The 144,179-nt window shown below is 42.4% G+C and overlaps 1 protein-coding gene across 4 annotated transcripts; it reads right to left on the minus strand.

The window, feature by feature from the left end:
- Positions 1–2,651: 2,651 nt before the first annotated feature.
- Positions 2,652–103,666, minus strand: TRPM8 (transient receptor potential cation channel subfamily M member 8). 4 transcript variants are annotated; one of them, XM_012434214.2, is made up of 26 exons: positions 103,588–103,666; positions 93,515–93,636; positions 89,461–89,534; positions 82,465–82,621; positions 81,172–81,349; positions 77,930–78,102; positions 75,130–75,304; positions 74,016–74,083; positions 72,287–72,484; positions 68,143–68,245; positions 66,603–66,721; positions 59,411–59,701; positions 57,115–57,210; positions 54,717–54,846; positions 53,003–53,148; positions 50,241–50,353; positions 49,622–49,838; positions 41,585–41,676; positions 38,888–39,029; positions 37,602–37,773; positions 34,762–34,939; positions 23,217–23,407; positions 14,266–14,365; positions 13,105–13,138; positions 8,022–8,114; positions 5,292–5,379 (listed from the first exon to the last, which is right to left on the minus strand). In XM_012434214.2, the coding sequence occupies exons 2-25, from the start codon at positions 93,629–93,631 to the stop codon at positions 8,064–8,066; spliced, it is 3,315 nt and encodes a 1,104-aa protein (XP_012289637.2). In that variant the 5' UTR covers positions 93,632–93,636; positions 103,588–103,666; the 3' UTR covers positions 5,292–5,379; positions 8,022–8,063. The 4 variants fall into 4 exon arrangements, with proteins under 4 accessions (XP_012289635.2, XP_064228935.1, XP_012289637.2 ...); XM_012434212.2 differs by lacking the exon at positions 8,022–8,114 and having other exon boundaries at positions 2,652–5,379; XM_064372865.1 differs by lacking the exons at positions 8,022–8,114; positions 50,241–50,353; positions 59,411–59,701; ... (9 more) ...; positions 93,515–93,636; positions 103,588–103,666 and having other exon boundaries at positions 2,652–5,379; positions 57,115–57,174.
- Positions 103,667–144,179: the final 40,513 nt, after the last annotated feature.

Consider the following 144,179-nt stretch of genomic DNA (forward strand, 5'->3'; position numbering starts at 1 on the left):
AACAGACCAGGCACTGTCTGGGTGTAATGAGTTAAACAAACCAGTAGAAGTCTCTTCCCTCAAGAACTTCCCAGTCCAGCAAGGGAGGGAGACACATAAACAGATCATGATGGGATTTGGTAACCATGACTGCCTGACCATGAATTGGTTACAGGGGTGTCAAGGCACTGAGCCACTAAGTAGGACCTGGCCAGGGCCTATGACCAAGAGAAGTCCTTGTCCAGGTGACCTACAGGTTCTTCTATTTTCTACACATGCCATGAGTGGAAGAAATAGTCAGGAAGCCCTCACAGGACAAAGCTGCCAGAGGTTGCTCTGGGAGCAGAGGATCAAGGCAGGCTTTCAGGAAGAGGTGATTCCCATTTGGACCTTGATGGTAAAATAAGAGTTTGCCAGAGAGACGGGTGGAAGAGACATTAGCCAGAGAGAACAGCTGAAAATGATGCTGATGGGGACAGCTAACATTCACTGAGAAGTTTTAAAGGGCCAGCCCTGGAACTAAGGACTCCTCAAGTTATCTCATGGAATCCTTCCAGCCCTCTGAGGAAAGGAGGTCATTTTACAGATGCATAAATCAAGGCACAGAAAGCTCATGTAACCTTTTCAAAGTCACAGAGCTTTCGAACAATGATGCACACTTGTCCTGCAGTTCTGAAGTAGAGAACTACGCTGCCTCCTTTTAGAAAACCCCTATAGGAATAAAACAAAGGAGGGGGGAAAATCGTGGGGAAGAGTGATCAACACAAGTGGTTTGGTTTCCCCCAGCACAGAGTGCTGGGCAGTAGGTGGTGGGAAGGGCCAAAGGGGGACACGCCAGTCAGGTCAGGACAGGAGGGCCACACGGCCAGTTGGCATGAAGTCTGTGCCCAGATGGCTGTCCTTGAAGTTTGGGAAGTAGGCAGGGAGGACTGTACGATGCATCTGCAGAGGTCAGTAAGGACCAAGCTGCTGATGTCCATAAGGCCCATATTAGGAGTTTGGCAGGGATTAGTACCTAGGGAGCCTCTGAAGACTTGTGAGCAGGGAATGGTCAGCTCCATCCTGCATTTCAGAAAGATAGCCACAGAGCAGTGTTGAGAATCAATGGGAGAGGTGAGAACTTGGAAAGGTGTTTGAAGGATCTTTCTGCAATCTAGCTTGACGGGAAGCTGTGCCGTGGGGCATGCCATGGGGCTCATGGGCATGCCATGGTCCATGTTCTAGAAGGTCAAGGGTGTTCTGATGATTCCAGTGCTTTGATTTGTGTATTTCTTTCCTGAAGATTTGTACCATCCCATGGAAGGGGTCCCCAAAACACACTCCCCCTAACACATTCTTCTAGCCTGCCCCCTTTCACTGTTCTTATTCTCCCTGAATCCTCCTCAATATTTTCTCAGCAACTTCCAATGTATCCCCCTTGCCTAATGCACAGCAGTTAGTGACCACATGCAGCCACCTGTGTGCTGCCCTCTACCTTGAGGAGTTTCTTGGGGCATTTTTGCTCTACAAATACAAGATTGGTTTCTTTGGGAAGAATTTGGGAGAAGCCAACATTCTCCGTCTTATTGCATAAGCAAAGATGAGTGTCCCCAGTACTTCTCTCATCCTCTACCCCACACAGAAGAATCTCCTTATTCTGCATGTGGATTTGCAAAATAAGGAGATACACATGCACTTAGCATTCTGCCTTGTAGTGTTAATTTCGTTTCTTAAATTAACTACTCAAACAGATTGTAAGATGATGGAAGGCACAGACCACCAATCCCCTTCATTTATTTTGTACCATTCTTATCACCAAAGAAGTACCCAAAGTCAACATTTAGTGACAACATGTTACACATATAAAGGAAGGAGGGGAATTTCTTTCTGTCAGACAAGACTTCTGCAGGGGAAAAACTGATTTTAAAAATGTGATGTTGTAAATGTATACATGCAGTCCCCCAAACCCCAACTGACTCCTATTAAATTAATTGTGGTTCAGAGATGTCTGTTTGGGTCTGATAAACAAATGAGGCATGCCAGCCGCCACTGTCACTTTTCCCACAAAGATTTCTATCTGCAGGGGAATAAAGGCTCGCTCACTCGTACAGGGTTGGGGTTGGGAAAGGCGGTGGGATGTGTGCTTCCCATAGCCAGCACCAGCTCAACCCTGACTTCCGAGACTTTTATTTTGAGACCGAGGCTGCAGCCAGCTACTGTATCCATGACAACAACACACTTCAGTCCCCAGGTGGACCAAGAAGCAGCAGCATGGGAAAAGAGGCATTTCCCAGATTCTTCCTGGAACAAATGTGTGTTTGGAGCAGGAGGATCCAGGAATACTCTGGAGATAATGGCTACAACAAGGAAATCATGTTGTTTGCTGGGCCCGAAGCTCCATCATCAAGTGGTTTGTGGACAATCGACATCCATGCTGGTCCCAAGAAAGAGCAGGAGCTCCTGTTTGTGAGCCCACGTGAGGCCTCAAAAAAGACCCATGACACATTGGGGTGGCTCTGAGTCAATGAATCTGCCCCCAGGGCAGATGAGTGCCTGACTGGGGGGAGACCAAAAAGTGGGCCACAGAACCAGAGGGGGAATTCATCTGCTTGCATTTAATCAAAATGCTCTAGTCATCTGCTTAGAGAAGTCAGCTCATGTAACTCTGGGAACCAAATCCCTACAGAAGTGAATCTGACCGAATTAAGGAATTTTATTTTTTCACTCTCAGTAGCATGACAAAAGCAACACATGACAATTCTTCCGTTATTTATTTCATGAACACACTCATTAAACCAAGCTGCAGCATTCTCAGTTGTGCACAAGTACCCAGGACACATTCAATGCCACACACAAGGACGTAGCACCTTTGATTCGAGGTATGTGCAATACATTATTGTGAATGACACTAAAAATATGATTTTTCATAAGCAAAATTCTCAGGGCAACCTGCAAAAACATCCAGCAGATGAACTGGGTTGAAAACATTTAACGGTTCCCTCTCTACAGCAGGTTTTCTGTCTTTAGTGTCAATGAGAGGATTTCTTCTGCAGCTGATACCAATGTGCTCACAGGCCTATTTCTGAAGCCAACAGAAACAGTCAATGGAAATATGAATTTAAGGACAAATTCATTCAAAGGGGATCATCAAATAGGTTATGCTAAATATGCCTTCTGGGAAGTTTTAAATTTAATTTACTGGTTTTATTCAAATTTCCTACTTGAATTGAGGGTAAGAGGTTGAGGCTATTGTTCCTGCACAATCTTATGTACAGCCAAAGGCTTTATTTTTTCCAGTCAGTATGGAGATGACATTACCCTCTTCTGGTTTCAGAAAAGGCAGACATTTTAGTTGCCATGGTGAAGTGAAAGTGGCATTCTCTCACTAATAGAGAAATTTTGAATATTTCATTCATTGATGATTTTTGTCATGTAAATTTTGCCCATCCACTGTCAGCATCTGAAACCATGAATTGACTGGCCTGATGAAAAAAATTCCCTTTTAGGTCATTATTGGAACTTAAGTAAAAAGGCAAATCTTTATTTGGGTTAATTCCCTGTAAACATGGTGAATGTTGTTGTGAGTACTCATTTTCACTACTGCACAGACAAAAGGAAAATAAATTTTTTTTAGTTAATGCTTTTGCAGTTTTTTTAATTAGATCTTTTAGTAGCTTCCATCTAAAATTTCCTCCTTCAGCCACTGAGCTTATAGCATATTCAAAGCTGAAAAACTAATTATGGGCATTTAAATTGCCTTGCACATGTACGTCCAGCTCAAATGCCACCACTTCCAGAGAAAGCTGGAACTATGAGTGTTCAGTAAAATAATCTCTCCAATTCTATACCGTTGCCTTCACCACCCATAATATTTATTTATTTATTTATTTATTTTTAGTCGGAGTCTCATTCTGCCACCCAGGCTGGAGTGTAGTAGTGCAATCTCGGTTCACTGCAACCTCTGCCTCCCAGGTTCAAGCAAGTCTTGTGCCTCAGCCTTCTGAGTAGCTGGGATTGCAGGAGTGCACCATGACCACCCAGCTAATTTTTGTATTTTTAGTAGAGACGTGGTTTCGCCATGTTGGCCAGGCTGGTCTCGAACTCCTGACCTCAAGTGATCTGCCCACCATCCATAATATTTGAATAAGCATATTGACTTCTTCTTAAACTAAGGGTTAAATATAATCTTTTATTTTAATAGTTTAGGTTCATGTATCTCATATCTTATGCTCACGTTAATGATTCCTATTTGCTATACATTTACGAAAAGAAACCTTATAAATGGTTTAATAATAAATAGATATTTCTTGGAATCTAACCTTGGAAAATTTTTCCAAATACAACAAAAAGATTCATGCATAAAGATGCTCATCCCAATGATCAATTGGAAATAGCCTTCGATGAGCAAAATTATGGAAATCACTAGAGGTTGCATATTATGCAATTATTGATATAAGTTTAAGAAGGCTATGAATATACTAAAAACATCTTTGATAAAATATTAAGTGAAAAACTTACATAAAAGTATATATGTCGTACGATAACATTCTGTAAAATTTTAAAAGAGAATTGACACATGCATAGAAAAACATAGACTTGAAAAAAATCCAGAAATTGTTAGCAGTGATTACCTTTAGGTAGTGGGGGACAATTTATGTTCTTTCTACATCTCTATGTGGTCTAAATTTTCTATAATAGCAGCTATTATTTTAATGGAAAAATAATAAACAAGAGGAGAAAGGGGAGTATCCAATGAGAACTAAGTCGGTAGTGTCTTTTAAGGTTGCATTTTGGGAGACTTTTTACATATTTAGGAATGGGAATGGTTCTTCAATAGGAGCCTGGTGAGTCCAAGAGAGCAAGAGACTGCCTCGTCACCTCCTCTGACAGGTAAGAAGCATCCCTAGAAATGAAAACACTTCTCCTGAAGAGAGTAGTGTCCTCTTGCTACAGCATGTTTTAGAATCTGGCCTAATTTGGGAGACTTTTAACAATATGCCAACTAACTAGTCACATAATACAAAAAAAGGGAAAAGCAGAGAATCAATTGGAAATAAACAAAACAATTCAGGGGTGAAGCGTGGCCAGGTTCTTATTCATGGAGAGATGTTCTCTTATAAGATGTGTTCGTCAAAAGTAAGATTGAAGGAAAAAGGAGGCGGGAAGAACGAACTTAAGCTAACAACTTCCAGTCCCAGGCACTGAGACACAGAGAGAAACAGGCACCATTCTGCAGAAACGCATAAAGGAAATGTTCTTCCTGTACATCCGTCTTCCCATGTGAAACCAATCACACACTTCATTCTCAAGGTTTCAGCACACTAGGGTGATTAAAAATCATCCACCATGTACCCGGGGGCCTGAAAATTTCTCATTTAGTGGTTGATAGCAAAATTGTTCATCAGCATTCTTTAATATGATCTGTGAAAACAAAGAAAGAACACTATGTTAAGAATAGATTTCCCACTTCCAATCTCAGGCAGGATACGGTTTGCTTCAAAATATACTGGGAATATACTGGGAATAAGTCCAAATATACCATCAAAGTTGAGAGTTTTTTTTTTTTTTTTTTTTTGGTATAGAAGCAGCTCTGAGAATGTTTTTTCTCTTAAAGATGTGTGTTCTGACCAGTTTGTCGGTGTGAGATGCGTGACTAAGATTGAATGATCAAGGCTCAATTCATTCAATCTAGGTTAAAACCTGGAACGTTTCTGAGCATTTTATTTCCTCAGTGGTTTCTGCATAAATTTAAAAAAAAAAAGAATTAAAAACCAAAGTAACTTATAAAAATGTGGGTTTATGATTCCCCAAAAACAACCTACATTCTTTTAATGAACTAGAATGTAAGGGCAGCAAACGCAGAATCAACGGATTATTATGCAGGAAATGAACAATTTCCAGGGACCTTCCTTAAGGTAAGGTCTATTCCCATCATCCTCAGAGAGGATGCCCAATCCTTAAGTATAAAGATAGGAGAAAACAAATGGCTTGCTCTTACCCTGGATTCTTATTTCCTTTCAATTTTGGTGTAGCAGAAGGAAAAAAAAATAGACAACTATCTGTTTATTTCATCCCAAGTTCCTGGATCAAAGGCTGATTCAGGGATGGAGATGGAGAATCAGTGAAGACTTGCCCCCAGGGTCAGCTCCCTGCCTACCTCAATGGTTGCCAGCTCACTCCCGCAAGAGGCTGACACTCTCTTCCCTGGCCACTACCCCAGGGAAAGATTATCCTTACCCCTCTAGAGAAAGAAGCCTAAGAAGGCACAGACAGAGTATACCTATCTGGTTGTCTACAAAGTTATATTTTCAGTGATGTTCTTAAAGATGTAACAAACACAACATTCAAATAAAGATCTTATAACTAGAAGTAAAAAGCATACAAAAAAATGGATATGCCAAATTTGTTGTCTCTAAGGCCACCAGTGGTTCTGAATTCTGGAGGCACCTGTTTTCTCATGGGCTCTTTTGCTTCTCTTTTTTTCTTTGTAGATGCAAATATCTATACCCATACGTGCGCGCGCGCACACACACACACACAAAGTAATGTCCCTCTCTTAGTTCCTTTTCATTCATCAATTACTTACTTTTCAATATGTTAATAAAAGTTTAAGGTTAAACAAAGGGCAAGTTGATAGAAAATCTGTCTGTCTGCCCATTTTACTCACAGTCAGCACACCTGAGAAAGAATGAAGGCGAGAAGTTTGGAGATTTAAGAGGGGGATGTTTGCGTTTGAATCTGACTCTTTTCTGATTATTACAACTCTTAATCACTTTTAGATTTGTACCATTTTAGTTGTTTTATCTGTTCCCGATTGTTTTTTTTTCTATATTTCAGCTGATAAATTAAACAAAATGGCATGTGTTTCAAAATCTAACTTGTAATTTATTATAAGGTTTAATAGTGTTTTCATTAAACACTATTATGAAAGAGTTGAAATAAGTTCTTTAATATGGAAGGCTTATTTTCTTGAGCACAGCAGGAAGCTGTACCTCCCTTTCAGGTTACATCCAATGTGCATCAGTCTTTCTCTAACAAAGCCCTCTAAAATACAGTGCTTTTTAATATGAGCTATAACTGTCAGAACCCAAGGAAAAGAACTCTGAGACCAGAAAGACTGAAAGAAACCTGATGCAACATGATTTCCCCTACAGCACAATCACCCCATGAATAGAAATTCTGCAGCTTAAGTACTTAATGCATAGACAGTGGTCAGTGCATGAGGTCAGTGCCAGGGCCAGCACAGTTCCGAGCACGGAACAGGTACTCAATAAATACTGATGGAAGGAAGGGAAGAGAGAAAAGAGAAAGGAGAGAATTCTTAATTGTGTTTCCATTCCTTGCAATTTGCTTTCTCAAAAAAAAAAAAAAAAAAAGTCTAATCTAATGAAATGCCTATGGCTGTTTTTTCCTAACTCGACATGTCCCTAAAAACATTTTTAACATTTGGTTTTAAGATTTGGACAAGTAATGAGGAAACATAATGAAAGCAAATGGTAAGGCCAGGGAACAAAGCCTTGGGTTACATTTTGCTAGTTAATTGAATTACATTTTTATTGTGCAAAAGAGCTGTTGTTAAAAACCTGAAATGCCTCACCAAAACATTTGTTGTTAGTAAAAAGATGACTAACATATTTATATATCCATAGTAATAAATATAATATTATGAGAATAAGACATTTTTGGGTGCTGATCTGTAAACACATCCATGATACAGAATTATGGAAGATTAAAAAATAGCAGATCTTGGAAAAGTGTGACCTTGTTTCAATTTATGTCAAAATAGCTGCATAGGCTGCAAGTGTTTTAAAAGGTCCTACAGGACAGGATACTTACACCCTGCCCCTAGCAATGCTAACCCCTGGTGTGGGGAGTAAAATGAGGAGGAACTTCTGCTTGTTTCTTTCTCTAATTCTGTATTACTTTTTTTTTTTCACAATACATTATTTTCAAATTTGGTAACATATGGAAATAAAATAACTGAGAAAAAAATCATGATTTTAAATTAGTCTTAAAAGATGCACATTTTCAGAGCAAAGTTAAAAGCCATTAGAATGACTCACCTTGCTATAATTAGATTTTTCTCCATTAGAGTTCATACAGTTTTATTTGATTTTATTAGCAATCTCTTTCAGAAGACCCTTGAGATCATTAAGCTTGGAAAGACAAAAAAAAATAGAACTGGTCTTAAGATAAATTTTCCGACTTTCATTTTTAACTTACTGCTCTGTGCTTTTTCTAAGAAACAGACATGTCTACTTAGCAACAAATATTGCACATCTGAAATAAGGCAGAATGAGAGTGACATGTGATATTTCAGATCCTGAGCAATGCTTACTTTCTGAAATCATATCACTAGCAATTGGTAACCAATTAGTAAACCAATTAATATTATCTTTACTCTAATGCAAATCATTAGTGGCTCCCAAATAGAGATAATAGATTGCAATAACACAAACAAGTAATATGTAAAAATAATAATGTCCTATGTAACTAATGTTAATAAAATTACAAGATACTAATTAAGTTTTGCTTTGGTAAAAGTATAATACTAATAAAAATAATGTGATATTAATAAATGAAATTTTTGAAATTAAAAGATATCCCTACACACACAAAAACAGCACACAATTTAAGTAAAAGACATAATGAAATTATTCTTGATCCATGCACGTTTCACCAATTTATTACACAAGATACATGAAGCTCATTTTAAATTACATGTCATATTGGTACATTTGATAAAAGCAATTTCTGTACAGTTTGGTTTCTAATTTGCTGCATCACTCACTCAAGAAAAAAAAATTGAATTTAAGTTGAGCTTAATTCCAGTAGTAACCTTTTTCTTTTAACTTTTTTAAAATAAAGGAGCAAAATGAAACTATAGGTGCTAATGGCTTCCTAAAATAAATAAGGCACAGTAAGATCCATTCTTACAGACTTAAGGTAAATTGTGAATAACTTTGTTTTCTGGTAATGAGATGGAGAATTTTTTTATTCCCTGTGGTAGCTTTTGAGAGAACCTTGTATTTGTTAATAGTAAAATGACTTTAGTAAGCTGTTTAAAGTAGAGCATAAGACTTCAAGAGCAAAACACATTTTAAAAAAGAGAGAGAATCGAAAAACGATGGGGAAGAAATCATTGGTGAGAGTTGGTTTTTTGAAAAGATAAACAAAATCAACAAACCTTTTAAGAAAAGGAAGAAGACACAAATAAATACAATCAGAAACGAGAAAGACAGCCTTACAACGGAGGGCATAGAAATGAAAAGGATGGTAAGGGGCTAGTATGAACAATTATATGCAAAGAAATTGGATAACCTAGAAGAAATGAAAATATCCCAGAAATGTACAGCTTAAAAAAACCTGAATCAAGATAAAGTACAAAGCCTGAACAGACAAACAACAAACAAAGAAAAGAAAATCAGCCGCCATTGCACTCCAGCCTGGGTAACATGAGCGAAACTCCGTCTCAAAAAAATAAAAATAAAAAATAAATAAATAAAAAATAAAAAAAAAAAAAGAAAATCAGCAATCAGAAAGCTTTCAACAAAGAGAAGTCCAGGATCAGATGGATTACTGGTAAATTCTACCAGAGAGCCAAAGAAGAAAAAATACCAAACCTTAGACTCTTCCAGAAAATAGAAAAGGGAACACATGCACACTCATTGTATGAGGCCAGCATTATTCTTTTACCAAAGCCAGAAAAAGATAACGCACAAAAAGAAAACTATAGGCCAATGTTCCTGAGGAACGTAGATACGGAAATCTCAATAAATTCTAGCAAACTGAATTTCAGAACATATTAAAAGAATCCGTGGAGACACCACCACCCAGTGGTATTTGTCACTGGGATGCAAGGGTGGTTCAACATATGAAGATTAATCAGTGGGATACATTGCGTTAACAGAATGAAAGACAAAAACTACATGATCATCTCAACAGATGCAGGGAAGGCAGTTGACAAAATTCAAGGTCTTTTAATGATTAAAAAAAAAACGGCCCTCAACAAATAGGTATAGAAAGAACTTACCACAAAATCCCCAACTAACATCATATTTAATGTGGTGAAACTGAAAGCTTTTTCTCTAAGATCTAGAACAAGGCAAGGATGCCCATTCTTACCACTGCTATTTAACAGAGCATGAGAAGTTCTAGCCAGAGAAATCAGACAAGAAAAAAGAAAAGAAAAGACATCTAAATCAGAAAGAAAAAAGTAAAATTATCTCTGTTTGCAAAGAGCATAAACTTATATGTAGAAAATCCTAAAGCCACACACACACTCTCACACACACACACACACAAACTGTTAGAACTAATAAACAAATTCAGTAAGCTTGCAGGATACAAAGTCAAAATACAAAAATCAATGGCATTTCTATACATTAACAAAGAGCTATCTTTGTTTAATTTATTCGGTTTAGATTAAACTGATTAGAAAGTGCACAAAAACTTAAATAGACACTTCTCAAAAGAAGAAATTCCAATGTCAGGCAGGTATATAAAAAGGTACTCAACACTTAATCATCAGGGAAATGCAAATCAAAACCACAATGAGACAGCACCTCATACCTGTTACGATAGTTATTATCAAAAAGGCAAGTGATAAGTGTTGGCAAGGAGGTAGGAAAAGAAGAACTCCTGTACACTGTTGGTGGGAAGGTAAGTTGATCTAGCTATATGGAAAACAGTATAGAAGTTCCTAAAAAAATAAAAATACAGTTATCATATGATCCAGCAATCCCACCTCTGGGTTTATATCCAACGGAATTGAAATCAGGATCACAAAGAGCTGTCTGCACACTCACATTAACTGCAGCGTGATTCACATTAGCCAAAAAAACTACCTAATGTCCATCAGGAGATCAATGGATGAAGAAAATGTGGTCCATACCTATAATGGAATATTTTTCAGACTTAAAATAAGGAAAGAAATCCTGCCATTTTCCACAGCATAAGTAGAGTTGGAGGATATTATGCTAAACAAAATAAGCCAGACACAGAAAGAGAAATACTGCGTGATCTCACTTATATGTGAAATCTAAAAGAGTCACACCCATCGAGGCGGAAAGTAGCACAATGGTTGCCAGGGGCTGAGAAGAAGGGGCAAAGGGCAGAAAGTTTCTGTTATGCAAGATAAATTCTAGAGATCGACTGTACAGCGTGGTCACAATAGTTAACAATACTATATTGTACCTATGAAATTTGCCAGGAGGAGACATTTTAAATTAATCTCATTCCCTCACACATACATACAACACTCACAGATGGTAAATATGAAGAAGCAATAAGACGTTAATTAGCTGAGCTGGGTTGATCATTTTGCAATGTATACATGCAACAAAACATCAAATTGTACACTTTAAATATATATAATTCTATATGTCCATTGACATATCTTAATAAAGCTGTTAAAAAATAAATTTAAAAGACTCCAGAAGCTTTCTTGAGAAACAAATGATGATCCCTAAAATTCTATGTGAGTAAAAAGGAGGGTTTTTTTGTTGTTCAGATGGGGAGGTAAGAGGACAGAGGAGGGAATTTAAAGAGAGAGAGAGACAGAGGGCAGGAAGAATGGGAGAAGGGGAGCAAGGTGGTGGGTCCTCCTGCGTGGCAGCCGAGGCTCTGTGCTGCGCAGTGGAGGTTGAGGCTGGCGAGCATCCTGGACCCTGGGAGTCAGGTTGGCTGGTCCTGTATCCACAATTCTACTGCTTCTCCTCTGACCTAGGGCCCAAGCTGGAGCCAAGGCTCCCACTCCATCCATCTCTTCCTGCATCCACTGTTGCTGCCCTCCTCTGACCACTCTCTGCCTGTCCCACAGCAGGGTCAGGACCAAGGTATGTCTTGGGGAGGCTTTGGCTTAAACCCTGAGATGGCTTTCCATTAGCTCCCTCCAAAGTCACCCCAAATAAACTCGCAAGTAAAAAACAAAACAACAAAACAAACTGAAATAGACTATTTTCTCTACAAACACACCACCTAGAAGAGTTCCTAGCACAACTAACTTCTCAACCAGATTGCTGGAGCCTCTCCTCCATGACCATTCGTGTCACTCAGGGAGCACTTGGAAAGGAAGATTCCAGATAGGTTCCTCTTGGATTTTAAAACTCTCCAAACCTTTCCTTGCATGGGAATAAAACCCAACTTGATAAAGAGGCAAGCCAGTTCCCAGGCAGGTTGACCCGGACCCTCCTCTTCTTCCCACTCGGCTCCCTCTTGGTTCAGGCTGCCCCTCATTTCAACTGCTTAGAACAATCCAGGGTTCTCTAGACTTACAGCCTTCACAGCTGTCACTACTGCCTAAATTTTTTTTAAATGTTGGGGGTAAATAACCCATAAATAAATAAACAAGAAACTGTAAAGAGATAAATTCTCATATGGAAGCTCAGCTAAGGACCCCTTTTATTCATTTATTCATTCAATAAACATTTACTAAGGCTCTACTGTGGACAAGGTACTGGGTGCTGGAGATTTTGCCAAACCAGATGAGATCTTGTCTACCCACCAAACAGCCACGATACTGGGAGGTCTGTGAATGTCATCATCCAGGATGCCATTCTCAAAATAATGTGGTAGGAAACCAAATACCATCTCCTCTCCAGAGCCTGGCAGGGATCTAGCATTTGTGAATAGAATGTGATTTCTGATTGTGATTTGAACCTGATTATAATTTCAGCTACCCAGCTCAGAGTGAGGGCAGACACACTCTGTCTATGCCTGGTGTTCCTATGCGCACTCGCACATTTGCAATGCCCTCCAAATAAAACAGGCAACAAATCGGAGTGGCAGCAAAGACTAGCATCCAGGCCACAGGCTCCCAGAAAGCTCTTTTGAGCCTTCTCTATGTTCCCTATAATTGCAAGCATCTTCACCTGCCTCCACAGCTGAAAGAAAGAGAAGAGGGTCTGACTCAGATAAGACAGAAAATATTTTAGACATCATGGAAGTGGGACTGTAGACTATTCCCTGGGAGATGCTTAGAGCGTGAGAAGCAATTCCGTTCCAGCACCCAGCTCTTAGACAGTGAATTGAGAAAGTTGAATGTAACTTCTTTTATTTTCTGACCATAACTACTGGCCTCTAGCTGAAAGCTCAAAAATATTAGTGACCAAAAAAAGAAAATCCAAACTATTAACAGAACCATACCTTTGTATCCAGTTGTCTAAACCGATGTCTCATTCTGCAAGGAAGTTAAAGAAAAAGAAAGTAAACAAGAGAAAAAGAGATTGAGAGAGGGCTATTAGGTTCCATTTTGCAGTCTTTTAAAGTACAGAATACAAGTCATTTTCACTCTCAGCTAAATCAGGACTCAGCTGCATTTACCTTTCTCTCTGATTTTCTTCCTAGTACCCAAACAAAGCAGAACCCTCTCACATCACAATTAGAAACCCAGCACATAAATGCTATCTCTGTTGATGGGGTGGTGAAAAATGACTTGCAAGGTCTGTCTCTCCCTTGCAAAACCAAGATCTCAGAGTCTAGGGACAGAGGAGAGCTTACGGCACCACCTCTGTTGTTAAAAGAGAATGAGCATCCCATGCTTCTTTCAATAGCTGTATTGAACCCAGCAAAGGTATTAGTTGTGCTTATATATACTCATATTTTGTTAGAGTAAAATTTGAGGTGTGTTTTGAACTCTCAGGAAGAGTGACAGCTGTCAGTGAAGAACGTTAACCTTTACATAACAGCACCCATCTATAGACTTCACAACACATTACTTGTGAGCCATCTACAGACTTAGCTATGACTTATCTATTTCTATAAGATGTTTAATAAATGTATTTATTAATCACAAGGATTTTTATAACAGCTTCATGCGATTCGTAAATGAGTTCAGGATTTTTTTAGGAGCAGCCTGTAACAGAGCAACAAAATGGTTTATCTATCTTCTGATCTCTGTACTTCTTCACCACAAAGGTAAATAGGTGTATAGCACTTGCAAGATAACACCAATGGCCCATGACCTGTGAGTCTCCCCAGAACCCACCTCTGCAGCTGCAGCAGGGGACCCACCTTCTCATCACCTATTTCCATAGCCCTGCACCACAGTCTCCAAATACCTCTTTCTCCCTCAGGGCCTTCAAGGACAATTGGGATAGTAGGTGAGTGGCTTTTTTTTCCCTTCTCCAAAGGCTGGCACACACTTAGGTGTTTGTCATCTTTAATTGCCCGGGTAATATCTTTGCGGTGGTATTGCTCTCTGTTGAAAATGCTGTTTACTGAGTTTGCTCAAATAAGCTGCCTACATTCCTTGGGCTTATGCCTACAAAGGGAGCCTCGCAAAGTAGAAAGGGGTGTCTGACATACTCCTCTGAGGTGTCGTGGGCTTTCGTGTTGATCTTGACAAGGTAATTTTCCTTCATGACACCCTCCCACGCCAGAGTCTCGTTGTCCTCATTTTTGAAACCTTGAATAATGAGAAAAAGAAAATATTCAAATCGTTTCATTTTCCCCTTGCTTCCTAAATTAGAATCTTCTAGGCATTTTGTGAGACTTTGGAACTCAGAATGCGATTCGTCCTGCACAGGCTCGTCTGACTAATGTTACTTCCTGGTGGCAGCATCCGAGTGATGGAATAGTAATGGCTTTCTCCGTAACAATGAGGAATTGGAGCTGCCTGCGTGAAATAGGAATGCAATCTTTATTCTAAATAGACATTGATCCGAATCCTATCTGTGTGTTTTGCAACTTAGCAAAATCATTCCACTAATGAAATTAGTTCTCATATTTGATATGTGCTCTTCTTCCATCTTGATGACATAAAAATGCAAAACCATTCAGCTGGATAATTGCTGATGAATTGTATACTTACTCTCAACCTAAAACTGGGGTAAGAGCTCTGTAGAAGAGGAAAATAAGCCCAAGGCATTGTTTCTGTCCTTCTGAAACATGAGATGTGGCCCTCAAAGAGAATTCACCTAAGATAGGGCGTGCCGTAAGATTGGTCTGGGATATATTCCAGTAAGATTCTTAGTTCAATTTCTTATGGTGCCTGAGCCTTTCAGATGACAGGAAAAAAAAAAAAAAGAACAGATCCACATGTCACCTATATTTCAGGTACGAATGCAATGGACATCAAACCTCCATGCAAATTCACGGGGACAGGAGAGTACATTTGCTCACACAGGTGTCCACTTGGAATAAATGTATGTCGTTTTTAACTTTTGAGTTGCCATTTAAATGTATTCATCAACATGTTAGAGTTTAGGAATAATTATAAGATTTCTCTGGATTTAAAAAGAATTAATTGGGGGTCAAAGACAGAACCAATACCCACATGGCTGAATTTAAGCAAATTCTTTTTTCTTTTTTTCTTCTTTTTTTTTTTTTTTTTGGTGGAGATGGAGATTTGCTCTTGTCGCCCAGGCTGGAGTGCAGTGGCACAATCTCGGTTCACTGCAACCTCTGCCTCCTAAGTTCAAGCAATTCTCCTGCCTTAGCCTCCCGAGAACCTGGGACTACAGGTGCATACCACCACACCCAGCTAATTTTTGTATTTTTAGTAGAGATGGGGTTTCACCATGCTGTCCAGGCTGGTCTTGAACTCCTGACCTCAAGTGGCCTGCCTGCCTTGGCCTCCCAAGTTCTGGGATTACAGGCTTAAGACACCATGCCTACCCTAGATTTAAGCAAATTCTACATAGCAAATATGGATTTATTTTTAAGTTTGGTTATTCACTTTACAAAATAATTCTTAACTAATTTTTTGAATCGTATTTTTCCCAACAAAGATGTTTCCATGTCTTTTCTTCAAACAAAATCGATGAGGGAGTTCAAAAGGAGTGCTTAAAAATCAGCATGGAAAGGGTAGACACTCCTGGACACAGACAGAGAGCAAGGGTGACAAATGACCAAAAAAAATAAATAAATAAAAAATGACCAAGCTCTGTAACAGTCAAAGAAATGCTGATTGAAATGATGACATAGCATTTTCACTAACCATACTGGAAAATTAGCAGTAAAATAATGATTATATCTTGTGTTGGCAAGAACGTAGAGAACAGGCCCCCCATACCACAGGGAAAATCTATCAGTTGTTGCTGCCTTAGGGTAATGGGGGACCAGAAGGTGGAGGAGGGAGAACAGGCAATATACAAAGCCTTCAGAGGTGCATACCCTTTATTTAGAAATCTCTCTTTAGAAATAACTCAAAGGAAAAAAGTGTTAATGTGCTCAAAAACGAATGCATACAACTCTTATAACATTATATGCTAACAAAAGCAATCTACATGTTTAATAAGGAGCTGATTAATTATGGTGCATCCATAAGCTGAAATGTTACTCCACAGTCGAAGGTTGTCATATAGATTAGATTGTTATTTGTGGATATGGAAAGAGTTTGCAATGTATTATTAGTTAAACAAACAAGTTAGATTATGAATGTGTGTGCATAGAGCAATCCAATTACTATACACCCACACAAGAATGATAGAATAAACACCAGTGTGTTGACGATATTTACCTCTGGATGGTGGGTTACATGTATATTACATGCTCTTAATCTTTATTTGTGCTTTTCTATATTTTCCAAATACCCTATTATGAATACAGGTTGCTTTCTGAATCATACAAAAATAATACAGTCTATGAAAAAGCAATTAATGGATAGTATGCTTTTTTATTACTTGAAGATGTCACCAAAAAAGTACCAAAAGTGAAACTTTGGATTCTATTTTTCTGAAAGTCATTTGAAAAATCCTACATTTTTTCTCCAAAGAAGAACAATGTCAAAATTAAACCCATGACGTCCCCATCGTTTGGAAGCAAAGCAAAGTACATTTAGGAAATGAGTTGCCAACTAGAGGCTCTGGCAACTGCCAAGTGCTGTGGTTTCAGGCATTAGTCATCTCCAAGGAGGAGAAGCAAATGAGCAGGCAGTGACCAGGCACCCCAGAGAGTCTGCAGTTAGTAAGTGGGGCTCTTGGCTCTCTCTGTCCCATTACCACCACACCATCTGAGGGTGGAGAAAGATCCTGACCTTCTGCCATCTCCTAATCTCGCTGTTTCTTCGTTTCTTCCCGAGAATAAAAACTGTTTGAAGAGGGATAATGTCAACAGTCACACCGTTTCTCTGATTATTATGAGATTGCCACCCTCCCAGGGGCCCACTTGGGAGACAGGTCTCAGTTCATTCATTCACATCTGATTTATATGGTGGCTTCCCTGAGCTGAAGCCCCTTTTCATTTGCTGGCTAAATTGGGGGATTTGCTTCCATAAAAGGTATGTTCATATTGTGCTTAATCATTAAATAAGTTTTAGGGGAAAGTAATGAATTTTGTCCTGCCTTCTCAACCCCATCCCTAATCTGGAGTACTGATTTGTCCTTACTTAGACACTGAATTTCCTGATTACCCTGATCCTGGACCGAGTACAGTGTATCTCTGGAGAATGGACCTTTATCCCACACAGCCTCAGCCCCTCCTCCCACACATCTCCAACCTGAATCCCACTAGTGATGGGCAGTTAACTAATTCCACAGAGCAATTAATCTCATTTCCAGACAGCCCACACTGTTAGACATTGTTCTTTTTACTGAATCAAAATCTTCCTCACTGCAAATTTTATCCATTATTTGTTTTTTCCCTGAATCATTCAGAAAGAAGTATGATGCTTGTAGGGCTTCTGTTACATGAAGGCACAGAATGGCCCCCTAAGCCTTCTTCCAGGTCCTGTAGCCACCAGCCATGACATGGCTTCAAGACAGAACCAAAGAGAGTCCTGAGGCATGTCATTACGTGTTTCTAGTACTTGGTGCCATTTTTGAGTACAGTCAAATTCCAGATCTGAACTTCCAAACCCTACGCCTGATATAAAGACTTTCATGCTTTTAGTTAGAATCAACTCACTTTGTCTTTCAAGGCAAAACGATGGGAAGAAAGACAGCAACTTATCCAAATTGTCAAAACACTTTCTTCATTAAGAACAGCAATTATGCATGTGTGATCGTTAATGACATCCCCAAAGTGACATTTAACATCTTAAAATAATGCTGTTAAAAGAGTTGACTACGATGATTCTTTAAGGTGTGACAGGAGTTGGGGGTTGTGAATACATTTATATTCTGAAAGCCAGACTTTAGGGCTCATAGCTATAGGGAGAGCACAGAAATATGTTATGAACAATATTTAAAGTAGTATTTATGAGTACTTAGTTTCCATTTCTAAGTAAAGAATCCCACAAAAAAAGATGGTTCTTGGCAAGTTAAACGTTTCTTAATTGCCACCAATTACCTAGGAGTGTCTAGGTTAGCAAAATTTATATTTTTACTTTCTGAATCTTCAAAATATTTGAGATTACACTAAAGGCACAGGCATCATCAGCCCCCTGTGGAACATGAATCCAGTGGTGGCAGTCAGTGACCATTTTATCAAATACCCTGCGGATGAAAACAGAGGGCGACACCTGTCCAGCAGCCACTGGAAGACACAACGCCTGTGAACAGCAGAAAGAGGATTCAAAAAGCAGAGAGAACCACCTAACCCTATTCCTTTAGTCACGTGTACTGAATTCGCCCTTAGATTTTCCACTTCCAAATTGCCCTTGACTCCAAATTTCCTATATAACAGTGACTTTTCTTTTTTCAGTAGTGTTCCAGTTTTAGGGGGTCACATCTGACCACCTTCCCTTCTCCAGCATCTTCCCTTGAGTCACAGGAGTGAGCACCAGGATCTGAGAAGCCTAATTCCACGTGGTGATCTGCAAGTCTCCCCAAACCGGCCCTGGGAGTTTCTTTGCTCACTTCTGCCTTGAGGGAAACAAGTCCAATCATCAAAGAGGTATCATGAGGCATGTTTCATGATTCATGTCACCATTTCTTGTACTGTCATGTCTCTTGTCTGCATTTTTTCCTTCCTCTGGGATTCAGGATGGCACATTGTAACTTGGTGGGCTGGGGGCAGGGTGAGGGAGGAGGAGGACTGTATGGAGCCAAAACTTGGCTGTAGGATACAGCCCAAGCCTTACGTTCATCTGACTCCTCTCTCCTGTCCTCCTTCCTCTCTTAACTCCCTCCTCCCTCCACCCACTCCTCGCTCTGTGGCACCATCTCAGCCTCTGTCCCTTTGCCTGTCTAATTCCAATTCATCTTTTGGGTCTCAGCTTGAGTACTCCCTTCCTCCATAAATCTTCCCTGATGCACTCTAGTCAAGGGTTTAAATGTCCTCTATGTGGCCATCACAACTCCCTGCACATTCCCTAAAATTACTGTCTCCCATACCTTTTAATTAAGACTTTTTGACTTTCATTCTCTGCTCCCCACTACCCCAGATGATGAGCCCTGTTCGAGGGCACAGATAGCTTCTATCTTATTTAGCACCATATCCACAGGGCCCACTATCATGTGGTAGGCTCTTGGCATGCATTTGTTGAACCAACTCTCCCAGGCCCTCTCACTCCCTGCATCGCAGGCTCTCTGTGAAGTTACCTACCTCACCTCTGGACCAACTCCCACTGAATCATGGTCCTCAAGCCCAGCCCATGTGCCTTTGTTCATGTCTGCATCCCCAGAACTGAGAGTTCATATTTGTGCAGGACTGACCCCCTCCTGCAAGAAGACTGCTTTTACACTATTTATTTTTATAGGTGCCAAGGGGTGGGGAGGGGGAGATGCTCTTTTTCATGCTGTGATTTTCTTGCCTATGCACAATTTCCACCCATCCTTGTGCTCGCTCACTTTTCCAATTTAGATCTGTGGGTAGTGTGGGGTGTGTTTTACAAAACTCTGCCAAAGTGGACTGTGGCAGGAAATGAGGTTGGTAGGCTTTTGCTTTTGAAATATATCAGAACTCAGTGATGTTCCTCTCTTTTATTCCCCTACTTAGACATTTTATGAGAGCTTTTTATTGGTTAAGTGATGATAGGGTTTAGGACACACTACCCCAAAATATGGCACCATGGCATATTGAATATTTTAAACTGAAAGAATTGGAGAAAAGCATAGAATCAGGAAGGTTTCTCTGATCTGGCTTTTCCCTGACCCTCTCCCCTGAAGCAGGTCATATCATCTAGGAAAAATTTTCTGACTTTCCCCTACAGCAGGTCATAGGACCGTTATGTGAGAGGCACCCCCCTTATACCCAGAGGAAAATAGTGTCCTCATCTCCAGAGACACAGGGATGCAGAAAGAAATGTGAATCCATGGGCCTTACTAAGTTTCCCAGTTTATTACCGTGGGATCATACTCTGTTTGCCCTATCCTATTTCTCCACAACCCTCCACTCTTCAATAAACCTACTATTAAAAATGCTCAAATTTGGCTGGGAACAGTAGCTAATGCCTGTAATCCCAGAATTTCGGGAGGCTGAGGTGGGCAGATCACTTGAAGTCAGGAGTTTGAGACCAGCCTGGCCAACAAGGGGAAACCCTGTCTCTACTAAAAATACAAAAATTAGCCTGGCATGTTGGTGCACACCTGTAATCCCAGCTACTCGGGAGGCTGAGGCAGGGAAATCACTTGAACTCAGGAGGCAGAGGATTCAGTGAGCCAAGATTGCACCACTGCACTCAGCCTGGGAGACAAAGCAAGACTCCATTTAAAAAAAAAAAGTTGTTTCTTTGGATCTTCCTTTCCTTATGAAGGCTCCTATGTCACATAAAACTTATAATAAATTTCTGTGCTTTCCTCTTGTTACTCTGTCTTTTGCTATAGGAACTCAGCCGTGAGCCTAAGATGGGTAGAGAAAAAGATATTTTTCCTCCCCTATGGTAACAAGATAACTGAATAATTTATAAATATCAAGGAACCCATTTCAATCCCAAATTGACAAAGGTTATTTTCTGGAGCCAGGTTTATGCATTTTTAAAACATCCACATAGCACTTTGGGAGGCTGAGGCGGTGGATCACGAGGTCAGGAGTTCAAGACCAACCTGGCCAACATAGTGAAACTCCATCTGTACTAAAAATACAAAAATTAGGCAGGCATGGTGGCAGGCACCTGCAGTCCCAACTAGCTCCTCTTCAAGGAGCACAGGCAGCCAGCCCAGTACAACCCTGCCCTACCTTGCCCCAGGAGGGACCCACTGGATTATGGGCAAATAAATGGTGGATGTTTCAGGTCACCAAGTTTCAAAGTGACAATAATATATAACTGATCCACTTAGAGACCCAAAATGGCCCTCCTTTTTTTTTTTTCATAAGATGGAAACTGAAAATGAAAATTGTGAAGGTACCAAAGCGTGGTCCAACCTGAGTCATTAACTCTACAACACTTGTCAGCACACAGGGCCTCGTTAAGACTAGAAGGGTGACCAGCACTCCCTGAAACCAAGGAGGTTCCCAGAAGACAGACATTTCTGTTACAATTGGGATGGTCCTGGGAAAATGAGCACAAGCTGCTCACACTAACTGGATGGGCATAAGCTGGCACCCGAACTGGATGGGCACAAGCTGGCACCCTAACTGGATGGGCGCAGGCTGCTCACCCTAACTGGATGGGCACAGGCTGCTCACCCTAACTGGATGGGCACAAGCTGGCACCCTAGCTGGATGGGTGCAGGCTGCTCACCCTAACTGGATGGGCACAGGCTGCTCACCCTAACTGGATGGGCACAAGCTGGCACCCTAGCTGGATGGGCACAGGCTGCTCACCCTAACTGGATGGGCACAAGCTGGCACCCTAACTGGATGGGTGCAGGCTGCTCACCCTAACTGGATACCAGGATGCAGGACTCTCAGTACTAAGATGAGGAAGCCCTGGGCAGACCATAATGAGATGGTCACCCTAGGCGCTAGGCACATTTGCCATCCTGCATCCCTTCCTTCAGAAAAGTATATTAAAAATATTTTATGACTTAGTTGGTATAAAACAAATACATTAATAAATATGAGAACACTTTCTTTAATCTAAAAGCTCATGTTTTTCTTCTGGTTTTTAAAGAAAATTTGAAGATGTTCAGGAGCCCCTGAGGTCCTGTGGGCCCTGGCACTGTGACTGATGGAGGAGCTGGCCCCAGAGCTGCCTCCCCACCCCAGAGATGGATCCTTGGGTTAGGTCTGAGGTTAAGGGGTGAGGAAAAATGCCCAGGGTGCCCATTCTATCTTCTCTTTTGTGTCCAAACAGCCAAACAAATAAAAACAGGCCTCTTCCTCCCTGCATGCTTAATCTGGTTGAGGTATAACTGGGAGCCAGAAAGACTGTCTGGCTTATTGGCTCTGGGAGAAATGCAAGCCTGGTGTGGGTTCCTACAGGCCCAGGAAGACAGCTGGGTGCCGGTTCCCTTCATTCGAAGGACATATGGCTGACAGCTGCTCCACTTCTGGGGTAGGGAGAAGCAGCTGGGTGCTCCAGTTTGTGAGGGCTAAGAAGGTAGGTGACCACACAAGAGAGAGAATGATCCACAGTCCAATGTGTGGATGGGTTGACACCTGCCTTCCTGAAGAGGTTAGTATGTGGGATGTGTGGGGTGGACCTCTGGAAACCAGAGGCTGGCGTGGAGGCAGCCATCAGAGAAAGCATAGCCAAGTCCTAGGAGTTGGTGTCAGAGGGGACAGCCAGGGGCTCTCTGAAGAACCCTTTTGTGCCCACACAATCGAGGATCAGTTTCAAACATGTGCCAGGCTAGGGGACACGGAGAAGCCCAGAACAGCATCGCTAAGAAGGGGCTTTCAGCTCCCCTTCCCATCCTGTCTCTCTGTGCTCCAGCTGCGAGAGTCAGTCCCCAAAGAGAGAAGGGAGGCACCAGGAGAGGGAACAGCCCACTGCCCACCCTTCCTGGCAGCTCCACCAGCTGGGAGGGGTAAGGAGGAGGGCGTCTCACCTCTGAATAGCAATTAATAGGCTGGTTAATACACCGAAATGCACATTCCTATTTCTAAACTGAGATAATGTTTTCTCAAGTAAAACAATTGTAAGATTTTTTGTTCGTAAGCAGAGTCACAAACCCTCCTGGAATCAGGTTTAAAGGTTCCTAGAGAATGAATTTCATGGGAACAAGGAAAAGCAAAAACAAAGTCCTGATTGGACCCTATCCCGTGAATTCTGCCTGTTCAACATACTATTTACATTATTATTACATCATTTGTCCAAAAGCCATTCACTCCCCACAAATCAGAATATCCCAGCAGATCTACAGGCTTTCTTTATCTACAGTTTCTCTAGAGCAATTCATTGGTTGGCCTGATGCCTGATCTTTACAGATGTACAGATGTGAACAGTGAAATAACTGAATAATTCCTTCCTGTTGAGACACAGACCAGGCATCCTTCCCTGAAATTAATCACTGCTTCTGATCCCAAGCACACATGGATAAACCACTCACAGCAGACAGAAGACTCCACGTTTTTCTCCTTGCAGCAACACTTGAAGCACTTCTTCACCACCATGTAGAAGTAAGCGAAGACGACAAAGGGGAAGGGGATATTGAGGCGGCTGCAGTACTCCTGCACCAGGAAGTACCTCTGGAACTTCCAGACCTGGTCATTGTTCTCCTGGACGGTGCCCACCGTGTAGCTGGCGAGGGAAGAGAGAAGGCCAAGACTTAGCATTCCGCATGCCTCATCGCTAAATGGCCAAGTATGGCAATAGTGGTATTAAGCTATTACTGCAATAGCTTAAGTCCAGACAGGAGAGAAGAATCCAGACTGATACAAGAGCCAGAACAACTCAGCAGCAAGTGAAAGTGATCTTCAATTTGTGCTGGGCCAAAAGTATGTCTGGCTTTTGGTGGGGTTTTTTTTAATCACAAAAAAAGTGCTCAACAAACTTTAACATCATTTTATTTCAAGATCTTTCAATGATTCTTTTTTTGTTGTTGTTCATTTCTTACGATGTTAGATACAAAGTGGCCCAAAATATCAACACTCAGGACTAGCATGGCGGCCGTCATCCATGTCTAAGTGTACACAGCCTGGCAAGAAAGCAGCTTGTTAGTGTTTATCAAGAGCCTTGAGAATGCTCATCCCTTTGACCCAGTGACTTTACTCCTGGGAGTTTACCCTAAGAATAAGGAAATACTAAGAAAAAACACATATGTAAATGAATATATATATATATGTGTGTCTGTTGGCCACTAGCACCGTAGGTAACAGCTGCTCCCACCCCTACTCCAAGAGAAAGAAAGAAACTAAACATTCATCACTAAGAAAATGTGTCACACATTACGGTTAATCAATATGATTACATTATGCAGCTATTAAAATTATGAATAATTATTAGACTTTGGGGCAATGCTTATCATATATGTTATATGTAAATAATTAGGCTCAAACTTGTACTTACAATATGGCTTCACTACGCAAATCTCAATTCACAAAGAGAAACAGATCAGCCATATACGATGGTCACCTCGGGCCTCACATCTTGGGTGCTGTCTATTCCTTCTTTTCCATTTGCTTTCCAGCATGGCGCAATGAGTATGAATTACTTCCATAATTATTAAAATGTTTATTTTGTGTCCTACTCCAAAACTGATAATACCAATGATTTTTCTGTTACAAATTAAACCCAAACTATAAAATAGCTAACATTTATTATATAGCACTGTTTTAAGCAGTTGGCTTAAATTAATTGTCTTAGTCTACAGACAACTCTCTGATGTATGTCTATTATCTAAAATGTCTATGATCATCTAATGAACAGATCACAAAATGAAGACACAACAAAAGTAAGTACATTGTCTGAGTCCCCCAGTTAGGAAGCGTTGAATCCAGGATTTGGACTCCGCGATCCAGCCCCACGTCTACTTGCTTCACTGCTACACGATACCACCTCACAGAGGGGAGCGGAAAATGTTTTAAGCGATGCTCTGTTTCAAAAAGGGGTTTGAGATGTGCTTCATTCCAAAAGATTTTTATTGGGCTCCTTGCTAGCTTAGCATTTTAGGTAACTACAAAGTATATTAACAATTTGTGAAGTTCAACCACCCCAGACATTTTTATTGCTAATATCAAATCATCCCTTCAAGAGCCAAAGAAGCTGCAATGAACCATCTGAAGGCTATAAGCAAATCCTGATGGGAGGAGCATTAAATTCTCCAAATTCTGGGGAACATCCTCAATGAGAAGACCAGGAAGAAAAATCGATTACATATGTTGTGAGGCCTCATTCTTGCACCTTAATACATTACATTTTATTACATTAAACTTAAATATCTTAAGCTAAAAAAAATCAGACACCTACGCAAAACACTATAAAATATCAGAACCCTATGCATAACACCATGGTTATGGCTTTGCTTAAAGTTTAGCTTTGTTTATTTTGGTGTTTAATGATGAATGGGACACCTCTGCAATCTACACTAGGGCCTGGATCCTGTGTAAGGCAGACTTGTAGCAAGTGCCTCTTGAACAGGGTGAGATCTTGTTTTTATCATGTTTATTGAACATCTCCTATACGTAAGCTCCTATACTAGGCATGTAAAATGGTTACTTGACTGATCCTCACATCGACCCTGAGTGGTAGATTGCTTAGGTGAAAAGCAGCCACGACTGGGATGTATTGTAGTGCAGCAGATCAAATCTAGCAGCCAGCCTGGCATTCCTTCCAAATGTAGGTCAGGTTGCTTTGAGGCTAATACCAAGCATCATTATCCACCCTCCCTAGTCCCCAGCTGGTTCTGTTGCCTACAAAATGCACTGCATGCTTCTGCTGCTGCAACGAGACAGGTGTGCCTGCAACAGCCCCAGATTAGAGAAGTCCAGGCTAAGAACTTGCCAGAAATCACAGTTTATGATGTGGGCCAGAACAACTATTACCGTTCAAAATATTGTCCCTGGAAGCAACTTGAAATCTTAGAATTTTGGAAATTTAACCTAAAAATAAGAAGCGATGAACGTGAAAACGTTTTAAGCAATGTTGTATTTCAAAAAAAGAAATAAATGCTCTATTTCAAAAAAATAAACAGAAAACTTTGACTATATATCTAGTTAAAAATGGATTATACTGACTTCCCAAAACTCTAACAGCTAAGAAAAAAATCACAATAATTGCGTCCATTTTCACGCATTGATGTTGTTTTCCGAGGTATTATTCAAAAGGAGGTCATAAGTCCTATGGAAAGGGGAAGCTTCCAGGATGCTCAGAGCAAGGGAAGGCGTTCTCTCTGGCAAGTGGGCCTCCCCTCTTCCTCAGAGAGCTCAGCGTGGAAACGCAGCCCAGAAGAGTCCAAGTAAGAAGAGATTTATTGCACCATGGCTTAAGTGCAAAAAAAAGAGAAAGATAATTTAATGAGGAGACTTGTTCCAGAATAAATAAGGAAAACTTTAATATCCTTCCTATATACCAAAATGTAGGCACTCAGAGTCAAGGAAATACATATCTTCTAGATCATCCAAAGTAGGGATTAGAACACTGCAACTTGGGGGCCAAGCCCCCCACCTGTTTTTGTACAGCCCGTGAGATAAGAATGGCTTTTACAAAGCAGGGTGGTATGGGTGGTTACAGCATTGCTGAATACTGCTTCTTTCGACATAGCTGACCAAAGACCCTAGCTGGCCCTTACAGAGAAAATCTGCGATCCCCGAGCTACAGTGCACGCATGCCAGTGCCCATGAATAAGGCTTTGTGTTTATATTATTCTCTGCTTTAAAGAGCTCTGCCTCGTATGTCACCGATCATTTGTTCCTCAGGATAACCGGGTTGACTACACAGGCCCTCCTGCTGGAAGGGCAGATTCCTCTGTACCTCAAGGGCAAAGGTGGATCCAGTGAGCAGCAATGCTTTCCCAGACAAACAGCAAGAACCCTTATAGGCATCCCAGGGGGGCATGAGTGAGCCAGCTGATAACTGGACATTAATACCCAAAAGCTGCTTTGCATAAATAATGCATATTCATGATCGGCTAGGCTGAGGTTTATTTATACACCGAGGTCCACCTTACCCGGACGGCAGCAGCTTCCAAAATGTTCTTTTTCTCTCAAGTCAGTCCGGGCCTCAGCCAAATAGACATGAGGGTTCTCCAGGGGGGAGCTCCTAAATGGAGCGATGCTTCCACCTGCTTTCCTAAAACAGTGTTTATATTCCGTAGTCATTGTTTTTGAACTCTGTAAAGGAGAGACTGAACTCTGCAGTAAAGGACTTTCTGGGCCAGCACATGCACACCCCCTCAGCATAGCAAGCATTGGAGTGGCTTAGAAACCATCTCTCGTGCCCAGGGTCTCACCCGCCCCAACTCAGATGGTTCTTGAAGTCTCCTTGACAACCAGTGGCCATCTGTTGTCGTCCCTGAGAGAATTCTGCAATTTTCCCTTTGTGCATCTCCAGTGCTCTCTTGTGCCCTTGGCGTCCTGTCCCTGGCAAACACCCAGCTGGCTGGAGATTTGCAATGACAGCTGAGGTCCATCTCCTGAAACTGAGCACCTTCAGCTGAGCAGCAGAGGAGGAGGAAGGGAGAGAGGGACAGCAGTTCAGAAACTCACCGAGAGTGGAAATACTACTAAGAGGGAACAGACATTTAGAATTCAGATAGCTTTGTATGTAAATGAAGTCCAGAAGTACGTCAAAAGAATAATACACCGTGACCACGGGATAGGCTGGCTAAATATTAAGAACATTTATATCATTCATCATTTGTACAATGCATCATAATACTAGATCAAAAGGAAACATAGCATTTCAATAGCTGCTAGAAAGTCTTCTGGCAACGTATAACAACCTTTACTGATTATGAAAAAAAAAGAGAGAAAGAGAAAGGAGCTTAATAAACAAAAAAGAGAAGGAACTTTCTATGACATGATAAAAAGAAAAAAGAAGATAATTTAGTAAGGAGACTTGTTCCAGAATAAATAAAAAAACTTTAGTATCCTTCCTATATACCAAAAAGTAGTCACTGAGAAAACATAATAGAAAAAGTACCTTACTGTTTTTTTCACCCACTATAAGTGTGTGGAGATAAATTAACAAGAAATCTTCCGGATCCATATGAAAAAGACCATAAAACTTTACTGGGAAATTATATATGTCTGAATAGATGAAAATCATACCATTGCTTCCAGATAGTAAGATGCCAAATTCTCTTAAATGATTCTACAAAGCTAACATCATCACAATAAAATTCACAAGAATTTTCGGGGGAAGGAGAAAGAGAAAGCATTCAGAAGTTAAGCCTGAGGCTCCTCTGTACAATTAAATATACAAGAACAGCCAGGAAAGTTCTGAATAAGAATAACGAGGGAAACTTGTACAACAGATGTTAAAATAATTTTTTTAAAAAAACTTCAGTAATCAAAGTCATTTGGTAGTAAAAACCAAAATACAAAGACAGATCCACAGAACAGAATGCAAAGCCTGCAAAAAAAATCACAAAAAAAAAGTAGATTCTAAAACAATGGCAGAATTTTCAAATACATTGAAATAGGAGAAACTTGTCAGCTAGCTCTCTATCAAACGGACACCTCCTTTAAACTTTGCATAGGTTTCTTATTTTTTCCTTTATCACTCCTTCCCCGGCACACAGGCAATAGCTAACCAGTACTGCACCATGGCCCATGGTGACACTGACCTTTTTGCTCTCTCTGATATGCCAGTGTGTATGTTAAACTGTGTAACACATCCTGGTTCCCCTCTCATTCTGCAACATCAAAAAAGCAGGCACAAAGCCAACAACAGCCAACAGTAAGAGATGACCAGCGACTGGATCACACTGATTTTGGAAGTGATCATTCAGGTTAGCATATTGCTAACAGAGTAACCAGCTAAGACTGCGCCATATACCTGCACAAAGACCCGTGACATTTTTCTTCACCTTCAGAAAAATGTCCAAATTCTTTTTTTTTTTTTGAGACGGAGTTTCACTCTTGTTACCCAGGCTGGAGTGCAATGGCGCGATCTCGGCTCACCGCAACCTCCGCCTCCTGGGTTCAGGCAATTCTCCTGTCTCAGCCTCCTGAGTAGCTGGGATTACAGGCTTGAGCCACCACACCCAGCCCCAAATTCTTTAATATGCCATAAAACACCATACCCTAGCCCCTGCCTAACTTTCTACCCTCCCCGGCCGTTGATTCCTCCCCAGACTAACATTATCTCCCTCCCTTCTCCCTCTCCTACCAACACTCGCTGCTCTAGGTACATGATCCTCCAAGCAAACATCACCTCCATCTACCAACTGCTGCAGACGCTAGTCTCCCCCGGCCAACAGTCTCACAATTAATAGCTCCCTCCTCTGCAAATAGCCTCTCCATGCTGCTTGTATTGTATATATTATATTCATACGTTTCCATGTCATCTCTTCCCTTAACAGCAGGGACTTAACCTTTCTCTGCCTCTAACTCCTTATGTGTAAAATGGCAATAAGGCTGCACCTGGGGCAGGTTAGATAAGGTGGTCAGAGCTTCCCTTGACAGGAAGCAAGAAACTTGTCAAATTGATGAAGAGAACAAACCGCCTAACAGTGCACAGATCGCATCCTGAGCTCGTGATTAGAACATCCTACAGCAAAAATGCAGGAGCAGAAGGGAAAAATCCCCACATTTGCACAAGCACAGAAACCCAGGCTTAGTGTCCTTGAGCTGACCTATGCTCGTTGTAATAGTAAAAAACACACCCCTGGGTGGAGATTTAAAATGCTCATGAGACGTGATGGATGCACTAGCATGCATAGCCACTGCACATGTGGGCCTAAGAAACCACTCATAACATGCTTAAGCAACATCCCTTCCCACCCCTTCATGAATAATCATGCAAATTTCCCATTAAGGGAGATCCCCTAGTATCAGACAGCGCTGTCTTGCCTCTGAGCAGCCCGTTCTGACCAGCTGCCAGAGTGTGCCTCGGCTTTGCAATCACCTCTTCTTTTGACTCACTTTCAAATTATTTTCTGTCCGGAAGTCAAGAACCTGAACTAGCCCACCAGCTACACACCTACACAAAAATGAGTAATCATTAAATGAGGTGACCCCTGCAAAGCACTTGAACCTGTGCCCAGCATGGGAAAGCTTCAATAAATATTAGCTATTGTTACTATAACAATTATCTGCACTCTTCTTTTTATTCTTTTCACCCCAATTCAATAACCTCCCTTAGACTGTTCACACAGCACTCAAACCTTTAGTTTGTATTGGGTCGTTATTTTCTTCTTTCTAGTTTTCTGCATGTTTATATTATTCCTAAGATCTAAAAAACATTGTTAGAAATTATTCTACATCAAGACATGTTTGACGAGTCCTTTTTGGAATTGCATAGGGTGAACTGATCTTAAGGATACAATGCTTATAAGTGCCCTAGCTCTGGTAGGTAGACCTGGAGTCATTTACTGACTTTAAGTTCACTTCCTGCCTCTGATAAGCCACCAAGGGCCTGTGATCGATAATTTTAATGTAGAATAATCGCAGATGCTCACATCCATTTCCTTTCTCTATTGAATACCATCTAGAGAGCACTCCAATACTCCTTCAGAATTCCCAAGAGTGCATTTGCACTGCAGTTAATAAGGTTGCCATTGTGTATGGTTAAGCTTTTAAATGAATATTTTGATGTGGTGCCAGGGAAGGGTCAAGCCTGGGCCATCTGCTCGCAGAGTAAGCCCTGAACAACTTTAACAATGATCAGAATCAGTGTTCCAAGGATTTAACCCAAGGATCACAATGCAGTGTCTCTTGCTGTTCTGGAGTTAGCAAGGAAAGGGCCTCTGGTTTAAGCTGGTGCTAATCAAGGAGGCTCCCCAGGAGAAGGGATGTCACAAGTTGTCACACTTAAGCACCGAATGGGGCAACAGTGAGATGTGACACAGTGGCTCTGGCCTCATGGGGAAGAGACCTGAGTTAAGCCAGATAACACATGGCCAGGACCACAGACGCTGAGCTGTTGTGACTTCATCTCCTTCATCTGAAAGTGACAGACGAGGCTCCCATCCCGCTCAGCTCCAAATTCAATCATTTCATGATCAAAATGCAGGTAATGGATTACAAAAGTGCCACGGTTCTCGTGAATGGCTCCTTCGGACAGCTCACAGTGCATCGATTGAAGAGAGCTCTAAATATTCTACCGTGTACCTCGCTGAGATTTACTAAGTCAGCATAACTCAAAGGCCACGGCTTTAGGAGCTGTTGGTCTTTTTGTTTAATGTCTATAAATATAGTTGGTGGTAAGTTCTTACAGGAACTTCCAGCGTAGCTACGATATCTTATCACCATAAAGTAAGGCCTGAAGCCATCCCACTTCCCCCTCGCCTTTGCTTCATGCTTTGGGATTGGTGTGCTTTTTCTCCCTCTCATGTGGAGACATGATCACCCCTCACCTGCTGCTTCTCTCTGCAGCTCAGATGTTGGCCTCCTCTGATGTTTGGATACCATTTGGACATCATGACATTGGCCGGCTGCCTGTGAGTCAGACAGGCTTCTGAATCCCCAAGTCCTGGCCACCAACCCGGTGGTGAAAGAGATAGTTTCACCTTCCCTCCATAGGGCCACGTGGAACTAGCACCCACATAATCTTCATGACCCAGTCACCTGGCACAGAGCAGATGTTAAACATTTACCTGATGATTCTCTTACTGATTTCTTACTCGCTATTGATGCATCTCAGTATACAACATACTAGAAAGCTAAGCTCATAACTAATAACTAAACAATGAACTAAACATGGGTGAGAATCCATTTTTTAAATCTTTGAATAAACCCACAAAGTGCCAGGTGCTGATCTTCATCCTTCAGAGTTCACTGTCCGCAAGGAGAGAAGGTTGTCACTATGCAAGTTTAAGAGTGTCATGTGGGCTCAAAGAGTCTCTACGTGAACTGGGGAGGCCATCAGGTACCACTTTGGCAAAAGATGATCCTTGGATCTGTAAAGAGAAAGCAGGAACTGAGCAGGAGAAGTTTGGGATGGAATAGGCGATCCAGATAGAGGACAAGTACGTGCAAAGCATCAGGCATGACGCATCACCCTGTTTAAGGACGAACATATGGAAGTCCTGCCAGGGGACAGAGAGCAGGGGATGAAGACGGCAGGAAGCTGAGAAGCCTGAAACTTATCCGGAATGCTGTAGGGAAATACTGAAATCCTTCCAGAATTTTAAGCAGAACAATGACTGTATTAGTCCGTTTTCATGCTGATAATAAAAACATACCCAAAAACTGGGCAATTTACAAAAGAAAGAGGTTTTAATGGACTCACAGTTCCATGTGACTGAGGAGGCCTCACAATCATGACAGAAGGCAAGGAGGAGCAAATCACCTCTTACATGGATGGCAGCAGGCAAAGAGAATGAGAGCCAAGCAAAAGGGGTTTCCAAAACCATCAGATCTCATAAGACTTACTCACTACCATGAGAACAGAATGGGGGAAATCACCCCCATGATTCAGTTATCTCCCACTAGGTCCCTCCCACAACACAAGGGAATTATGGGAGCTACAATTCAAGATGAGATTTGGGTGGGGACACAGGTAAACCGTATCAGTAATGTTTTAGAAATATCACTTTTGGTCACAGTGTAGAGAAGGCTGGAGTGGACTCGAGAAGGACGTCTCTGGACACGGGGAGACCAGATGGCCACACACTGCTCAGTCCCTTTGACATGTGAGGTTCCCCAAAGGTATGTGCTTCCACACAGCCCTGCTCAGAAGGAGGCTACTGGCCAAATAAGGCAGGTGACCCCCATCTGTAGACCTTGGGCATCTCGGAATCTCAGGGCTCTATTTGAGAACTGTCTTTCCTTATACTCTTTTCTAAATTATTAATATAATGTGTGATCATCGTAACCACTGAAATATATACTTGATTTTTTTAAGTTCTTGTTTCTATTGTTAGAAAACGATATTATACCATAAAATTAATTAGCAATTTCCTTTTTTTTTTTTTTTTTTTTTTAAGACAGTCTTGCTCTGTCTCCCAGGCTAGAGTGCAGTGATGCAATCTTGGCTCACTACAACCTCTGCCTCCTGAATTCTCCTACCTCAGTCTCCTAAATAGCTGGGTCTACAGGCATGCACCACCATGCCTGGCTAATTTTTTTTTTTAGTAGACACAGGCTTTCACCATGTTGGCTATGCTGGTCTCAAACTCCTGACCTCAGGTGATCCACCTACTTTGGCCTTCCAAAGTGCTAGAATTACAGACGTGAGCCACCACACCTGGCCATGCAATTTGCTTTTTATATTTAAAAAATATCAGTCTTTCAAGTCAATAAATATAGATCATACTCTGTCTTTTTAAGAGCTGCATAATATTCCATACTGTGGATATACCACACTTTCTTTGACCATTCCCTTGTGATAGACATCAAACAGTGATCCAATAAACATCTTCATACATACATCTTGAGGATAGATTCCCAGATGTGAGAGAGTTCCAACAAAGGTTTGCATGACTATTTTCAAATTACTTTCCTAAGAATGGGAGGCAATTCAGGTTCCCAGTGGCCATGTCCATTTTCCAGCATCATCCCAACACCAGAGACTCCCTTTAACTTTCGCTCATCTGCTGGGCTCAAAACAGCATTTCATTGTTTCAATCTGAACTTTCCTATCTACAAGACTGAGTCCTTTTTATATGATTATTGGCCATTTGACGTTTCTTTCTCTGAATTGTTTGTTCATTATCTCTGACAAGTTTTCTATGGGGTTGTCTTTCTCTTATAAATTTGCAGGAGCTCTTTCTATATTAGGAAATAAAAGCCTTTGTTCATCATATGCAAAATTATAAACATTTCCCCTAATTTATGATTTATTATTTGACTTCATTAGAGGTATATCTTACCTTAAAAATGGTTTTATATAATCAAATATGTTTATCTTCTCATTCAGTGCTTCCAGGTTTCTGGTTTTGAATAAAGAGTTCCCTCCCAATCCAAGATTTAACAAATAGTCTCTTAAATGTGCATATTTGTTGGTTAACTGTCTTTCTGACTGTGATGGGATTCATGAACTTAAAATGCTGATATACCTTGAAGGGACAATATAAAACTAAGGCTCTCCCACTGAAACTACCACCGGGGCTTTTGAAACCCTCCTAAGAAACATGGAGAGGAAATGAAAAACTTCATTTTCTAAATACATAAGGACGAATTACCAAAGCCAATAAACATATTTTAAAGTCATCATATTATTCCCTCTAACCTCATCAGGCATGAGCCCTAAAGGAGAGTCACTCTCCAGTCTCTGCTCTTTGTATTTTAATTTAAACTGAAAATTTTAAAACAGTAACTAACTAAAGTCTGAGTCCTGTAAATCCCAGAATCCATACCACTGAGCCCCATAACATATAAGGCACCTTGGAGAGGAGTTGAACTGTTTCTGTCACCAATGGGTGATATTGTCACCAACATCATGGAACTCCAAAGAGCTTGCCAAATGGACGTCAAATATGCAGTCCGGATTTGATGGCGATTGTCACAGATGCTTGTCTTCAGGGTCAAAAACTCAATGCACAGCTTACAGGCACACCCTGTATTTTTAATATGATCCCTTTAAAAAGGTCCCACCCCAGGCGGAGTGCGGTGCTCACATCTGTAATCACAGCACTTTGGGAGGCCGAGACGAGCAGATCACAAGGTCAAGAGATCAAAACCATCCTGGCAAACATGGTGAAACCCCATCTCTACTGAAAAAACAAAAATTAGCTGGGTGTGGTGGTGTGTGCCTGTAGTCCCAGCTACTCAGGAGGCTGAGGCAGGAGAATCACTTGAACCCAGGAGGCGGAGGTTGCAGTGAGCCAAGATTGTGCCACTGCACTCCAGCCTGGCCAAAAGAGCGAGACTCTGTTGCCAAAAAAAAAAAAAAAAAAAGGCCCACCCCCTCTAGTCTACCAAACCCCAAAAGACCTCTAAAGTGTGTTCCTCAAGGATAGGACCTTGCTGCTATGCTCACAGCACCTCCAGCCTGGCACAGGGCCTGGCCCAGGGTGGACATCAGTGAACACATGACTGAGCACATACCCAAACATGGCAACCAGCAGGTTGACCAGCAGGATGTTGGTGGATAGCATGTAGATGCACACCAGGGGGATGGTGATCCACTCAGGGAACCGGGGCAGGTTGTGCTCATCCAGCTCCACGCACAATGGCTTGGACTCATTCCCAGTGAAGGTGCAGTGGGCAAAGTCATACGTGGTACCTGAGGATGTAGAAAGAAACCAAGAGGCAAAGTGAGGACCCCCTAGAGGGGTGAGAGCAATGGCATCCACAGGGCCACAGGAACATCATGGTCATGAAATGTCTTAGGGCTTGTTCTAAGGCACTTTATCCAAACAAGCCATAGTCCTTACAATCACCTGTTAATCCACTCAATGCATATTTACTGAGCAGCTACTATGAACAAGGGGCTTGGTTAAGATCAAGATAAAAGGAAAGGACAAGTGAACACATTCTTTGCCCTCAAGAAGCTTCCGACCTCTTTGGATAGGCAGATAATCAACCACACGTGTTTAAAGTCTCAGGCCATGAAAAGTACTAAGAAGGACACGCATAGCGCTCTGAGGGGCATAAACGGAGGCAGCTCATCCAGGAGCAGCTTCCCAAGAAGGAAGGATCTTAGAGCTGAGAGCAGAGGATGAGCAGCAGCCAGGAGCATGAACTAATGGGGAGGGTGGGAGCCTAGAGCACCCCAAAGAGGCAACAGCATGTGCAAAGGCCCTGTGGTAGGGATGGGGTGGGTTGTTAACATCAGTGGAAATGAGAGAATAAGATGTGCACTGAACAGACTGTTAATTTTTTTAACAGAGTCTTGCTCTGACACCCAGGCTGGAGTGCAGTAGCGTGATCTCAGCTCACTGAAACTTCTGCCTCCTAGGTTCAAGCAATTCTCCTGCCTCAGCCTCCTGAGTCGCTGGGACTATAGACACATGCCACCATGCCCAGCTAATTTTTGTATTTTTAGTAGAGACGGAGTTTCACCATGTTGGTCAGGCTGGTCTCGGACTCCTGATCTCAGGTGATCCGCCTGCCTCAACCTCCCAAAGTGCTGGGATTAAAGGCATGAGCTTCCATGCTCGGCCTACTTTTAAAATCTTTACACTGAAGTGATAGGAGGCCATGAGGCTGGTTTTTTGTTTTTTTTTTTTAATGCATTTTAGGTTTGGGGGTACATGTGAAGGACGTGCAAGATTGTTGCATAGGTACACACATGGCAGTGTGATTTGCTGCCTTCCTCCCCATCACCTATATCTGGCATTTCCTCCCATGCTATCTCTCCCCAGCTCCCCACCCTGCGCTGTCCTTCCCCTATTTCCCCCCGACAGACTGGAAATGAGGCTGTTTTAAGCAGAGGAATGACATATTAGATTTCCTTTACCAAAGAATCGCTCTGGCTGCAGCACAGATCAGAAGGGGCCCGAGGGAAGGAAGGTAGGGAGGTCATGCCTAAGATTCAGGCAGGCGAGTGATGGGATGGCTTCGGGGGTGGCAGTGGTGTGTGAAAAAGAACAGATTTCAAAAAAATGTTAGGAGATAAAAATCAACAAAACTAGTGGATGAATTGAATAGGAGGGAATGAAATCCAGGGTGTTGAAGACGACACTGAGGCTTCTGACAGCCGTGTTCACACAACTGTGGATGATGGCAGCAGACCCTCACAAGGGGGCACTGGGGGGAGTCTGGGTCTGGAAGGGGCATCAAGACTCTTTTATTAGGATGTGCCAAGGTGCGTCTGAGAAGTCTCAGAGGAGGGAGCAGTGGGTACAAACGTCTGGCCTCAGAGGGCTACTCTGTGCCAGAGATCCTCATCCTAGCACATGTGGGGTCACGCCAGCCAGTGAGAGACCCTGTAAAGAAGATGATGTTTTCCCAGTTTTGCCCATGAAACAGAGACAGCAAGGTGGAGTCGCTTCCTGGGGACACACAGCACCTGAGTGGCTACCCTGGCTCTGAACCCCGCCTGCCAATTCCTCTTTAGATCCCCGTGAGACTAAAACCATGGACGTGGAGGGCTGTCATGAGGATGAAATGCATCTGTTTCTGTAAAGCGGCAGGCACAGTGTGCAGACTGGGTGTGATAATGCCAAGGTGCCTTTCCACTGCTGCAGGGGAAAATAGCTGTTTCTAAGGTCTTGGAAAGCGCTTCAGCAGATGGGGCCAGAGAGACTTATGAGGCCAGGAAGATAACAGAGAAAACAACAGGAACAGAGAAATGTGACTGGGAGGAGCAGGCTCTGGCTCAAGGAAACCATCAGAATGGTTTTATCATGGCAGGATAGGAAATGACAAGCCAAGACTTTTGTCAGCATCTGAAGATGCTTCAGCCGGTCCACCCGAAACACACACAATTTACATAGCCCCTCAGTTTCCTTATGCAAATTGGGTGTGGGCAAATTAAAGCCATCTGTGCCACTATCAGCCTGCCTCCAAAAACCAGTTGGCAGTGGGCTAACTAATGCCGGAAGTCTAAATTCCAGGTTTCAATGTGGATTTTCCAATGTTGCTCTTTTTGAAAGAAATGGGAACCCAGTCACTCTGTTATATCGGTGAGTACAACTCAAAATCCTCATTTCTAAACTAGTAAGTCTTGTTGCCTTCAATTGCCACGTTGCTATTGAAAATATCAGAATCACTCTTTTTAAAAGGTTTAAAAATTGAAATCTTAGGCACCATCTGCAAGGCTGATGTAAAATCTTGCCTAAGGGCAAATAAGAGGTTTCCGGGAGTTAGTTTTTACTCTGTAGCATTGGGCTCAGTTTCACGTGCATGCTTCTGAAGTGTGGTCTCCGGGGCAGCCCCGGAGGTTGGTCCAGGGAGCAACTGCCTCCTCCTAACTGCTTCCACCTGAGCCAAGTCAGGCTTACCGTCCACATCACTCGGCACCTGGCCGAACATGGCCAGATAGGGCTCGTAGATGACCGAGCGGAATATCCACCTCCAGCGCTGCTCATTCTGCCTGAGGATCCCTTGCCTGGCCACACCGAAGGCCACCATCCACACCGCAAAGAGGAACAGGAAGAAGAACACGTCGATCAGCTGTTGGGGGAGGACAGGAGAGCAGAGTCAGGACTGCACCCACAGTCAGGAGTCCCCCCGGCCTGGCCGTCCTCAGTGGACCATGGAGAAGGGCAGCGGTTCCAGGGCTTAGAGCACCTAAGTCGCCCAGAGTTCACTGACTAATTGGCAAAAGTGGTCATCATCATCTTTGGATCTTAAGACATCTGTCCTCCAGACTTAAAACTGGTTTGATGCATTTTTGCTTGCTGTTCTCCAAACCAGCTCGGCAACAGCAGCTTTCTGAGTGGGAGTCCAGCTCTAGAGCAAAGGAGGAATCTAAGTTTGGGAGGACCTCTCTGTCTCTACATCTCATGATTTTAATGCCCTTTTAACCCCTAAATTATTTTCGTTGTTTGTTTGTTGGGTAAATAAAAGCTATCCTTATTAGAAAAGAAAAGACAGTTTAATTTTTTTTTTAATTTTGTGTACACATAGCATGACTTCATGGTGACTGGATGTCCCAGAAATGCTTTGAATTAAAACCACAAACTCAACCTCAGTGTTGGAAAGGAGCTTCCAGATGAGCTCATCCAAACGCCCATCTGATTTAAAGGCAGAAACAGTGGTGGTTTGAGTCATCTGGAAAACAAGTTTAGGAAAGCAACACCATCCGTATGTAATTCTTTCTATTACATGTATATAACAAGCCTTTCCCTGTATCTATATTACATGGTTGCACAATTCAGGTTCCAATCATCCCTACGCATCTAGCTCACTGCTTGTCTCAAGACAAGCATAGTCCTCCTTGGACTCAACAGTCCCCATGTATAAAATTGGTATAAAAATCCATTCCCTGCCTACACTCTTAACAAACTGTCAAGACTCAAATGAAAGTATGTTGTGAAGTGTAAAATCTAAATAAGTGTGAGGTTATTTGTTAGCAATGCACCAAATGACAATGTGTGCTCCTCGCAACCATCTTTCATTAAATTTTAACCTGGGAGAGGCCCCTGATGAAATACATCAAAGAAAGCAAATGTTACTGATTGTGAAATGCAACAGCCATTCTAAGGACAAAATCCTCCTATCAACAACTAAAGGAACTCTGAGCCCAGCAAGAAAAATGATGACTACAAATATTCTTGACTCTTACCATCCTCTGCAGCATTATAATCTTGGGTCCTAAATTTCTGCTTACAGTAAAAATGTGGATCAATCTTAGAGTGAAAATAATATAGTCCAGACAGAAAATGACTCGTCCAGAATACAAAGAGCTTTTATTAGCAGAGTGGAGCCTAGGGGAAAAAGAGGGAACAGAATTCATGAGATATTGACAAAACATTCCAAAGTTTGGTTTTTAAATATAACCAAATTTCAAGAAATAGGCAAGAGCTGGAAGGTTGAGTGAGTGAAAATAGGCCAGAAATACCACCCAGCAAAGGCCATGCTCTTCTGCTTTCATGGACTCAAGGACAGTCAAGGACATGAAAAGACATGAAAAGCAAAGACATCTCACCAAACTGAGCTCTCAGAGGTTCCCATCTCTTTAGCCTGCCATCTTCACACACTGCTGCAGGAACCTAATTGCATTATTGCTAACTTCCCTGGCTCACAAGGCTTCTATAATGATGCCAATCTCCAGCCCACCCCCATGACCACTTGGGACTTCACCCTGCCAGCTTTCCCCTAATGAAACTTACCTCATTTGCACCAGATCATTTGACTAGCTAACCACCTGCTAATGTGCTCATTGAAAGCCATATGTGCTTTCTAACTGGAATGGTCTAGAATTGTGTCCAACCAACTGTGGCTCAAATGCTGGAACCTTAAACCCAACCAGAAAGGGAGGCTCTCTGAAGAGGAAATTGACATGTTTACCCCATTCAAATTGGAGGGTGAACATTCCAATGAGATGAACCATCTCATTCTGCATAAGTGTAAATATGAAGGGTTAAGCTTCTTTACAAAGTGACGCCATCTGAAAGTACTACTCATATATAATCGCTAGCTTTATCTTTTTTAAAACATTGAGACAGGGTCTCACTATGTTGCTCAGGCTGGTCTCGAACTCCTGGGCTCAAGCGATCCTCCCACCTCAGCCTCCCAAAGTGTTGGGATTACAGGTGTAAGCCACCATGCCCAGTTGCTAGCTTTATCTTAAAAGCTATCTGGGGAAGACAGGCCAGTTGGGATGCAAGCTAAGCAATGCGTGCCATGGTTTGGGGCATACCCTAATCTCTATGACGTGAAATACACGTTGGTTTTTTGGTGGTAATTTGGGATTGGTTTTCCTAATCCCACACTCTGGCTGTGGCATTGAGGAAATATTCTTGTAACTGAAAAGGCAGACTCCATAGCCAGCATTCAAATCAAAGTTAAGTGCATAGCAGAAGATCACATGGCCCAACATGAAACAATACTGTATGATATTTAACATTCTCAGCATCCTCTCCTCTCCTCAATTTTTTCCTTTTTTTAAAATAGTTTCAACTACCATTCGAGCCAGCAATCCCATTATTGAGTACATACTTAAAGAAAAAAAGTTGTTCTGCCAAAAAGACACATGCATTTATATGTACATTGCAACACTATTCACAATAGCAAAGACATGAAACCAACCTAGATGCCCATCAATGGTAGACTGGATAAAGAAACTGTGATACATACACTGTCTGGAATACTACACAGCCCTAAAAAAGAACATGGATGCAGCTCAGGGCCATTATGCTAAGTGAATTAATGCAGGAACAGAAAACCAAATACCACACATAAGTGGGAGGCAAACACTGAGTACATATGGACATAAAGATGGGAATAATAAACACTGGGAACTCCAAAAGGGGGAAAAGGGAAAGACATGGCTACCTACTGGGTAGGCTCACTACTATTGGGTACTATGCTTACTACTGGGTTGGTTCAACATAAGCAAATCAATAATTGTGATTCACTACATAAACAGAATTAAAAACAAAATCTATATGATCATCTTAATAAATGCAGAAAAAGCTTTCAATAAAATCCAACATCCCTTCATGATTAAAAAAAAAAAAACCTCAACAAACTAAGCATTGAAGGAACAGACTTCAAAATAATAAAAACTGTCTGTGACAAATTCACAGCCAATGTCATATTGAATGGGCAAAAGCTGGAAGCATTCCCCTTAATAACTGGAACAAGACAAGGATGTCCACTCTCACCACTCCTATTCAACATGGTACTGGAAGTCCTAGCCAGAGCAATCAGACAAGAGAGAGAAATGGAAGGTATCCAAACAGGAAAAGAAGAAGTCAAATTACCTCTCTTCACCAGTAATATGATTCTATACCTAGAAAACCCTAAACACTATGTCCAAAGGCTCCTGGAACTGATAAACAACTTCAGTGAAGTCTCAGGATACAAAATCTATACACACTAATCAGTAGCATTTCTCAATTTCTATTTATTTCTCCCCATGACCAGGTGCAGTGGCTCATGCCTGTAATCCCAACACTTTGGGAGACTGAGGCAGGTGGATCGCTTGAGCCGAAGCCTTTGAGATCAGCCTGGGCAACACGATGAAACCTCTTCTCTACTTAAAAAAAATTATCCCCAAAGTCCATAAGAACAAAGAGAAAAATCATGCAGGCCCCCTTTAAATTACATATCACTGGGAGGGGGAAGAGAGGAGACTCGACTTCACGCCAACCAAGCTGTATCTCTAAAAAGCAGACACAATGGCCTTGTATAATCCCTAGTGAGGAAGCAAAACAAAATACAATAGGGTTCCCTTGGGTTTGAAATGTCTGCAGAGCTTTTCTCCACTTTTATACTCAAAACACCAAAAATTAAGAAAAGTGATGAGACTACTTACCGAAATACGATTCCTGCTATGAAGTAAAAAAGCCCCAGCGTGTCCATAACATTCCACAGGTCAGTAAAATAATTCACCCCATTTATGTACCACTGTGTACAGAAAGGGACAGAGAGGGACATCAGCGCTCGGAAACATCAACCACTTCCAGGTTTTTAAATGTCCACTCATTTTCTTCCAGGTCCTTTTGGAGCCAATGACGTGTTTGTTTATTCTTTCATATGCCAAGTGAGCCCTACCACGTGCCCCACGCTAATCCAGGAGGATTGGAAAGTAGGTTGCCTACTGGCTGCTCTGTTCTTCATGTCTTACTGGCAAAGTCAAGAAAAATGATTGATGTATCCTCACTGTTTTCCAAAGCAGAACCTGCAGAGGGTGAGTACAACCTCTGTGGGCAAATGTAGACTGTCCGGCCACCATGTACAATGGTACAGGCTGTGCACTACACAATCCTAGAGGGTATAACTCACGTTGTTGTCACCATAGATTTATGCAATTACTGTAACACTTTTCTGGCACATGGCAGTAAAACATCTTGATTAAAAGAAATCCTTTTTTTAAAAAAAAAAGTGCACATAGGTGCTGTATACAACAACATCTATGAGAACAGATGTGGTCACAGAAATGACTGACAGGAACAGCGTGCCTCAGGGACCCATTTGTATGTACCAGTCACGATTTTTCAGAAGAAAGTCTGTCAGGAAAACACTGAAACAGACAGAGTATCCTTTCTCTTTTCTCATTTTCCTGAAGAGGGAAAGAAGACCACATCTGTATGGCTCCTATTTCAATCCATAAACTAGATTTGGGTAATTCCAGGGTGGCCAGCTAATCCTTTCATTTGTCCATCCATTCAAAATATATTTACTGAGGGCACATGGAATTCCAAACACCTGTGCCAGGCTCCCGGCGCACAGAAACATTGGATTAGGTGCAGTGCTATTTCTCAAGGAATCTACTGTCTCCTAGGAAAGACAGATGTCAAACACGTTTAAAAGAAATGTCATGAAGACTGGCATAAGGATAAGACCGAGGCCCCAAGTGAATTCAAGTAAGGAAACCACTCCTTGTGCAAGGCAGAAGAAACAACACCAAAGAAATGTCACTAAAGCAACATGGTACTTCTTAATTTTACTAAATGAACTCACCAACAGGAGCCCATCTGATACTCAGATATTAGATTTCCTACTTTGCTGCTGAAACCATGGCCTAGGGAGGCCAAGGAACTTGCTCAGCAAGCAGCAGACCTCACGGTTCTGAGCCTGAGTCAGTTGCTTCTCCCCACATCACTCTGCTTCAGAGCCCACAGAGATGCTACAATCTCAGATGTGGAAGGGATTCAAGACACATCATTAATTTCTCAAGAAGCATTTCCTTTCCTTCATTTGTAAATTCAAATAGCAAGTTGAGTAGGCCAAGAGGGTGAGGGCACTATGAAATCAAGTACCCAGAAAATGTGAAAATCCCCCAGGTAGGAGCAGTGCCATGGGGTGTGTCAACAGTCCACTCACTGTGTGAAGACTAAACTCTTTTTTTAAAATCAGTGCGTAAGACATCTATTGCAACACTTTTATTACAGGGAAAAGCATAATCTAGGAAAAAGATGTAATCTATCATTAAAGGAATATTGAATATATTACAATCATGTTTTTAAAAAGGAACAGAGTGATGTCAGTTTCTTGGAGAGATTTCCACAAAGTAAAAGAGAAAGCAAAATGCAGAAAAGTATGGGAAACAGGATCTTGTTTTTATAAAACAAAGAGTGAAGGAAAAACTCCCAAACATACATATGCCTACCTTATTTCATTAAATCTCAGGTTGTAAGAAATTGCAGTTTCAGAGATGTTAAAATGTGAAAAAAATGACATCTCAGATTTGATGTAACACAGTGTGTGTACATAGTACATGGGCAAAATAAAAGCAGAAAGAGACACAGCAGTTCATTAACATATCTTGAGAGGCCTTGTCTTTAGAGTAAAGAATGAGAAAGTCTGTAGAGAGACTAACTAAAAAAGAAAAAAGGCTGAACTTAAAAAGCACACACACACACACGCGCACAATATAATATTCCATTTCTGTGAAATACGTCTGTTTACAAGAAACTAGGCTAAAAAAGAGTTCTAAGTCTAAGATTAACTTGTAGGAAAGCCCATGAGAAATTCTGAAAAAAAAGCAAATTGTGGGGTGATGAACACAGTATGATTCTATGTGGATACAAATAAAACACCTGCATACGTTCATAGCTTTCTGGGCATGAAGAAGGTTGTGGAAGATTATACTCTAGATTAGGCATGATAATTCTTCATATAGTTCCACTTGTGACAATCTTTATTACTTTGTGATTTTATAAAACTAAATAAAATAAAAAAATTTGAATAAAATTTGAATAAAAAACTAAATAAAATAAAAAAATAATAAAAATTGAGGTGAAATGGATACATCTTGCCATACAGCTAAAATGCATTGGGTATTTGTATTTGTATTACAATGGTCTCTGCCAATAACCATTATTATCACCTCAGGACCATAACAAAGGACAAGACCTCAGTGATCAATGGCAAAATTCAACTAGGCAGTCCACCTGGTTTATATCTCTTAATGTATTGTCAACATTCTTGTCACTGTAATTACTAAGTTCAAACATTCTGCCTAGGCTCAGAAACCGAGGCAGGCTCCCTTGGGGGAGGCCACAGGAACTGTCCATTTGGCTGGTGCTAGCAGCCCGGATTACCACTCACCAACAACCATTTGCTCTTCTGGTGCCTGGTAAGATATGGGGGATTGGGAAAGGCCCTCCCTGCTGATAGCTCCCCACTTAATGCCCTGGTGGGGAGACTTGCACTGGGAGACTTGCACTGCCCTCAGCCCAACCTCAGCCCAGGAGACTTTCAGAAGCCTAGCCTACGCGAAGAGAGACATCTGAGATAGGTCAATTCTGAGACTCCAAGGTACCATCGCAAGAAGAAGACATGTTTTTAAAGGAAAAGAAGCCTCTTCTCTGAGCAGAAGGCCAGCGATAGGCTGTATTCATAAAATCCCAGGACCGTATTTCAACATATCTGTCAGGATTTGGGGATTTGACATGCCTCAAGATTGAATGGTGCCCTCCGTGAAGGCATGATGGGACTTGTCCCATTTTAAATAAACATCCCCAATGTCCATTTAACAGGCCCAAGGATTATTTAGCAACTGTATTTGCTCTTATTGACTGCCTCGTTTCAAAATTCCAAATTAGCATTTCGACATCTGCATTCATGCACAGGGACACCGGTACACACGGAAGAGCATGGCTTTTTGACACCCAGACACAATCTAAATCAGGTAACACCCTGCTTCGGTTTTTTTCCCTAGCGAGTGTGAACTAGGTTAATTAAGACAGCACCAGGCCAGCAGAACTGTTTCTTAGAGGAAAACAATCCCATTTAGGATGTCAAATGCATGAGTGTGAAGACCAGAAGAGAAACAGCGACCCCGAGTGTCGGATTCTTTTAACGATGAGAATCTCCATGGTTATGTTCTACAGACCCGTTCATTTCGCAGAATCTGCGCTGTAAGGCTGGTAAAGCCCTCGGATACCAACAATTATCAGTGCTGACCCTAAGCACAGGGTGCTTCCCATACTGTTGCTTTCATACCCAGAATTGCTGAATTAAAAGTGGCCCATTCGAAGATAGTTGTTAAAAAGAACAAGAGATACTTAGTAAGCATCCCCCATATCCAGTGTCACCCATGATGAAGGCAGACAGATTAGGTGGGGGCTCAGCCAGACCCAATGGTCATTCCTTCCTCCCGCAGGCCCCAGGAATTACTCACAGCCCAGTGTCCTTCCCAGTGCTCCTGCGCACCTCCCCCTGTCTACTCCCACTCCCTGTCCCTGCCCTGTGCCCTCTCTGAGCAAAAACACCTCATGCTAACCCTGCCCAGGACCTTTCTCCAAGGAAAATGTACCTCTCCTGAGTCCCCTCCTGCATGACCCAAACGGGTGACTTAGTAGCTAAATGCACATAGGAAATTGGTAAAGAGATGTCTGTGATTTACAGACTTCAGATTTTACTGTTGCAAGTCCTCTAGGCCAACCTCCCAGTAAATGTTAGACTTGCCCACTTAGTGCTGTTTGCTGATGCTCATCTCCTCTCCTTGAAAGCTCCCAGAAATCATCACAAACTGGTAGAATTCTCCATAGGGGAAGAGATCTTTGTCTGTTTGGTCCATTGCTGTCTAGAACAGTGTCTGGCACAAAGTAGGGGTGAAATATCTGTTAAGAGGAAGAATGCGGGAATGAAATATTTGGATGAAGCCAAGACAAATCTCCCTGCAGCTTCCATCCAGGCCAAGGTCTGCCTTCCAAAGCAACCCAGGACAAGTCCCTCTCTCTTGGCTTCCTGGTTTCTTTTTTTTTTTTTTTTTCTTTTTTTTAAGAAGGAGTCTCTCTCTGTCACCCAAGCTGGACTGCAGTGGTGCGATTTCAGCTCACTGCAACCTCTGCCTCCAGAGTTCAAATAAGTCTACTGCCTCAGCCTCCAGAGCAGCTGGGATTACAGGCGCACACCACCGTGCCCAGCTAATTTTTGTATTTTGAGTAGAGACGAGGTTTCCCCATGTTGACCAGGCTGGTCTCGAACTCCTGACCTCATGTGATCCACTTGCCTCGGCCACCCAAAGTGCTGGGATAACAGGCATGAGCCACTGTACCAGGCCCCTGGTTTCTTTAGATGCCTGAAGGAGTCAGACAATGTCTGGACTTGCACAGCAGCAGCTTCTGTGCCTTCATGCAGCATGGGAGGCAGGTCAGGGACAGGCAGAGAAATGTTTGGGAGAGTGAGGGGTAAAAAGTAGCAGAAAAAAGACTTTTGACTTTTCACCAACCATTCTGAGAAGAGGCCAACAAAGAGCCCTCTGCCCTAGAGAACACCCTTGAGCACCTGTATGTGGGGTGGTGGGCAGGGTTCCTGTCCAGCTCCCCAGCACTGATCTCCTGAGCGTTACCATGGCCATCCCAGGGCACACAGCTCTTGGGTTGAATCATGAAGACCTTGCTTTATCAATGCATTTACTAAAAACACACAAGCTTGTCAGAAACATGTCGGTGCCAGCTCCTGTGCTAGCCCCTGGGGACCAAATGAATAAGAAATAAACATCTAAATCAAATCATTCCCATGCCACGCAATTCTGAGCAACAACAGAGTACGTGTTAGGAGCCGGAAAAGCTCAAAGGAACCTCTCAGTGGAGTTGATGCAAGAAGAGAGGCACTAGGGCACCATGCCAGGTCTCCATCCTCTTATTCTCTAAATAACCTCTTGCAGGTCATAAAAAATTCAGTAAGTTACTACTGTACCAGCCATTTGCAATTCCGGCTGGTTTTTCTCCTTCCTGACCTCCACATTTCTCTCCTCTGTCTCTCTCTGTCTCTCTCTCTCTCTCTTTCTCTCTCTCTCTCTGTCTCGCTCTCTCTCTGCTTATTTGTGCTCATGACTCATTTCCCCACCAGGCTATGAATCCATTGTCACTCAATTCTATTCGTTGGCTACCTTTGAGATGTCAGGCTGGTCACCTGAGTCATGCAGTGTGCTGCTCCAGTTCCTACGGACCCCGTGCCTCTTCTGGCAAACTCTGCTGCCCCCATAGAGTTCAGGTTCCTGCCTGTGAGTCACCACCAAGGGCTGGAGGCCTATGTGACCTCCCAGGTGGTCCAGCTGCCTCTCCAGTGGGCTGTGCCAGAAAAGGCCTGCCAACCAGCGGGCCGCCCTCCAAGGCTACCAATTTCCACAGACCAGTCAAAACCCATTGGCACTTACTCCACTCTTGGGGCAGGCACTGTCCCAGTCTTTCCCAGTCCATGACACGACATCAGCCAGCCCCTCAGAGGGGGTAAGAGGTGGAGTGTTGGGGCTCTTCCCCGTCCAGTGCCGCAAAGCCCCCAGTCTCACTCTTTCAGCCCCTCCCTCTTGCAAAAGCTAAACTGAGGCTGCTGTCTTTTTCTCCATGAAGTGCCTTTGAAAAGGGTCACTGTTGTGGTCAACTACAAGTGAGAGTGGAGGAAGCCACGTCAGTTCAGGAGAAGGGAAAACAAGGGACCTCATCCAGAGCGAGCACCGGACCGTGGCTCCAAGGCTCCCAGCTGGATGAGGGTTGCTTCTCTCACTGTCCCACTCTGGTCTGGGCCCACCCTCTTTTAAATGCTGAATCTCCTTCAGTCTTTCTTTGCTTCCCTCAAACAGAATATTTCCATCCCCTCGCTGCTGCTGACACATACATAGCAAGTCCAAACACAGAGGTAGGAAGTAGAAGATGGCAGTTAAAAGAAAGAGGCTCATTGTAGGTTAAATTGTGTCCCTGAAAATTCAAACATGGAAGTCCTAACCCCCAGTACCTTGCATATGACGCTGTTTGGAAACAGGGTCATTGCAGATATAACAAATTAAGTAAAGAGGAAGTCATGCTGAAGTAGAGTGGCCCTGATCCGGTACAACCAATGTCCCCAGGACACAATCACTCATGCAGGAGTCACACAAGAGGACAGGGACCAGAGTGATGCATTGACAAGCCAGGGAACAGTGAAGCACGCCAGCTGGCTGCCAGAAGCCAGAGGAGAGGCCAGGACAGTCTCCTGCACAGCCTTCGGAGGGAGCCAGCTCTACTGACAGCTTGATCTCAGACGTCTGGCCTCTAGAATCATAAGGCAATGAATTTCTATTATTTAAGCCTCGTGTTCTATGATGCTTCATCATGGCAGCCCTGCAGACTAACACTGAGGGCATGGCCTGGGTGGGGCAGTGACTTCCCAGGGCAGTGTGTGGACTCTCATGGGGCTGATGCAAAGTCAGGGAAATCCCCTGCACATAGCAAGGCCCTGTCCTCGGGGAAGAGTTGCTGATAAGTAAAGGCCTGATAATCCTGCTGTTCAACACTGTCATGAGTCATTTAACTTATGCTTCCTCCACCTCCACCCCAGCTCCATTCCCCATCTGCACCTCAGACCTACTGGGCAAGGAAAGGCAGATACAGGGCACCGGTCCAGGACTTTTCCCACAAGTCACACCCAAGGCAGACATCACTAATCAATCAAAACACTCTCCCACTAAGGACAGACAGACCCTTGGAATCTTTCTCAACCAGGAGTGCTAGAAGTCACCAAAAAAGTGTCTGTCAGTGTTGGCATGAAAGTTTAAGCGAACTTAGGATTCTTATAAGAGTCAGTGACTCTGTAAGGGCAAGAACAGCATGATTCGTCCCCCAGATCTCTTGTAGTATGTGGTGTTGTACCTTGGAAACTGTAAGTACCGAGCACACACTTGCTGAGTTGATACATTTTTGCGTTTAGGCTCAGAGGGGACGATAATGACAGCAACAGCAGTTCTCAAACCATTTATAAACTGCTAAGTGTGAAAGGATTTCCTGGGATGACTTTTCATAATGGTTTAGGGATAACACCACCTTCACCATCAACATTTGTGTCTTCAACAATTACGAACCACGCACCTGCTACACATGAGGCCTGAGTAAAGTTATGGATTCAATGGTGGAGAGAGGATGCCAAAAAATGAAGGTCCAAGAAACTGCAGAAAAGCACCATAAATAATTCACACCAGCTCCCTGAAACCCACAGGGAGTTACATGACTTAAAACATTGTCACTCTGACATGCTGTGCATTAAGATGCTCTTAGCTCAAAAGTCCTGCCAGCTCCCTGCTGTTCATCACAGTAATGGCAGGAACACAAACCACTGCTGATGACGGCGCTGGGTTTACCATCCAGGGTCTCTCTTCTCTTCAAACACGACCCCATTCCTGACTAATTCATCTCTGTCAATCAGCATTCATGAGAGCAAAGAGTAAACTTGGTACTAGGAGATCTTATTGAATTACTAAGGGTGTGAAAATGCACCTTCATCCTCATGGACTAGCACCTAACTAGAACATTTATTTTGGGAAAATGATGACTTTTGAACTTCAGAAGCAACTTTCACTCCTCTCGGCTTTAGAAAGGTGCCTCCCACAGAGGACGCGAGGGGGTTCCCGCCGTCATGGCCGTCCTACCTGTCTCACTTCATCACAGAGGAGGACAAAGACCAGCGCGTACAGGACCAGCTCAGGGGGATGTGGCACCGAATGGAAATCCATGAGCAGCACATAGGCAAACAGCAGGAGGAAGGCGATGTAGAAGACCACGTTCCAGGAGAAGACCACGAAGGGGGAGGTGAAGAATGCCACGTAGTACCAAAGCAGCTTCTTGTGCTTGTCAACAGGCTTCTTCCTGGACCCAGAGATAAGGGCATCGTCAGTGTCCTTGCAAGCATGGGATGGGCACCGCTTTCCCCTCCTTCCAAACATAGGTAAATGCAGACCCATAGCCAGGAGGAAGACAAGGAATCAAAACTGTGTCCTAAGACGGACCCAACCCCAATTCAATCCTCGGCATTTTGCAATTAACAAATCCAAATTCTGCCCCAGATATTAAAGACACAACCCCACCTCTACCCACTTAAGAGGAAACCCAGGAAAAGTCAGGGGAGATACCGGAAGAAATTCATAGGCACCAATGTGAGCATCATAAGTTCCAGGCTTTGTAATCATTGACACAAGAGCACACACATGTGGATGCGCATACACACACTGGCACACACACTCACACACTATCATGTGCCTTGGTTTGTACCTAAATGATACAAAGCCACAGCCCACCAAGGGTATAATAAACAGACACAGGATAATCTTCCAATTCTTGGTGTCTCTGGAAATCTCTCCATACCATTGCTTAGAAAGAAAATTCTACAGAGAAACAAAGACAGAGAACAAGGTCCTTATTAACACAATTATGTGCAGGATGGCATGCAAACTTTCTCCCTTGCCCCACACTTTCCCCAAAATATACAGCTTTTTGAATTAAGGTCCTTATTCTTTTATACCCACCGCCTGCATTCTAAGGGGCAGTGATAAAAACAATTCAAAACTTGGTTGTATTTTAAGTCTTTTTCTGAGTTGGATTACGGGCACTTTAAAGTAATAGTTGTGTATGTTCAAATTCAACAAGCCTAGTAATTTCTATCCAACTCGCATTTTTATTACAGAAGTTTAAACAAGTATCTTTCTGGCTCCTTTGTCTTCAGGGATCACAAATTCACAGGCACAGCCAAACAATGCTACCTGTAGGGTCCCCAAGGATTCATTTCTGGAGAAAGACAGGTGATGCTTTTGTCAGGAAACTAAAAGGAAGATGGGAAGGGGGAGACTGCTGGTGTCTTGACATCAATTCAGGCTGAAATGCATGAAAAAGCTCTCCCCAGACAGTGTCAACCCTTGACATTGGCACAGAAGGGACTTCCACAAAGGTGGACATTAGAAAACTCACAGTAGCTCTGAGAGCCTGCAGGGGAGCATAGACCCGACCACATCAAAGGACCCATATCTCTCAAAATATAGCCCGTCAAGCAGATGGAGGTTGGTGTGTCTCAGGAGCAGAGGAAAAGAGAAATCCAAGGCCTTCTCAGTGCTGTCTGGGAGGGCTGGGACTGGCGTGCACCCCTCCGGCCCTGGGCACCTCCCCTGTCCCTTGGAGGAGGATGGCTGCTTCTGAGGACCCCTGCCTGGGGCCGCTTCAGTCAGGCACATGCTTGGCCCATGAGGACTAGCATCCTGGAACAAGGCGCCCAGGTGCAGCTTTCAACAAACAACCAATTGCAGTTTGGGGGTAAATGGCCGGCTGCCTTGCACTGGCCTGGGCAACACGGACGCAGGTTCTACAGTTTCCCAGAGGTCCCTGGCGGGTCAAGCCTCGGCTGCCCACAGTGGCAACCTCCTCATCAGCACATCGTGTCTGTCCCTGTCCCTTCCCTGTCTCACTGGCGCCTCCTGTGCTTCCCAGGCTCACCTCCAGAATAAACTCCTGGCATTAAAATCCTCACTTTGGGGTCTGCTTCTTGGGAGGGGGTGCAGGGGTCATGGGCGAAAGACAGGTAGTGCTTAGCCTTCCTCACTCTCCTATTCTTCTGAGGTGATGCACACGCCAGGCCATCACTGAGTGTCACTGACAGGCCTCAGTCACAGAAAGTAATAGCATTGGATTGGGTTCCATGGTTACCGGCAGCATTCTGATCACACACAGCAGCTTGACTATAGGAACTCCCTGGCTGTCCTGTGATGGATGCACCTGGATGGTCCTGTGGCCTGGTAGTGAGATTTTCAGTGAAATGAATGACCTGACATCTGATTGAAATGATCTATGAACCTGGACAGGAGTAAAAGCCAGCCTCCACAGGGCCCCAAGTTCTGGGACACAGGCAAGATGGAGTTTGGGGCCCAGGAAGCCATGAGCAGGGTGTGGCCCACCTGGGCAGCCAGCCCAGCCTCCCAGGCACACCCCGGCCCCAGCATCAGCCTTACTACACTACACTGCACTACCCATTTACCCACTACACTGCAGCAGAGGCTAAAACTGAGCAATAGCAAGACCCTCTCTGTGTGCTCCTTGTCACAGATCACTGCTCTCATTCAATCTGGCTTAGTTGCAGTAGCAAATGGATTTTGTTCATAAACACTTTGCTGTATGACATAATGGAAAGTCCATGACATGAAAGTTGTGGGTAATCAACATGAGATCCAATCCCAGTGCTGCCACTTTCCAGCAATGCAAGCTGGAAGGACGTTCCAGAACCTCTCTGAGCTCCTGCATCCTCCTTGGTGAAATGGGATAACACCCATTGCCACATGTGCTGTGAAGATGAAACGTGGCCTTGTGTATAACAGCTGTGGCTGACAAACGTTGGTCCCTCCATCTCTTCCCATCCCCTTCCCTTTCTCATGTCCACATTTCTACAACTGGAACTGAGGGTCAAAAGCTCCCCTCTGTGGCCTGAGACACCAGGTGCAAACTGCTATTCATTCAATTCAGTGCAGAAACCTCTAGACTGGTTTTACCCATTTCACAATAGTTTTCCTACTGCTGCCACTAATAATAATAACTGCAGTAGTAATAGCTAAACAAAGGACCAGTACCTTTCACATGTTATCTCCTTAAATCCTCACAATAGCCCTTTAACTGCTACCTTCCTATTTTACAGATCAGGAAACTAAGGCTCAGAGAGCTCATGTAACTTGGCCCATCATCACACACTTCATTAGCGGCACAACTGATGGAGAGCCAGGCAGTGGGATCCAGAGGCACAGCTCATAATTGTGATGCTGTGATGTTTGCTAAGTGGAAACTCAAAGAATATTCTTCGTCCTGCACCACGTCTTAAAGCAAGGCTTTCAACCAATGCCTATGCTCTGCCATCTCCCACATCATCACCAAACTACTCCTTCTATGGCTTTTATATTGGAGAATAAGGCTCATTTTTAATATTTTTTAATTCTGCTAGTAGCATCTGACATAAAAGGCCCATTTCTGAGCATGTGGTTTGGTGGCGGAGCATGGTTTACCTGGACCCCAGGCTGGGCGATGAAATGCTGGTCTGTGGCCTCCACCGCCAGCTCCAGACAGTTGCTTCCACCCCAAGCTTCACAGGAATAGACCAGCAGCTGTTCTGCCAAGTCTTCATCGCTGCTGTAACACTCGGAAAACAGCTCTACAGCGATATCAGCACAGAGAGAAGCTGGCGTCAGGGCTGCACATGCCTGAAACTGTCCTGCTTCCGCCCCCAGCCAACCCCTGAATCTAAGAATAGCCTGAGTGTGAGTCCATTCTTATAAAAGGCATAGAAAATGCCATCACAACACAATGCCTTACTGAATAAGAGGATTTTCTAAAGGCAGGACAAACCCAGCAGAGCTCCTGATGGCAGCAGGTGACAATAACTGCTCATTGAATTGAGCTGCATTGGACACAGGGAGACCCTCTCTTTAGTGGTCTTCTGTCTGGGCTCAGGCAGAAGAGCCTCAGCCACTGAGAAGGGATCTAGACCCTCTGCACCCCCATCCCGACTCCCCCATAACCACAGCAGCCCTTCCTCCATCTCATTTGAATTCTATGCCATCTTGGCAAGCTTGCTTTGCAGATAAGGCACCGAGAGGGAAAAGAAAGTGTGAGAAACACTGACCTATGGCATTAGTGTGTGCTTACATTTCGTGACCTAATGACAAAGAAATTGCTGTGTAGATCCTCAGAGGAAATTTTTTAAAAGTAAAAATATTAGGAGCCTTTGCCTAATTGAGGTCATCCGGAAATGAACTGCTTTGAATTTTTAATAAATTAAAAGAAATAATTAGACACCTTTTTCCAAAACAGAAAAGCTAAACTCATCAGCATGTTTACATTCAATAAGACACTGAACAAACCTGGATGCAAATACCCTTTGCAAACTTAAAACTGTCAAGTGAAAACAGAAAAAACCTGAGCAGGCCTGAAACTCTCTGTTGTTTAGAGGCAATCGGTTCTGGATTTCTCACCTTCCTGAATGATCGAGGCCTCTGCGCAAAGGGCATTGACAAGCTTTATTTGAGGACTGAATAGCAAACAGCAGTCAGGCGTCCTGAGACATGCTAGGAGAGTAATGCTTAGTGGAGTATCATCCACTCCAGGCAATAAGTAATCTCAGCTGCAGCCCTGATAGAAACTCCTTGTCTCCTAACTTCAGGGCACTGCAGGGCAACCATTGTTCGAGCTATCCCTTGGGAACCGAGGCAAGGGGAAGCAACCCAAGATGCTACTCAGGCTGCTGCTTTTCGCGTAACAAACCATGAGTGTGGCAGACCCAGGGGCTGGGTCCTCTGGCAGTGTGTGCGTATGAAACTGGCATGCTAACTGGTGAGGGTGCAAGTCAGGTAAAATCTCAGCCCTGTCACAGTGTTGTAACAGCATCCAAAAAACCCCAAAACAAAAAAAGATACTCCAATGCTCCCTGAGTTGCTTGGAACTTGGCCTGGGTGTGGCCCTGGGTGGCCATGGGATCAGAGAGCCCAAAATGTCCCACGTTCATTCTTGGAAAATTCCATATGTGCCAGGACCAAGGAGCTTGTGGCTTCTGCTGTGGCCTGTGCACCCAGAACTGTGGTCTGTGGTCTGAAGCCCTCCATCAGGCAGGGGAGCTTGGGCATGCCACAGACCTCCACCACCCGGCCTGTGAGTGCCACTGGCAATGTCTGTGCCGTATGGCAGATCCACGCCCACCGAGGCATCCCAGCACTGGAGACTCACCGACCGCCCGGGTCTCGTACTCATTAGCCAGCTCCTCGGACTCCCCAGCAGCATTGATGTCATTCTTCACTTTGGCCAGAGTCTTCAGAAGCTTGCTGGCTCCCAGGGCTGCCAGAGTGCAGCCCCTAGTCTTTTTTCAGGGAGGGATGGAGAATTTTAAGGTTTATTCTTAGTCCCCTGAAGTGGTCAAATCAACGTTAATGTCCAACAAGAATGTATTCATGGCAAAGCAGGAAATAGAATCTATTTGATGGGCGAGGTTAGAGCATGTGGTCGGCACGTACAAATGGAAATTGCTCTGGAGTCAGGAAGCCCTAAACCCAACCTAGGAACTATTCATAATGATTCAAAGTAAAATTTTTAATGAGCATAAAATAACTTGGAACCTGAATATGTTCACAGTCTTGAACACAGAATTAGCATATAAAAATATTAAGATAAATGCCATGAGAAACTGAAAGTAAGACCACGATAGTGGGAGGCCTAATTCACTCTCATACTGGAATAGCTCAAAGGTTAAGGAAGTCCTGGACAAGAACACAGAAGACCTGAACATTGTCACTTTAAGATTGAGTGTGTGAGAGCCAGGCGCGGTGACTCACACCTGTAATCCCAGCACTTTGGGAGGCCAAGGTGGGCGGATCACGAGGTCAAGAGATCGAGACCATCCCGGTCAACATGGTGAAACCCCATCTCTACTAAAAATACAAAAAAAAATTAGCTGGGCATGGTGGCGCATGCCTGTAATCCCAGCTACTCAGGAGGCTGAGGCAGGAGAATTGCCTGAACCCAGGAGGCAGAGGTTGCGGTGAGCCGAGATCACGCCATTGCACTCCATCCAGCCTGGGTAACAAGAGCGAAACTCCATCTCAAAAAAAAAAAAAAAAAAAAAATTGAGTGTGTGAATTCAATATTCAATATCTAAGCTTTCCTCTAAAAATAAAGAAATGTGAGTGTCCATAAACCATTTACAAAAGATCTTACATGCTAAATCACAAGGAAAATTCTCAATAAACTTTCCAAAGCAGAATTTTTACAGGCCCTACTTCCTGTCCATAATGCAATAAAGCTGGAAATTAATTTTTAAAATCAAACTTCAGAGCTTCTGTACAGCAAAAGATACAATCATTAGAGCAAACCGACAACCAACAGAATGGATGAAAATTTTTGCAATCTATCCATCTGTCAAAGGGCTAATATCCAGAATCTACAAAGATCTAAAACAGATATACAAGAAAAAAACAAACAAACCCATTCAAAAGTGGGCAAAGGATATGAACAGACGCTTTTCAAAAGAAGACATATGTAAGGCCAACAAACATATGAAAAAATGTTCATCATCACTGGTCATTAGAGAAATGCAAATCAAAACCACATTGAGGTATCATCTCACGCCAGTTAGAATAGCAATCATTAAAAAATCTGCAGAAAACAGATGCTGGAGAGGATGTGGAGAAATAGGAACACTTTTACACTGTTGGTGGGAGTGTAAATTAGTTCAATCATTGTGGAAGACAGTGTGGTGATTTCTCAAGGATCTAGAAACAGAAATTCCATTTGACCCAGTAATCCCATTACTGGGTATATACCCAAAGGATTATAAATCGTTCTATTATAAAGACACATGCACAGGTATGTTCATTGCAGCACTGTTTACAATTACAAAGACCTGGAACCAACCCAAATGCCCATCAATGATAGACTGGACAGGGAAAATGTGGCACATATACACCATGGAATACTACGCAGCCATAAAAAACAATGAGTTTGTGTGCTTTGTAGGGACTTAGATGAATCTGGAAACCATCATTCTCAGCAAACTGACACAAGAACAGAAAAGCAAACACTGCATGTTCTCACTCATAGACGGGTGTTGAACAATGAGAACACATGGACTCAGGGAGAGGAGCATCACGCACTGGGGGCAGTGGCGGGGGGCTAGGGGAGGGACAGCAGGATGGGGAGTAGGGTGGATAACATGGGGATAAATGCCAGATATAGATGAAGAGGGAATAGAGGCAGCAAACCACCTGGTTATGTATGCACCTATGCAAAAACCCTGCATGACCTGCACATGTACCCCAGAACCTAAAGTAAAATTTAAAAAAAAAATCAAAAATGAATACCTCATCCATTTGGAAAACAATCACACACCCACACACACCTGAGAAGCAGGTGCCTGCTTGACTGCCCACCAAGCCCGACTATTCTCCAGGGACTGCCCTTCTCAAGCACTCCTTCACCAACATGGAACAGAAGCACGGCCGTGTTCATCTAACCTCAGACATCCCGTTTCACTGGTGATGTTTTATATTAGGCATGTGAATTTTGAGAGGATCAGAACTGTTATAACAAAGCATACATTTGATGTAAATCTAGTGTGGGCCTGGGCACTTACCTGCTCCCAAATGACTTTGGAGAGTTCCTTCTTGTTCTGGAGAATGGCCCAGATGAAGAGAGCTTGCAGGGGGTGCCGAGTAATAGGAGACACGTCCTGGGGGTTAGAGCATGTGGTCAGCGTGTGCAAATGGAAATCGTTCTGGGATCAGGAAGCCCTAGGAGAGTAGCGCCTGGAGGGCTCTGTGGCTTTGTGCATGACTCCATTTTCACAGTGCAGTGATGTGATTTTCATCTCTGCAACTCATTGGGTGGTCTAATTTTGACACCAAATCTTTTATCTGTCATAAAAGACAAAGTGCAACTAGACGAAAAGGTATAAAGGGTGAAAAAAGTGTTGAGAGCAATTTGAAAACTGAATGACTCCTGACAGGCTGAGAGAAAGCAATTCCTTCTCATCATATAACTCTGTTTCTCTTCTAGAAAAAAATTCTTCAAACTCGATTCCAACTTTCCTATGGCTTAAGTTCAATTATCCCAAAATAAAACTGTGGCTTGTTTCTTTGGACTGTTATTCAAAGATCCAATGCCTAACATATCAATTAGAATCCCAGCTCTTGGCCGGGCATGATGGCTCATGCCCATAATCCCAGCACTTTGGGAGGCCGAGGCAGGCGGATCACAAAGTCAAGAGATTGAGACCATCCTGGCCAACGTGGTGAAACCCTGTCTCTACTAAAATACAAAAAATTAGCCAGGCATGGTAGTGCGTGCCTGTAGTCCCAGCTACTCGAGAGGCTGAGGCAGGGGAATCACTTGAACCCAGGAGGCAGAGAATACAGTGAGCGGAGATCATGCCACTGCAATCCAGCCTGGGCAACAGAGTGAGACTCTGTCTGGAAAAAAAAAAATCCCAGCTCCTATTCAGTATCCTGTATATTTCAAGGGAAAATTTTCAGATAGAAAACAACCAAGTGTTTATATATAATATATTCCTTTTCAACTTCTTTACAGGTTTTACCAAGGTATAGAATGCATGAGGCATATTATGCATGTTGCAGAGAAATCTAACATGAATATAGTCAAACAGAGGCTCTGTAAACACTTCCAAGTCCCGCAAACATCTAGTGCATTTAGATTTTTGCAACACACATACACTCCAAAAATCCCATAATTACAAAAGATAATGACCTAGTTTGGGTTTCCCCAGAAGAAATATGAGAAAAGGATTTGAGGCAAGTAGTTTATGTGGGACATGATCTCAAGAAAACCAACAGAGAAGTGAGGAAATGATAACAGAAAAACGGGAACCCAATACAAGGTGCATTATCAAGCAAATTGCCTTGGTGGATAACTAGAGATTAGCCCCACTAGCCAACTCTAGGAGCCAGAGTAGAACACAAACCTTAAAGTCAGCTCCTTCAAGTGGGGGTATATATACACTACCTTCTGACAGTCATTGGGCTCTGATCAGGACAAACTTTCAGCGAAGAGTTGCAGGTGCTGCCAACTGGAAATTAGGGCTTCCTATACTTAAAATGAGAAGTCCTGCAGGATTATAGGTGTTACAGCCACAAAACTGTCTCAAGTGAATATCCAGATTTAGCCCTTCAGAAGTATGCACTTCCTCCTTTACTCACAAAAGAAGCCTTGTCAGTTCTTCATTCCTTCACACTCATGGGCAGCAAGCTATTTTAAGCAGATCATAGCCAGTGCTCTACAACATGAGCATGCAGCCATATGTTTGCCCCTATTCCCCATTAGATACCTTCAGAAAGTATACCACACCAAGTTCTGCAATTAAGAAAAACTGAGGCCAGGCATGGTGGTTCATGCCTGTAATCCCAACTCTTGGGAGGCTGAAGTGGGCAAATCACCTGGGGTCAGGAGTTCGAGACCAGCCTGGCCAACATGGTGAAACTGCATCTCTACTAAAAGTAGAAAAATTAGCCAGGCATGGTGGCGCACACCTGTAATCCCTGCTACTCAGAAGGCTGAGGCAGGAGAATTGTTCAAACCCAGGAGGCGGAGGTTATAGTGAGCTGAGATTGGGCCACTGCACCTCAGCCTGGGTGACAGAGCGAGACTCTATCTCAAAAAGAAAAAGAAAAAAGAAAAATTGCAACTAGTCTGAAATATAGTATAGTATGGAGCATAAAGCAAGACCTTAGAAATAGCAGAGATTCACCCTATAGACAGATGCCTTATCTTAAGTAAAGGGAGTTGAAAACATGAACAATGTCAACGTGTTAAGTACTTTATGGCAATAAGATAGGGAGTAGGGAAAATGGAGATATCTTATGAGAGAAGTTTCAAAATATCCGAGAATTCAAGCAGGCAACTCTCCCAGTACCTACATGGAATTCTATGTCCATCTCGTCCCGGCCATTTCTGTCTTCCTTCCGGAAGCCTCTTCGGAAGTTTGCAACCAGTTTCCAGACAAACGTGAGAAGGGCATCATTATAGGAATTCTTGGCAATCTGCAGATTCCGGTACACAAGCGTGCTGAAGTGGTTGGAGAAGAGCTCAGTGAGGACATCGTGGGTGAGAAACTTCCGCAGGTTCAAGCCGTTCTCCAGAAAGAGGCGGACAAACTTGGGTCTGTCCTTTATGAGAGCCGTAAACATGACTTCTTGAAGGTCAGCCGACTAAGGAGAAAGAACAGTGAAAGTACTGATAATACTACAAAAATACTGTAAGGGAAACACTAGGCATTTTTCTTCCTCAGCTGCGCCGTATTTCCAGCCACAGAGTAATAATATCTTCAACTTCTCTTTCAATCCTGGTTTCAGAATAAAGCTTATCTTTTTTGCATTTTAACACAACAGAGGATTATGACATGATGGAGCTGAAAAACACAGCACGAGAACTCCGTGAAGCATACACAAGTTTCAATAGCAGAGGAAAGGATATCAGAGATTGAAGATCAACTCAATGAAATAAAAAGAGAAAGCAAGATTAGAGAAAAAAGAGTGAAACGAAATGAACAAAGCCTCCAAGAAATATGGGATTATGTGAAAAGACCAAATCTACGTTTGATGGGTGTACCTGAAAGTGACAAGGAAAATGAAACCAGACTGGAAAACACTCTTCAGGATGTTATTCAGGAGAACTTCCCCAAACTAGCAAGGCAGGCCAACATTCAAATACAGGAAACAGAGAGAACACCACAAAGATGTTCCTCAAGAAGAGCAACCCCAAGGCACATAATCGTCAGATTCACCAAGATTGAAGGAAAAAATGCTAAGGACAGCCAGAGAGAAAGGTCGAGTTACCCACAAAGGGAAGCCCTTCAGACTCACAGCGGATCTCTCGGCAGAAACCCTACAAGCCAGAAGAGAGTAGGGGCCAATATTCAACATCCTAAAAGAAAAGAATTTTCAACCCAGAATTTCATATCCAGCCAAACTAAGCTTCATAAGTGAAGGAGAAATAAAATCCTTTACAGACAAGCAACTGCTGAGAGATTTCATCACCACCAAGCCTGCCCTACAAGAGCTCCTGAAGGAAGCACTAAACATGGAAAGGAACAACCCGTGCCAGCCACTGCAAAAACGTACCAAACTGTAAAGACCATTGACACCATGAAGAAACTGCATCAACTAAAGGGCAAAACAACCAGCTAGCATCAAAATGGCAGGATCAAATTCACACATAACAATATTAGCCTTAAATGTAAATGGGCTAAACGCCCCAATCAAAAGACACAGACTGGCAAACTGGATAAAAAGTCAAGCCTCATCAATATGCTGTATTCAGGAAACACATCTCATGTGCAAAGACACACACAGGCTCAAAATACAGGGATGGAGGAAGATTCACCAAGCAAATGGAGAGCAAAAAAAAGCAGGGTTTGCAATCCTAGTCTATGATAAAAGAGGCTTTAAACCAACAAAGATCAAAAGAGACAAAGAAAGACATTACATAATGGTAAAAGGATCAATGCAACAAGAAGAGCTAACTATCCTAAATATATATGCACCCAATACAGGAGCACCCAGATACATAAAGCAAGTTCTTAATGACCTGCAAAGAGACTTAGACTTCCACACAATAGTAGTGGGAGACTTTAACACTCCACTGTCAATATTAGACAGATCAATGAGACAGAAAATTAACAAGGATATCCAGGACCTGAACTCAGATCTGGACCAAGCTGACCTAATAGACAACTACAGAACTATCCACCCTAAAACCATAGAATATACATTCTTCTCAGCACCACATTGCACTTATTCTAACACTGACCACATAATTGGAAGTAAAACACTCCTCAGCAAATGCAAAAGAATGGAAATCATAACAGTCTCTCAGACCACAGTGCAATCAAATTAGAACTCAGGATTAAGAAACTCACTCAAAAACTGCACAACTGCATGGAAACTAAACAACTTGCTCCTGAATGCTGACTGGATAAATAATGAAATGAAGGCAGAAATAAAGATGTTCTTTGAAACGAACAAGAACAAAGACACAATGTACCAGAATCTCTGGGACACATTTAAAGCAGTGTCTACAGTTCAGACTTCTAAACAGGGATGGTATGGTGAAATCTTTATCATCAGCTAGATGTGAACTTGAATGTGACTTAGCCCCTTGCTAAAGTGGAGATAAATACACCCATGTAGAGATGACATTGATCAAAAATTTTCTCCAGTGTCAGACATGGAGGAAACATTCACGGGGTGGGGATGCAGGGATAGTAATTCCATTGGAAGTTGATAGTAGACACCATTTAGGACCCAGCCACCAGCGTTGTCTGTATGCTGCACTGTGGGATCTGCTCCCCTTCACAGATGCCCAGGAACCTTCTATTACGGTGACTGCATTCTCATATACAGATGTTAAAATGGAATGCATCAAACTATATGCAAACCACATGCCACCAAGCCAATGTCTGGTCATGTTAAATACCAGTAAGTCACTGGAACACTTGACAATTATACTTCATTATTATCTATCTCTAGCTCTACTTTCTGGGCTTCTGACAAAACTTAGCCCATAGGAACTTACTGAGAATCTTTAGAAATACCATAAGCATTTTGGGAGGCCAAGGAGGGCAAACCACTTGAGGCCAGGCATTCAAGACCAGCCTGGCCAACAGGGTGAAACTCTGTCTCCACTAAAAAAATTAGAATAAAAAATTAGCCAGGTGTGGTGGCACACACCTGCAGTCCCAGCTACTCGGGAGGCTGAGGCACAAGAATCGCTTGAATCAGGGAGTCAGAAGTTGCAGTGAGTCAAGATCATGCCACTGCACTCCAGCCTGGGTGACAGAACAAGACTTATCTCAAGGAAAAATATATATATATGTCACCAATGTTTACTTCAGACACAACCCGGTGGACTACAGGCCACTCCGGCTCTCATATGTGTTCTGTGTGTCCTCCATAGCATTTCTTACAATTTTATTCCAAATGTTTATTGCCAACATTTAAAAATTAGAAAGTTCATCAAAATCTACATTTCCAGCATTAAAATCCGAAAGAGTTAAAAGTAAAAACTGTCGGGCATGGGGGGTCTCACCTATAATCCCAGCACTTTTGGAGGTCAATGGGGGCGGATCACTTGAGGTCAGGAGTTCGAGACCAGCCTGGCCAACATGGTGAAACCTCATGTCTACTAAAAATACAAAAATTAGCTGGTTGTAGTGGCAAGTGCCTATAATCCCAGCTGCTTGGGAGGCTGAGGCAGGAGTATCACTTGAACCTTGGAGGCAGAGGTTGCAGTGAGCCAAGATTGCACCACTGCACTCTAGCTTGGGAGCAGAGCGAGATTCTGTCTCAAAAAAAAAAAAAAAACAGTAAAAACCAGCAGCTCTGACAACATGGAAACCATCAGTAGAAGCCAAGGGGCAGCTGCTTCCCGGAGCCTGGGATCTCCAGCTCCCCACAGTCCCACCACTCCTCCCTAGGACCCGTCGGCCCACTCATTCTCTTACATGTGTGCCTGATCGCTGGTCTAAATGGATGTCTTCTGCCCACAGCAGCATTCATGAGTTTTGCTCCTACCTAATGTTGGTCTCATGGGGATCACACATTGCCTAGAGAAGGCATTGTCATGGGTCCCTTGAGTTCCCACATTGTGGATGCAGCAAGGCTCAGCAGGGGAAGAGGGGGCTACCCCTGGAAAGATGGCAGCTATGCTTTCTCCTCTGTCCTCAAAGGAGGTGTTCTTCATATCCAGCATTTCAGTTTTCTTTCTAAATCCATTGGCCTTTCACTGGTCACACACTTGCTAGCATAGGGCAGTGGTTCTCAAACTTCAATCAGAACCACATGGAGGGCCCGGTAAATGCAGATTGCTGGGAGTCAACACTGGAATTTCTGCAAGTCTGAGGTGGAGCCTGGTGATTTGCAAGGTAACAAGTGCCCATGTTATTTCCAGGCTGCCGCTAGTCCAGGACCCACATCTGAAGAACCACCAGCATATGGGAAAAGGCTTTGCTGTCAGTCACGTCTTTGCTTTCAAACCTTGATTCTACCATTTTCTAGCCACGTAACCTGGAATATTGTGTCTCTGAGTCTCAGTTTGCTCTTCTAAGAGGTAGGTGGTTGCAAGGATGAAATAAGCTAACACAGGTCAAGATCCTCTCAGAGATTCAAGTTCACAGCAGGCCCTCAAAAATCTATCAGCAACTCCCCCTGCCATGACATCCGTGGAGCCCTGATTTAATAACCATGAATGGGATCATCCGTGCTGTGGATTGGTATGATGGGCAAGTAAACTAACACAGGGAAACTGCCTGGTGCCCTGTCAAAGATCACAGAAATATTATCAGTATTCCAGAGATTTTTATTTTTAAACAAATAATGCTTCATATGTGCCAATGTTCTAAGCACTTTAGAAACATTAACTGATTTCATCATCGTAACAGCCCAAAGAGCTAAGTACGGCTGTTTGCGTCTCTCCACTTTCAGATGAGCTGTTGGGTACCAGTAAACACTGAACCACTGGCTCTCTCAAAGAAAACAGAAGCCCTCATTTGTAGCATTTGATGATTCCTATGGTGTAAATACTCCCATTGTGGCCAAGTTTCAGCTATCAATGTGGCATCACTAAACACGGAATCGGGAAGAGATGTGGAGTGGCTCACCCTTGAATAGCGTCTCCAGCTTCCAGATAGAATACGCACTATTGGCCTTCAGAGCAAAGGTAATAATAAATGTAGCCCAAGAATTAGAAAATGATATGTTTTGATTACTTATTAGCTTTGTAATTCTATAGAATTACATAAATTCTATGTAATTCTAAGTTTAAATAATTTAATATTTTTTCATTTTTTGGGTTTGTTTTTTCTTTTCGAGACACAATCTGGCTTTGTTGTGCAGGCTGGAGAGCAGTGGTGTGATCTCAGCTCACTGCAACCTTTACCTCCTGGGCTCAAGCGATCCTCCCACCTCATTCCCCCAAGTAGCCTGGATGATGTATTTCTGCCACGACACCGAGGTAATTTTTGTATTTTTTTTTTTTCATAGAGATGGGTTTTCGCCATGTTGTCCAGGCTGATCTCAAACTCCTGGATTCAAGCAAACCTCTCACTTTGGTCTCCCAGAGTGCTGGGATTACAAGCATGAGCTGCCATGACTAGCCAAATACAATTGATTAATAATGACTGTATTTAACAACCAACTCACACAATCTCTAAAAATTTACCAGTTTGGCTCTTGCAAGTCAATACAAGCTGGCTCTAACAGGCCACTGTAGGAGGAAACTGAGGCATAGGGAGGTTAAGTAATTGGCCCAAAGTCACGGAAATGGGCTGGCTCCAGAGTCCATTCTCTTAGCCATCGTGACCTTCACCCTTAACCATCTTTAGCTGAGTTAATAAAATTAAATGTACCATTCACGATGTGCCTAAGTTTATTTGTACCATCTGACCTCACTTAAGTAGAACATTTCACACACAGTAATTCATTTATGAATCAATTGACTAGAGCTACTTAGAGTTCCACTTCCCCTCCACTAATTAAAGCCTTGCAATGTGCAGTAGGGTTCACTGTACTGCAAACACCATACACAACGTAATGTTTGCTAAAGAAATGAATAATTTAAAAATTCATAAGCCATTACTTTATTTATGCTGCTCTCATTAAAATTGATCACGTGTTAATATAAATCAAGTCTTAGTCTTTGATTATACAACAGCAGGCCTGAAAGTATTTTCTGACCCTGTCTGCCAAGAACGCAAGTTATGAAATATATGGATCCTCAAATCTATACATACATGTATAAAATTACATATATTCTCACAGCCCCCTAATGATTTAAATTAATTTGGAAAAGCTAAAAACAAAGAAGCAGCCTTACAAAACTGAGTGTGATGGTTCATAATTGTTTTCATTGAACAAGGCTCCTAGGGCTGACTGCACTGTAGTTGTACACAGGAGGATACTGCTGGAAAATGCAATCCTAAAACACTAATCACATTGCAAAGTGAGAAAATGCAGTCTGCTGGAAAAAAAAAGAACAGTTTTTATTGTATGCGCAAATTCCTTACTAAAGATGCTAATTTGGTTAGGAGAGTCCTGAGTTTCTAGCTCGAAGAGAGCAGTCACCAATCTTTTTGGCACCAGGGGCCAGTTTCCTGGAAGACATTTTTTCCATGGACCAGGTTGGGGGATGGTTTTGGGACGATTCAAGAGCGTTACGTTTATTGGGCACTTTATTTCTATCATTATTACATTGTGATATATAATTAAATAATCATACTACTCACCATGAGGTAGAATTAGTGGAAACCCTGAGCTTGTTTTCCTGCAACTGGGCAGCCCCATCTGGGGGTGATTGGAGACAGTGACAGATCATCAGGCATTAGATTCTCATAAGGAGCACACGACGTAGATCCCTCGCATGCACAGTTCACAATAGGGTTTGTGCTCCCGTGAGAATCTAATGCCACTGCTAATCAGTCTGAAGGTGGAGGTCAGCCAGTAATGCAAGTGATGGAGAGCTGGTGTAAATACAGATGAAGCTTCGCTCGCTCGCCCACAGCTCACTTCCTGCTGCACAGCCCAGTTCCTAACAGGCCATGGACCCCTGCTCTAAGACATTCACTGGGTAGTGTCAGTAAAGTTGTTCTATTTGTCTCTTATACATCTCACTACAGACAGTTTCCTAATCAGAATTTGGCTAGCCAGGTGGGGGCAGGGGGCAAAATGAGTGCCACTGTCTTGATTTGTAGTTGAGCTACTTTCAATCATCCACCATACATTTTTCCCATACTTCTGCACACGCACATCCAAGAGGAGATCTGCATCTCTGCACCCAGATGCAGAATCACCCTCACGTTGCGGCTGAAGGCCTTGTGGAGTTGTTATTATTTTACACCATTTATTTTTACTATCTCTTCACAACAAACCTACTAAGTCAACATTATGATCCCATGCTGCAAACAAGAAAATGAAGGCTCAGCAATCTTGATATTCCAGAACAGAACAATCCTTTAAGAGATTCAGTACTGTAGACCTTGATGGAAATGGACCAGCCATTGCCCAGACCAATGTCCAGACCCAACACTGGAATAACCCAGGAGAGCTTCTTGCTTACCTCCCATCGGCGGTCATTGGTGAAAATCTCATCATTGGCTAAGTCTAGCTGGTTCCACTCCAGCAGAAGCTTCAGCTGCCCGTTCCAGTTATCCTTATCTTGCTCATTGGTGCTAAAGGCTGTAACAGGGCAGGAAAAGAATCAACTCACCAAAGGCCCAGAAATAAGAGTCAGAACCACTTAGTGTGGCCAATTATCAGAGCTATTTATCAAAGGTGGTGCTGAGCATGTTCTCATAAATTCAGACACTCCAGCTGTCATTCACTCAGTGTTCACTCATTTTTTTTTTTTTTTGAGAAGGAGTCTCACTCTATTGCCACGCAGGAGTGCAGTGGCGTGATTTCAGCTCACTGTAACCTCCGCCTCCCAGGTTCAAGCGATTCTCCTGCCTCAGTCTCCCAAGTAGCTGGGACTACAGGCATCCGCCAACACGCCTGGCTAATTTTTGTATTTTTAGTAGAGACAGGGTTTCACCATGTTGGCCAGGATGGTCTCCATCTCTTGACCTCATGATCCACCCACCTTGGCCTCCCAAAGTTCTGGGATTACAAACGTGAGCCATCACATCCGGCCATAAGCCACCGCGCCCGGCCCCACTCATTCTTAACCACATCCTGTATGTCCCAAAGATTATAATGGGGATGGACTCAAGCTACAATAATGTCTTTCCATTGCATAGCCTAACAATGTGATAATGGTATCTTAAGGATTTTTCCATAAATTCAGATTCCATAGCATTATATTTCAAGGCATATCTGATTTATGCTATATCTAAATCTATGAAACGATAAGCCACATTACAACAATGTTATTCTTGTCTTTTCCAGAGCTAATATTTACTGCATCTATGTATCTGTGCAGACATAATTCCATTTCAATAAATAACCAAATTACTGGCAAGTACAATAAGAATGATTCTGACAGATTGCTAATGCTTAAATTGCACTTCCAATGTGCCTAGCTCTGCTCTAGCTAATTTACATTTATCAGCCACACAATCCAAGTCGAGACAGCCAAGGATCTATTTATTCTGGGTAACAATTACTTCATGGAATTCTAAAGCAGCAAAGATCATGAATGAGAATTTTTTAACCTGAGGTTCATTCATAAACTTCAGGGAATTTTTAAACCCCTGAAATTAAATGCAAAATTACTTATGTGTGTGAAATATGTGTGCATGTGTGTACACATGTGTAGAATGCTAGGACAAAGATCCATAGTTTTGCCACATTCTCAAAGGAATCTGAGGCCCAATTAAAAATATATATTTAAACCACTATTAGAAATAGCTCTTTGGAGACCACTGTGATTGTGTTTAACCAGAATTTTAATGACGTAAAAATTCTTATTCTGTCAAATAGATATGACCAAGGAGATTCACCTCACCAGAGGTAGTTATTCTAGCATCCAACCTAGGATCATCAAAATTAAGCACAAGCTTGTATTTCAGTAAAGCTGTTTTATAAAAGAAATGTATGTCATGAAAAGCCACCGAAGGCAACACAAAGCTGACACTTCAAAAGGAGCGATTTTTACTCACCTTTGTATAGAGCGTAGGAGATGGCATTGCTCACAATTTCATCCCCAGCTTCTTCCATTTTAATAACTGTTAATAGGTGAGAACTTTCGAGAATTTCTTTGAGCTGGCAAAAGTTAAAGAACAAAGTTGTCAGCCAACAGATTTTACACATGAGGAGCACAAACTTCTTTCTTTTTGTGAAGGATCTTTTTTAAAAAGACCACCTATAGTGGAGTTCCAGGTCATAGCTTCTAATTTCTGAATTGTAATAATGAGTCCTTGACTACAGTGAGAATAAAGTACCAGTTGTACAAGGACACACGTATGAAAAGGCCCCTATCAAAAAGCTGAGAGCCTCATTTGACTAGAAATGTGTGTGTGTGTGTGTGTGTGTGTGTGTGTGTGTGTGTGTGTGTGTGAGACAAAGCCTGACACATGGCAGATGCTCAGTTATTAAATGACCAAGTAAATAAAGGACAATAGCAGATCATACACACCATCCAAATGTGGCCATAAAGACTTAAACAATAGGAAATAAGCACTCAAATGCAAACAAGAAGACCTGGAAGGAAGACTTGGAAACTGTAGAAAGAGATTAAGAATGCTCTCTATTGTCCTTTCTGTAATGTTTAATTTTAAGACATTTTAAAAAGAAAAAGAAATCCCTAATTCCAAGGTTACGAGCACTGGCGAGCCCAGCAGGAGCTTGGTGAGGAAGGGCCCCTTCTAGCCCAGGAAGCAAGTCTGGTTTCCATTAGATTGAGCTCAAGGTGATGGCAGGTTTCCCTGACAACATTTGGACGTGAGGATCTGGAACGGCAGAGGCTCCGCCGGGTGGGAGACAAAGTCTCAGGGTCCGGCTGTTTGAAGGTGGAAACAAGAGCCCTTGGATTTGGAAGTTAGAAGGTGAGCTTTTGAGGGAGGCTGCAGTTGCCCGGGAAAGGCGGTGATGGAGGTCTTAGTTCAAAGCACCCAGGCAGGTGATGCGGAAATGAATGGAAACTGCAGGAAAAGACAAACCATGGGGATTTTGAAGCAGAGGGCGGGTGAGGATGACAGCGTGAAGAAAAGGCCCTCTTCATCTGTCTGCAGCCTTTGTTCAGGCTGAAGAATAGGGGTCCAGCTAGGACTGACACACGGGGAGGAGAGGCGAAGATCCCAAAATTCTAGAGCACAAGTGAAGGTGGGCAGTACCAAGGGGTTATTTTTATTTTCCCTTGAAATAAAAAGGAAGAAGAAGAAAATGAATATGGTTACCAAGTAAACTGATGGGCCCCAGAGATGGCCACAAGGGCCTCCTAGCTGGGACTCCATGCCACACACTCCTGCCTCCTCCATCCTCTGTCCCACTGCTGCCAGAGTAAGCTCTCCTGAACACAACTCTTACCACGTTTTCTCCCGCTTCAAACCTTTTAACAATATCCCATTACACTTGAACAAGACCAAACGGGGTTCGGGGAGCCTCCTGGGCTGGGACCTCACAAGTTCTTGAGCTCCCACACACCATATCCACTGTCACTGCCATCTTCCACTCCTCAGGCATGCCTCCTACCCCAGGATCTTTGCACATGCTGTTCCCACCACCACAACCCCAGCCCCCATCTCATTAACTCTCTCCATCTTTCAGATCTTGGTTCCCATATCACTTCCTCCAGAAAGCCCCACACCAGACCAGGCTCCCTCAGCACCCGACCAGGCTCCTCAGCACCCGCCTTTCTATATCCATGTCACCTTTGTTTCAAACACCCATTTCGCTTCCAATGACACAATGAACTGTACTGTCATCACTAAGCATAAACCTTTTTTTCAACTTCTGTTTCCTCTATGAGGACACGGACTGTTTCTTTGTGTACGTAATTCTTTCTGAAATGCCTATTTCAGAACCTGGCATGCAGTATGGGCTCAACAAATATCTACTGAATAAATTAATTAATGAAAGTTAAAGATGAATAAATGAACGAATGATATCTACATTGGTTGTTAGATTGGGAGACTATAGAGGGTCAAGTTCTCAGTAAGTTGAGGCATAGGCATGGGGGAATAACCATGATGGCTTTTAGGAGAGGAAGGTGTGAGCCCAGTGGGAGAGGTATAAGGTATCGCTCAGAGTGGTCAAGAAACTGGGAGTCCAGGTTTTGGGGCTGGTTATCCACAGAGTCAGTGAGGTCACCCAGGACTGCCCTGGAAGATTGCCTAATTAATATTTGACTGAATGTATATATTCATTAGTTAATAATCCCACTCTTGAGCTTGGTCTTTTGGGAAATCTGTACCAAGTGCAAAACCCTATATGAGTGCTTAATTAAAATTCCAGACTGATTTTTATTATTGACGTATGTCTTCTGATTGTAATTATGATATATCATTAGCATATTCAGTACGAATATGAATTAGCTATGAATTGCAGAAAGGATAATATAATCAAAGAAGGTAGAATGTGCCTTTTACCCTATATCAGATGAGTTGCCTATAACAGTTTTCATGAAGCAGAAATCAAAATCCCTTACAAAGGGTATGGGAACCCTTCAGGTGGCCTTTGTTCTTTGGACATGGCCTGGTCAAGGCCCAGCAAGCCAACTTGTACAAGGAGTAAGAGGAAAGTCACTGAAGTGGACCTGGGGCCATCTTAGGTGGATGAATTAAGAGTCGTTGGCAGGGCACGGTGGCTCACGCCTGTAACCCCAGCACTTTGGGAGGCAGAAGCAGGCGGATCACGAGGTCAGGAGTTCGACACTAGCCTGACCAACATGGTGAAACCCCGTCTCTACTAAAAATACAAAAAAAAAAAATTAGCCGGGCATGATGGTGTGCATGAGGCTGAGGCAGGAGAATCACTTGAACCCGGGAGGCAGAGGTTGCAGTGAGCCAAGATCACACCACTGCACTCCAGCTTTGGAACAGAGCAAGACTCTGTCTCAAAAAAAAAAAACAGAGTCGTCTGTTCCTTCCTCTGTGGGGATCCATGAACTGGCCATTGAATTTCTTTCACCCATCACAGGAAATTACATTGAGAGCGGTAATCAATATGCAGTATGTTACTTTGATATGTATACTTTGGGACTGGCCTGTTAATATGCTTTTTTTTATTGTTTTTGGTTTTGTTTTTTTCTTGAGATGTGATCTCTCTACATCACCTAGACTAGAGTGCAATAGCCCCATCACAGCTCACTGCAGCCTCAAACACCCTGGCTCAAGTGATTCTCCCACCTCAGCCTACCAAGTAGCTGGTAGTACAGTCATGCGTCAGCATGCCTGGCTAATTTTTGTTTGTTTGTTTGTAGGAACAGGGTCTCACTACATTACCCACGTGGGTCTTGAACTCCTGGTCTCAAGCGATCTTCCCACCTTAGCCTCCCAAAGGGTTGGGATTACAGACATGAGTCACTGCACCCAGACCTGTTTATATGTTCAGAATTGATTCAAAGTAGTTAGGTATGAATGCTTAGATAATCAACAATGTATAAGCACTTTGGAAAGGGAGTGCTTCTTTTCCCAACCAATGAATTTCCATGGGGAGGAGCCTCACCAGAATTAGCAGCCTGGCCAATCTCCACTCTTTCACTTACCTCTACTCAGGGCTGGAGCCATATTGGCCTTGCCCAGCCAGCCCTCTCCTTCCCTCACTGGGCTTTGCTCCTTGCAAAGCACTAGTGCCCTGGTCTCCAGCTGCCATGCCTAGCCCAGCAGGGAGGTCAGCAGGTGTCCGGGGCTGCCTGTGTCAGGATGGGCTCATCTGTCTTATTCTGAGACTTAGCATACGCAGATCCAATGTTCTGCACCTCAAGCCACCTCTTTTGACTTTGCCCTCATCATCAGTAAGGCTGATATGTTTATCTCCTTTTGCCAGATTCTCATGTCTATCTCTCTCCTGGACTTGAACAAGCTATTACAATGTCCTAGTAAGAACATTCATATAAAACCATCAGTTTTCCCTTTTTCAGTAAACTCTAAAAAATGCAATATCACAAGTAGGAATATCATACACTTGGTGAGTCACATAACTTATTGAACTTCAGTTTCCAGCAAGACATCTGTTGAGTCTCAAAGTCATGGAGAAAGCGTGGAATGCCTGCAGCTGCTGATGGAGTTGGGCGTTTAAGGCATTCTTCCTTCTCACAAATTTGGCTTCTGTTCTCAGCCCTCAGACATGGTCCTGACAACTCACCCATTTGATCCAACTCTCAGTCTCTTCCTCAGGCAGCCGGGACACCGTGCGGGGTAAAAAGCGTACCAGCTTCTCCTTGACGGCAGAAGACGTCAGGGCATCCTCCACCTCCACCAGGCTGGCGATCACATCAGCGATCTGGCCTGAGCCTTCCACCACCACACAAGGAATTTTACTTTTGATGGAGGTATTGATGGCCTGGGGGAAGGAGACAGAGCCAGGCAGATCAAAGAGAACTTGGTCCACAGAACCCAGCTCCTGACTAAGGTTCTGAGCCAAGCCGGTGAAAACACAGGGACACATCTCTACACTTTTTCCTTTGGGGCTTTTATTTTAAATCAGAAGCAAATCGAATGTTGGCAACTGTTTTATGAATGAGAAATGTAATCTGCTGTATGAAATCTTGTGCCCATAACAAATTCCATAATAAGAACACATGTGACTAGCTTAAGTCTTCCATAGATAAGTGCTTTAAAATATCCCTGTATGCAAAATCGATCGTTCCAAGTGCTGACATAATAGATTTGAGCATCACATATTAGGACGTTGTATTAGTGACATGTCGCAATTTTTTTAATTTTTGGTGATCACTTTGGCGATGACCTTGAGCAGTAGGATATAAATAATTCCCACATGTTCCAATAATGGAACACTAGGCATAAAAGGGTTTTAACATACTGACAATCACACACTGAAAAAAAATCTCTATTTTGATGTTTCCCTGAAGATTTTTATTAAACCATGGTCTCAATAGTAAATCTCATAGTGGGCACTCAATAAATATCTGCTGAATGAATGAAGAAAAAGATCACTATTACATAAAAAAAAAGGAAGTACTAGATGATGATTCCAGATAACTTTGTCAGCACTTACTTTTAGTTCTAGGGATTTACTCTGATGAAGAGAGGGGAGAAGAACAAGGGTCAAGGGTATTTTTAATCTATTCCCTGTCTTAGAGGCAAAATAGAAGGAGTAAAAGGATGAATATGCAAATCATTGTGGAAATTCATGAAAAAGATGAGTTAAAAATGACTTTCTTGTAATGTGCTATTCCTAGAAAAATAAGCTCTTGAAAATAGTTTACACTACATACTAAAATAGTCATGCTGACTCATTTTTTAAGAAGTCAAACAGAAGCCTGGCTGCAGGCATGATGAACTCAGTAATGAATCTACACAGCTTGGCTGGGAAGTCAAATTCTTGCTCAGTCACTCAGTGTTGCAGGTGCAGAGACATTCAAGAAGTTTCCATGGTCTCAGAATCACTTAAGGTTTGGGATTCCATCATGCGACGTACCTGCATCCCTAGGTGGCATATAAATGGGCCTTAGGTGGTCTGGAAACACCTGATTTTGGTGGTAATCTGTGTGTGTATGATCACATCTCATCTCAGTGCAGATGGGGTGACCATAGCTTTCTAATATATATGCTGGTTACAATCTTTAAGCCTCCCAAGTTAATGTCAACTCATCTCTTTGGCAGGTTGACTGTCAAGGCCAACACTAAGTACACAGATTATTCATGTCACTGCAAATTCTCCTCTCAAATCATCTTGACTGAGGAACAACTGGAGTTTGTTAGGGGAACAGTATGTGGAAAGAAAACACTACCTACTTGCTGCAGCAAAATAAGTTAGTCAGGTTAGATCAGATGAGCCCAAATCCCTGAAAATACAAATTTGCTGGATAGGCTTATTAGCCAACCTTCTAGAAAACTAAATCAGGACTCACTTTCAAAGTTTCTCTTCCACCTCCTTGGGCAAAACACACAATGGGGATCTTGCCTCCATAGTTGGAATCTGTAAAACACAAAAAGTTAAGCAAATTTTGAGCTCATTGGAAACACTCACCTACCTCTGTAAAAAGGTGGACCAAGAGCTTCTGCCCTGTGAGCCTAGGGTGTGAGGAGATAGCGTCACATCTCATGGACTTGAACTTTATCTACTCATTAAAGATGGATGGGTCTTTTTGCCCCACACTAGTAATAGCATGACATGGGTCATGTTGCAATCTGTCATTGATATTTAAAATACATATTTAAATACTTAAAGTCTGTGCATGATTTATCTTTGCACCTACAAATTAAACTAGGTTTAAATTTATTCTTATGGTTCTCTCACTCATTTGCATAATCCTATGTTTTCTTGAGTGAGTGAGAATTTTGTATAACTAGTGGTCTCCCAACAGAGTTTACTGCATATGTGTCTTTTTTCATGTATGTCTGATTGTGAAAGGAAAAGAATTGAGAACATCTCCAACAAGTTCCTGTCATTATGTATATCACCAAATCACAAGGTAATCTTGTTCCACAACAGGACACATCTCAATACCCTGTGCACAGGAAGAGAGAAAGTGCATGTCACTTAACCATGGCAAATGATGGCTTTCACTCAACTGTTGCATTCTTCTCTTGAAACCAGTTTCTGTTACTCACAAGTAGCCAAGATTCAAAAAAGGGAAGCCATTGTTAAACTAGTAGATTGGTTTTATCTTTACTATTCTAGCTAATTGCATTGTTTCATAAACTTGTATTTGTCATCGCAGATCGAATTTGTTCTTAAATGGTATCTAGCAGAAGACAGCCAGCATTCTATACTGACAAACCATAGTGGAAGAAGGCCGCATTTATCATTGCCTTTAGCATGTTGAAGGGTACATATCATAGTGACCCTGGCAGAAGCACTCCTGGTGTGTTGAAAAAAGAAGAGAAATAACAGTTCTTTGGCAATAAAAATACCTGATCAGGTGTGTTTATCATGTGTCACTCAACAGTAGCGATTGTTGTTGGTGCTGTGGCTGCTGTTGTTACTGTATGTGTCTAGTGTCCTACTTCCTGACTACTGACCTTGAATAGTGCGCTCAGAGATGTACTTCTCTAGCTGATTCCGCAGCTTTGCTTCCACAGTAGGATGTCCATGACAGCCATTGTCCACGAGCAGCAGATGGGTGTGGTTGTTGTCCAGGATATACAGAGGGTCTCTCGTGAAGTCATCCATAGGGTATTGGGCTGAAAAATAGCCCTGCAAAGTACAGAGAATCTTGTCTTTGAGATTGTACCTAACAGTCAAGATACACGACGATATTTTTATATATTCATATGAAAGCTAATGCTTTGGGTTCAATTATATTATGCCTCCTCCAAAATTCCTAACTTCAAAAGGATCTTAGCAATCTTGTAGTACAGACTTCCTTTTAAATATGAGGAAATGGAAGTTCAAAATGGTTGTGCCACTTGCTCATTTTCTCATAAATGGTCAGTGACAGTGTAAGGATCAGATTCTCAGTCCAATTCTTGGTTCATTGCCCTGTGCTGTTTTGCATAAACTCAATGAAATTGAAATTCAGCATTCAGGAAATTGTGTATGTGTGTGTGTGTACATATTTGTATGTGTCTGGATACAGGTAGAAGCAGACATTGAAATGCACACATACATAGTTGTCTGGTATCTATCATATGCTGGGACCCATGCCAGGATCTAGGGATTAGAAAATGAATGAAATACAGTCTTTGCACTTGAGAAATGTGTAGTAACAGGACCACAAAAAGAAACAATTAAATGGATACTTCGTCCCCAAAATACCAGAGAATAAAAAACTGCTACAGGAACATAAAGAAGGGAATCCTTACCGAAAAGGTTCTTCACTCTCAAGCTCCATTCAAAGACACTTAGGTTTTAAAGTATCAGGGTTGCATTAAAAGGTGTTTCATTCTTAACTCCAAGAATAGAATTTAATAAGTTTGAAAATAATATCACCAGCAAAACTCAAAGAGAACAGAAAGAAAAACTAGTATTCAGACAAAATTTAGAGTTTTGCTGGTGATACTATTTTTCAAATGTATTAACTTGAATACTGTAGTGGTTAAAAGATTGTGCACCATGGATCTGCCACTAACTAGAGATGTGCGTTAAAAAAGTTTCTTACTTTCTGTATTCCTCACCTTTCTCATCTATAATAAGAGGGGAATAGTAGTACTTACCTCATAGTTTTGTTATTAAGATCAAACGAATTAATATATGTAAAACACTTAGAATAGAACCTAGCACATAACACGTGCTATTATATAAATGTTAGGTTTTGTTAATACAATTAATGGATTATTAACTTTTTTTTTACTAATAAAGGTATATGGCTATGCATTTCACTTTGAGTGCAGCTTTGGCCATACTGACATATTGACATATATTATTCTTAATATGTAATGTGTTCATTTGCATTGCTTTCTAAGTTATCTGATAGTACATTTTTGAAAGATCATTCTAGATCCAACATTTATTACCCAGATGGTTGAGTGGTTGGTTGTTTCTTAATTTCCAAATGATTGGCGCTTTCTTTAATCTTTACATACTCATTTCAAGTTTTACTTGTTGCTAGAAAATGGGCCCTATAGAGAGCCTCCAGGGAGATTTTGAAGTCTTTTCTCATTCCCATTAAGGGGTAAAAATACTTATTTTCAAGGTTTTTTTGTGAGTCTGTGAATTAACATATGCCCTGCATCTACCATGGGGATAATTATGCAACACTATGTTGACTCCCATGCCCATTACAAATATTGCTAATTGATAACGGTATTCTTTCCCACTGAGCCTGCCACTTTCCTCAAAAGCCTGCTCTAGGCCACTCTCATCCTGAAGTTGGCATTTGATGTGTAACCACTTTGTCATCTCTTGTTGAGCATCTGATAATAATAATAGAAGCTACCATTCACTCTGCACAATTAGATAAATCAATCCCATAACAATACAGGTTATTATTATAAAAACTTGAAGAAGGGAACTGGCTCCAGTCTATGCAGCTAGAAAAGGAATGATTACTTCAACCCAGACTTCTCTGTCTTCAAAACACATCCTCTTCCCCATCTACCATGCTTCCTCCTTGAGGATGCACAAAAAAAACACCTCCCACTCTCCTCTGCCCCTTATATGTCTCAAAAATGGTAACCAAGATGCAAAAATAAAATAATTCTAAAAGAAGAATCACAGCAATTCCAAAAATCCTTAACATTTGCTGCCTAAACTTCTAAGGAGCCCAGGTGGGAGAAGATGTAGCTTAAATGTGGATTTCTGAACATTTGGTCCAAAGCTTCTGGGCGGAGAACACCTGTTGTTTAAGAAGGTCCTCAACTACTAGAAATGTTGTTTTAAAAATTCCACACTTGATACAAGACCCCATATGTCTACCTTGTAATTTTAATATGAAATGCTCATTACTCTCCAAATATGTTCACAGGAAACATTTCGGTGGAGGGGGGTGTCTCACAGTCTTCTTAATGCCAAATTAACCAAGGACAGTAGCCATTGATTTGAATTCCTGTGAGTGTAGCCAAGCAATCAAGATACTGCCGCTGGGCTTGAGCCCTCCTGAGATGGATCTAAACCACGGTTATAAAGAGTAAAGACTGTGACATGAGATTGCTGAGTACACATTTTAATGAACAAAAGACATTCATTGTTAACTCCTTCCCAGCAGTTAATTAGATACATCATCCTTGTTTTTAATCCCTTTACAGTCCCAAATGCACCCCTTGAAAGGCAGACTTCCCCATGATCTGGCTCCATCACAAAGCCTCAGGGTTCAAGTCACAGGCCCATGCCATGGTCTTTCTTCCATGTGACCTAGCAGATCTCCTCCTGTCCCATCTGTACCTCAGCATCACAATTCCTGATGAGGGTGTCCCGGTTGGAGATCATGCCCCAAGCTGCTATGCCAATGGCCACAATATTCTCCTCTGAACTCCTGCTGATGGTGTTATCTCTCACCACCTCCCCGATGTACTTCATCAGGCCATAATGAGTGCCTCCTGTGAGAATCCAAGCGCCTGTCAACAAATGGGAAGAGTAAATGATCAATTGGCATTGGGCAAAGTTTCCATGCTGGGATCACAGACCCCTAAAAAGAAAGCCCCATTCCTGTAGGCATCAGGACAGAGCACTGGCAACTATGTCACATGGTAAGAAAGGAGGAGGGGACCTCAGACAGTGCTCCTGAGAGATGTTCTCTTAAAAATACAGATTCCTGATCCTATTTCAGCTCTACCTCATCAGGCTGTCTGAGAGGTGTGTCCAGGGAATCTGTCTGTATCTTTTAACCAGCCTCTAGAGGGCTCTCACGGACAACGAATTCCTAACCAGAGCCTCTAAGCAATTAGCCATGCCACCATGGAAAGTCGGGCACTCTTCTCCCGGACACCCATATTGGCTGGATTCAAGTTTCCTTGGCTGGCCTTTGTGTCAACAACTTCACTTTGCTTATAAAACACAATTTTGCACACTGGCCTTTTTAAGGTTTAAAACTGACGATCTTCTCAATGCTTGGTTATACAGGGTTTTATTGAGGGGGGCAAAGTAGAATAAATACGATACCTATGAAAATATTATTTCACATAAAACTAGAATCTAAAGTTTAAAATGACCCTAGTATAATATGCTGCCCATGTAGGAATCCACCCTCAGAGCGGTCACTGGCCTCTTTGGATTAACTCTTGTAAGAGAAGCATCAGGAGTTGAGAGGCAGCCCCCTCTTCCAATTGTTAGAAAGCCCCTTTTCTATCTCCATTCTCTAATTTTACTATGGTCTTCAGCAATGAGGAACAATTTTACTTATCTCCACATCAAAGTCCTTCCAATATCCTTAGAAGTTTTATACCTACTTCTTTTAACCAGTTCTCATGGGACATAAATCCAGCCTCTCAGCACCCAGTCTCCTTCCCCTAGACAGATTTTGAAACCGAAAGCTAACCTGATTAAGCCCAACAAACTTCACCTGCCTTGCTTGCTTTTAATTGTTTCCTTCTAGTTGATTTTAAAACCTATATAGCAAAAACTCATGTAGCCTAACAATATATAACTAAATTCCACTAGTTTCCTTATAGATAACATCACTGACAAATACATCACTATGATAATGGTTGATTAAAGTTGTTTTTCAGGAACTAGGGAGCTGCTCTGAGCCAGTTCAAAACAGTTGAGACCATTGACTCTACAACTGAGTGTGCATGATTGCCCAAGAGATGATCTTTTGATGTCAGAGGGCCAAAACTCCTCCCTCGGATCATGCTAACACTGCCATTTTCTGAACAGGTGTCCTACAAAGAGCCATGAACCCTGACTACACCTGCACAAACCACCAATTACCTCATTCCTTCTCCACTGCTGATCACCTTTCCCCACGCCGTAGAACACCTGCTTCTTTACTACTTAAATATCCCTAATCCTTATCTTTGAGGAAGCAGATTTGACACCTGTTCTCCCATCTCCTCACTGGGCAACCTGTGAATAAATCTTTTCTCTTTTGCAAAACCCATGCTCACAGTGATTGACTTGCTGCATGCACGTAGAACGGGTATGGCTTCATATCAATTTCAGCCATTAACGTTCTCTTTCAAAATGAGACAGTGGGAAGTGAAGGTAGCCCTCCAAGTGGACAACCAGCAACAATGAAACTATTCAACTTCCTCAATCGCTTCACTTCATCGACATAGAAATATGTGCCCCAGCCCAGGGATTTTTTGGTCCATTTCGTTCTGCTATATTCCCAGCACATAAAACAATTTCTGACACGTCATAGGCATCCAGTAAGTATTTGTTTAATGAATGAATAAGGTGTGTCCAGAATTTAGTAGCAAGAAAGCTGAGTTGCTCAATTTTGTAACAAAGTGACAACCTGCAGTGTCCCCTTTGGTTGGTCAGAAAACTGAGAAAAATGAATGGGAAAAAGAAAACAAAACATCTCAGTTTCTTCCTGACATCAAGAAAAAAGTCACATCTAGATTAGGACATGTTTCTTTAGATCTTTCAGTAAATATTAATTATTCATAAAATAAGTTTTTTAAATGTTAAGATTAGATAAACTGAATCTAATCATGGGAAAACGTCAACCAAATCCACATCTACAAAGCAATTGGCGTATAGTCTTCAAAAACAAAGTGTAATGAAAGGCAAGGAAAGGCTAAGAACCAGTTCCAGATGTAAGAAAACTAAAATAAAAATTTTTAAAAAGATAAAAGCTAAATCGATTTGTAATACAAATTGAGAAAAAAGAATGTTTGCTCTAAAGGACCTTGTTGAGATAATTAGCAAAATTCGAGTATAAACTGTCAGATAGCAGTATTGGTCCATGGTAACCATTCAGGTTTGAAAATTGTGTTGGGTTTCATGAGAAAACCCCCTGTTCTCAAGAGGGGCACAGGCATGTACTTAGGGGTTAAGGATCATGATTTCTGCAACCTGCTTTCAATGGTTCCCCCAAACAATCATATGTAGATATTTATGGAACAAGATAAGGCAAATGTGGGAAAATGTTAAAAATTGGTGAATCCAGGTGAAGAATGTACAGATGTTCATTGCATTATTCTTGCAACTTTTTTGTAGATTCAAATTTTTTAAAAAATATAAAGTTAAAAAGAAAGAAAATGCTGTTTGAAGTAACAAAGACTTAGTTGCTTTGACCTCAATCCGACACTTACAGGGTGCTTACCGTTTCTCAGGCACTGTCACTACTTTCAAAAGCACATCACCGATCTCACAATAACAGGCCAAGCAAACTACAACTGTCCTTTTCAATTCGCCCAGAAATTTTACCCAGAACCGAAATTCTGGGTAAAATTTTACGTGTGTTAATTACAAAGTGAAAATCTTACGAGATTTAAAAAATTTCCCCTAAGGAAGCACCTTAACGCTGATTTAAAGAGTTACTTTGTGAAGCTCCCCGTCCATTCATCCGAGGATATTGCTTTCAATAAAATAATGGTTAATCAGTTCCAGCAGCATCCGGGTTCTCCGGAATTGCACACGGGAACTCCCTTCTCTGCTCCCCTAACTTGGTGCGGCTGGAATGGAGGAACCAGGTCGCTGCTGGCCTTGGCCGTGGGGCAGCCTCCCACCCGCACCTTTGGACTGCGCGATGTAGATGAGCCGGCTGAAGATCTTGCGCATGCGTGGCTTCAGGGCGAAGTTCTTGGCGCCCCCGGTCACAGAAATGACCAGGTTGGGCGTTTTCAGGTGCCAGTGCTGGGTCAGCAGCTCGTAGAGGATTTCTGCGTCCGTGTCGCAGGATAGACGGATATACTGTGGGGGTAGAGGGAGAAGCATCAGAATGGGCCTCTCCTTTGGAGAAAGGCTAATCAGAAACTCAAAAGAATGCAACCATCCTCTCCTATCTACCTATGACCTGGAATCCCCCTCCCCGCTTCCCGTTGTCCCGCCTTTCCAGACGGAACCAGTGTTCATCTTACCTATGTTGATTGATGTCTCATGTCTCCCTAAAATGTATAAAACCAAGCTGTGCTCTGACCACCTTGGGCACATGTCAGGTCCTCCTGAGACTGCATCACAGGTGTGAGTCCTCAACTTTGGCAAAATAAACTTTCTAAATTAACAGATACCTGTCTCAGATATTCAGGATTCACAGAAGGAAAGCAGACTGGAGGGCTCTGGGGGCCCTGAAAAGCCCCACAGGCCAGGTGGAGAACTTGGGACTTAGAGGGGTACCCTGAGGTGTTTGAAGCAGGGTAGTAACAGGGTGGGCTTTGCATTTAGAGAGTCCTCGGTGGCCCTGCTGATGCCACAGGGAGGTGGGCAGAGCTGTGGGCAGCAAGAGAGGGTGGTGGCCCATTCTGGGGCAGAGGCCCTGGGAAGAGTCAGCAGCGGATAAGGCTGGGTCACCTCCCAGGGCAGCCATGGGGAGCTGCGGGAGGAGAGGTCCGGCTCCTGCAGAAGCAGCCTGTGGATGGTGCTCTCATTGAGACTGAGAGCACGGAGGATGTAGGAGAGGCTGTTTCTGATCATTAAACATCTTTGCAAAACCTTGCTGGAGAGCTTGCACAGTGAGTGTGGAGGGAATGCATATTCAGGGCGGTATGTCACCGAGGAGTACACAGAGCTAAGCAATCGGGTTCACAAAAGCATTCATGGGGCCTTCTGTAATAGCGGGGCTCAAGGTGGATGTCACATGGATGCCTGCCTTGTGTGTGGACACAGGAGGCTAGGTGATAATCCAGTCCTTACCCGTCGAGTTTTCCAGTTGAGCATTGTCTAATCACTGCTTTTTGACTTTTACAAGATGTATCTTTTCCTGCAATCATTTTTGGTGTTTGCTACCCATCTCTCCTGCCTCCATCCTATTAGACAATTACAGGTAAATCAAGGTAGCCCAAGCCATTGGGCCTATGAACATTGCTTACCTTCCCTTTCTTCCCCAGAGTCTCAAACTGAATATCGCCAAAGGCATCCGTGGGAAATTCCTTGGTGTGTTTCTTGTAGTTCCATTTCTCATTCTGGTTGACCTGGGTGCCTTCCATGTGCTGGCTCTGGGGATAGCCACACTTGCACACATTTTCCCTGATACGCACAATGGTGTGGACAGGAAGGAAGGATTTCATTGAGCCTACTTATGGAAACTGGCATTGTTAGCTTAAATAGACACACAAAGAAGTGATACCTTCAAGTCTTCTTTTCAGACTGTTTTCGTAATCTCGGTCAGTTTCATAGAAACTAGTTTGATGTGGCTGGGCACAGTGGCTCATGCCTATAATCCTAGCACTTTGGGAGGCTGAGGCGGGCAGATCACTTGAGGTCAGGAGTCCAAGACCAGCTGGCCAACATGGTGAAACCTTGTCTCTATTAAAATACAAAAATTACCCGGGCTTGGTGGCATGCACCTGTAGTCTCTGCTATTCAGGAGGCTGAGGCAGGAGAATCACCTGAACCAAGGAGGTGGAGGTTGCAGTGAGCTGAGATCACACCACTGCACTCCAACCTGGGAGACAGAGCAAGACTCCCTCTCCAAAAAAATAAAATAAATAAAAATAAAGAAAGAGAGAAAAGAAAAGAAACTAGTTCTGCTGTTTTATTCCTTCACCAACAAGCTAGCTCCATGCTGATAGAACAGAAACGAGCCCTGCCCTCATGGAATCTAGCTTCTGTCCATGGGGCTGTTTTGAGGCTGAGTTTCAGAAATATGAAAACTTTATTCAGCTTCTCACACAGTTCATAACACACAGGAGCCCTGGGTAGGCCTCAGCGCCTCAGCACCAACCCTGCCAGTTTGCCCATCCAATCAGGCTCTTCTGAAGTGAAGTGAGACATCCTTCCCATGGGCTGAACTCGCTGGGGAGATGCATTCCCTTGGCAGAGACCCAAAATGTTCCAGACTCTAGAGTGATCATCCTTTCCTTATTAGACATTAGCTACTAGAGAGACTTTCAATAATTTGGGGTAGATGAGGCCAAACTGTGCGGTAAATGAACACGACTTCTTCCCGTTAAAAGTGCAATGGAACTAAATTCATCCATTAGGCGACACAGAGACATAACAGGAAATTGGAAGAGGATAAAAAGATACACAGTCAGTGGTAAATCCTCTTCCCCTATGCCTTCGCCAACACACCACAGTCACCCAACAGATACTATTGAAAATCCACTCTGAGTCAGCCCTGGGCTGAGCCTCACAGCAGCTCAAGATGAGCTGGATGTCATTCCTGCCCGTAAGTTGATCTCTCGGGAATAACTTCACATGACACCTAGCAAAGTGCAGGGGAACAAACAAAGCACCTCCTTTTATTCTTGCCCAGCCCCTCTGCTGTCAGGCTTGCCGTGAGGGCTGGAAATGACGCAGAGTGCTTTGCTGGAGCCGGAATGTGGTGCCTGCTCCATTGAGGTGACTTAAGTTATGGTGGTGTCATACATGCAAATCAAGGATTAAGGAAGCCAGTGGCAACAGAAAAGAAACACAAACACAGTTTTAAAAAAATCGGCCAGGTGCGGCGGCTCACGCCTGTAATCCCAGCACTTTGAAAGGCCAAGGCGGGCGGATCACAAGGTCAAGAGATCGAGATCATCGTGGCCAACATGGTGAAACCCCTTCTCTACTAAAAATACAAAAATTAGCCGGGCGTGGTGGTACACGCTTATAGTCCCAGATACTCAAGAGGCCGAGGCGAAAGAATCACTTGAACCGGAGGGTGGAGGTTGCAGTGAGCCAAGATCATGCCACTGCACTCCAGCCTGGTGTCAGAGCGAGACTCCATCTAAAAAAAAAAAAACCCTCCAAAACCACATTCCATGACTATTTGACCTCTCTATCCAGAGCACCCTGAGAGTAGTGGTCTCCAAAGACAGGAACAACCACCACCAAGATTCCCATTTGGCCAAAAACAACTCCCCCCGAGTGAGGCACTGTTCACCTCCTCCCAGCTTCGTTCTGCCTGCCCCGTCCACTTGGTTCTCAATCTCTCTCTGCTGTCTCTCTGACCCATCTTTGGACAAGACACAGAGGTGCTAGGAATTCAAGGGGGCCATGGCCAGTGGAGGAGGAGAACAGAGAGTTCTGTCCTGAGAAGGCTAGGAGTAGCAAAGTGGGAGACACGTTTGGTCACTGAAACAGGCCCCAAGGGCACAGCTCTCCTTTTACCAGTGGGTGACTCAGTGTCCTGATTTGCCCAGGACAGTCCAAGTTTACACCTGTTGCCCAAGTCCTGGTAGGATCAGTGCCTCCCTCACTCTTATCCAGGTCCTAGACCCCACAATAAAGTCTGTGGTCGCCCGTTCACCACTAACCTACCAGAAAAGGCATCCCCCTTTGGCAGATGTGGGCCAGTACCAGGATGCAGGGTCAGATAATAAGATTCAGCCCCATTCACCCCCAGCATCCTTGTGCAGTGCACAGCCCAGGCAACCATACATGGCGACCATGGAGCAAGGATTCCCTGCACAGCCTGAGCCAAATAAAGATATACAAACTGAGGAAATCCTGTTATAGGGTTTGCTTCCAGCTGGACTCTTTATCTTATATTCTCTGTCCCCATGTTTCTGGCACATCAGGGCATTTAGCAGATGTCCTTTGAATGAATGAAGAAATGAGTGAATAAATACACTGATTGGTCTTCTTTTAAATAGTTTGCATCCTCAATGATTTTTGTAAAGTAGTTATGTTTTCCTTCCAGAATACAAGCTGTATTTTCAGGGTCTTCTTCGCTGTTCACCCTATTTAACATATGGCAAAATGATAGGGCTAATTCTAAAAGCACTCTGTAGCAGGAGGTCACATTTTCATTTACAAGATGGTAATAGTGATATATATTTCTATGACTGTTTCTAAAAACACAATAGCAGCAGAAAGGAGTTGCTTAATGGGCAAATTTTATGACCACTCCAGAAGCAGATGAATTCCCAGCCAAATTGTGACCAAGTTTCTGCTGCCTGGAAGTAATTGGCTTCAATTGGAGTTGCTCTGCTAATAGCAATCTTTTTGAAGTACTGGAAGCCCAGGGTAACTACCAAAGTCACTCAACAAAGCGATTCTATAATGAGGAACAAATGCTTCTCAGCAGCAAACCTCACGAGCAGCTTGCTCTCCTAGGGGGTGGGAATGTTGCTGGAGACACATCGGGGCAGGTGCCTGCTAGATACGGCGCATTGACATGGACCCCAGTGAGGCTGTCCCTTCTCTCCAACCTCGTCTACACAGTAGGATCAAGATGAGTCTGTTCATATAACTGAATTATGGAAATGTCCACGATTGACAGGCCCAAGGATGGGAAGTTAATCCGGGATTGACATAGGTGTCCCTTTCATAAGAATTTGAAATTAGGACCGAAAGAGCTGCTCCCATCTCTCTCTAGGTCTAGGCCTGTGACATGGAAGATCAGACACCACAACACAATTGTAGCTACTCTGAAAAAGAAGAGAGCAGGTGTGCAGGGAGAGGTGGAGGCAGGGGTGAGCAGAGGGGACCTACTGAGTCCCCTAGTCAGTCACCGTTTCTAACCACTCCAGAGGCCTGGCCACCCTCTACTCTTAGGTGGCATTTTTTTTTCCATAGAGTAAATCCCCTCTTTAGGTTAAGGTAGTTGAGCTCCTTGTAACCAAAAGTCTTAATTACCACACAGTATGTAAATGATCCCTATCCAAAGTATTTCTCAAAGCATTTAATGTTTTCTGAAGCTATAAAAATTGAGCTAGAGACTGGATCCAACATCGCCCTCCAGCAGCAGCCTCACCTCTGTTTTGGAACAGTTCCCAGGGCATCACTCAGTGTGGCCAAGAAAAAGTCAACAAGAATTGAGCACATTTTTCTCAGCCCTCTCTTTTCCTAAGTGTTAGGGCACTTCCTGAGCCCAGTCTGCTTCCCGATGTTCCTCTTCTCTCTCCATAGCTGTCACTGTCCCGCTCTCTTTTGGGATCCGTCCACCCACCCAAGCTCATTGCAGAATAGGGGAGAGAATTCCCTGCCCCACCTGTTGTTGCTATAACCAAAAACAGACTGTTGAGCCCTTTTGCCTGCTAAGGGTAGGACTGTGTCACAGGTGGCAGCTGCCTGGCAGCTCTGGTCTATGGACTGGTATCACTCCAAGCATCAATTTATATGAATTGGTTTACAAATGGAGAAGAGGGCTTGCCAGGAAGGCATTAGGAGTGCAGATACCTGGAGGAGGAATAGGGATGACAGAAAGGAGAGATGAAGAGGACAGGAGAGCATCAGGACCCTAGTTCTATCCCATTGGACCAAGTCTGAATCCTGTAGAATGACACTGTCCAATGCGGTAGCCACTGACCCACATGGCTATTTAATTTTATATTTAAATTAAGTGAAATTAAATAAAGTTGAAAATGTTTCTTGATTGTGCTAGCCACATTTCAAATGGCCAATAGCCAGATGTAGCTAGCGGCTATCATATTGGATAGCACAGACATAGAATATTTCCACCACGGCAGAAAGTTCTGTTGCACAGTGCTGCTGTTGTGAAAGTAGCGTTCTTTCTGTTTCTACCTGGAACTCATCATGGCCAAGGAAGTAAGAAGTGACTAGAACAAACCCAGACCTAGGAGCTTACTACCCATAGTGTGCCAGAAGGCGACCCCTAAGCTGGCAGCATGTCTCAGAGGACACACAGCAGCAGGGGCGAGGGCGTGGCATCACCTTGCAGTGGCATCTGCAAGAGGTTAGAGTGGAAAGACAAGGGTGGCAACCCTAGGAACTCTCGGGAGGGACATTGGCAGCTCATGTCATCTAGTGTGGCAAGTAGCAGCAAAACCAGGGTATCGATGTAATTAATCATCACTTCATTTGATGCCCTTGCCTGATGGGTAACTTAGATTACATGGAATGTTCCCACTATCTAGAGAGAGATAGAAATAATATATACGGGGAATTCAAAGATTATAGAACTTTGCATCCCTTCTGAGATGGGAACTGGAAGACCCTAAGACGTTCCTATGCTCTGCTTGTGTTGCTTAGGACTGTGGCTACTCACTACATCTTCCTTCATTTTGGCTCAGACTTGAGGTGTAATCAAGCACTGTAAGGTGGATAGCCATAGGTTTCCCTAACCTGCATCTACTTCCCCTTCTGCTAGTAAGTAAGCCCTGATTCTCCTTTGAAGAATCATCCTTTTCTGCACTGAGTTCATCCTGACACATCGCCCAAGCCTGGCCAATCAACATATTCCACCATCCAACTCAACTAATCCATCCTCCAGCCCAGGAATTAGTTTAGAGATGGGCACATGGCCCAAGCCACAGCATTAAGAGCCATGAACATCAGCCCAGGACTTTTGATGGAATTGCTAGGAGCAAGGCCCTCTTTGCTCTAACTGGCAAATGGAAAGCTGATTACGCACAACCAACAACAGTGACCATTTTGCCTCCAATTGTGAAAAGCCTGTCCATCAGAGAGGGGCAGAAACAACAGGTGGAAAGAGACAGAGTCTTGGTGACATTGTTCAAGCCCTGGATCTGGCTGCACTTTTCAGCCACAGCATCCCGTCATCACACCCCACAGAATCCCTCCTCCATCTTTCACTTATGCCAGTTAGACTGGACATCTGTAACTGAGAACGTGTTGATGAATTTGGTCTGCCCGAAGCAATGTCATTCTTAGAAAGGGAGGCAACTGAGGGTATAGAGAAGGCACAACCTTGGAATCAGAAAACCTGGGTTCAAATCCCTCATCCGTCTTCCACTGGCCACGTGACCGTGGGTAAAATACTGAACATCTCTGGGTCTCACTCGCCTAAACGATAATAACAGCTTCCTTGCAAGGAGGTTGTAGTATTAGCAATCAAGTATGTAAGTCCTGTTCGTGAAACATACAAGCTATAATAAATAGCTGACTTACAGAGCTTATACTTTGTCAGAATGACTCATGATGCATAAGTTTATACCAGTGACAGAGCAGAGGTCTTTTCTGCTGTTCGTTTTCTGATTCACATGAAGAATTATGCTCTAAAGCATTATGGTGGGTATTTTATGTGCTATCTCATTGAATACCACAACCCATGAGGTATATTTTTGCTAGATTTTTAGGATAAGGGAATTTGCTTCAGAAAAGAGATAATTGGCTCAAGGCCATCCAGTGAGGAGGCAGCTAAGTCAAGGTTAAAACCAAAGCCGGTTCTAAAGCCTTTTTGTCTGTTACTACAGCCTTCCTCTGTTCATTGCCTCTGTTCAACAGAAGTTCTTTTCATTTTAAATGACAGCAGAAACTTCCACTCAGTTAATAGCTAGACTTTTTCTTGCATTGCCAGTCAGCAAAAAAGAAGGGACAGAGAGAAATAAGAAGAGTGGGGTAGGATTAAGACTGTTCAATTAGATTCAAATGCATCTTCTACACAAAGGGTGAGCACTAGTCAATCCATTCACTCACTCACTTGCTCGTCAACATTTACTGAAGACCTCCTGTGGGCTGAGCTGGTGGGGCTTGCTTTTCTAACCCAGGCTGAACGTTCCACAACACATGAGACTTAGAGTAGATTAACACCCAATTAGAAGGAAAGACCCAAAGTCAACAGCAGGGAAGAAAAGCATGACAGAGGAGCCAGTAAGACGGAAATATGCCCACATGCATGGTATTGCCAGACAACTTCCTTGTTAACAACTTTCATTACCAAGGTCACTCAGGTGGGTTTCCATTCTCATGGGAATACTGAGGAGAGTGACAGCCTCTCTCAGTGACTTTTCCAAGTATTGCCAAAGCTGAAAATATCAAATGAAATTGTAGAGCTGTAAGCAACAACTACAAGCTCCTTGCCAGATCTTTCCTGCTCACACAACATTTCTGAGAATTACAAGGCGAAGACATCTTTAATAATGAACCAGTGAGCATTTCTTTGTTTGTTGTAATGATGGTTGATTTGTTTTTCGAATGTGGAAAGCAAAAACAGAGGGAAATTAGTAGCTTACGTGGCCTTGGAATCTTTGGTAAAGAAGACACATTCTCGTTTCTTAAAATTTGCTTGAATAAAATTCGCCAAGTCCTTTGGAGAGAGAGCATTGAATAACACATTACTAATTTATTCTCACTCCTTGCTGATATTAATGAATGCGAAATATGATGTAACCCCACTTCACATGCTTTAAGAACTTGCCACATATTCATAGCATCCAGCCTTTGTTCATGCCTTCAGAGTACACAGTTTTTTTTTCTTCTTCTTCTTTTATTTCTCCACATTAACAGACAATTAGTTTTTTAATTCTAAAAAATTTCAGACTCACAAAAAGCATGGCAAGTATATAATAAAGGCATAGGTGCCCACTATTCAGAATTAACAAATGTCAACAATATATTTTACTTACTTCAGTTTTTTTTTTCTTTTTTTAAATTTTTTAAGATGCATACATTAAAATTTGTATAACTAAATGGAAAATTTTTCTAAAAATGATTTGGGCTTATCTCGTATATAAATAGTATTATATACATACAAATTGTGTTTTTCCACCTCTAAGGCTACAAGGAAGAACGTAGGCATGGGATGAGAGTTTTTATAAATAATATGTCAATGCAGATTCCCATTCCTCTTACACTTGCTATTTAAAAGAAGACATATTCCAAAAACCCTTCATAGTTGTATTTATTCCTCCTGGGCAAGGTGGTCAGGCACATCTGGCACCTAATTCTGACAAACAGCCAAAGCCTTTATAAACCAAAAGCTTCCCTTAAGTTAGCAGAAGCAAACTATTTGGAAACAAACGAAAAACTCCTTTAAAAATACCTATACTCCTCAAAGCGGGAGCAGGTATTTGCATCATGTATGAAACATCACAGGATTGGTAGTCAGAATATTTAAGTGCTGCGCATCAATAAGAATAAGGCAGAGAACCCGATGGAAAAAGTGGCCGAAGACAAGAGTAAGCATTCATTGAAAGAGAATAACCCATAAACATGTGAAAGGAAGCTCAACCTCATTCAGAATGAGCAAATGCAAAGGAAAACCACAGTGAGATCCCATTTTACACACACCAGGTTAGCAAAAATATCAAAGGCAATGAACACCCAGCATGAGTGAAGGGAAGGGCAGTGGGCCTCATGCCCACCATGGGTGGGTAAGTGAACTGATGCAACCATTCCTGAACTACTGGCAATTGTCCTCTATTGCCAGTAAAGTTATCTCCCTGAGGAAGAGTCCCTTGTGGAGAAAGGCAGGATTGTCCCGTGAATGACCTGCACATTCAAAGTGCCTGGCAAAGCTGCCTGGCAATAAATTTTCAGCCTCAGACGGCTGCCTTTCCCTGGAGAGGTGGGGCTGCTAGGAGCTTCCTTTCCCTGGCAGCCCAATGCCTCTTCCCACAGGCCACCAGGTACGGGCAGCTGGAGTTCTCAGACAACCTCACACACAATTGACCTCATAAGACAGGCCACTGTCACCAGAGCCACCCCTGACTTCCTATCCCCACCAGCAAGGCTGTCACCAGCCATACACTGCAAAGGGGGAAGTCTCCTCTCCTGGAATGAAGTTCACGATGTGCCCTCTTCCCTTCTCATCCTCTGCCTCTGCAAGCCCTGAGATATCAGAGAAGGGTGACCATGTGCCTTATCTTCCCAAACCTTTGAACATAAGTTTCCCCATGAGTCCTGTGTCTTAACCCAGACCCCATGAAAGAGAGATGTTTACCTTCACCCACACCAAGCCTCAACTCAATGAACATTTTCCAGGTAGACATGGCTTACATATCTAGGAATGTTAAAAGCGGTATTGCTTGTGACAGTAAAGACCAGAAGCCCAAATGCCATCTGTCTTAGGCTGAATAAATAAACATAAGCACACAGTGGGGTGCAGCACAGCCGTGAAATAAATCAACAACGGTTACATGTCTCACCGTGGATGAATCTCAAAAACAGTTTTGAGCAACAGAAAAAAGAAAAGAAAAAGAAAAAAAGGAACTCACAAAAAAATACTTATCGTACAATTCCACGTATGTCAAAAACAGAACGAAACTAAACAACGTATTGTTTAGAGAGATACATATACTCAAGTCATAAAATTACAAATAAAATCAAGGAATGGGTAACACAAAACTCAGGATAGTGGTTATAACCGCTGATAGGAGAGAGGAACGCCAACTCACCAGGCATCTGGGGGTGACATGCTATTTCTCAAGCTGGTGGTGGGCACAAGAGCATTCATTTCAATATTCTTTTTAAGCTGGAAATTCACATTTATGCATTCTTTTCTATGTATATTTCAACACGAACATGTTGAAAGCAAAAACGATTTCAGTGCTCACCTCCACACAACAGTTTTGAAAATCCGTGATGCCCATTTTTCCTGTAATTTTTTTATCCACTTAATTAATTTCAAATCTACTTAACAGGAATGAAGGAAACAGCTATGTAAGCAGTGTAACCAATGATCATGGAGGAAGGGTGATGATTTCTTAAAAATTGCTTTGGGCCGGGCGTGGTGGCTCACGCCTATAACCCCAGCACTTTGGGAGGCTGAGACGGGGGGATCACAAGGCCAAGAGATCGAGACCATACTGGTCAACTTTGTGAAACCCCGTCTCTACTAAAAATACAAAAATTAGCTGGGCATAGTGGTGCACACCTGTAGTCCCAGCTACTCGGGAGGCTGAGGCAGGAGAATTGCTTGAACCCAGGAGGCGGAGGTTGTGGTGAGCCGAGATCGCACCATTGCACTCCAGCCTGGGTAACGAGAGTGAAACTCCATCTCAAAAAAAAATTGCTTTGTGGCTTTAATAAGAAAAACCCTCTGAAAGTGCACTTTGCAGAGGTGTGCATGTGCTCAGGGGGCAAAAAGGAACCCCCCAGAACTGAGACACTCTTGCGTGGTCTCAGCAGTTCTACCCACAGGGATGCCTGCATCTGGGAGAGGCTGACCTGCAGGGGCTGAGGAGAGGAGACCCATCCAGCAGGAGGTCCCAGGAGCAGGCATAAGAAAGGGTCAGCCTCTGTCCATCTCTCAGGGCTCCGGTGCCGAGGCCAGGGGGACCCCTCCAGAAGGGCCCTCCCAGAGATGCTTCATCACTGGGGTTGAAGGAGGAAAGCAAGGGGGAAAATGCCGGAAAAGCTACCACCACCCTTGGCCCACTGTTTGCTCCTCCCCTGACCACAACTGGGGTGAGACCAGGGAGCAACTGCAAGGAGGTGCTCGGTCCCCCCACCACCAGGGCATGCAAGTGTAGGGGCAGCCGCTGAGGGCTGGCACCTCCTTCACTTTTGCATCAGGGGTGTCTCACTTGCCTAGTCCTGGCCCTGGGAGACAGAACTCAGCTGGGGAAGAGTAGGTTTTTGCATGTTTGTGTGTGTGTGTGTTTTCTTACAGCTCAAGGAAAGATCACAAAGTCAGCCCCCATGGAACCCACCAGTGAGACCAAAATCTTAAACAACACCCCAAAACCGCCCTCCCCAACCACCAATTCCTGCTTCTTTCCTTTCTTTCCAAAGCTAGCCGCTATCCCAAGTTTTAACACTGTAGCCCAGGAGAACTGGTTTTCAGACTGGAAAGTTGTCTTAATTTCTGGACAAATGAGAGTGTTGGACAGGATCTGAGAGTGGGTGGAATACCTGTGGGAGGAAATTCCGCCTAGCGCCGACAAAGCCAGGCAGGGAGAGGCAGAGAGGTGCTAAGGACACGCCTCCCGCTGGCACCCAACCCTGAGTCCAGCTCACCCAAGAAGCCATGACTGGGCACGTCTGTGTCCTGAAGGCAGCGTGGAAGCTGGCTTGGAACCAGGAGAGACAGTGCCAAGGAGTGACGCGAGGAGGCCATTGCAAGAACAAATGCAGATGGACCCAAACTGAGACCATGGCCATAGAGCTGGAGAAGGGACTGAGATTCAAAACTCAGACCGGAAGCAAGAGCACTGAGCATTAAGTAGTGAAATTTTAAAGACATGACATCTAAAATTTCCTAAAAGTCCATTTGCAAATGCATGATTTAATGCCTTACGAATGTTACAATGATAATCTTTCAAACAGGTGGTGCGCATGACTTACACTTTCACTGTAAGACAAGTCTATGCTCCGAGACGCGCTGGAGTACAGGGTCCGGGTGCTGTCCAGAGTGCCGTTCCTTCTGCTCCTCATGCTGAGCCTGGTTCCCCCAAAGGACATCTCTTCTGCGACGATGGGTGGAGGGGGATAAGTTTGGGTTACAAACAGTAAAAGGGCTCCTTCAAAGCTTCACCCCAACGCCCCTTTCTCTGCACCCTCTCCCCTTTGCCACATGCAATGTGCCACGTGCAATGTCCCACGCTCCATTTGTCCCACCAGGGTCATCATGCCCCTGCCCCTAATTCCTCTTCACCATCCAAGACCCAGGTGTCATTTCCACCCCTCACTCAGCACATCCTCTCTGGCCCCTCGCTTCTGAGTCAGGATCCCCTTCTGGGTACTCCCTCTGTGCAGTGGCTGAGGGCATGGCCCCACCCAACCGAGAGCTCTGAAAGGACAGTCTGTACCGCATGCATCACAACACACTACACCTGAGGGGCTTGCGAGAGCTACTTGCTAAGTAATGAATTGAGGATGAAGGAAATTGAGAGCAGACTATGGATAGCAGCCTGTATTGGCCAGAGGACTTGGCCCTCGGGCAGAAAAGAAGACTCCTGGCCCTGAAGGGTGGTGGGCAGGGCTTGAGGGTCAACATGTCCCAGGTCATCCTGAGATTCTAATGCCCAAAACTTCTCTCTTGGGCTCTGGAGCAGGCTGCTGGCCTGGGCATTGCAGAACCTTATATGTCATGCAGATGCTTCCCGGGGACCCCACTCTGTTTTTCTCAATCTAAGATGCCCCCATCCCATACTTCAGGAGGCCCCTCTCCCCTTATCTCCCAAACTCTAACTCAGACCCACATCCCAAGCTCCAGACAAAACCCATCAATGCCTACTCAACCTCCAAGGTTGTCCTGCAGACACAGCAAATGAAAGCACCATCCTTCTTGGACACCTGTGTCTCCCTGAGTCCCCTCCCCCTGACTCCAAGCTCCTCCCTATGTGTCCCATCACATCCCAGCAGCAGTCCTTCCTCTACACCCCTTGAAAGGCTCTCGCATTACCTGCACTTGCCAAGGGGCCCTGCTGGCCTCCACCTCCCCAGCCTGACTGTACCCACTTCCCTCTCTCTCTGGGCCGCCTTTCCCATCTGGGGTCCCTCCCTCTGTCCAGAGCCCTCTTCCCCATACCCCTCCAGCTGTCATGTCCTGCTCATCCTCCAGGCTCAGCTCACTCTTCACTTCTTCAGGGAGATGCCCCACAATGTCCAGGCTGGGCAAGAGCTCACCTGCCTCTGTGGCCCCTTCAACCCGCACCAAGCTGTGGGCATCATGATTTGTTTAATAATCTGTTGACCCCTGTTAACTTGCTGAGGCCAAGGACTGTATCTTGTTCACCACTAGACTTCCAGACCTGGCACAATGCATAAAGCAGATCTGCATAAATATTTATTGGATGAATAATTTGATTGAATAAATATTCCCTCGCAAATCCTCCTTCGGTTTGCAAACTACTTCCACGTCCCCTTCTATAACTCCTTAATGCAGAAATGTCTAAGACACAGAGCAGACCCACCACTCAGCCACACTCTGCTCTCAGCCCCTCAGCCCAGCGGCCACAACTCCTCCATCCAGATCGCCCATCCCAGGCCAGCCACAGGCCTCCCACACCACAGAGACTGGCACTGGTTTAAAACGCACTCAGAATGGTTGGTCTAGACTGTTTAAAACAACAAGCGCTTCTTTTACTTCTCTCCCCAGGCATTTCCAAGAGAAGCTGAGGGTATTAATTGGTACTTTACATACATTATTGCAAAACCACAAATCAATCCTGCAAGGTATTCACTGTGATTCCCATACAGCAAATTGCTTCTAAGTAGGGCACCGATGCTTAAGAAGTGACTCCATTTGCCTTGAAATGAAAACTGTTTATTTCGCTGCAACAGAAAAGGGATATTTTTGCCTTCAAATCGCATTTCCATCAAACAAAACATTGGGAGCCATTTAAGAGGTGCAGCAAATAGCCCTCCTCTGACACTCTGAATGCCTCATTAGCAGCTGGTAGTCTCTTACTGGTTCTCTGAGACTAGTTGATATCCAGGTTGGTTGACTGTGGGTCTTGGCATAGAGCCTTAGATAACAGCTACCTCAGAAGTGCAGGTTCGTAGATCTTCTAGACACATTGTTGCAGGACTTCAGGCTCAGAAGTAAAAGAAGTATTGGAGCTGGGTGCGGTGGCTCACGCCTGCGATCCCAGCACTTTGGGAGGCTGAGGCAGGCGGATCATGAGGTCAAGACATCGAGACCACCCTGGCCAACATGGTGAAATCCCATCTCTACTAAAAATACAATTAGCTGGGCGTGGTGGCACACGCCTGTAGTCCCAGCTACTTGGCAGGCTGAGGCAGTAGAATCGCTTGAACCCAGGAGGCAGAGGTTGCAGTGAGCCGAGATCACATCACTGCACTCCAGCCTGGGTGACAGAGCAAGACTGTCTCAAAATAAAAAAATAAATGAAAGAAGCACTGAAAGAAGGAACATAAGTCCTGAGGCCCAAGGGAAGTGATGTGGGAAGAGAGCACCTGGGGCCCTGGAGAGTGAGAGGAGGGGTCTGCAGGAAAGGAGCTGCTCCTGAAAGAGTGAACTGGTAAGGCCGGGGGAGAAAGCCAATCCCTTGATTCATCACGTGCCAGGGTGAAGAAATAAAATCGCACCGCCAGATGCAGCGATGCAAAATTCCCTGGAAAAAAAAAGAAAAGTGGGCAAAGGGCTGGGATGTCCATGCGTGAGTCCTTCTGCTCCTGACTCGCCCACCATGGACTTGTCTGTCAGTGTCAGGAGAAGGTCCCTGGGGATGATCTGAGCACAGCAAAGCAGAGGAGGAACCCGTGAGAAGCGTTTCTCCTGTGGGGATGTCTTTGTACCGCATTCAACACTTTTCCCCCCAACGCTGTAAAGAGTTCTGTTTTCATCAGCGTTTTGAGCTGGTGAAGAAAATCCTGACGGCAGCCTCCCTGCTCTTCTTTCTGCTCAGCATTTTCTCCTTATTCTTAAGTGCTGATATTTTACTGCTTCTAACCAGATAAACGTCTAAAATTTTTGCATCGATCATAAGCTCTCTTTACACGCGAACTCAGGTTTCACTGTTTTGGTTTTTTTCCCAGCTCTGGACGGTTTGTTGTTGGTGTTGTTTATTGTTCTCTGGTTGCAGCATCTCCAGGCAGAAGAGAGAGTGAGGTGCCTTCCCAGGCACGGTGGAAGCTGAGATTAGAAGTCTCAAGATCCACCAGTGAAGTGCTTAATGGACAGCAGTCCTCATTTCTCATGAAACTGGCACCGAGATCAGGTGTGGCAAAGACCAGCAGCAACATGTGACCCACTGTCAAACCAGAGAATGTGCTCACGATGTGGATGCCGGCGCATGGAGCCCTGTGTGGTGACCTGGTGCCAGCAGCATTGGGCAGGCAGAGCATGGCAGCAGGGGACACATGGGGCTGTGTCCCTCCACTTTAACCCACCCCACAAAGGATGGAAAACCTTGGTACAGCTGCACCACACCTGGCTGAAGCCATTGCTGGAGGAGTCTTGGAGAACACTGGGAATTCATCATGTCAGTAACAGGCCTTTCAGAAAAGAATGTCCCACTCATAGGAGATACAGTCATCAAAACATCAACAGAATAAATCTTCCCTGAGATAAAGAAAGATTTGAGTCTTCACAATAAAAATCTCACTGGGTCTGCTGCCAGGCAAAATTAACAGGGCCAGAGGTGTCCAGATGAAATTATTTAAGTATAAGAATAAACAGGCCGGAAGCAGTGGTTCATGCCTGTAATCCCAACACTTTGGGAGGCCAAGGTGGGTAGATCACCTGAGGTCAGGAGTTTGAGACCAACCTGGCCAACAGGTGAAACCCTGTCTCTACTAAAAATACAAAAATTAGCCAGGCGTGGTGGCACATGCCTGTAATCCCAGCTACTTGGGAGGCTGAGGTAGGAGAATTGCTTGAACCCAGGAGGCAGAGGTTGCAATTAGCCAAGATTGCGCCACTGCACTCCAGCCTGAGCAACAGAGTGAGACTCCATCTCAAAAAAAAAAAAAAAGAATAAACATAAAAACATACAAGCAATATAGCAGAAAACAATTACTAAAGGAGAAAACCCAGGCTGGTATAAAACTTCTTCAACATTATAAACTATAAGGAAATGGAACCGTATTTATATATATATATATTTTGTTTTGTTTGTTTTGTTTTGTTTTGTTTTTTGAGACGGAGTTTCACTCTTGTTACCCAGGCTGGAGTGCAATGGCGCGATCTCGGCTCACCACAACCTCCGCCTCCTGGGTTCAGGCAATTCTCCTGCCTCAGCCTCCTGAGTAGCTGGGATTACAGGCACGCGCCACCATGCCCAGCTAATTTTTTCTATTTTTAGTAGAGACGGGGTTTCACCGTGTTGACCAGGATGGTCGTGATCTCTTGACCTCGTGATCTCTTGACCTCGTGATCTCTTGACCTCGTGATCCACCCGTCTCGGCCTCCCAGTATTTATATTTTTTAAGAGGGAAAATGGACCTAGAAATTGTATCCTGAGCCAGTTCAGCTGTGAGTGCAGTAGAAAGACACTCTCAGGAATGGGGAATAAGGAAGGAAAACACTCACATAACTTTAGGTAGTTCAGGAAAGGGAGACAGGGAGGCTGGAGGGAAAATGTCAGAGCTAAATAATAAGTAGAGACGACATGGTAGAGGTTTTCTTCAGTTTAAATTTTTATATTTTATCTCAGTGCACAAAGAATTGAAGAAATTTACTTAAATATTGCATAAAACAAAGAAACCAAAGAGGAAGAAGTGAGCTGAGGATAAAATAAGAGAAAGAGACTGATTAGGTCAGGGGCTTATCCAGCCTCAGGGGAAGCCTGTTCCAAGGTCCTCAAGGGGCACTAGAAATCATGCTCTAACCTTACTAATGGCCGAAGTAAAAGGTCTGTAAAAAGAAAGTAAAATGTTAGGACCTTTCAGGTTTATTATGCCAAGTGGAAAAGTGAAGCTCTGAAAACAGACTCACAGAACACGGCTATTTTTGCACAACCCTTGCTGACTGACCTTCTCAAGGGTTGTGAAAAACCAGATGGAGATGTGATACCTTAACCGGACTCCCTATCCTTCATTCTAACCTGGACTTACTGATGTTGGAGACAGAGACCCTCGTGACAGTAACCTCTTTACCGTAGAATGTTAAGCAGCCCCCTTAGAGTATAAACAATAGTAGTCAGTCAAATCTTACATCTGTGCAGCAGCCTTTGTACAGAAAATGTGTTTCTGGCCAGGCACGGTGGCTCACACCTGTAATCCCAGCACTTTGGGAGGCCAAGGCAGGCGGATCACTTGAGGTCAGGAGTTCGAGACCAGCCTGGCCAACATGGCGAAACTCCATCTCTACTAAAAATACAAAAAAAAAAAATTGCCAGGTGTGGTGGCAGGCACCTGTAATCACAGCTACTCAGGAGGCTGAGGCACAAGGATCTCTTGAACCTGGGAGGTGGAGGTTGTAGTGAGCCAAGATCATGCCACTGTGCTCCAGCCTGGGTGACAGAGTGAAACTGCATCTCAAATAAATAAATAAATAAATGTGTTTCTGTTCAGCACCGCTGGTTTTGCCTGTATAAATGATCCTCCCTTTTCCCCATCCTAGGAGCAGTGATCACAATCCTTTGCTGTCATTCTGCTGTCTGGACGGCTGCCCTCATCTTTGCAGTTGAATAAGCTCTTTCAATTGAGTCCTGAGACTTTTGATTATTTTAGGTTGACAGAATGAACATAGTCAGCTACAAACTTCACGGCATTCATAAAGTAACTTCAAAACACATTCTCTGATACAGAGGCCAGGGTGAAAAGGACTCCTGCAATTGGGGACAGGTGGAATGGGGAGGATGGGGTGTTTGTAAAGGGGCAGAATGAAGGGTTTTTCTAGTTATGTAACAGTTGCAAAAGTTGGTTTTGGTGATAGTCATACAAATCTACTCATGTGGTAAAATTGCATTAAACTATACACATACGAATGAATGCATGTCAACATGGTGAAATCTGGGACCAGGTGCTGTGGCTCATGCCTGTAATCTCAACACTTTGGGAGGCCAAGGCAGGCAGATCACCTGAGGTCCGGAGTTCGAGACCAGCCTGGCCAACATGGTAAAACTCCTTCTCTACTAAAAAAAAATACCAAAAAAAATTAGCCAGACGTGATGGCAACAGCCTGTAATCCCAGCTACTTGGGAGGCTGAGACAGGAGAATTGCTTGAACACAGGAGGTGGAGGTTGCAGTGAGCCAAGATCTCCCCATTACACTCCAGACTGGGCAACAAGAGCAAGACTCTGTCTCAAAAGAAAGAAAAGGTGAAATCTGAATGAAGCTTTTGCATTGTGCCAATGCCAATTCCCTGGTATTAAGCTCGTATGATAGTTATGTGTGATGTCACCATTGAGGGGAACTGGCTGAAGAGTACACAGACCCTCTCCACACTATTTTTTCCTCTCTGACTTCCTGTGAAGCTACAATTATCTCAAAATAATAAGTTAAAAGAAAAACGCCTATGCCAAAAGCACACCGGGCCATATAGTGGAAAACACCCCTGCACAGCCATGCAATACTTACAGCACTAAACTTTGTGTGGCTATTTCTTAAAATGTCCTGAATGCAAGTGGAAGCTATGCCATTAAAGTAAAATTCAGGCTGAGCGTGGTGACTCACACCTGTAATCTCAGCACTTCGGGAGGCCGAGGTGAGCAGATCATGAGGTCAGAGGTTCAAGACCAGCCTGGCCAATATGACGAAACTCCATCTCTACTAAAAATACAAAAAATAGCTGGGCATGGTGGTGCATGCCTGTAATCCCAGCTACTCAAGAAGCTGAGGCAGGAGAATTGCTTGAACCAGGACCCAGGAGGTGGAGGTTGCAGTGAGCCGAGATCACACCATTGCACTCCAGCCTGGGCTACAGAGCAAGACTCAATCTCAAAAAAAAAGTAAAATCCAGTGGAATTACCTCCATGGCAGGCCCAAATGATGGAACCTCCATAGAGAGATATTCAAGGGTTTGTCAAGTTCTAGCATTTACTTTTTAAACTACATAAAACTTTGCTTTCGTGTTTTTAATCAATAATCTCCATTATTCCATGTATGGTTTTTACTCTCGAAAATTTCAAATGGGCATGATGAACTTAATGGAATCTTAATGCCCACCCTAGAGATAACCTCAGTAAAAATTAAAATCAAAGTGGATTCTTGAAACACCGTTCACGTTTTTCAAAACTTCACAATAAACCTACATACCTATCAGGAGAGAAAGCAGTTCCAAACTAAGGATCAACAGTTTCTACAGTTTCCCACACAGGAAACTATCAGCCACCCTGCAAGCTGACTCAGTGGACTCATTAAAACCCAGAGTGCTGGGCCCCACCTCAAGAGCATAATATGTCTGGGGTGAGCCCCAGATTCTACATCTCTAGCAGTTCCCAGGTGCTGATGAGGTGGCCTCAAGACCACATTTAGAGGACCACTGGGCTACACATCACACCTAGGATCCTGTCATTCTTAGACTGTAATAAAATGTTTCCAGAGCATGTAATCAGATCTTTTCAAAACACATGCATGCAATTGAAGGGATTTTCAAGAGGCAGTATCATGTCAATTTTGGCTTTGTGTTCTTCTGTAGTCACAACCTGAACGTATGAACATTATAATTTGTCCTGCTTGCACATGAAACATATACCTCCATCAGACCAGGAACACCATCCAAATGTCAGTAATAAATAACTGCTATGTTTGTGTCATGTCTATTATGCACCAGGCACTGTACTTATAATAAAACAATAATCCCCATAATTCATGGGAAGATGGATCCATGTAAAGAGTATTCATGTGAAAGAGTATTCACATGGATCCATCTTCCCATGAGTTATATGGATTATTATTTTCTTCTTTAGATAGATGAGCAAACCAAGATACAGAGAGGTTAGGTAACTTTCCCAGAGTCACACAGTTGATAAGTAGAGGATGCAAAATTCAAAATCAAGCAGGCTTGCCTGAGAGCCCAACCTTAAGCATTAAGCTAATTTGTGTCACATTAATTCAGCTTTGGGAAGAAATAGATTGTCATTTTAACAACATTGGTACGCTGCCAAAATTTAAACAAAGGATTACAAACCTCATTTTGTTTGTTGAGGGGAGAGGTTGGCCATAGTACTATTTTTGTTATCAGTGGTCATGAATAATTTTACATAATCTAGAAGTCACCCAGGAACAACAGAATATTCATGCATTTTTTGAACCCAATGCAAAAAAAATTAGTCTGCTATGTTATTGTCCTAATTTAAAAAAAGGCATCTGGTATGTTTTATAAGTTACTTTTTAGCCTACCAATCACCATGGTCAAATCAGTCCTAAAATGTCATTTTCAAGCAGGATTGTCTAGTTCTCAATCTCTTTATGATAAAAAAAAAAATGAGGGGCCACAGATGTTCTCTTTTGCACACTGAATTAGAGGGGAAAAACTTGTTCATGCTCTAAAGAAAAACGCTCCAAAAGGCCCCACACCAAACCCCAGCCATCTCCGCTCTTTGAGCCATCAATTATTCATGGAAATAGTGAGTATGACACTTGCAGAGGCTTCAAGTGTAAATGGCACAGTCCAGAGAGATCTCCTCTACTCTCATTTTGGCAGGGGCATGGCAGGGATGCACACAAGGGTTACAATAACCTGCAAGGGTCACTAGGCGCCTGTGCCTCCATGTCTCAGTCACCACCAGGCGAGACCTGAGATTTATTTTGTTATAGGCATTATCCCGTTTTTCTAATTGCCTCTATCAGCCAATTTTTTTAAGTTTGAATAGATGGATGAAAACTAGGAAAATGGCAAAAGCCAGTGGAGGCTCCCAAAGTCATTGACCCCAAGTTATCCTGCTCCAAAAGGTAGAAGTAAGATAGATAGAGGTAGATACAGGCAGCAGGTGATGCTCCAAGATGCTATTTGCTGAAAGCCTCTTAGAATAAGAGGAAAGGCCGGACTCCGTATGGAGCCTGGACCCCTACTGTCTTCACAGGTGCCAAGAATGTTATCAGTTTTTAAGTAAGACAAAGATAATAATAATAGTTATTATTATTATTATAAATTATAATAATTTATAATACAATTATATTAGTTCTATAATTATTATATTATTTGTAATATAATTATAGACATAATAATATAATAATAATAAACAGCTTTGTTCCAAATTATAAAGAAATATACATCCAAAGTCACAACCTTGGAAGTAAGTCTTTTGCGCTATCAAGATTTTGACAAGCTAAAACTTCTATCATGATAATTATCTTTGTATTAGCACACGTAGAACAAATTTAAGGATCATTTCCTTACTTTCGACTCAAGAATCCTAACACTGAAAAAGTCAGCATTGGCAATAATGGATTCAAAATTAAATGGAAATAAAACCTTTAATTATTCATCCAGCCCTTCAGTGTTTCTCTCCTGCCTCTAAATAATACAAATGATGAGCATGTTTCAACAGGCTGGAAGAACAGAAGGAAACACAGTATGTAAAAACAAGCCTTTCACTGTCAAAGAATATTTACTGTTTGAATGCATGCTTTCTTGATGTTCATTTACATTTCACCATAGTCCTGATTCAAGAAAAACTTGTTTGACTATGTTCCCAATAGGACTGCTTCAAATAGTCGGCTGTAGAGGTCAGATGCCAGTGAATTTTTCACTAATGCTCATTTAGGGAGTTTCTAACTCTATCAGAAAAAGGAAACTTCAATTATATTTAAAGTCATTCAAAAATCAAGCAAAGATTTCATTTCTAAATAAATCTGAGTGAGGATTAGATATATTTGTGAAATAGCATTTTGCTTACGCCCACATCTCTTTGAGAAATTAAAATTTTTGTCTTCCTTTGGTTTCAAATCTTCATAGAAAACTGAATATTGCCCCTCCCAGAGACACAAATGCATATTATTTTACAAGGTACAGCAATGGCAACGTTTAAGGACAAGCAAAAAGCAAAAGTTGATGACATACCGTAAGTGATGGCCTTTACCTAGCAGGATTTTCTCTCACCCAAGGATTCTGCTGATCTCTTCGCACAGGAGGAGGAAAGCTTTTATAACTGGAATCTTCTTAGCCCCGCCTTCTTCTCTGAGGTTCTTTTAAGCAGAGGAACAAAAATCTTAAGCCACTGAGGTTGCAAGAAGACTCCTAAAGCCTCTGCGCACAGTGGCAATTTAGCAATGGAATACGAGTGGGGAATGGATAATTAGCCAACACGGTATTTTAAATGCTAATTAAGAAATGATACCAAATTCCCACTCTTAGCTTGACAATAATACCATAGTATAAAATCATACTGAGATTTAATTTCTGCAATTAGTGGCACATTTTAAAAACCACAAATGAAATGGGAAATGCTTATTATAGAAAGTGATGACAAGATTAATTGATAAATTAAAAGCTCTTAGTTAAGATTGGGAAAAAATTCTTAAATAGAGGAAATTTAACCAACATTGCTTTTTCTCAGATTTTGTGAACTTTCCTCACACCAACTTAAATGCAGCACTGGGACAGGCAAGAGGGCATCACGGAGGTGAGCAAATCTAGCTTTATTAATTTACAGCTACTTCCTGTCCCCTTTCAACTATACTTTGTAAGAACTCTCCTAGAAGAAATAAGTAATAATTGCCAGTGGGCAACTTTCAGTCATTTTACTTAAATCATGTGCCACAAACATAATAGTTATATCATACTAATATTCCTTTGTGTTGGCCATTATTTCTATTATATTATTTACATATGAAGCATATGTCATAGAGAAATAGAAATAGGATAGTGTATTTTAGGAACTGATTACAAAAGACATATAAATGCAAAATAGTTAGAGATGAAAGAGAAGGAGTGTGAAGGGGTTTTTTTGCAAAGGCAGAGAGAATTGAACAAGGTCTGAAAGGAAGGATAGGATTGTTGTGATAACTTCTGCACAAAGCATGTTCAATTCAGGAAGAAAACCCCTCGACAAAGAGAGACAAAAGACTTCAAACAGAGGTCTCAAACTCAAATATTCCAAAGTTCAGATGAAGGGAGTGGCTAAGTGTAAGGCAGTAGGGAAGGGTGGGGGCTGTGGAAAACTGGAAATGATAGATTCCACATTTGAATGAGGACCCATGTGAGAAGAGATCCAGCCAGAAATGGAGAGAGAGAATCAAAGAAATCCCAGAATTACTCTAAATATGGGTCCTAGAACAAAACATTCCCATACCCAGCACGGTCCCCAAGCACGTCTATAGCACTGCACAGAGGAGCAGGTTCACCTGAGGAGCGGAGCAGCAAAATTAGCTTTTTAACTGTTAGAAATACTGAGCCGGCCGGGCCAGTGGCTCATGCCTGTAATCCCAGCACTTTGGGAAACTGAGGTGGGTGGATCGCTTGAGGTCAGGGGTTCAAGACCCCTTGCAACATGGCAAAACCCCATCCCTACTAAAAATACAAAAATTAGCCAGATATGGTGGCACGTACCTGTAATCCAGCTAATTGGGAGGCTTAGACATGAGAATTGCCTGAACCTGGGAGGTGGAGGTTGTAGTGAGCTAAGATTATGCCACTGCACTCCAACCCGGGTGACAGAGTAAGATACTGTCTTGAGAGAGAGAGAGAGAGAGAGAGAGAGAGAGAGAGAGAGAGAGAGAGAGAGAGAAATATTGAGCCAATTAATTAAACTCATGTGGACTTCTCTCATTCATTGTCTGGTTATTAAACAAGTTTTTCTGTTCTATCCCAATTTAATTGCAAACTTGTTTTATCCACAACAGATAATGTATAATCTGGCCTGAACAAATTGTATTCAAATATCTTTAGCAAGTCCTTAGAATCATATGTGAATAGATCCTTGCTGTAACAAGTAAGCATCTTCCTGAAAGGGGAGCAAGGTAGATGGAGATAGAGAGTATAAAGTAAAGGTGTAGGTATATAATCTACAGATTTAGAGATGCAACAAAATGTCCAATTTATCTAGCAAGGTAGATACAAATGGTTTTGGTTTTTTCTTGAAAAGTTTTTTTTTAGATGCTGGATTTGCACTATCTTTCAATGCCAGAAGGTGGCTTCCATGAGCAACTTCGGTCACAGAGACGTTTTCAGCCACCTACCTCCTCTAAGCAGGCTTCAAAGGTGAATTAATGGCACCGTCCTTGCTTGTCCCTGCAGACCTTTCTCCCTCACTAAGATGAGAAGAGCCATTCTGTATGCTTCCAACTAAATGTGTAGACTCAGATTCTCAGCTCGGCTTCTCTATTTTTTGTGTCATGAGAAAACAAAACTGAACAAACTAGATGGACGACGATGATGGTCACAGAGCAATGCAAATGCATTGATGCCGCTGACGCTGCACTTATAAATGGTTAAGACAGCAAATTTCATGTTATGTGCATTTTATCACAATTAAAAATAATTTTTAAAAATATTCAGTGAAACCGGCTCTGAATTTGAACACGGGCTCTGACACTCGGCTACCTATGGGACCTCCAGCAAACTTCTCACCCCAGAGCCCAGCTCAGTAAAACAGGACCCTATCACCTGCTAGGATTTTATGGGGGGAATCCTGAAAGGACCAGCCACGGTGGATGTACCAACCCAATTAGAATCCTTCCTACCTCCAATATATTTAGTCCCTTCCAGTTCAGCATCCATGGGTTTGGGGTTTCGCTTTGCAGAGGATGGCGGTGGGAAGGGGCCTTTCTTGCTGCTGCCAGGCCTGCAATGAGAGAAAAGTGCCTGCCTCCTCTGTCCATGGTGAGCTTCCATCATATGTTCCCAATAGTGTTTTCCGGTGCGTGGCTTGTGCCCACCTGCACCAGCATTTCCGGGAGCACTGGCTGGAGATCAAGCTCCAGGGCCCACCACTAGACCTGTTGAACCAGGATCTCTTGGTAGGGCTGAGGAACATGGCAATTCTCCAGTCCAGCAGAGTTTGAGAACCACACAGGTCTGAAGAAACAAGTGACATTAGAAGAATTGCTGTCACCCAGCAGGAGCAAGGTAAAAACACAGACTGCTGGGTGGTAGCGAATGTGCTGTCCTGGGATCAAAGGGGAACAGGCAGGAACTGGGCAAAGACATAGAGAAGTGGTCACACCCTGGAGGGCCTCTTGGATTTCACTTCCAAGGCTCGTTGCCTGGTGCTACCAAGACAAAGAGGTCAAGAAGGAAAAAAATTTTGTAACACAAGCAATTTTGCCCAAAGCTTGGGCTCCTTCCTGCACCATATTGGCTCTGAACTACTGAGACCCCTTGGGTTACAGGAGAGATTTCTTAGCCACTTGTGCTCAAAGAATCCCTCTAGGAAGCAGTGAATTGCCTGTCCACTTCTGGCAAGTGGGAAATCCCGGAGCTCAGTGGCTCCCATGCCTCCGGCCCACTGAGGGATACACTTGAGCCATAGAAGGACCCCAGACACCAGCAGGAGAGCAAGACACTCAGTGGGCTCCCTTCCATCTCCCCAAGATGCTCACTTGGATTTCAAATTTCATCCTCCCGCTCTAAACCCCTAGCTTTGTGCCTTCTGGAGTTCACCTCCTCTCCCAGGCACTTGGACCAGACCCTCCCCTCCCCTGGAGATGGTGCACAGCAGTGTACAGCAGTTCTGCCCTCTCTGGCTGAGTTTGCTCCACTGGAGCTGGTGGAAGGGACATGGCTCTCTGGTCACTATGAAGGCCTCTCACCCTAGGCATTCCATGAAGAGTCTGCCCCTCCTGTGCCCCACACTTACAAGACCCTCTAGGCCTCCCTTACTCCTTGTTTGTTTTAGTTCCTAAACTGCAGTTCCAACCCTTTTCCTGGCTGTCTTCAGAAATGATTTGACTCTCTGACTACAGAGTTCACCACCTGTGTTCTAGAAAGTGTTCTACTCTTTTATATACACTGACAGTCAAAAAGGAGCCAGATCCTTGGCTACACTTCTTATGTCAATCAGCACAGCTGCTTCACTACCTCACTGACTCAACATTGCCTATGACTTAGGCAACTCATCTGTCAAGGACACACCATTCCATAGAAGCTATGGCTTCCACCTCAACTTTTCTGAAATATGGTAAGTTTAAGCCTGAACAAACTTCTAGGCAATATAGGTATAAGTTAACACAGAGATCCATAGGACCCTCTAGCATACAAATGAACAATACAAATAATGCATTTATAGGTCCCAGAAACAACAACCTGGTGGGAAGCTCCCAGCATAAGTGTGCTTCCAACATGTATAACCCACACTTGCAAAAAACTATGGAACCCTTCTCAGCAACTCAAGTGATCAATCCTAATATAAACCAAATCTATGCATCTTTACCCACCTTCCACAATCCCTTTCTGCCTTCAGCCCTCCATTTCACATCCCCAGTGGTTCTGCAGTAGAGCAATAAAAAGCAATAAGTAATGCTTCTCAAACTTTCATGTACATGTGAATCATCTAGGAATCTGGTTGAATGCAGATTCTGGTTCAGTAGATGCAAGGTGAGACCTACGATGCTCCATATCTAACAAGCTCTTCCCAGGTGAGCCTCTGCTGCTGGTCCACAGTACACACTTTGATGGTAAGGGCGCATGAAGCACCAGACTCCTGTCAGCACCACGGTCAGCTCCAAGGCCAGCAACAGGGAGAAAGGCAGGAACCAGAAGTGTGGTCCAGAGAAAGTGCCGCCCACCTGAAAATGTTCACCAGGCAAACCCAAGGCTATCTGTGTCTAGGGGATAAGAGGTCCCTGTAGATTTGGTGCTCTTCAGAAGTCTCCCCAGTCCCTGGAACTCTCCCCTCCCTGAAGGAATCAGGTCTAGCCAGCTCCTTCAGACTGTGGTCTGTGTCTCTTCTGGCCTTAAACAAGTTCTTTCTCCAGTCCTGAGTTCAAGGTTCAGTAGCCAGATGACCATTGACCTCAGGCTGGATTGCCCTGGGCCCCTTATTTAAGCTTCACATCTTCCCAGAGCCATTGTGGGTGACCTCACCAGGCATCTATGGAGCTCCACACCTCTTTAGAGATTAAGTTTGCACTGAACAATTCAGGAATGTCGAAATGTCAGCACCACCCCCAGGGAACTGTTCTTTTACCTGATGCTATAAAATCAAAGAACTCTCCATGAGCCTGAATAATATAACAGGACATTTTATGGGTATATGAAGGGGACAGATGCTTTTATTCTCTTACAATCGCTGTAATTTTAATGAGTCTTTCATGATTCACTTTATTCAAGTGAGGGTTTTTATAAGATCTTCCCAATTTCTATTCTGCTGTTCAATCTCAACCAACATGATTTACTCTTTCTAAATATATATGAATCCTACTATCGTATTTACATAAATGTCTTTATCATCACTGTTCTTTCATTTTAACCTGATATGGTTCCCATTCTGAACTCTGTCTTAAGGAAATGATGAGTTCTTTTCACCCCTTCATGAAACGTGAAAGAAAGCTGATCTTCTCTTGCCCACTGACTTCTTTCTCCAAGAAAGAAGAATGAAACATGAGAGAACAAATGGGGCCGTGAGGTAATAATCACAGATCTCAGTTTCTATTCTGGTATGATTATTTACTGTAAGAAAAACACTTCTCTCTTCTCAGTTATCCAGAAGATGTTTAGGGGACACAACATTTTTGTATTAGGCATATGAAGGAAACTGCACAGAACAGACTCATCTGTGGTGAATGTTAAGGTGTGTATCCCAGTGGCCTCGCTATATAAGAATTAATATGTTGCTCAAAGGATTAAGCAGCTGGCATCTAAGTGGGTCATTGATGGAACTAGGGCAGAATTTTGGCTCTCTCTGATGTGTTGCATAATGTAAGTTACCAGGCCTATGTTGATGAGTCCTTCTGTTGTCACAGCATGTGTGACACTGTTTCAGGCATGGTACTACAGTAGTGAACAAGGCAGATCACACCCCTTCCCCAGGGAGCCCACATCCCAATCGGGGTGACAGACAAATAACAAACAAAAATGCCAGATAGTGCCAAGTAATATAAAAAACAAGACAGGGGAAAGGAATAGACAGTGGCAGGATGGTTTTTTCACATGAACAGTCTGGAGAAGTCCTTCTGCTGAAGTAAGAATGGGGCAGGGACCTGAGTGAAACAAGAGAGTCAGAAAAGAAGACCTGGGGGGAACACATGCAGCCCAGGCAGACAGCAGAGGCGAAGGTCTGGAGTGAGCTCACCAGGACTGAGGGGAGGAAGTGGAGAGAGGAAAGAATGAGTAGGAAAACAGCCAGGAATCAGATTATGTGGGACTTGGTAGGCCCTTGTAAAGATTTTTGCTTTTATTCTGCATATCATGGGAAGCCCCCAGGAGTTTTAAGCAGGGAAAGGAGTGATTTGGTGAGTCTTTGAAACCATCCCTCTCTCTGCAGGGCACACAAGTGACTGAGAGGGGACTGGGGAGTTGGTGGGGTTCTGTGCTGCCCAGTGATCCAGGCTAGAGATGAGCGTGGCTTGGACTTCCTAGGGTGGGGCCATGGAGGTGATGACATGTCATCAGATTTAGGATTGTTGTGATGATAGAGAGCCAGCACAATTTGCTGATGGATTGGAGAGGGACACTTGTATGACTCGTGGGGGTTGGTATGCCACTCAGCTGAGGAGGCCTAGAAGAGAGTAGCAAAAAGAGCAGAGCCGGGTCAAGACACCCAGGAGACAAAGAAGCAGCTTTCAACTCTTTCATGGTCATGGGGAGCCTTCTTCAGTCATCCCAGATGCAAGGGGCCACATGACGCTTTTAAGTGAACTTTCTATCAGGTATCCAAGTTGCTTTGGCCATAAGAACCCACACTAGAACTTGGAACAAGAATGAACAGTAGATGACACAGACAGAAATAGAGATGGAGATAGAAATGGACTCAGAGACAGAGAGAGATGGAGATGAGAATGGAGGTGGAGATGGGGTGGGGGATGGAGAGAGAGAATAGAGATGCCAATTAACAAGTACCAAGAATAACACAGACTCTGAGACCAAAGTATTTGATGTCCACCTACATAAATGTAAACAATGAGGATTTGTCTCATACCTTTATACTAAATCTTTCAGAGTAAAGCAGAATACCATCATCATTAGGCGTTCCATCTCCAGAAACAAACAAGCCTGTATTAAAGCCCAGGTTCCAGGGCAACCTTGGGTAAGTTTCCTGACCTCTGTAAGCCTAGTGTCTTCATCTCTGATAGTAACGCTGCCTGCAGAGATTAGTGTCTTCACCTCTATAAAGCACAGGCATCTAAAGAGTAAGGAACTAGTACATGTGAACCACTGCTGAGACAGAGGTCAACTTCTTGTACAAGACTGTGTTCTAATAGCAACGTGTTAACATCCCTTGACCATCAGACAAGTCATTGATTCAACCTTGCCAATGATATCGATGAGCAAAGAGTTAGAAAGAGGATAGGAAATGTAAAGTAGATGATTTCAAAGAGACTCAGAGGAAACTGCATTTAAACATCTGCATTCAATACTAGACAAAGCAAACAAGGCAAGGGGAACTGGGCTTTTGAGGAAATGTTTTTGCCCTGCCTGCAGCCCAAGAGTGTTTCAGCTTTTGAGTGTGGGAGAAAATGCAACTACTTTGTATATTAAAAATTCACATCATCGTCCATTTGGCCTATATGACCTTGTTTTATCCCAGTTTAGAGCTCTGGGCAATAAGAACCCATTTCTTCCCTTTTATCTGAATTACCAAAACTTTGCTTGAACTTACTCAGACAAAGTAAGTTCTGAGTGATTTCTGACCACTTTTATGTGGTAATGGGATGGAAAGAAAAACATATTCAAGGTCCACTGGATTAGCAGAGCTGCTCCATTTTCCTTCCAATTTGGGGGATGAGATAGGGAGGATGCTGAATGCTACCTAAAAGCATGAAGGCTATGGGCAGTGAGGTGTAATGGAAAAGGGAACATGAAAAGCAATGAACAATTAGGATTATTAGAAATATTACCATTCCACAGAGTGGTCTCTGAGTGGAGAAGGGTTCAAATGCCAGAGACAAAAATAGCCAATCAGCCCCAGATAATTGAATATTTGCCCCATAGTAACCTGATGGGAAAGATATTTTCCAATGGGAGAATAAGCTCCAGAGCACTGGCCCCTGGGAACTCTGTCTGGTATCAGCTGGCTGCCAGCCTCTGATAGACAGCAGCAGTATAGTTTTTTCACATGAACAGTCTGGAGAAGACCTTCTGCTGAAGTAAGAACTGGTCAGGGACCTGGGTGAAACAAGAGAGTCAGAAAAGAAGACCTGGGGGGAACAAATGCAGCCCAGGCAGACAGCAGAGGCGAAGGTCTGGAGTGAGCTCACCAGGACTGAGTGAAGGAAGTGGAGAAAGGAAATAATGAATAGGAAAATAGCCAGGAATCAGATTTCGTGGGACTTGGTAGGCCCTTGTAAAGGTTTTTGCTTTTATTCTGCATATCGTGGGAAGCCCCCGGGAGTTTTAAGCAGGGAAAGGAGTGATTTGGTGAGTCTTTGAAACCATCCCTCTGGCTGCAGTGGGATGCAGCAAATTCAGACATGATTAAGGCAAAACTCCACATGCAAGGAATTCAGTCTCATAAAAATCCAGATGGTTAGGTAATGAAGAAACAAGTACTATTATTAGGAGGTTCAAGTATGTTTTGATGAAGTATCCAACAATCAAGGATCAGCTTTCTGTTCAGCTTTTGCCCCTTATATACATACTGTGATAGTGATATCTCAGGGAGGAAGGTGTTAGACCATTCAAAGAATTTCTATTTTTAACATGTCTCCGATGGCAAACACTCTCTACATTTATGTGCATGGGTGCACACTCCCCCATGACATTAGCTAACATTTGTTGAGTGCCTGTTATATGTCAGCATATTTCTAAGTGTTTTATGGGTGCGAACTCACTGAAGCTCCCAAGAAACCTATGGGTTGGTGCTACCGGTATCATCATCCACATTTTACAGACAATACAACTGAGGCACAGATTAAGTAATTTACCCATGTTTACATAATTGGCAAGTGGTAGAGCCAGGCTTGAAATCTAGACTGTCTAGTTCCAGGGTCTTTTGCTTAACCCCTTTGCTGAACCTCATGAGGTGCAAATGTGCACATGTGTATACATGAACACACATATACACACATGCACGTACTCAGAGTCACTCAGAGTAAGAGACACAGGGAGACAGGTTAGCCCTAATGAAACTTAAAGAGAAGGTGAGGCTGTTCCAGCTACCTTCTTAAGCTATGCTAAGAAGCGTAAGGTGGGAGAAGTCATGTTTTAAGGAATCTCCAAAGATTATCCTGAATGTCTCTATTCATGTGTCTAATATGCACCTCTGACTTAACAGGTCCCAGAGTGCTTGATTCCAAACCACACCCCCACTTCAAACCTGCATCTCTTCCCCACATCAGCTCGTGACACTATCAGCCAACTAATTGCTCAGACCAGCACGCTGGAGTCGTCTTTGGTTTTTCTCTTTTTCCCCACCCCAATACACCAGTAACTCTTGTCATTTCTGCCTCCAAATCTGATTCAGTGTAGTCCAAATCTGACCATTTCTCTGGTCACTGCTGCAGACCTCTGTCATCCAAGGTGCCATCATCTCTTTTTAGAAGTTGGCCACAGCTCCAAGCTGTCAGCAACCGATTTCCTCACAGGATCCATTCTCCACAGCCTCTTCCAAAGTCATCCCTTCAAAGTACTTCTTGGATTATATCAGTCCCCTTTTTAGAACTGTCAGGTGGCTTCCCATTGTAGTCAGAACAACCCACTGCATATGACAATCTACAACAACCAATTCCAAATGATGGTCTACAGCAAACCACTCCCTATGATGATCTACAACAATCCATTCCCTGTGATGGTCTACAACAACCCATTTCCTATGATGATCTACAACAATCCACTCCAAATGATGGTCTACAACAACCCACTCCCTATGATGGTCTACAACAACCCACTCCCTATGATGGTCTACAACAACCCACTCCCTATGATGGTCTACAACAACCCACTCCCTATGATGGTCTACAGCAATCCACTCCCTATGATGGTCTACAACAACCCACTCCCTATGATGGTCTACAGCAACCCACTCCCTATGATGGTCTACGACAACCCACTCCCTATGATGGTCTACGACAACCCACTCCCTATGATGGTCTACAGCAACCCACTCCCTATGATGATCTACAGCAACCCACTCCCTATGATGGTCTACAGCAACCCACTCCCTATGATGGTCTACAACAACCCACTCCCTATGATGGTCTACAACATCCCACTCCCTATGATGGTCTACAACAACCCACTCCCTATGATGGTCTACAGCAACCCACTCCCTATGATGATCTACAACAACCCACTCCCTATGATGGTCTACAACAACCCACTCCCTATGATGGTCTACAACAACCCACTCCCTATGATGGTCTACAACAACCCACTCCCTATGATGGTCTACAGCAATCCACTCCCTATGATGGTCTACAACAACCCACTCCCTATGATGGTCTACAGCAACCCACTCCCTATGATGGTCTACGACAACCCACTCCCTATGATGGTCTACGACAACCCACTCCCTATGATGGTCTACAGCAACCCACTCCCTATGATGATCTACAGCAACCCACTCCCTATGATGGTCTACAGCAACCCACTCCCTATGATGGTCTACAACAACCCACTCCCTATGATGGTCTACAACATCCCACTCCCTATGATGGTCTACAACAACCCACTCCCTATGATGGTCTACAGCAACCCACTCCCTATGATGATCTACAACATCCCACTCCCTATGATGGTCTACAACAACCCACTCCCTATGATGGTCTACAGCAACCCACTCCCTATGATGATCTACAACATCCCACTCCCTATGATGGTCTGCAACAACTCACTCCCTATGATGGTCTACAGCAACCCACTCCCTATGATGGTCTACGACAACCCACTCCCTATGATGATCTACAACATCCCACTCCCTATGATGGTCTACAACAACCCACTCCCTATGATGATCTACAGCAACCCACTTCCTATGATGATCTGCAACAACCCACTCCCTATGATGGTGTATAACAACCCACTCCCTATGATGGAAGTGGGTATAACAGCCGACTCCAAATGATGATCTGCAACAACCTATGACCTTGTCTCTCTATGCTCTCTCCCTTGATTTCTTCTTGGGCTCTTAGTGCTTTACATTTTATATCTACAACTCCATTCCCCAGATCTTCTAGTACTTGGTTGCCTAAAAATGTATAAGGCAGAGGTTCAGAGCTCAGGCTACAAAAGAGGACTGACTGGGTGAAAATCCCAAATTCACCATTTTACTTATGTAATCTTGAGCAACTTTTATAATGCTCTGAGCTTATTTCTTCATCTAGAAAACAATGAAATTAAGAATAGCATCTCCCCAGAGTTCTTGTGGAAACTAAGCAAATTAACCCCATGTAAAGCACACCAAGCAATATTTTTCTTATGAACTGTTCACCGTTGTGATTATTACTGTTAATACTATCAATATTTTTATTAACAGCAAATAAATTACGATTTGAGCTTGGTCTTTGAAGAGTCAGAGCACCACCACTCACCACTGGCTGTGTGAATTTGGTGACCTCTCTGTGTCTGGCTTTCTCATTTATTAAGCAGAAATTCCACAAATTTAAATGTAACAAATGAAAATTTATACCATCCTTGGAGATATTTAGTTAATACAGATAAACCACTCAAAATAGTGCGTGGCACACAGCAAGCATTCTGAAGTGCTCACCATCATCATTATCGTGTTGTAATCATTGTTCTCTTCTTCCAGGTGTCTGTTAGCCATTCCACCATCCAGAGGCCCTTGCTCATCCTCCACCGTAGTCACTCTGTCATATCAGCTTGCCTTGTTTTTCATCATTGCATTGACCCCTGCTTGACATTAGTGTCTTTAGCGCATTGATACACATCATTGGCCGTCTCTCTCCCCTTCTAGCCTTTTCACCGGTGTTTCCCCAGTGCCAGGAGCAGAGCTTGGGACATGGTAGGACTCAATAAAAGTAAAATGAACAAGCATCACATTTTTTCACGCGCGGAAAGACTCTGTCTGCACGAGGACTCTGTTCCCCAGGACTGTTATTCTGCTATGAAAGTTCACGGCCAATCATCACTGCACATCAAACCTTAATGGAAGATCTCAATGATTTTTACCTAAGTGCATTTTGTTGTTCTCAAGTTGCTGCTGCTCAAGCAGCTGTCTCCATAGAAGATGAGCGCCTCAATGGCAATTCTCCCTTGGTTCATGTGCTCAGATGCACCCTCTCATATTTACCTTCTCCCTTTACTCATTGATTTATTTCTTAATTAATCACTCAATTCATTCACTAACCTGATACTGATTGAGCACCAACTATGTATGGGCCTAATGCAGAGCACTGAAGTTACAAAGACTCATACAACTTGGTACCTGCTTGTAAGGAGTTACAATATAGCCAAGGAGGAAGATACAGAAATGGAGAATTAAAATGCAGTGGGTTTACTGATGGCTGCAGGTATTGCTTTTATGGCATTCCCCAAAAGGGGCAGCAACATAGCCCAGAGGAATGAGAAAAGACTGCCCCTCCACCATGTTCCTGAAGGAGAATGACCCAAAACACAGGGTGAGGATAGCAAACTGATGGGTGTAGTTAGAGTTTGGAGTAAGGGGTAGGGTGTATGTGGAGGAGAGGAGATTGACTAGGTGGGCAGGGGAACTTCTGTGGTCTGGCAGAGGAGTTTGGAACTTATCTTGCAAGCAACATATAAGCAGTGAAGGACCTATCACAAGATCAATGCCAGATTTGGGATTTAGGAGGTTGCCCTGTGTCTCTCTGGTGGTCAAGGCAGAAATGGAAACAAAGGAACGATATGGTCACCAGTAAGAGATGAGGAGTGTGATAGTGATGATGGAGAGGAGGGATAACTTTTAAACATCAGGAGGTCTGGATGATTGATTGACATAGGATATGAAAGAAAAGGAAGAATTAGCTGAGCTTTCTGGTTCTTTCTTGGGAGACTAGTTGCAATTCCTTCTAACTCACTATCACTGCGCTCACTGCAACTGCAGTAGAAACTCTTAACAACACCATCAGAACTGGTAGTCAGTTTCTTTGAAGAGCATCAAAAAGTTCAAGACTCTTGAGAAGGTTCAATTTAAATTGCTGTGGTAAACAGACTAATGCCCCCCAAAAGACATCTGCATCCTAATTCCTAGAACCTGTGAATATGTCAAGCCACATGGAAAGGGGAATTAAGGTTGCAGATGACACTAAGGTTGCTAACCAGCAGATCTTAAAACAGGGAGATTATTTTGGACTATCTGGGTAGGTCCAATGGAATCGCAAGAGAAAAGGGAGACAGGAGACTCAGTATCAGAGAAAGAGATGGAAGCAGAATCAGACAGATGCAACAAGGCTGGTTTTGAGGACAGAGGAAGAGGCCATAAGCCAAGGAATGTGGGCAGCCTCTAGATGCTGGAAAAGGCAAGAATACTGATTCCCAGCTACAGGCTGCAGAAGGAATGCAGCCCCACCACCACCTTGATTTTAGCTCAGTGAGACCCGTACCGAGCTCCTGAAATACAGAATCGGAAGATAAGAAGTTTGTGTTAAATCAGTTTCATGATATGGGGGACTTGATTTTACCATTTTCCGAAGCAGTTTCACACATACTAGCTCACTTGTTTCTGCAATGCTGGGAGGCAGGTTTTATGGTCCCCATTTTATAAATGATGAAATTAAGGTTTGAGAAATTAAGACACTTGCTCAAACCCTCTCAACAATGATGTGCTGGAGCAAGGACTAAGTCCCTGGTCTGTGTAGGGCCCTTCCTCTGGCCTACGTTGCCTCTCCTATCTTGAGTGATGTTCTCACACTAAAAGCCATCTCTATGGATCAAAACGTAGACAAAAGCAAGATGAAAATGTTCTTTTATTTGAATTCTGAATGTAACAAGTAAAGAAATTAATAGGTGCTTTATTCACAGCAAGAACGTGTGTTTAAATGTTCTCCAAACCCCAGTCTTTCTTCCTCCATTCTTTCTTCTGTTCTTCTTTACGTCCTTTCTTCTTTCTTATCTGATGTTAGGCACAGAGGAAGTTACAACAATAAATGGGACTGCAATTCTTCCCTTGGGGGGTATAAAATGTAGTATTTGATCATAAATAGGCACATTATAAGTAGACTGTCATAAAGGCCAGGGAATCCAAGCACCTAGAACACAAAACACAGTAGAAGAAAGCTTTGAGCTTTGTTTTGAACATATAATCTCTGATCAACCACAGACTGTAGATTAAGGATTAGCTCCAATTTATACATCTTTAGCCCTTACACACACAAAGACTTAAAACTCTTATAACAACCAAGAGTGGGCATGCATCAGCATGGAGTCCTGGGAACCGTGGCTGCATTCCTGTGTGTTTTTACTTTTGTTACCCCCGAGTACCTTTTTCTTAATCCTGGAATAGGATGCATAGTCCAGGCTCAAATACATGCATTGCTTTCTTGTTCACTTTCCCATAAACCATAAACAAATGAAAAATGAGTTCCCATGTAATGCTGCATCTCAGGAGTAAACAACCTGTGCCTCTGGTGCCCACCAGCCCTGGAGATGAGTATAATCTGCATGATCCTCATGCCTCCCATGGTTTCTGGTACAGCCAGTGCCCAGTAAACACTGGTGGATTGATGAGTAGCACAGCACCATTGTACTCCAGATGATAACATGGAGGTAAAATCAAATACCTATTTTCTGCCTGTGCTGCCACCATCCTAGATCTTGAATTCCTTTCTTGCCCTCTTTTGAGGGTAAGAAACCTCTTTTATTGGGAGACTCTTGGCTGAAAACAACTCTATTTCTAGGATCAAGCAACAGAAAGTCATTAAATGTGGACACACAATGGGTCCCATCCTTTTCATGCTGCAGAGATGAAACAGAAATGGGTCTGAGGGCTTTTCTTCACAACAGGCTATCTTCTCTTTCAGTAATGTGAAAGGATTCTTGGTAATTCCAGTGTAACCACTGAGCCCCATCACTGATACTCAGACTCAGAAGTTGCTAGATCTTCACCCCACTCTGTGACACATCTGTTGTGTTTAGGAAGTCAGATAAATTTCATTCACCAGATCTGCTTTGAAAGAGAACAGTGCACCAGTTTGCAAGCAAACAAAAAAACAACACAGTCCAAGTTTGCGTAAGTAAATAAGGGATTTATCGGTTCAGGGAGTTGAAAACAGTAGGGGCATATTGTATTCAGAAGCAGCTTGATCAAGGGCTCGGGTGACACCACCAGGACTTGGTTTCCGTCTCTGTGCTTCTTGGTTTCAGCCTTCTCCATCTGGGCTTTATTCTCAGACATAAGGATCTTGCATCCACTCATGGTTGCAAGATGGTCACAGCAGCCAGAACTACCAACATCTCACTTGTAACAAAAACGGGGGAATGTCCACTTTTCAGACGCCACAAACAAAAGTCTTGGCATTCAATCTTGAGGTTTCCAATTGGCCTGAGATCACAGGTCTACTCTAAGCAATTGATCTTATAAGGGAATGCAACTCAGTGACCACAGGCCCACCCCAGAGGTGCTGGAGAGCAGAGAACACAAATCGGGAGCCAGTGGGCTGAATCCAACCCAAAGATGTGCTTTGCCAAGCCAGCATGGTGTTTTGAGATTTTTTATTTAAACACCTTTGGCTGATGTCTCCACTCTTCAGTTTCCTGAAGACCCTCCTACTCCATGCTCAGCCTGATTTACACATTGATATTACTGCCTGGATTGGGAAGATATTTAATTTTGCACACTATTATAGATAGAATTCCGTGTAGCTGAACTAAATGATCTTTGGGGATTATTTACTTCTGTGTTCCCAGTATCTAGCATAGTGCCTGCACACACAGAGGGCATGCAAAGATGCTTATATAATTACACTCGTTAATCTACTGATCAAGGGGTCGGGTGTGATGACTCACACCTGTAATCCCAGCTGCTCAGGAGGCTGAGGTGAGAGGACAGCTTCAACCCAGGCTGCGGTGGCTTATGATCACACCACCGCACTCCAGCCTGGGCAACAGAGCAAAACCCCATTCTAAAAATAAAAATAAAAAAACCTCTCAATCAGAGATTCTATGGGACTAGGAGATTGGTTCCAGCTTAATTAAACATCAACCATAGGCCTTGGGAACATCTCTGTGCCTCAGAAGGACACAGTGAAGATAAAAAGGATTGTGTGTGCATGCAGGTGCCTGAAGGCTGTATCTGTAAGAGGTTAGGCTGGATCTTGTGACAAACAACCCTCATCTCTGAGGATTAATGCAAGCAAAGTCTATTTCTTGCTCTTGCCCAAGTTGAATGTGGGCATTCAGCAGGCAGTTATTCACTTGGGATTCAAGGGCCCAGTCTCCTCCATTCTGTAGCTCTGGTATCCCCTGGACCTTAGAGCCCCCTGTAAGATCCTCTGTTAAGTCCAGCAGAGAAGGGAAGAGTAAGAGAATGAGAGGCAAGGACCGGAAGTGACAATATTACTTCCAACTACATTGCACTGGCCAGAACTCAGCCCCGTGGCTGCACCTACCTTAAAGAGTGACTGGGAAATGTCTGGCTGTGTGACCAGAAAGAAAAGAAAATAGGTTTATTAACAACTACCCAGTCTCTACCAGAAGCTATAAGGCAAAGGATGGGCTTTATTCACCTTTAATGACAGCCTCCACACCTTTACCCTGGAGGCCTTCATATGACATTTAATGCTTCATGGAAAAACCAAAATAGGAAATATTTCCCTTTTTCATTGTAAGATATAAAGAGTTCAATTTATCAGGCCAATCATGAAGAAAAAGAAGGGAAAGAAGAGAAAGAGAGAAGGAAGAGAAAACACAATGAGAAAAAGAAGTAGAAGTGAGTTTGTTCTGCAATCACGTGTTTTCTGGAATTCGTGTTCCAAATCCCCAGGCTAACATTATAATATTGGATGTTGCTTATCATGTGACTTTCACTGTAGGGAATTGTTTTACTTACAGAAAATAGAAGGACGGGCATAGTGGCTCACACTTGTAATTCCAGCACTTTGGGAGGCCCAGACGGGTGAATCATCTGAGGTCTGGAGTTCGAGACCAGCCTGGCCAATATGGTGAAGCCCCGTCTCTATTAAAAACACAAAAATTAGCCGGGCATGGTGGTGCACACCTGTAATTCCAGCTATTTGGGAGGTTGAAGCAGGAGAATTGCTTGAGCCCGGAAGGTGGAGGTTGTTGCAGTGAGCCGATATTGCACCACTGCACGCCAGCCTGGGCAACAGAATGAGACTCCATCTAAAAAAAAAAAGAACTTCCCAATGTACAATATTTAACAGAAAATGGTCAATTTGTATATTCTAAAACACACGGAAAGAAAAACACTATTTGAACTAGTTCTTCACTGGTCTGTTTAGTTTTCGAAGCTTTTATACTCTCATGATGATTTCTAAGCTTTCCAGAGAGCTTTCCTTCTTTACTTCTCTCCCCATACAACGCATATGAACCAAAAAGGCATGAGCTAAAGGCACATGCACACCTTGGAGACAGATCTCTTATCAACTTAGATTGTCCCAATTAATTTTCAAATGTGGTTAGTAATTGTACCGAAAGCTCTAGACTTCAGTTCATTAAATTCTCTAAATCACCCTATGGAGTTGATATCATTATTCTGTTTCACAGATGAGGAAACTGAGGCTCAGAAATGTAAAGCAATTTGCCTAAGTTTCAGCTTGCTAGCAAGTATCAGAGCCAAACATGGTGCCAGAGTTTATCTGACACTCCCCAACCCATGCTCTTAGTAACAAAAGTCAGTTTCCTGGTTAGGACCCGGGGATGACAGTGGTGGCTGCTACTGCTGCTGTTATTGATGATTTGCTTATTCCTGTCGTTTGTCTGAATGATTGTTTTGGGGAAGTGGATTCAGAACACTAGCTGAAATCTCAGTCCTTGCTTACAGAGTTCATTTCCCTGTGGCGTCACTTGTCTACACTGTACCCAATGGCATAGTAGCTGGTTTGGGCTATAAACTCACTCTCCTGCCAATCTGGACCCGGCTTCTTCTCCTGCAAGCTTCAGAAGCAAAGACATTCTGCTGAGGTTCTGAGGGAGCCATGATCAGAATGGAAGGTAGCTGAAGTGTCCCTACGGGTGTTCCTGGTCATCCCAATCTTCTTTGGTGTTAAGGTTATAAAGTCAGGTAGAAACAGAAGATATAAAAGGAGCCCTGAATCCCAAACTTTGCAGATGCCCATATTGACAAAAAGGTTCTGCCACTGAAAGCAGTTAAAAGCAATTATTGAAAGCAATTTAAATTCTAAATACACTGTATTTTAGAGGAAAAAAACCTGCAATGAAACGTCACTCTTATGAAAAATATATGAGGTTGCTTCCAGTAATTATAGATCAGTGTGGATATGTTTCTTTCATCAGCCATTAATTTATATCAATTATTTATTGAGTCCTGTGATGTTGTGTGATTAAAACCACTTAGGACTGGGTGCTCAAATGTGTTCTTTAAAGGGACAGATTATAGATTCCATTTCAAGATTTTTTTTTCTCCTGTGATTTACATGGAAAGAAAGAAAAGCAGTTGAGATCTAAATCAATTCAATCCTTAAAATGAAGTAATTTCCCCCACTCTTCAAGTTATGGTGAGCACTTTTACAACTTTTTTGGCCATTAACTTCTCCAGTTCCATAGAAGATGGTATTCTTAAGAACATTCTTGGTGGTCCAAAATAATAGATATCTTAGGAATTGTCGTGACTCAGATATCTGCATTTTCCTGATTAGATGACCTCCTGGGTGTCCTGGCCATACCCATAGTTATAAGATCAGACCCTTTCCAGGTTTCTTCATGACATCTGGTCACAAAAGCATGTAGAGGGTCTTCAGTTCCTAGGCAACATTAACTCAACACTCAGATCCAGCTGGTGACAGCTAACATACCGCTATTTTATTCTCTTTTTATTTTTGTGCTGTTTTCTGTTCTTGGTGCTTTGATGATAACAAAGCCAACTGCTTTACACAGAATGAAAACTTCCTAAGTGTCAAGGAGTAAGAATTGTGAAAAAAATGGTGAAGATGGCTCAGTGACAGAAGTAGTAGCCTTAGCAACATTAGCAAAAGTTGCTTTAACTTCAAGACAAGCTAAATTGTGTGGATCCGCTAATTGAGAAAACTATTTACCAGGCTGGCTCAGAATGCTTAATTCCAGCCCACCTGACACACTCCCTTCGGCCTACTCAGTGGAATCCAAGTGAGAATGATGGTGACTTAGCCAAGGATGGAAAGGACAGGTGGTGAGAAGTGGTTCTTGCAACCAAATCTTTGTTCACATCTTTTATCACTTCCTGTTAGGCATTGAATTGTGTCTCCCAAAAACCCACATGTTAAAGTCCTAACCCCCAGTACCTTAGAATGTGACCCGATTTGGAAATAAGGTTGTTGCAGGTGTACTTCGTTACAACTGGGTCATACTAGAGTAAGATGGGCCCTGATCCAATATGACTAGCATTCTTGCAAAAAGGGGAAATTTGGAGACAGACAAGTACTCAGGGAAAATGTCTTGTGCAGATAAAGGCAGAGATCAGATGATGCTTCTACAAGCCATGGAACACCAAAGATTGTGAGCAAACCACCAGAAGCTAAGGGAGAGGCGGGGGAATAGATTCATCCTCAAAGCCCACGGAAGGAACCGACTCTATTGACATCCTGACCTTGGACTCCTGGCCTCCAGAACTTTGAGCCAATAAACTTCTGCTGTTTAAGCCACCCCATTTGTGATATTAGCAAACTAATATACCCGCTAAGGTAAATTCCTGCAAGTAAAATTTTTACTTCAAGGGGAAACATGTACTAAACCTTTTGATCCGTATTTCCAACTACAAGGGTTGTACCTGTCTACATTCCCTATAGCAGTATATACAAGTATTCATTTCATCATACTCTCACTAGCACAGGAATTCAGGGTTTGTTTTGTAACATTTCACAGTTTAATAAGTAAAACTGTCTATTTTCTTATATTTTAATGCTCATTATTTGATAACTAATACCTGGACATATTTACATGTTTATTGATTCTTTGTGAATTGCCTGGTCTCCTCCTTTACCCCTTTCTGTACTGGCCAACTTGTCTATCATTATTGATTCATAAAAATTCTTTATATATTAAAGCTGCAAACCCTTTTCACAAAGAGACACAGACACACATATGTACACAAAGTAAATATCTTATCTATTCAAGTTTTCATTTGCCTTTTATTTTTGGTGTTGTGTATCTGTGCTAAGATAGCACCTCTAGACACATGTGGCTGCTGAGACTTGAAATATGGCTGATCTTACCTGAGATGAGCTGTAATAAATAAAATGCACATGGGATTCCAAAAACTTCGCATGAGAACAAAAGAATGTAAAACTTCCCATTAATAATTGTTAGTATTGATTTTATGTTGAAATTATGTTTTTGATACTTTGAATTAAATAAAACATATTATTGAAATTGATTTCACCAATTATAATTTTCAGTATTTTTGTTTGTTTTTTTGTTTTGTTTTATTCTGTTTTGTTTTGTTTTTTGAGATGCAGTCTTGCTCTGTCTCCCAGGCAAGAGTGCAGTGGCGTGATCTTGGCTCACTGCAACCTCCACCTCCCAGGTTCAAGCAAGTCCCTGCCTCAGCCTCCCGAGTAGCTGGGATTACAGGCACCCACCACCACACCCAGCTAATTTTTTTATTTTTAGTAGAGATGGGGTTTTATTATCTTGGCCAGGCTGGTCTTGAACTCCTGAACTTGTGATCCACCCACCTCAGGCTCCCAAAGTTCTGGGATTACAGGTGTGAGCCACTGCACCCAGCCAATTTTCAGTTTTTTTTAATGCATTTCTAAAACTTTAAATTACATATGTGACTCACATTTATGTCACATATCATATTTCTATTTAACAGTGCTCTTCTCTATCATAAAATTATGATGTTTTGTATGTGTAAATTCTCAATTTCTTTTACTAAAGTAAAATCTGTCTAATTTTTTGGCCTTCAGTGTCAGGCTTAGAAAGTTTTTTATACCCCAAATTGTATTAATTATCATCTATAATTTGTCCTAATACATTTTACATTCACAACTTAAGTGTCTACTTAATTTGAAATTTATCTTTTGCTTCTAATGGGAGATTGGAATCGACTTCACTTTTTTCTAATTATATTGCTCTGTTTCTGAAACTTAGTTGGTCTATTTAGTTTCTAGTCATTATAGCTTCATAAAGTATTTTGACATCTCATAGGACAAATAACTCACATTGTTCTTCTCTTTCAAAAATCTACTGTTTAATCTCATAATTTATACTTCCAGATGCACTTTAGAATTCCATTTTTTAGTGTTTTTTTTTCTAAATATTTTGACAGATTTTTAAAGAACAGGTGGTGTTTGGTTGCATGCATTCTTTAGTGGTGATTTCTGAGATTTTAGTGCACTCACCACCCGAGCAGTGTACACTCTGCCCAATGTGTAATCTTTTATCCCTCACCCCCTCCCACCCTTTGTCCTGAGTCCTCAAAGTCCATTATATCATTCTTATGCCTTTGTCCTCATAGCTTAGCTGCTGGTCCTCATAGCTTAGCTCCCACTTATGAATGAGAACATACAATGTTTGGGTTTCCATTCCTGAGTTACTTCACTTAGAATCACTCCCACTTACGAGTGGAAGTGATTACTTCACCTATTCTCACTACCACTTATGAGTGAGAACATACAATGTTTGGCTTTGCATTCCTGAGTTACTTTGCTTAGAATAATGGTCTCCAACCATCCAAGTTGCTGTGAGTGCCATTATTTTGTTCCTTTTTATGAATGAGTGGTATTCCATGAGATCTATACATACACATACATCTATATATATATAATTGTGGTATATATATACAAATATGCATATGTACATATATGTATATATGAACTATATACAAACATGTGTGTGTGTGTGTATATATATATGTATCACACACATATATACCACAGTTTCTTTATTCACTCATTGATTGATGGATGGACATTTGGGCTGGTTCCGTATTTTTGCAATTGCAAATTGTGCTGCTGTAAACATGTGTGTGCAAGTATCTTTTTCATATAATGACTTCTTTTCCTCTGGGTAGATACTTAGTAGTGGGATTGCTAGTGGGATGCTACCATTTGGTAGTTCTACTTCCAGTTCTTCAAGGAATCTCCACACTGTTTTCCATAGTGGTTGTACTAGTTTACATTCCCACCAACAGTGTAAAATATTCCCTTTTCACCATAACTATGCCAACGGTTTTATTTTTTGATTGTTTGATTATGGCCACTCTTACGGGAATAAGGTGTATATTTTTAAAAATCTGTTAGAAATTTTGTTGGGATTATGTTAAATGTAGAAACTATTCGGGATGTTTGCAGTTATTTTAATAATAGAGAAGAAAAACGACAATGTCCCAGGGTTGGGACATGTTATGTAACAATGGGGACCAGTTATGTGAGTATTGGCACATCCCAGGTGGATGCCCTATGAGGATGTGTATATATTTATTGGACCTGAAAAATGCCCAGACAAATTATTAAGTGAAAAATACAAGTTCTGACACAGGAAGTTTAGCATTGTTCCCATAATGTAAACTTGTGAACATAGATCTACGTGTGTTATTTCCAGACAGACTTATCTGAAAGAGTATAGTCATTTCTAAGTGGTACAACTCAGATCGTCATTTCATTTTTCTTTGCATTTTCTTCATTACTTGACTGATTGTTTACAATTAGTGAGTCCGTTATTAAAAACCAAAGATTATAGTTAAATATTTAATTGACCAATCCTGAATTACCCTTTTTGCAATACTATATTTTGTCATGCCATTCAGAAACATGATATAGCTCTCAATTTTTCAAATCTTTTACTTCCCCAAGAAAAATCTTTGCAGTTACAGTCATATATGCTCTCTATGTTTCATCTTATTTGTATTCTTATGTTTCTATTTTTCCACTGCTTATTATAGTCACTTTTGATAGGTGGGAAAACTAGAGAGTTTAGTTTATACATTTAATTTTTTCAATTCAGCCACCTAATAAATTCCTTAATTAATTCTAAATGTTTCTCAGTTGATTTATTTTCTTGAGTTTTCTCAGAAGACAATCTCAAGGTCATCTGTGTATTCTTTCTGAAGTTTAAACGATTTTCTTCTTAGACACGTAGGACACTGGGCCACTCTGAGGACAACGTCGAGTTAGAGTGTTACTAAGACGCATCCTTGTCTTGTTCTCCACCTAAACAGAAAAGTCCCTTTCATTTTGTCATCACAACTGACTGCTCCGGGCTCCTGCTGGAGCACACTGCCTTGGCGTTGCAGGCGTGCAGCAGGTCCAGTGCACTGTCCCCCCAACCCACTGCTGGCTGCTTGGCTGTAGATAGGGATAGATTGAAACACCCACTAAGGTAAGTTTGTGTGTATATGTGTGCTTGTGTCTCTTTGTGAAAAGAGTTTGTAGCTTTAATATATAAAGAATTTTTATGAATCATAATGATAGGCAAGCTGGCCAGTAGAGAAATGGGCAAAGGAGGAGACCAAAGACTTATCCCTATCTACAGTCAAGCAGCCAGCAAGGGTGGCAGCAGATGCTGGGGGAACATATGTCATCTTGTTTCTGAAATCTCTGTATCATCCCCAAGTGGCGAGCAGGAAGGAATGCTAACTCCTAAGGAGGAGTGGGCTATCACTGAAGCTTCTGGGAACCCCAGGTTGCTGGAGATACCCATCTAGCCATCCTCTTCACATGTGCCAGAGTCCCAATCTTTCCCAATCAGTACCCTGACCTTGGCACAAAAGATCTGCTTCGTTTGGGAATATCACCTTCTCAGGAGCTCAGCCATGCTGAGCATTCAGTCCTGGGCCTCATCTTCAGGCCTCTCTACCTTCCTCCAGCAGGAGAGGAGCCTCTTTCTATGCTACCAAGGAAGGCTCTGCTCTCAGCTTTTTCTCTTCTATGCAATCAAGCTTAGCATAAGCCACCCAATTCAATCGTCCTCAGAGCTACTACTTCCCCTGTATTTCCCAACTGCCTGAAACATCGACCAGTTAAAGCACTCGCTTCCACCGATCTGCCATCCATCCATCCAGACAAGTGGCAACAGCCAGACCTCCACTTCATGCCTGGCTCAGGACAGGGTCCTCACTGCCAGGCAGGAGTTGAGTGATTCCGCTTCAAAACCCCATCTTATCATCTGTGCAATGAGTTGAATGATAGCCACCCCCCCAAAAGATACGTCTCCAAGAGCCTGTAAATAACTTTATTTGGAAAAATAGTCATTGCATATGTAATTAAAGATCTCGAGATGAGATCATCTTAAATGAGGGTAGACCCTAAATCCAATTACTGGTGTTGTTATAAGAAAAGACAAGGGGAGCTGGGCGTGGCAGCTCAGGCCTGTAATCCCAGCCCTTTGGAAGGCCGAGGAGGGCAGATCACAAGGTCAAGAGATCGAGACCATCCTGGCCAACATGGTGAAACCCCATCTCTACTAAAAAAACAATAAATAAATAAAAATACAAAAATTAGCTAGTCTTGGTGGCATGCACCTGTAATCCCAGCTACTTGGGAGGCTGAGGCAGGAGAATTGTTTGAACCCAGGAGGCAGAGGTTGCAGTGAGCCAAGATCGCACCATTGCACTCCAGCCTAGTGCCTGGTGACAGAGCAAGACTCTGTCTCAAAAAAAAAAATAGAAAGAAAAAAGAAAAGACAAGAGGAGAAGACACAGAGGCGAAGGCCATGTGAAAACAGATGCAGAAATTAGAGAGATGTGTCTACAAACCAAGGAATACCATGAATTGCCCGCGTTGCCAGAAGATGCTGTTGCCAGAAGATAGGAGAGAGACATGGGACAGATTTTCTCTCAGATCCTGAAGAAGCAGCTAACCCTGCTGACACCTTAATTTAGTCTTCTGGCCACCAGAACTGTAAGAGATCAATTTCTCTTGTTTTAAGCCATGCTGTGTGTGGCAATTTGTTACAGCAGCCTTAAAAAACAAATGCAACCTCCCTTGTAGAGCCACTTCCAGAACTAACTATCCAAAGTTGAGTTACCTAGGAGCCAGACCCTGAGATAAAGTTTATAGGATAGGTATTTATGAAGGACTTCTCTGGGACCAACACCTGTGGAAGCTGAAGAGGAGGAGTAGAGGGAGGGTCGGAGAAAGGAGTGGGCAACAGGAAAGGTTGAGCTGCAATTCATGTCCAATGAGAGCCTTGGGTGATCTATGGCACCCTCCAGAATTGCCCTACCTTGGGCCAAGATGGCCACAGTGATGAGTTGTGGGTGTGGGTCACCAGGAGATGAGCCTGACCTTGGGTGAGGCAGCTTTCTACAACCAAAGCAATCCCTGGAGGGGCTGACGGCTGACAGCAGCTGCCAACAGCACTCCCAGCAGCTGGGGCAATGGAGCCCTTCCTTGAAGAGGAAACTGTGTGACACATTGGTGCCCGACACAGCTTCTTTGGCTCAATACTGTTTCTAGGATTCATTTATGTCCTTGCAGTGCCCATAGTTCAGGTGTTTGCACTGCAATAGATTTCCATTGTATGAACTTATTTAAACATATAATGTATTTAACCATTCTGTTGATTAACATTTGTTGTTTTATGAGCTAAACTGTGTTCCTTTTCCCCCTCTAAGAAAATTTATGTTTTTATTTGTACCTCAGAATGTGACTGTATTTGAAGATAGGGTCTTTAAAGAGGTAATTGGTTGAAATGAGGTCATTGGAGTGGGCGCTAATCCAATACAACTGGTGTCCTTGCAAGAGGGAGATTAGAGCACAGACACGCACAGATGGAAGACCACGTGAGGACACCGGGAGAAGATGGCCATCTGCAAGTCAAGGAGAGAGGACTTGGAAGAAACCAGCCCTGCTGACACCTGGACCTCAGACTTCTATCCTCTAGGACTGCAAGATAATAAATATCAATTTTTTTTTTTTTTTAAAGAGAGTCTTGCTCTGTTGCCCAGGCTGGAGTGCAGTGATGCAATCTCCACTCACTGCAGCCTCTGCCTCCAGGGTTCCAGCAATTATCCTGCCTCAGCCTCCTGAGTAGCTGGAACTACAGGTGTGCACCACCACATCTGCCTAATTTGTGTATTTTTAGTAGAGACAGGGTTTCACTATGTTGGCCAGGATGGTCTCGATCTTCTGACCTCATGATCTGCCTTTCTCAGCCTCTCAAAGTGCTGGGATTACAAGTGTGAGCCACTGTGCCTAGCCAATAAATATTGATTCCTTAAGCCATCCAGTCTGGAGTACTTTGTTATGGCGGCCCTGGCAAACTCATAAAGTCTGGTTCTGGTTTGGGGCTGCTATTAACATTCTCATATGTTGATACCCATGTTGATACACACGTTCAAAAGCTTTTCTCTAGTACATCAGCATCTCTGGGGTATGTACCTCTTAAATAGGAGTAAACAATTGGCTAAAAGTTTGTTGGATAAGCCACTTTATTAGATATTGCTCAGATGTTTCCAAAGTAATTGAACTAATTAACATTATCTTCAGTAGAGTATTCAAATTCCAGTTGTTCCATGTCCTTGTCAACACTTGGTGCTATTATCAGACTTTTAAATTTTTGCCAACCCAAGGGCACATAATTGTTTTAATGTATATTTTCCTGCCTATTACTGATGTAGAACATTTTGTCACGTTTCTTGGTCACTTAGAGTTCCGCTGCTGAGAAGGGTGTGTTCAAATATTTGCCCCATTTTTCTTTTGTGTTGTCTGTCATATTCTTATTGATTGATTCATATTGGTCTGGAAGTTGCAAATGTCTTTCCTGACTCTGGTTGTGGTTGTTGTTGTTGTTGTTGTTGTTGTTGGTTTACTTCATGGTATCTTTAAGGATAGTTGTTAATTTTTAATATCTCAAACTTGTCAATTTGTTTTTATGGGTAGTGTTTTTATGCCTGGCTTAAGAAACCCTTCTGTCCTCTACCTCCCCTGCGTCACCTAGCTTTGGTTCTCTCTGAGCGATGCCCCCCTTCACCCCTACTGCACATGACTTTCTAGATGCCATAGAGAGAGAGACCTGGGGTCAGGTGAGCCACAAACAGCTTGAAGCTTTTGTCTTCAGGGCTGGCACCGTCAAAGGAAAGAGGGCTTCTTTCTCCCAGGATCTTTACATAAAATCCCTGGAAAGAGTCTCCTTGATCCATCTTAGGTCACACTGTCACCTCTGGCAGAGGATGTGTAACCACAGAACTGACAGTCCCATCAGAATGACATTTCCTTCTTCAAAAGGAAGGAATGCTGAGCCTGTCCCCTGGAACCAGGGGAAGAAGTCAGACATTCAAGCAACTGGAAGAAGGCCAGTGTGGCTGGGATAGTCTAGAACAGGAGTGTCCAATCTTTGGGGTTCCTTGGGCCACATTGGAAGAAGAATTGTCTTAGGCCACATGTAAAATACACTACCACTAATGACAGCTGATGAGAAAAAGAAAATGAAAATAAGAAAAAGAAGGAGAAAAGAAAATTGCCAAAAAAAAAAAGTCATAATATTTTAAGAAAGTTTGCAAATTTGTGTTGGGCCAAAATCCAAGTTGTCCTGGGCTGCATGTGGCCCGCAGGCCTCAGGTCTAGAAAGAGACATGCTTGGTCTGGAAAGAGAAGAGAATGTTGCCAGATGAGATAGAATGTGGGCAGATCCACACTGTCTCTGAGGCCATGTTAAGGAGTTTTGGATTTTTCATGAAAGCAATGAGCCATACCATGCATGTTTTGATGCTGATATGAGGCTTGGGTCAAGGTACATCAACAGAGCCTGCCATTTATGCATTCCTATCATTGTATGAAGTTCTGCTGTCTCTGGTTCAAATGAGATGACCTTATGTCTGAACTCCATTATCTTGAAAACTAATTATTAGGGTAACAATTATGTTTCTAGTACATGCATAGCCCTGGGGTTACAACCACGAGGCAGCGATATGGCCCTTTTCCCTAAAGCACTCACAGTTTCATGGGAAGACAAAGTTCACACCCCTGATGCATTTAGAAAACAAATTCTCACTGAGGCTGAATTCATCCACAGCAAACATTGTTAGGAAATTTCAAGCACATCATCCCTTACTGGATAAACAATACTGCCTGCTTCTACTTGGAGATCTTACTTCAGCACATGTCAATAAGTGAGGCAGAAATATTGGTTATAATGTAAGATCATTAATAGATAACCTTCTGGGCCGGGTGCAGTGGTTCACGCCTGTAATGGGAGGCTGAGGTGGGAGGATTACCTGAGGTCAAGAGTTCAAGACCAGCCTGGCCAACATGGTTAAACACCATATCTACTAAAAATGCAAAAATTTAGCTGGGCATGGTGGCGAGCATCTGTAATCCCAGCTACTCAGGAGGCTGAGGCAGGAGAATCGCTTGAATGGGGGAGGCGGAGGTTGCAGTGAGCCAAGATCGTACCATTGCACTTCAGCCTGGGCAACAAGAGTGAAACCATTTCAAAAAAAAAAAAAAAATAGATAACCTTCCAAGATAAACTTCTGGCTTAAAATACAGATTCCTCTGTTACGTGTCATAAACAACTATCTAAAACAGTACTCTGCAGTAAAAAAAAAAAAAAAAAAAAAAAAAAAATAGATAACCTTCTGAGATAACCTTCTGGTTTGAAATATAGATTTTTCTGTTCTTTCCATGACAATGAATTGTTTCCTGTCTGCTCCATCCAATATGGTAGCCACTGGCCATATTTGACCACGGAGCATTTGAAATGTGGCTAGTGTGACCAAGTAACTGAAATTTTAATTATATTTCATTTTATTTGACTTTAATTTTAATGACATCATGGCTATTGCCAATAGTATCAGACAGCTCGGGTCTAGAACATGGCTGAGAACCTAGGAGGAAGCAAAAGTGACCACTCAGTTGCCTAAATGAGAATTACAATATGTACATATAGAACCCACCTTACTCATTAAAAAAAAAAAAAGTCCCTCAGCTTTCACATAGATTGTGAAGAATCTATGTGTGATTATTTTTTATACACTTCTTTTTTTTTTTTTTGAGACGGAGTTTCGCTCTTGTTACCCAGGCTGGAGTGCAATGGCGTGATCTCGGCTCACCGCAACCTCCGCCTCCTGGGTTCAAGCAATTCTCCTGCCTCAGCCTCCTGAGTAGCTGGGATTACAGGCACGCGCCACTATGCCCAGCTAATTTTTTGTATTTTTAGTAGAGACGAGGTTTCACCATGTTGACCAGGATGGTCTCGATCTCTAGACCTCGTGATCCACCCGCCTCGGCCTTCCAAAGTGCTGGGATTACAGGCTTGAGCTACCGCGCCCGGCCTTTTATACACTTCTAACAAATTTTGTTATATGGTTTCCAGTCCACCAAAAAAAATTGCAAATTAAAATTTTGAGACAGAAGTCAGCATGTTGACAACAAGAAGTGAAATTACAACATAACAGCTAAGAAAGAGACAGAAAATGAATATTTTATAATATTCCTTAGATTACATTCTGCCAGACACTAGGCTCTTACAAAGCTTAAGTGATATAAATATGTTAGTTCTTTTTGAAGAGGTTATTCGCATACAAGTGCTCTGAGAACCATGTAAAGAAAGTGATTTAACTTAGTTTAAACCAGAGTTTTCAATCAGGGAAACTTTTTTTTTTTTTAATCTTGCAGAAAAGTTTTCCACGAATCACAGTTTGGAAGTGCTGAAGTGGACTTACAAACTTTAAAGAACAAGGTGGGAACTGATTACATGATAAATAGGTCTCAAATCCTTACAAACTTTAAAAGGCAAGCTGGGAAGCATTGATTACATGATAAATGCATCTCGAATTTCACTGATGCTTTATCAGAAAGTTTTGTCCATTTGCTAAACAAATTTTTTTCACGATATTAAAACTGTTTAAAAACACACATACACACAAAATACATGAGAAGCTTCCCAATTCACTCTACCAACCAAGCAGTTGCTAACACAACAAAAACCCGAACGGGATAGGGCAAGGAAAGAAAATCATGGATCAGCCTCACTTCAAATGAGCAGTGAAAATAAAATCCAGTGTCAGGAAAGGGAATGAAGCCTTTTGACCAAGTGGGGCATATTCCGAGATTGTTTAGCACTGCCAGACTCACAAACATAATTCATAATACCAGACGGGCAAAGATGAAAAACAATATCATCATGTTGATAAATGCCACAATGGCAGTTGATAAAATTAAAGATCAAAGTGTTTCATGAATTAGGAAGAGAAAAAGGAAATGAATTAATAGGATAAAAATAATAATTTGGTCCCAAAGCAAATGCCACCCCCAATGATTGTGAAGGATGCTGTCCTTCAGTGAAGGACTTATTGGGACTGCCTTAGGATTTCCATGAGCCCTGGGTACTTTTGTCTTCATGGGCCCCTAACTCCATGAAGAAATACAAATATATACAAATACAAATACATTAAAAAATTATGACTTTATCCCTGCATTGTATAATATAATCCAGGCTCGGATATATCCATTTTTTCTTCTGATTCTAAAAGAAATTAAAATATTTTGTGACCTATAAACTATCATCAGCCTCAACCCTGCCTCCTGTGCCAATGGAGAAGCCCACTTAGATGTGAAGCAGCTGCCCAGCTGCTGAGAGTGTAGATGCTGCCAGAGGCACCTGCTTCAGGGATTGCTGCAGCTGAAGGGGCCCCTGGCCTAAGGTATGCCACTTCGTAGGGTGGCCCATGGCCAGCGACTGACTGATAAAGGCGTTGAAAGTCCTGACCTTCTTGGTCCAATGCAAGGTGGCTCTGAAGAACCATCTAACCTCAGAGTCCCTGTTGTCTGAGGCTGTCACTGGGTCTCCCACCCAGCCTGACTTCTCCTTCTGTCCTCTCCCATTTTCATCCTCTTCCTCAGGGTTTGATCCCAAGTGCACTCCCAAATAAACATCCTGTGTTAAACTCCATCTCCGAATTCTCTTGATGTTTTGTGTAGTCCTCTTTAATGGTAAATCTTGCATTAAAGAGGAGAAAGATTCAACAAAAATAAAAGTATACTTATTGTAACCACTGCTGTCACTATCATTTCTATGGTAGTGCTGGCCATTGTTCTGTCCCCCTCAATAAGCAGGAAGAAGGAATGATCATCCTTTCAGGTTTCCCTGTAATCATAAACCCTGAGTGCCATTCAAAGATGCAGCTGCACAACAAAGATGTCCCCACACTTTCTCATCCATGTTTCCCAATATAGTGGAATTGTAGATAAGATTAATGCAGATAAATAGCTGTGAGGATTGTTGCAGGTGGTAAGCCAAGTCACTGGCTCCCCTCTGAACCTGCAACAGGTCTAATTTCTTGCATGAATAATGAAATAAGGTAATCTGTTACCTGCTCTCCCAGCAATAAGATATATAAGCCCAACTTTTAAGACATTAGTTTCACATCATATGACCCTCCTTATGACACTGACAGACATGGTCCCTTCCCTAAGACTTGTATTCAACTAAAGAAAAGTCGACATTGAAATGAATGTATAACCCCCGACATAAATAGGACTTAGAGCTGAACTTCAGCTCTTCGACAGATAAGTTCCCTTAGGGAATTCAACCCAAGAAAACAGTGGTTTAGAAATGTCCTTGCCATAATCCTCAAACCTATCAGAAAGGTTAGTAAAAGCCTCACACTACGGTAAAGAGGAAAGCCACAACTCTAAAGGCAATATTCCCTGTTCAGGGTCATTTCAAAGAAGTGTGATATTGTTAGACCCCTCTGGGGCAGAATGGCCCATTAGGCTCCATCCACAACATGTTAGGTATGCTGTGAAAGCCAAGAGAGCACTAAGTGAGCACCTGGAAAATACAAAAGCATCGCCCTCCAAAAAGAAGTGAAAGAAAGTAATTTAGCTAAAGTCTGTTCCAGAGCCATTTAGAAATCTCTGCCCTCATATTTGCCTTAATATGTATTTGGTTTCCATTTGGCCTTTTAAAACTACAAAGCTATTATAGATCAGGAGTTATGCTCTAAAGTAAGTTAATAGTTTGCTTCCAGATCTCAGAGAAACCATGAGATTTGGGATTTTAATTGAAAAATGTTGCTGTTGTCACCCAGCTTTTTTTCCTACCAACATATCCAGGAGGACATTTCCTGTCACTCTTACTCACATCATTGCCTGTGATTTGGAAGTCGCCGTTCTCTTTTGTCTTTTCTTCAGCCTCACACCAACATGGTTAGGAAATCAACATTCCTTAGCACCCATTATACTTACGCCAAGCATGGTGCCAGGTGTTTTTACCTAGTTCATTTTATTTCATCTCCATAACTCTATGAAGGAGGTACCTTTCCCATTTTACAGATGACATAACTGAGGCTCAGATATATTTCCCAATGTAGACTTGGATACAAATCGCAGAATTAGGACTTCAACACAGGTTGGGAGGATGCAATGTATGTGAATTGCTAAGCACAGTCTCTGTCCAGTGAATGGTGTTTTTGTTATTATTCATTTCATTTTATTACTAGTTGCAGGAAGTGGATTGCCCTGGGATTCAGCCCCAAATTCCATTACATTACCCAAGACAGAGTTGTTTAATCAAGGGCATCCATGAGGCCCATTAATACCCTGAGAAGAGCACAGAATAGGCGAAGGACAAAAAAGGACATTTTACAGATAAAAGAAAAATAATGGCCACTTAACCTACAAAAATATGCCCAATATGATACGGAAAACTAAAATGAGATGGGTTTACCTATCAGATTAGCAAAGATCAAAGATTGTGATAACATACGAGAACACTGCTTACAGGACTGTAAATTGATGGATCCCCCTCCCCAAGGTGAGCAGTTTGGCAATGTCTATCAAATACTATGTGGATATAACCTTTAATGCCACCATTTTCTATCTCTTAATTAATTCTACTCACCTATTCCTGTTGTGTGCATACACAAGGACATTGAGGGCATGGGTTTCTTTTCAATAGTCAGAGGTCAGAGATGAGAAACATCCACTCATCAGTAAAGAGTCAGTTAAAGGAAGAATGGTACATGCATGCAATGGCATACTCAGCAACTAGTAACAAATTAATTTGTTTAATAAATGTTTAAGTCCTACTCACTATTTACTAGGTACTAAGAGCATTAAAAATATCATTGCATGTCATCCTCATCACAACCCTATGAAAATTTTAATTTTTTATTTTTTTAATTTTATTTTAAAAATTTTAAAAATATTTATTTTTAAAATATTTTTAATATTTAAAAATAAAAATATTTTTAAAATTTTTATTTATTTTTATACACAGATGAGAAAGCAAAAGCATAAAAAGGTTAGCTCCTTTCCCAGGTTTGCACAACCAGGACTTGGTTCAAAGGAGGCAGCCTTTGAACCCAGGCATCCCAGCCCAGGGTCATGCTCACACACGCAACACTGTGCTGCAGGCGCTCAGGACTGCTCCAGTCTCAAACATTTCCATCCTGAAATAAGAAAGAGTGAAAATAACGAAGGAGGCAATCACATCAACAGGTTAGACAGCAACAGGAAATGTAATGCAGAAAGAACAGATTCAATGTAAACTATGAAATTAAAAAGTCACAAATTGTAGAAGCTATAAAATGTGAATGCCTAATAAATAAATCTAAGAGCTGGCGCTTTGAAAAGGATACAAAGAAAATATAAACCACTACATAATATAACCAAGAAAAAAAATGAAGAGAGCATAAAATTTGAAATCTGACACAGACTGGCTCTATCCCCTTCTCCTTCCTGGCATCAGCACAGCTGTGACACCTAAGGCAGAGATAACCTTGAGAGAAAGCAAGGTACTAACTAGTGTTCCCACAGCAGACACTAAAATAGAACAGACAGTCTAAATAAATATACTCAATGATGTAAATCCACACAGAAACCTCAGGAGTACCTATTATTATTCCCATTTTACAGATAGGAATACTGAGGCTGAGACAGGTTAAGTAGTTGGAAGCCCTTAGCAATTATGCTATAACCTATTTAGGTTACAGGAGGTCTGAAACTTATAAAACATATAAAGTCAGATATGATAGTGAACGTTCACTAGAACAGTTTCTCAACCTTGGCACTATGATATTTTGAACAGTTCTCATCAAAACATAAATAAATAGAACCCAGCACTGTGGCTCATGCCTGTAATCCTAGCACTTTGGGAGGCTGAGGTGGGTGGATCACTTGAGGTCAGGATTTCAAGACCAGCTTGGCCAACATGCTGAAACCCTGTCTCTACTATAAATACAAAAATTAGCCAGGCGTGGTGGCAGCCTCCTGTAATCCCAGCTACTGAGTCAGGAAAATAGCTGGAACCCAACAAGCAAAGGTTGCAGTGAGCCAAAATCGCACCACTGCACTCCAGCCTGGGCGACAGAGCAAGATTCCATCTCAGTAAATAAATAAATAAGTAAATAAAACAAGTATGGTATGTTTATAATAGAATATGTTGCCTGATCTAGTATATTCCTGTCAGGAAAGAAATGCCTATTTTGACAAGACATGGAGGAGAATTAAATTCTCAATGTTCAATTTTATATGTCTCATAATCAGAAAAAATTTCAATAGACTAATTACAAATCTTATTTCTTCTTTTCTGCCCATATACTCAGGTACTAGGATTAATACGATCTCTGTTCCTTCAGTTTTGTCCCATGACTCTGAGTGAATCAGACAGTGGGTAGTGGGAATATTCCTGGAAGACATTCCTACACCAAGATGTCTAACAATGCAACCACATAACATATCCCATTCCCAACTCTATTTTCCTTTAGTCAGACCATAAAAATGGCTATGGCCACTCTGAAACCAATCAATACAGAGAGTTATGACAGAGGGGAATTTGGAATGGAAAGATATGGATGTCCTAATTGATTACAGTTAAGATATCTTACTGAAAGATTTGTCATAAAAATTATGACTAAGTCAACGTACTATGCAGATGCCGGTGCAAAGGAGTCTCTGAAGTTTGAGCTTTATCAGTTTCACGGTAAATCAATCCTTTGTTACTGTTTCTATTTAAGAAATAATGGTAGCCTAATTTTTAGGTCTTGAGTGTGAAAATAAAACTCACTTCTAAATCTTACCTGTCAACATATACATCCATTCCATTGCAGACAAATCAAAAGAGTTAAGGGGAAAATCAAACTATTTTTTAGAAAACATGTAAGTGATGCATCTTGGTCAATAAATGGAGAGATTTTCTAGACTTAAAAGCAATAAACAATATTACAAATAAAAAGATTGACAGACTTTCTGTATTATTTAAATCTTTTGTCCATTTAAAAAATTACAAGCAATTTAAAAGAAACAGAAGATGGGAGATATAGCTGCAAAGATAGATGCATTAAATATAAATATGTATAAATGAATAGGAAAAACAGGAAGACTGTTCCTAACAAAGACAGATGCATTAAATATAAATATGTATAAATGAATAGGAAAAACAGGAAGACTACAGCAGACACCAAGGACAAATGAATGCATAAAAAGTGTTCTGTTTGCGGGGGAGGGCTAAAAATAAAAGTGTTCTGTTTAACTAGTTTGCTCCCTAAAACGAGAGCTGACCCACACCAGAGAATCCTCGGTGTAAACTTGGCAGAGAGTAATAAACAATAGTTGCATACTGTTCCAGCAGTCCTGGTAGAACAGCTAGGGCAAGATTATACACACACACACACATTATGTGACACAAGCATTCAGAAATGCAAGAAAGCTGAGGGTGGAGAAGGAGCATTAAAAAAATTGATGACAACACATCTATCACCTTGAACACGGCAAAAACATCTCACCATTGGGAAATATGAAATGTATCGGGCAATGAATGTATCCAAAGCCACAAAAAAAAAAAAAAAAAAAAAAAAAAAAAAAACAACCCAAATAATCTGCTGACTGGATTGACCAATTCCCATCAATAATGGCCTAACAGAAGAATAATGATGCACATTTCCAAGAAAACAAACTATTCATCTCAGCTTCTTTTACACATGATGTCCTAAATTCAATAGAACAAAAGCAAAAAAAAAAAAAACCCAACCTATTATTAACAGATAAATCAACCAAATCAGAGATTACCCAGATGTTGAAACTGTCCAATACTAATTTTTAAATAACTATAATTAATAGGTTAAAGGTTGTGGTGAAAAAGTTGGACAACATGCATGAGCAGATGAAGAATTTAAACATAGAAGCAAAAATGATAAGAATAGGTCAAATGGAAATGGTAGAAATAAAAAAGCATGATATCAAGCATAAATAATTTTATTAATGAGTTCATCCATATCTTTGGCACAGCTGAAGAAGAATCAGTAAAACTGAAGATAGGTCAGTAGAAATTACCCATACTGAAACACAGAGGAAACAGAGAGAAGGGGGAACAAAGAACAGAGGATCTAATAACTGTGAGACAATATAACATGGTCTAACATGTGTATAATTGGAGTCCCAAAAAGAGAATACATAGGAAAGGGGACAAAGTAAGCTTAAGAAGAATGGGAATTTTTTAAAAGGAATATAAGATGTCAAATTATATATCTAAGGAGAACAAAGAACCATAAGCAGGAAAAAATACCACATGCACGTGCACAAATACACACACCCCTAGACACATTATAGCAAACTTCTAAAAACCAAAGAAAAAATCTTGACTGCAGACAGAAAAAGATACATAATACACAAAGGAACAAAAATAAGGATCATGGTGGCTATCTCATCAAAAACCATGTAACACAGAAGATAATGGAATGATATTTACAATAACGCAGCAAAGGAGAACTGTAAAATATCATCATTGTCAAAAACACCTTTTTAATTTGAAGGCCAAATAAAAAATTTTTCAGACAAAAAGAAAAGAAAATTTACTTTCAGCAGATATACTACAAGAAATGTTTAAGGAAATTCTTCAGGCAGAAGGAATATAATAACAGACAAAATGAAGATCTCCAGAAATTGTAAAAATCAAGGTACGTATTAAAAAGTTTTTATATTTTAAGTGCTGTAAGAGATAATTGACTGTTTAAAGCAAAAATATAAATAATGTATAGTGGGATCTATAACATATGTAAGAATAAAATGTATGAGAATAATAGCACAAAGAATGAAGTGGAAGAATTGAAAGAAGACAGGTGTAAGGCTCTAATACTATGTTTCAAATTGTATAACAACATTGGAAGGTGGAGACTGATAAATCAAGACTATATATTGTAAACAATAGAAAAACGACTTAAAATTTTTGAGCCAATAGAGGAAATAAGATTTAAATCATTAAAAAAATCTAAACGTAGAACAAAATAGAGAAAAAGAAAACAAAAAATAAGTGAGACAACAGAAAACAACTAGAAAGAAGGTAGATTATATTCCAACCCTCTCAATAATTACATTAAATGATCTAAATTCACCAAACAAGACAGAGATATTAAATTGGATTTTCTAAAAAGCAATACTTAACTACATGCTGTTTACAAGAAATCCATGTTAAACACAAAGACATAAATAAGTTAAAAGGAATATAAATAGGGTATACCATTCAAACACTAATCAAAACTGAGATGAAATGGCTCTATTAATAACAGACACTTAGAGTTCAGAATGACGAATTTTGCTAGTGATAAAGAGAGACATCATAAAATGATGAAGTGGTCACTTCGCTAAGAAGAGGTAACGATCTTAAATGTGAATAACAGCAAAGTTTCAAAATACATTAAGCAAAATCTAATAGAACTGAAAGAAGAAATATACACAATTTAAGTTGGAGAATTCACAACTCTTCTCTGAGTAATTAATAGAACAAGTAGAAAGAAAACCAAGTCAAAAGTAGTAAGGATATGGAAGACCTGAACAATGCTGTCAAGAAACTTGACACACAAACAATGGGACAATATACATTCTTTTCAAGTGCACAGTTACCGGTGTTGACCATATTTGGATCATTTTTAAATACTCAAGAAATTTAAAAGAACTGAAATCCCACAAAGGATGTTCTCTGACCATAACAGAATTGAGCTTCAAATCAATAACCACAGCATGTTTGTCAGGGCCTGGGGATGAGGAAGGGTTTGACAAAAGCCCAAGGGCATGTTGGGGGCTAATAAAGTTATTTCATGTCTTTTTTTTTTTTTTTTTTTTTTTGACAGAGTCTTGCTCTGTTGCCCAGGCTGGAGTGCAGCGGCATGATCTCAGTTCACTGCAACCTCTGCCTCTCAGGCTCAAACAATTCTCCTGCCTTATCCTCCCGAGTAACTAGGATTACAGGTGCATGCCACCACATCCAGCTAATTTTTGTGGTTTTGGTAGAAATGGGGTTTCACCATGCTGGCTAGGCTGGTCTTGAATGCCTGACCTCAAATGATCTGCCTGCCTTGGCTTCCCAAAGTGCTGGGATTACAGCCATGAGCCACTGCACTCAGACTATTATTCCATGTCTTAATTATGAGCATGATTATATGACTCAATGCATCTGTCAAAATTCATAGAACTATACGCTAAATGGATAATGCCATTGCATATAAATATGCATAAATACACCTAACTAAATAAATAAAAAAGAATAAGCTCTTGAAATATTAAACAAAATGGTATATTATATTTTATATTAAAACGTTAAAAAAATAGAAAAACTAAAGAAAACTTAACCAAATATTAAAATACAGCATGTTGGGTATCAGCATTTTCTTTATGATCTTTTGTATTATTCTGCACATTCAGAATTTTTCAAAGCTAACACAAAAAACATCCTCTGTGTAGAAGTTAGATTATTTGAAACCAGGACTGTTCCTTTTGTGGTATATGGTTGTCATTCCCTGAGGCAATATTTAAGCGAACAGGTGTCTAGGATAATTAGTTAGAGTCTATGCCAGAAGACCTCCGGAAATCCTGCTTGGCAGGCCATTTGTCATATGACAGTCCTTTCATTTGGAAAAAATGGGCAAGATAAACAGTCGCTGGGAAACACGTACCAATGTTCCGGGCCTTCCCATTGCCAGTGGGTAGTGACTGTGCTGCAGTGAAGGAAGAACACCAAAGCTGAGCTTTCCTGAAAAACCTCTGCACTGTATATTCCAAGAACCATGCAAGCTGGTCACTTATAATATTTCTATGAAGAAAAAGAGACAACCAGGCTCTTCAAACCCCAGTTTTAAAAAGGTGATACTTCCATGATTTGAGAGTCAATATTCTTTATGGTAAGTCACAGGCAAAACTGTAGAGATGGTTTAAAAACAAAACCCCTGGATGCCAGGAGTTTAGCGGGAGCTGAAGACAGTAAAGTGAAGCAAAGGGGAATTGTTTAGGGCAATGACACTATTCTGTGTATTGCTAAAATGATGAATCCATGACAATAAGCATTGTTAAAACCCGTAGAACTTTATAGCACAATGAAAGAATCCTAGTATATGCAAATTTAGAAAAAAAATTAAGAAGTTGGAGAATACCTGGGTAGAATGCATAACAAAATAATCCCACATTAAAAATATATGAATAAGCCTCACTGAAAGGAGTAGAGGAGAAAGGTGCTGACCATAACTTTGTAAATGAGCAGTATATTTAAGACTAAAGACAAAGGAACTGTACATCAGCTTTGTGCCGTATTTGATCACATTTTTTCTATGGCAGTATAGATTAATAATGCTTATTCTACTATACGTGTATACCAGAATTAAACAAGCAAGTAAGCAGAGGACGGGTGCTGGGAGCCAGATTTCTTACTATTGGAGTGGGAATTTACAGATCAGCAAAGGGAAGAGGCTAGAATGAGCCACGTGGTAATAGATTAGAATTGGAGACATCAGTAAGAACTCATGCTTAACTTAATATAGAAACGGATGGCTACATATATAAATATCTACAAATATAGATATTCATATACATATACATATCTACAAATACATATATATTTCATTGCTCTATTGACTGAGAGGCCCTATAAGAATGACATCCCAACAGCAACAAGCACATCTAATGCCCAGGTCTTTATTTCTAATACCAATCTCCAGTAAAAGTAGCCAGAACTCCTTGGAGAAATGGTTGATTCTTGGACTAGGGCAGGAAATATACACAATGGGACTAAACATCTTAAGTTAGTGCCAGAAGTATTCAAAAACAAAAGAACCTATGGAAGGGGAGGTATGACAGAGGACACAGGAGCCCGCTGATAGAGCTCCCAGGCGCCAAAGCTGGAACACTATGAGCAACAGATAAAGTTGGACTACAACTCAAAGTATGAAACAAGTATCCATGAGTCCATGCTGATATAAATAAGTGATTAACTAACTAAATAAATGGGTTGAACAGACAAATCTCCCACGCAGAAGAACTCCAAAGAATTTATGTCAGTGCCCACCCTCAAGAAAGTGAAGGATAACTCCCCACTTTCTGAAGTGTAGGCTGTGCATAGGAATGTCTTTCCAAAGGGTGGAGTAAGAAAAGAGAGGGAAAAAAAGAGTAATTTCACAGCAGAGGACCTTGACCAACACTACCTCAACCAGGTCATCAAAGTCTATACCAATAGTGACTAATTAGGTTGATAGTGTGTACCCTTGACATGATGTGATGAAAATGGCCATTTACTTCTGTGGTCCTCCTCTC

The sequence above is a fragment of the Aotus nancymaae genome, unplaced genomic scaffold (assembly GCF_030222135.1).
Source record: "Aotus nancymaae isolate 86718 unplaced genomic scaffold, 86718_ANA_hifiasm-v0.15.2.pri h1tg000008l, whole genome shotgun sequence".
Lineage (NCBI taxonomy): Eukaryota > Metazoa > Chordata > Mammalia > Primates > Aotidae > Aotus > Aotus nancymaae.

Excerpts from the sequence above, each read along its gene's own strand:
- TRPM8 (XM_012434212.2), bottom strand. The coding sequence starts at position 93,631 with ATGTCCTTTGGGGGAACCAGGCTCAGCATGAGGAGCAGAAGGAACGGC. Across the intron at positions 74,084-75,129 it reads CTCTGAGCGCACTATTCAAG|ATTCCAACTATGGAGGCAAG; the intron begins GTCAGTAGTCAG and ends TGTGTTTTACAG. Across the intron at positions 13,139-14,265 it reads GCCCACGACACCTCAGAGGA|AATGAGACATCGGTTTAGAC; the intron begins GTATGTCAGACA and ends ACTTCCTTGCAG.